This window comes from Magnolia sinica, chromosome 1 (assembly GCF_029962835.1).
Source record: "Magnolia sinica isolate HGM2019 chromosome 1, MsV1, whole genome shotgun sequence".
NCBI classification, from domain to species: domain Eukaryota; kingdom Viridiplantae; phylum Streptophyta; class Magnoliopsida; order Magnoliales; family Magnoliaceae; genus Magnolia; species Magnolia sinica.
Genome location: NC_080573.1, coordinates 132,670,682 through 132,814,860, shown reverse-complemented (window position 1 = coordinate 132,814,860; position 144,179 = coordinate 132,670,682). Strand labels below are relative to the sequence as shown.

The window sequence follows — 144,179 nt, the reverse complement described above, 5'->3', positions numbered from 1 at the left end:
GCCTACTGTGATGATTACACGTAATCCACTCCAAACATTAGATATCTCACCAAAATTTACTCAAATTTTGGAGTCATCCATGGTTCAAGTGGGTCAGTCCAAGGGAAACAATTTGGAGGGTAAGTGTTGCCTTGTACACTATTTCTAATTATGTGGTCCACTTGAATCATGGATGGTAATATTTTTTTGTCCTAAGCCTAACATGAGGTGATGCACCTAATGGATGGGGGTGGATTTAATATAAACATTATGGTGGGGCCTAACCAAGCTACTAAACTGCGTGCTCACACAGAGCCACGGTTAAAAAAACCTAATGGGAATGATAATTATTTAAATTAATGTACAAATTGAAAGCTCTTGTGAAAAAGGTATTGGAATGCAAATTATATAATAAGCAGGTAGTTTTTATTATTATATAAAATTCATATTTATAAACTTGTAATTTGCGACACCAGCTTTCCTTATTATAGAGTGATATCTTTACAATTATTTATTTATTTATTTTACAAGTAATACTTATAATATATTTGTCAAACCATGTTATGAGGACTTTGACCCACTCATGTTTCTATGTGTATATTGCATGGACAGGACCTATCATGTACCACCATTATGATTAATTACTAAAAATAAATCTAAACTACTAATTTTATAAAATAACACATATAATTATTTCAAAATTAATTGTTTAAAAATTTTATTTTAAAATAAATATACCTAACCACGTTGATTAATCATTCCATTTTTTATATAAGGCAAAACCCGTAAGAGTCGTAGATCATTTGTCAAGAATTCTACTCCTTGTAGGAATGAAATCAATCACCTAACTCATCGTGTGTAAGAATACATGTTCGTAAATCAAAGTAATTAGTTAAAATCTCTACGGGACCCCTGATGGGGATTTTCTCCTCATTGCTGGGTTCGATGAAATCGAACTAGTTTTGATATCATCAATAATTGTTAGATTTTTCACCGCTGGTCGCTAGATAGTTTTTTGGTCTTGTCGATATCATCGATGGACTTTAGATGATATCGAAGGCTGTCATCGAGAGACCTTCGATGATATCGATAATTGTCGGAAATTTCACCCCTGATCGCTGGACAATTTTGGTCCTATTTCGATATCATCGAAAGACCATCGATGATATCGAAGGCTGTCATCGAGAGACCGTCAATATTATCGAAGAGTTCCGTAGATGCGATTGCCGAAACGTAAATTTTACAGATTTTGTGTCCTATTTGGATTCTACCTCTTTTTATTCTTATATAAAGGGGTGTATGCGGGATTGGGGTGTATTCCAGAGTATTCTAAGGTTTCCTAAAGGTACTCTAAGAAGGCTTAGGGCTGTCAAAGGAGAGAGAGAGAGAGAGAGAGAGAGAGAGAGAGAGAGAGAGAGAGAGGAAGTTTGTGGAAGGGAAGCTATGCTCGTAGAAGTGATCTACCATATCTCAGCGCTTCCACGTCCTTATAATCAGTAAGATCTCTCCGTTTTCTTTGTTTCTCTTATTGTTTATCTACTCCTGCGTGAGTGAAGAAGGTTTGATCCAAGCGGTGTATGCTTGTGATCGGTTGTAACGTTCTGCTTTATAGTGGATTGTTGATCTGGACGAGGTCCCGTGGTTTTTAACTCTTTGAGGGTTTTCCACGTAAAATCCCTGATGTGGTGTGGTTTATGCTTTGATTTAGTTCATTACATTATTATTCCATAATTCTGGTTTGTTTCGGAAGGCTAGATCCTAAGGTTTTGTGCAAGGCCCCCAATAACCCTAAGTCCTCTTAAGTTTAAGGATAAGTGTATCAAGCATAGAAATTATAATTAAGTTAATAGCAAATAATAAAATCCTACTTCACTTCTTAAATTCAATTAAATGCATATACATGCGCGCACTTACATATATGTCGGGACAATGTCCCATGGTAGAGACTCACAAAATGCACTACAGTAACGCCATGTATAATTGTTTATGGAATAAACTATTTCAATTTTATCACTAATGTTGTGCGGATGCTTTGGATTCTGCATGTTTTGGAATTCAAACGGGACATTGTCGATCTGATCGACAATCTAGTGAGGGTTTTCAGATGGAGCAGAACAGAATAGTGTCAATCTGATTGATATGGACTCACTTTGACTAAAACATGTACTGTCTGTCCAACCGACAACGTTCACAAATTAGCATAGGTCGAGATATTTAAGTCTGATTGTGATTAGAGCTTAATCAATTATGAGTGTTTTATCTCTAATGAGGTAAGGGTGTTGCACAGTGAGAGGGTTCTCTACACTTGTAAACATTTTGGAAAAAATTTTCTAGGGGGTTAAAATTTTTCCTAGGTGTGCATCACAAGGGGCGATCAGGTGATTCTGTAATCGGAAAACGTTAGTAATGTAAACTCTAAAGCTCTTGATTATAGTGGAGATCTCTGTTGCTTTGTGCGGTGATTTTTTTCCACAAGGGTTTTTCATGTAAAATAAGTGTATTCTGTATTTGTTTGCTTGATAGTTTTGTTATCTATTTGATTGTTCTATTTTCGTTAAACATGTTTCCGCAAAGCACGCGGATTAACGATTGTGTTAGATATGAATTTCTAATACCTAAAGTTGATCTGAATTTATTGTGTGCTTGGAATTACATCAAAGTGGTATAAAAGACAAGCCAATTACTCCAACAACTAACCATTACATTATTTTATGAATTTCAAATTGAACTTATCGTAATCCATTGCCAAATAATAAGGGCCAATTTGGAAAGTGGGATTAGGTGGGATGAAATTGCATTTGATCCCGTATGAATTCCATCCTTGGCTAGAAGGATTAGATTAATCCAAGTATCATATTATCCAGTCTCAATAATAAATATTGCAATCCACTACATATTTGTGGCTATGTTAATGTATGATTTTATCCACGCAATCCATCTATATACACATTTTTATATGTTACATTTGAGTTGCATATGCGCACCAAATCTGACATGATACAATGGTATTTCCAAAAATGCAATTATTGTGCAATAACAACTTCAATTTCACCTAATACAATTTCATGCTTAATTAATAATAAACATCAAACAAAGTATTATTTTAAAATAAAATATATATATATATATATAAAAAAAAAAAAAACATTACGCTGAGAGGACATACGTTCTAACATTTAATGAGTCAGAGGACCAAATAATCTCAACCATTTTTTTAATTAAATTATTTATATACTTCACGTGTAATATTCACCCCACACTCGCAGAAGTTTCAAAGTTTTTTACTTGGTAAGCTATGCATTAAGGTGGACGTAATAATGAAATTTGATTGGCTTGGAGCACGTGCTTGGGCTGGACCCATCTCTGATAGAAGCCCGTGAGCCAACCGAATTCTGCCACGTCAGTTCGTCTCCTGCCGAGTCTTGATCCGCGTGGCGTGGGAAAGGGTGTAGAAATGCCGTACATCACGTCAGTTATTTCTACTCGGGTTGACGTCTTCGATGATCCGTCAAAGCACGTGTGGCAACATTTTCTCAAAGTCCCATGTGCAGTAGCATGGGCCCACACCCATGTCAATACACACACTCCATGTTGGCCACCCCCACTAGGGATCGATGCCAAGACCTTACCTGTTGAAACGAGGTATCTCCTCTTAGTCTACCAGTTGAGCTATGGATCCGGGTGTGCCTCGTTACATTAGTTGCATTGCCTATAATAATGGTATCAAGTAAAATTTTAAAGGACAAATTTATAATTTAAAATTATAATAATTAATTTTTATTATTATATTTGTATATGGCCTCCAAATTATGTGTCATGATATTTGTTTAAATAAATATTATAAAATATAAATAAAGCAAAAGAAGTGAAAATAAACAAGCCCTCAATTAATTATCTTATGTGACGTGGGGTCGTACAAGCAATGGGGTTGCAGCTCAGCATGCCCACCCTTCTGTTTATATGAAATCCACCTTGACCAACATTTGAGTCACCCATGTTAAGCCCAAGGTAAAAATAAAAATAAAAATCAACCCCATCAATATTTTGGGTGGACCACATGATTGAAAATAATGTACATGACAATTCTTACCCTCTAAACCATGGCATTCCTAAATCAAGAATAGGTATGATTTTTGTACCCAAGAACTAAGTTGTGTTATAATATCTAATGGTTGGAGTGAATTTTATATAATTATCATGGTGAGCCCTATAAAAATCAAGGGTGGATATCTCTCCTAACTATATCATTTTTTGTGGCCCACTTAAATAATACTGTAGTTTAATTTTTTTTAACCCCGATCTTAGTGTAGGATTACAAATATAATGATTAGAGTGGATCTCACATACACATCATGATGAGCCTCATAAAAAAATAATAATAATAATAATAAATCAAGAGTGATCCTCCCATAAAATTCCTTTATTTTTTACCGAACCTATTAAATGAATGTGAAATCCAGCCTTTCTAATTGATACAGCTCACCTGACAATCGCCTAGTGAAAAAGTTAGCCCTACCTACTTATCAAATGAGCTTCAACACAAAATAATGTTGAGACATTGATACATGGAAATGGCAAAACTTAATTGTGGTACACTCAATGAGTGGTGTTGTTGAATTTTTCAAAAGGCAATGCTTGTAATGGGTCCAACTTATTAGACGGGGTAGATGTCGTGCACACATGAAGGGCTGAAAGTTATCAACTATCCAACAGGTTGGACTTGACACCTCTTTTCTAATATATGAATGGAGATCTCTTTCTTGCAGCAGTTGGTAGAGGAACAACTGCCCTTGATTTTTAACAGGCCCACCTGTGATTTAGAGGGCCACACCGAAGAATACACCTGGGAGAAAGATGTTCACACTTGATCTTACCATGCCTACTGTGATGATTACAAGCAATCCACTCCAAACATTAGATATCTCACCAAAATTTAGGCTTGGGACTCAAATTTTGGAGTCATCCATGGTTCAAGTGGGTCAGTCCAAGGGAAATAATTTGGAGGGTAAGTGTTGCCTTGTACACTATTTCTAATTATGTGGTCCACTTGAATCATGGATGGTAATATTTTTTTGTCCTAAGCCTAACTGAGGTGATGCACCTAATGGATGGGGGTGGATTTAATATGAACATTATGGTGGGGCCTAACCAAGCTACTAAACTACGTGCTCACACAGAGTCGCGGTTAAAAAACCTAATGGGAATGATTATTATTTAAATTAATGTACAAATTGAAAGCTCTTGTGAAAAAGGTATTAGAATGCAAATTATATAATAAGTAGGTAGTTTTTTTTATTATTTAAAATTCATATTTATAAACTTGTAATTTGCAACGCCAGCTTTCCTTATTATAGGGTGATATCTTTACAATTATTTATTTATTTATTTATTTTACAAGTAATACTTATAATATATTTGTCAAACCATGTTACGAGGACTTTGACCCACTCATGTTTCTATGTGTATGTCCCATGGACGGGACGTATCATGTACCACCATTATGATTAATTACTAAAAATAAATCTAAACTACTAATTTTATAAAATAATACATATAATTATTTCAAAATTAATTGTTTAAAAATTTTATTTTAAAATAAATATACCCAACCACGTTGATTAATCATTCCATTTTTTATATAAGGCAAAACCCGTAAGTGCCGTAGATCATTTGTCAAGAATTCTACTCCTTGTAGGAATGAAATCAATCACCTAACTTATCATGATCATGTAAGAATACATGTTCGTAAATCAAAGTAACTAGTTAAAATCTCTACGGGACCCCAAGTCCTCTTAAGTTTAAGGATAAGTGCATCAAGCATAGAAATTATAATTAAGTTAATAGCAAATAATAAAATCCAACTTCACTTCTTAAATTCAGTTAAATGCGTATACATGCGCGCACTTACATATATTTTGGGACAATGTCCCATGGTAGAGACTCACAAAATGCACCACAGTAATGCCACGTATAGTTGTTTATGGAATGAACTAATTCAATTTTATCACTAAAGTTGTGTGGATGCTTTGGATTCTGCAAGTTTTGGAAGTCGAAACGAGACATTGTTGGTCCAATTGACAATCTAGTGAGGGTTTTCAGATGGAGCAGAACAGGATAGTGTCAATTTGATTGATATGGACTCACTTTGACTAAAACATGTACTGTCTGTCCAACCGACAAGGTACAAAAATTAGCATAAGTCAAGATATTTAAATCTGATTGTAATTAGAGCTTAATCAATTATGAGTGTTTTATCTCTAATGAGGCAAGGGTATTGCACAGTGAGAGGGTTTTCTACACTTGTAAACACATGGGAAGAAATTTTCTAAGGGGCTAAGATTTTTCCTAGGTGCGCATCGCAAGGGGAGATCAGGTGATTCTGTAATCGGAGAACGTTAATGATGTAAACTCTAAAGCTCTTGATTATAGGGGAGATCTCTGTTACTTTGTGCGGTGATTTTTTTTCCACAAGGGTTTTTTATGTAAAATTAGTGTGTTCTGTATTTGTTTACTTGATAGTTCCGTTATCTATTTAATTGTTCTATTTTCGTTAAACATGTTTCTGCAAAGCACGCGGATTAACTATTGTGTTAGATATGAATTTATAATACCTAGAGTTGATTTGAGTTTATTGTGTGCTTGGAATTACATCAAAATGGTATAAAAGACAAGCCAACTACAACAACTAACCATTACATTATTTTATGAATTTCAAATTGAACTTATCATAATCCATTGCCAAATAATAAGGGCCAATTTGGAAAGTGGGATTAGGTGGGGTGAAATTGCATTTGATCCCGTATGAATTCCATCCTTGGTTAGAAGGAGTAGATTAATCCAAGTATCATATTATCCAGTCCCAATAATAAATATTACAATCCACTACATATTTGTAGCTATGTTAATGCATGATTTTATCCACGCAATCCATCTCTATGCGCATTTTATATGTTACATTTGAGTTGCATATGCGCACCAAATCTGATACGATACAATGGTATTTCCAAAAATGCAATTATTGTGCAATAACAACTTCAATTTCATCTAATACAATTTCATGCTTAATTAATAATAAACATCAAACAAAGTATTATTTAAAAATAAAAATAAAACATTACACTGAGAGGACTTACGTTCTAACATTTAATGAGACAGAGGACCAAATAATCTCAACCATTTTTTTAATTAAATTATTTATATACTTCACGTGCAATTTTCACCCATCACACCAAGAAGTTTCAAAGTCTTCTTACCAAGTAAGGTATGCATTAAGGTGGACGTAATAATGAAATTTGATTGGCCGGGAGCACGTGCTTGGCCTGGACCCATCTCTGATAGAAGCCCGTGAGCCAACCAAATTCTGCCACGTCAGTTCGTCTCCTGCCGAGTCTTGATCCGCGTGCCGTGGGAAAGAGGGTAGAAATGCCGTACATCAGGTCAGCTATTTCTACTCGGGTTGACGTCTTCGATGATCCGTCAAAGCACGTGTGGCAACATTTTCTCAAAGTCCCGTGTGCAGTAGCATGGCCCCACACGCCTAACCGTACTGTTAAGAACGTGTCAACCATGCAAGCGTTGTGGAAAGTCCATCACGTGACAGGACTTCCATGCAGCGACCCGCATAAGTTTCAAGTGTGGGGTGCCTTTCTCCGAAAGCGCGTCCTGTGCATATGCAGGCTCGTCGCCGACATGGTCCCGTGTTGCTTACTGAGTAAATTCAGTAGGGCCCACCGTGATTTATAGATTTTATCCACTCCGTCTATTCATTTTAAAATATAATTTTAATAGTAGATCCGAAAAATTAAGCATATTCAAAGATCAAGGACTACAATACAGGAAACTGTCCGAATTGAACTTCAACGTTGGAAATTTATTGGAAGTCTTTGATCAAGCTGATATTTGTTTCTTCCCTTCATCTATGTATTTTTGATCTTATGAACGGGTTAGATTACAAATAAACATCACTGTGGGTCCTAGGACGGTGGAAATCAATATTCCCACCATTTCCTGTGTTAGTCCACTCGAGCTTTGAATATGCTTTATTTTTTTTTGGCTCAACCCCTAAAATGAGCTGGAAAAACGGATGGATGGCGTGGATAAAACATATAAATTCACAGTGGGCCCAACAGAGTTTACTAAGTAGCAGTACGATTTCCACCAACATTTCCATTTGCAGACAACCCGTGCAATCAGAGCAGTTGGTGTAGTGGGTCATCACATGAACAGTCTGTATCCCGAAAATGACAGTGAACTAAAGAGTCCTAGCCATTCAAGCAGTGAAGGTGGCCCGTTTTAAACATCAAACAGACGATCCGATCATCAGTCGGAATTTTTTATTTAAAGCCGCTAGCATACCTGGCGCACCGAGAGCCACATGTGTGGGATTTTCAGGAGATCCACCCCGTGCGTAAGGCATGTTACCTCGTTTTCACCATTGGAATCCAAAAATTGTGACCATTCAGAGCTCAGGTGGCCCACTTCATAGCAAAAAGTTAGGATGGGATGCCACCATTAATTTTGTAAAGGGCACACCTGGATGTTTACATGCCCATCCGATCCATTAATCTGATTAGCGTCATCAGGATTAATGAATTACACAAAAATCGCAGTATTCAAAAACCCAACTGAGGCATACAATGTGAATTTAGTGGTTTTTAGGGGTGGCCCACCTTAGCATTGAATGAGCCTTGTTGATGACAAAATCTGGACCACCCTCCACTCCGCACGGCGTAACTCCGAGGAACCTTGGTCCTGCATAATGAGTTAGCAAAGGAGACCCTGGCTAAGCCGGGGGACCCTCCGATGCTTAAGTCAGGTCAAGGGAATCTGAGTCTAAGTTGAAGAGTAGAGGGAGAGTGCAAGATGTTGCGTACCTGTAGCGATGGGGTCTCCCTTGTATTTATAACTGACCATTGGACAGACTAGGTCCGTCAATCTCGGCACGAATCGCTCAATCAATGGGATTTTTGGATCGTAGGGATGTTGTACCCAATCCAAGGATCGTGTAGCGTATCTCACGTATTTGCAAGCGAGGTAGTCGGTCATGTCATCTTATGATAGTTTTCCATTTTGGCACATAAGATATCCACGTTCCATCTCTGCCTCAGCTCGGGCTCGGCTCGAAACTTCTGTCGGAAGAGATCCTGACTGGCGTGCACACAGGCCTTTACTGCTAATATGTTAAATGCTGATGGTGTTACGAGTCCGAGCCGAGCTTCAATGTGGACGGAATGTGACTTGACTTTTTTTGTTGAGTGCCCTGCAGGTCGCTTCTTCGAACTCCGAAACGGACGACGGACCTACCCTGTTGAGTTGAGTTTTCCTATAACTCGGAGTAGGAGTGTAGCTGTGACTTAATAGATAACCCTTCCATTGTACATCACGTCGGATGGTCATGTGCCCGATCGGATTAATATGATGTTGGCCCTCAGAATTATAAGAGGCTCGGATCTTTCCATAACAGAAGTCCCCTACTCTTCGAGGTCGAATGTAGACTCGGATAGTAGTGATATTTGGAAGATCAAACGAAATCAATCACCTTCTGTTCTGTAATTTTTGCAGCGAGCTCGACCTCGGCCCATTTGGTGAAGTAGTCAACTGCGATGATGGCGAACTTGACTTGCCCCTTTCCTATGGGCAGGGGGCCGATAATATCAATCCTCCACTGAGCGAACGGCTATGGACCGCTCATGGGAGTCATTTCTTCTGCAGGTTGCCTCGACACAGCCGCATAGTGCTTGCATTTATCGCACCTTTGAACATAGTTTTTTGAGTTTTCTCTGAGGGTTGGCCAAAAATACCCTTGTCGGAGTATCTTCAGGGCCAGGGCTCGACTGCCAAAGTGGTTTCCACAGATTCCTTCGTGAATCTCCCGAATCACATAATCTGCCTCGTCGAGCCGGAGGCACCTGAGGTAGGGTTGAGAATGTCCTTTCTTATATAGGATACCGTTCAGGATGACGTACTGCGCCGCTCTGACCCTCAGGTGCATGGCTTCTAGCCTATCAAAGGGGACCTCGCCAGAAGTGAGGTATCCGTAGATTGGATCCATCTAGCTCGGAGTGTCATCCACTCGGTTGACCGTTCTCTTCTCCGTCTGGTCAATGCTTGGATGCTCTATGAACTCCACAGGGATGATTCGCGGAATCTTCCCTTCCTTGGCCGAGGCTATCTTTGCTAGGGTATTGGCCCACGAATTTTCTGATCTGGGGATCTGGTGGATGGTGCAGCTCCAGAACCTTTCCATTAACTTCCTTACTTCGTCTAGATAAGCGATCATCCTTATCTCCTTGGCTTCGTACTCGGTGGAGATATGGTTCACTACCAGCTGAGAATCACATCGGACCTGGAGGGACTGGACTCCCAGACTTGCCGCCAATCTAAGTCCTGCAAGCAGGGCCTCCTACTCTACTTCATTGTTCGAGGCTTTGAAACCGAGCCTAATTGCATATTGGATGGGTGTAGAATCAGGTGCGATCAGGACAATCCCTGCTCCGGCATGCTTGGCATTAGATGACCCGTCTACATAAAGAATCCATCCTAGCTCTGATAATGCCTTTTGATTACTTGGGGGATCAGTCGGAGTTGCCTCGACTTCGGTACTGACCTCGCACCCACTCGGAGTAGTGAATTCCCCAATGAAGTTAGCCATGGCCTGACCCTTAATGGTCGTCCTTGGACGGAACTAGATGTCAAATTCACCAAGCTCGATGGCTCATTTGGTTAACCAACCCGAAACTTCAGGCCTCTGGAGAACTTGTTTGAGAGGGGAATTCGTCAACACGACGACGGAATGAGCTTGAAAGTACGAACGTAATCTCCGAGCCGAGATGGCGAGGCTGAGTGCTAGCTTCTCCAGAGGCGGGTATCTCGTCTCTGCGGGCACCATGACCTTACTTACATAGTATACGAGATGTTGCTTACCCCCTACTTCTCTTATCAAGGCTAATCTAACAGCTAAGACCGAGACCGCGAGGTACAAGAACAGAGGTTCACCTTCTTCAGGCTTGGACAGCAGGGGTGATGAGCCTAAATATTGTTTCAATTGTTGGAAGGCCTGCTCATATTCTGGCGTCCATTCTGCCTTCTTGTGTCCCTTCAGCTGCTGGAAGAAGGGAAGGCATTTGTCCGTAGCTTTGGATATAAATCGCCCGAGCGCCGCCACTCGTCCTGTAAGCACTGTATTTCTTTGACAATCCGAGGCGAACTCATGCCGAGGAGTGCTTTGATCTTATCAGGATTTGCTTCAACACCCCTCTGACTAGGAATCCGAGGAATTTACCGAAGCCAACTCCGAAGACACACTTCGTAGGATTCAGTTTCATCTAGTATTCTTAGAGGATGGCAAAAGTTTCTCCGAGGTCTGTCAGGTGATTAGACGCCCTGACACTCTTTACCAGCATGTCGTCGACGTACACTTCCATTGTATGTCCGATCTGCTTGGCGAACATCTGATTATCTAACCTTTGATACATGGCCCCAGCATTTTTCAGGCCAAATGGCATGACCCGATAACAGTAGAGCCCCTTGTTCGTGATAAAGGTACTCTTCTACCTATTCGGGGAATGCATTACGATCTGATTGTACCCGGAGTAAGCATCCAGGAAAGAAAGTAATTCATGTCCCGCTGTGTTGTCCACCAGTTGATCATTCCGAGGTAACAAGAAGCTATCTTTCGGAATGCCTTATTTAGATCCGAGTAGTATATGCAGACCCGCCATTTTCCGTTAGCCTTCTTGACGAGGACCATATTAGCAATCCAATCGGGATAATGTACAACGTCCGACCTGGGGTAGTGAATCGGGTGGGGACCCGAGTCGTCAAGCTTCCGAGCTCCGTTGCCGGTGCCTCCCATTCGCCTGAAGCCCAAAGCCATTTATTTTTCTAATCCTTATTAGAGGACAAGAAATTCATAACTAGTCCTGACCCTTTGCTGCCTTGGGTCGCGAAGTAGTACCATGGCTCGTAACTATCATGCTTGACCAGATACAGGCTCACTAACTCCTCTGGTGTCAACTCAGGGTTACCAACTTGATGCCAGATGACAAAGGAAGAGATTAGGACCCGCCATGCATTGGGGGTAAATTGATCAGGAGCTAGTCCCAGGTAAGCAGTCAGGGCGCGGACGAAAGGGTGCATGGGGAGTCGAAGCCCACATTGCAGCGCACAGAGAAAAACGGTGACTTCCCCTTCGGCAGGCGCGCCAGCAGTATCCAGGGGCTCGAGTGCCCTTATCTGCACGGAGTTCAGGATATCGAACTCCGAACGGATCCACCCCATCTGAGACTCCGTGAGCATGGAGCCTCCCGGGACAGCCTCCGAGGCCCGCCCACTCGCGGGCATCTCGACCACCTCTATCGCTGGAGCTCGGGGGGCTTGAGCAGCCTTCTTCCTGCCGGCTCGGTTAGTCCAAGCCCTTGCCTCCTTCTGTCTACGGGGTGGAGGGTACAAAGGTATAGCTTCAAAGGGGCCCTTAGATGCCCCTCTTCTATCGTCGGAGCTCCCGGGTTCAGAGTCGTCATAAAAATTCCGGACTGTCTCCAGATCAGACAACATCTTGTGAGGGAGGAGTATAGAAATGCACAAGAAAGAAGACTCACTGGACGATCACCGAAAATCTCCTCTACCGTAAATGAGTGGTCGGTCGGAATCGCCTTCACCGAAAATCGCTTCCTCCGACACACTTAAATACATAATGCAAAAGTGAGGAGAGCATTCCCGGAGGGACTTTAAATAGGTTATACAGAACCTTTACATTAATGGTGAGGAATAATGGCCACAGCTGAATCATCGTAAGCCGACTTCAAAGCACACATGGCCATACGCTACTGGTTCAGGCTCTGCCATGCGGTACGCTTCTGACATCGGCTACGTGCTTCGGATAAACGAAACGACACCCAAGTAGGGGAAGCGCCGCTTGAACGCCTCACAAAGCATATGTGGTAGTCAGCCATTGGTGAACGACGATTCAAAATCTTAACCGCCGCCACGCGTCCACAAAGGACTGGCTGAGGATGGAAAATCCTGAGGATGTAACGCTTCGAACATAGAGGTCTTGATGACAATGATGCACACGGGAGCTTGGCAGAGGAAAGTCTGATCTTCCAAATATCATTATTGTTCGAGTCTGCATTCGACCTCGAAGAGTAGGGGGCTTCTGTTATGGGAATATCCGAGCCTCTTATAATTCCGAGGGCCAACATCATACTAATCCGATCGGGCACACGAACATCCGACGTGATGTACAACAAAAGGGTTATCTGTTAAGTCACAGCTACACTCCTACTCCAAGTTGCAGGAAAACTCAACTCAACAGGGTAGGTCCATCATCCGTCTCGGAGTTCGAAGAAGAGACCTGCAGGGTGCTCAACAAAAAAAGTCAAGTCACATTCCGTCCATATCGAAGCTCGGCTCGGACTCATAACACCATCAGCATTCAATTAGCAGTAAAGGCCCGTGTGCACGCCAGTCAGGACCTCTTCCGACAGAAGTTCTGAGCCGAGCCCGAGCTGAGGCAAAGATGGAACGTGGATATCTCATGTGCTAAAATGGGAAACTACTATAAGATGACATGACCGACTACCTCGCCTGTAGATACGCGAGATACGCTACACGATCCTTGGATTGCGTACAACATCCCCACGATCCGAAAATTCCATTGACTAAGTGATTCGTGTCGAGATTGACGGACCTAGTCCGTCCAATGGTCAATTATAAATAGAAGGGAGACCACATCGCTATAGGTACGCAATATCTTGCACTCTTCCTCTACTCTTCAACTTAGACTCAGATTTCATTGACCTGACTTAAGCATCGGAGGGTCTTTCGGCTTAGCCAAGGTCTCCTTTGCTAACTCTTTGTGCATGAATAGGGTTCCTCGGAGTTACACCGTGCGGAGTAGAGAGTGGTCCAGATTTTGTCATCAACAAGCCTGATTTTGAGTATCACCGTTAAAAAAGATGTGATGCACGTGATGAACGGGGTGGATTTAATGCACATTAAGTCGCCTCCCCCACGTTAGAGAAAGTTACCACTGTAGATACGTACTCGTGTGCAAGAGTTTTTTTTTTTTTTAAATAAAAAAATTGCATTTCTTTTTCATGCCAGCAATCGGATGGTTGGAATTACGTGATGAAAGTGATGCTTAATGCTTTAAAACCATTAAAGGGTAACATTACATGATGGGCCCGAAGCATAGATGAATCAATTTGTTGGTTGACCTATTCCTATTCAATAGAGACGATCCAGACATTCCATTTTCGAGGCGATTGATGGGGTGGTTGGAATCTTGTAACTGTTGCTTCCGTGCTACGGTGAGTTTTGTACACGGCTAGTTGGATCATGCACGCAAGGAACGGAAAGGCTTGCCTGACTTGCTTAGTCATACGGAAGCATGACTTTCGCTGACGTGGATGGAAGGAATTCATGCAGATGAGATCCACCCCGTTCATCCAATATTGTGCCACCATGTGTTTGGAAGTGGGCCAGAAATAAGAATTCCATTGTATTACACCGTGGGGGACAATTAAGATGTGGATGCCCACCATGGAAATGGTTCAAATTGTGCATTGGGCCCACCGTGGTGTATATATGTCATCCAATCCATTCATCTGACGCACCCCTCCAAGATGAAGACGCTTGCTAAAATCAGGACATTCTAACTTCTCAGGTGGGCCACACCACCTGATTTTAAAGTTTGAGTGATGATTAGTTTTACCCCGTTCCTTGTGGTGTGACCCACCCAAGTCTCGGGTTAAACTTATTTTTATGAGCATGGTGAAAATGTGATGGGGCGCCTGATGGACGGGATGGATCTAATGCATTCTTGTTGGCCGTATGAAATGAACAAAATGAGACCCACACAAATTCCGAAAGGTTTTTAATAGTGGGGTCTACATCCCAATGGTTTTTAATAGTGTTGATCACCTGGTCATCGGCAGCATGTGACCGTTTGGGCAATTATATGTTATCTACCTTGGACTATGACTTTTAAGATGATGGGCCGGGAGACGGGGGAGAAGATAAGACAAATGTGCTGGTAACCAGGAAAGTTTAGATAGAATATGACTTGAGATTAGACAGTAATGTAGATATGCATTCTTAGCATAGCCAGATCAAAAGAAAACTAAATGAAATTGATCTAGTATTACTCAGGAAATGACATAATTAGGTTAGACATATCTAGCTTTAAGAGATTCATTCAAAATATGAAAAAATTATCATTCTAAATTTTGACAATAAAATAATTATAACTTTTGATTTAGGCATTATCATAAACTATAGGATCTATTAATCTTTGTTTAATGATGCATTTGAGGACAACCAACCTGCTTTGCAGGTTGAAGACGGCCATTTCACGAGAAAATACACATCTTCAATGTTAAAATCAAGATTTCATTGACAAAATTAACCTTTAGGAGATACTTTGCTATGTTAGATAATTTTTATTTGAATTAGGTTTTGGGTGAGCTATCTAAGTGATATATAAATAATGTAATCAAGCAAACTTAGATTATTATTAAATAAAAATACCTTAATTTTCTGTCTTATTTCTTGGGATGGAGGAACTTGCCTTTAGATTGAAATTCTTGATTACTTATGGAAGACGGTAATTTTCTTCTTATTGTTTCACACACTTCTGTATCACAAATACAATAATGTTCTCTGAACTTAAAAGAAAAGAATGCATTATACAAATATAAGGTATAATGTATTCAAATTATATGATAATTAGTGTTCCAAACACTGTTTCTTAGCCTAATGTTTTGTGTCATAACGGATAGTTTTATAATTTATTATGAATTTCATAATGAGACATCCAAACGGGGCCTCAACATGAGGCCAGTATGATGGACCTCTCAGATCTTGGTAATCAATCACATGAGTAGTAGTTCCACAACTCATTGCATTTGTATGTGCACTGCACATGTAGCCGCACTCATGTGTCCAACAAGTGTGGTCTACTCATCAAGTGGGCCACACTATCCCCCAAAGAATGAATTATTGAAATGTATCATAGAAATATTCCTTGTTTTAAGTGGCCCAGCAGTAGCATGAATCTAGATCTGAAGTTTGGGCTTTCTGATTCTCTGGGCCAATTTTCCAAGGCTGCGAAACCGGAAGGTCAGCAGAAGTACTTGGTTGAAACGTTTTTCGGCTGAAGCCATTCTCTTGGGCCACGTGCTGATGTCGCCACGTGCTGATGTCACAAGCGTGTAGGTGATTGAGGGTCAGCCAACCCAGATCATTGAGGGCCGTTTCTTGATCTGAAGTAGACAAGGTATGGCCCATGTCTCTAATACGCATACCAAGCTGCCCTGATAATAAATAGGCCGGGGTCCAAGTCCAAAAGTCAGACCCGAGGACAAAGCAGGTCGAGTTACACACTCAAAGCAGACCTGATACGAACCGGACCCAATTTTAAATTGGTCCGATCCACACCATCCTAAAATGGATTTGACTCAGACCCGATGCAGGCTCAGGCTCGACCTAGACCTGTATTAGTGGTTAATGCGAGTAAACCGCTCTCATTGTCTCCTGCGCTTATATGTGCAGCCTCTCCCACTCACCTATAGTGGCTTAATTGGGTTGTTAATGGTCTGGTCTGAGCTGGGCTGGCCTGTAGGGTTTTTGGGCTGGAGTGTTAGGCCCACTGACTGGGCTTGAGCTTAAAATCCGACCCGTTTCTCAATCCGCCCAGGCTACAACTTACATGTGCAAAAGCCCGCAGCCCGGCCCAGCCCGCCCGACCCAGCCTATTCACCATTTTATAATTAAAATTTAAAATAATTTTTTGACTCTCTCTTCAAAAATTTGAAAATTCAGAAACCAACCATCCCTTCTCTCCCTTTTCAGACAATTGAAATTTCAAAAGCACACTTCCTCTAAAAAAAATTGCTTATAAAACACACTTCCTCTATAAAAAAAAATCCTTATTCACAAGATTGAGATTTCAAAAACCCACCTCTCTCTCTCTCTCTCTCTCTCTCTCTCTCTCTCTCTCTCAAACTCCTCCCATGCTTTAAAATCTCAAATGACTCGGTTCAATCCTAACGATCAATCCTCTCTCTTTGCTTTCATTCCATTCTGACACAGGGATGAATGTGATAAGGATAACTACTCTGAATCCACGGAGCTCGCTAGACTCCTCACAGAGACTTCTCGAATCCATGAGGGAAGAAAGTAGAAAATAGAAATAAATTCTAATAAATTCGAAATTGATTAAATTGATCAATAAAAACGAGTTCACAACCCTTTAAATAGGGGTACCAAGCAATGGGAAAGAAATCAGAATCAAACTACAACTCAAACTCCTAGAATCCGCGACTTACTATAAATAGTAAACTTACTATTTATAGACGGTCGTGATGTCTACTAGTGCGCAAGGTTTTTGGCCAAAAATAGTAAGTGTCCTATTTAGCTTCACCAAACCGTTCTCCTAATTATTCTAAGCTCTTTTCACGTTGGGTGCAACTCCTAAAGCCCGACGGATGAAGAGTTATAATCAAACTAAAACTTACTATTTATAGTAAAAACGAAATTAAAACGGGGAAACGACCGTCGATCCAGGGGTTTTTCTCAATTCCGGGCTACGCAACCCGGCATAGCAGGGTTGGTTGGCTAAAGTAGCTCGTTCTACCCCAAAATCATATATTTTATGTCAGGTAACTTATTCCGAATTGCGAGATACGCCCGATCTAAGGTCCGACGGTCCGGATCACTTCTGTCGTCGAGCGGGCCTTTTCTGATCCATCTTGGCCATGAAACTGTCCGCGACCCGCTCTACATCACATTCTCCTACAAAACCATCCAAACGCTTTCATCTCAAATCCCCATCTCCAAACCCTACCACTCGCCCAATACTGCCAAGGAAAATTCCACAACTTCCTTTAATACGCCATTTCCTATTCCTCATTCCTTTCTGTTACTGTACGAAACCTCACCCCAAACCCGGATTTCGACGCACCCACCTCTGATCTCAGTTCAAATTGCTTCCCAATCGAAGCCCTTTTCTCAAGCTCCACATCAACAAATTCGGCGTGGGATCATGTTATGTTTGGTTGATCTTTAATTGAATGAAAGAAGAGCCGCTAATTCTTCCTAACAAAAAATCCAAGGTGTAATCTCCCTCTCTCTTACTGAGAATGGGTCTAAAAAAAAATTAAATAAAATAAATAAAAAACAAAGTACAAGAAAATCATGCGTATATGAAACTATTACAAATCATAATAATACTTTACATTGACAACTCACACCTACAAGACGCTCAAATGAAGCTCACGACTAGAGCACTACACCAATAATACATGTAATAAACCATTTTTTAATTCAACGGTGGAGACCACTCCCTACTGTTTCCTATAGTGTAGTTCACTTAAACTTCATACTAGCCTCATTTTTGGGTCCATGCCCTAACATGGGCGGGCATAACTGATGGACGGAGTGGATTTGTCACATTATCTCTGTGGGGCCTGAGTTGCGGTGCTGCATAAGTTCATCTGGCGGCACCGGCTTGGGTAGGGTTAGGGTTCGGGTAGAAGAAAGGTAAATATTTTTTTTAAAAAGTAAAATCTGACTTTATACTACCCGATTCCGATTCGAATTGGATCGGATCAGATCGGATCAAGTTGCTACATGACCCGAACTCGACTTGGTTTGGCGTCAAATCTGAGTGTGTCTACTCGATCCGGCTCAACCCAACCCTGGCTTTCGATTCAGGTCGGATCGGATTCAACCGGTTCGATTGAGTTGGATCCGACACCTCTAGCCAGTGGTTGTTACACCATCAAATCTCAATGTTAGAACTCTTTCATCTCATTTGGCAAGCCTCCAAACCCTCTGCAACAATTGTTTTTCCATTTTAAATCAGATCAGTGGTTGTTGTTATCACTCAAATCTGGTAGAGCCCGCGACTCCACCTGTAGGCTCCCGTGCACCTACACCAAGAAAGAACAATCGACAATGGGGCTACCGATTGTGGCGGGGGACCCTTTGATGGCTAAGTAGGTACCTACAGTGGATGTGGTTAGTGCTAGAATTTTTGTGCATACCTTTTACCCAAGATAGAGAGTATATTTATAGGTTCTCTAGGTATTCTGTATATCGTACTGGATCTATCAGATATGTTGAAGGGCCCATATTTGGGGCATGAATTTTCTTTCGAAAATATCTTCCGATTTTTCCTTGATTATCGTGATTTTCGGCTAAGATCCATCTGGACATTTCTGTCTTGGTATGACACGAGATTTCCTCTAGACATTTCTGTCCTAAGGTCGAGGTCGTTAATCGAGGTCAAGATCGATGACTGAGGTCGAAGTTTGTAAGACTACTTTGTCGAGATGATCAGGTCGACTAATGAACTTTATTACCGAGCTCCGAGCTTGACTAGTTTTTTGCTCGACAGGCTCGACAAGTAAATTGTAACACCCTGGAAATTTGGGGTCATGTATACACTCGACTCCCAAGTTCTCGGGTATCACTTATAATTGATTTTTATTATTTTACGTTCAATCAGGTTCAAATGCATAGCGTGAAATTACTTGGAACATGAAACACAATCACATCTAGTCTACTGAATGACAAAGATCAAATATATACAAGTCCAAAAGAATATATAATGAGTCACACAAGGCATTGCCCAATAAAATCACAAAAAAAATGTCGTGTCCAAAAGAATAGGGCTGAGTCCACTATGCAGCGATCCAAAATCCCGCCTACTAAGCTAAGGGAGAACCACCCATCAACTAGAAGTAGGACAGCTCGTCCTCCTCATCGAGACTCGCACCGCCGGGCTCCTCATACTCTCCATCACCTGCATCTATAGGAGAATCTGGTTGGTATTTAAAACATCATCCCAAAGTGGGAATGAGTGATCAACTCAGTGGGTGCTATTAGTCTTAAGTGTAACAAACATCAATTATATTATAAACTTAATGAAAGATAATCATTCATAAACACCTGACTAATCTTATTAATGCATATGTATGATGGATGATATGACATATACCCTCACCACAACACTCCCTCAAGCGACTCCATCTAACGATCGCGTATGAATAGCACTCCCTCATTACGACCTCGACTGCGGAGTCGCCAACCTAGCTAGTGCGATGCGATGATAATGTTAACCGAGTTCTTAGTTAATTTCATTCATCCAGCAAGTTGGGGAAACTGATACACCCTACGTATCAATGCCCTGAACTGGTTGCGAGGCCAAGGCCCTCCAATGTGTGAAGCCAAGACCCCGCAATCCTTAATCCCATAAGGTTCTCCATCCATGACTTCAAGCACATGGGGAGTGCTGAGGAAAGGGATCGCTCGCGGTCACTATGGGGAGGCTCGTCACCCCAACGTAAGCCAACAGCTCGGACATAGTATCTCATTCCACCATGCCCGGTTCACGAGACGATGAATCGGTTTTAATTTGGTTATCAATGGGCTACAACAGTTGAAGGGTGTCTCAGGTTTCATACAAGTGTGAGCAAACATGGTTAACAAACATGAATGGTCAGTACGTGAACTAGACCTTGCGAGTCCAGGCATGTACAAGACAGACGACATCGGGTACATACGACCCATGTAGTCCAACTACTGTCGCCTATCCGTACTCACCCAAATTCGCTGGCCTAGCCTCAAGGCAATCCAACCAATGGGCCACCTTCTCTCACCTCAATTTCCTGACCATCCTAGGAATTTGAGGGTAATCCATAACATGCTAACAATCAGGGTTAACATCTATCATAAGCATTATCATGCATCCATACGTCCTAACATAAAAATCAGATTTTACAACAACAAAGCTAACAGTGTTGTGAAGTAAAAGTACATGTGTTTTGTGTGGTTTAGAGAAAGAGCTAAGCATTTCATACACCTCATAGGACCCAAATGCACAAGGATTAATGAATCATGCATGTTATAAGGTAACATCATACAAGCATCAAACAAGACATGAACACGTAATCATCAAATTTATACTAATCATGTGAGGGACAACAAACATTCATAACTATTCCATGTTGATTGAAAATGCTCAAAAGTAAGGTTCTTCCTAAGATTATTCTAGGTTCTCCAAATACATCATCCAAGCAATAAAAATGATTAGCCTCATACTAAAATTGGTGCTAGGCCACCTAAGGATAATAGTCCGCACTTATGGACCGTTGAAGACTTGGAAAATAACCTAGGAGCGAGGATTTTGGGGTCGATCGGCCGGAGTCCCTAAAGCAAGCACTTGTATGTTAGAACTTCAAGCCAATCCCTTCTCAACACAAGGGTTTCAAGAAAGGGATGAGCGATTTACCTATACGATCAACGAAAGTAATTCTTGCGGTTGTGGTGGGGGGTTTCCTTGGAGAAAAGGTAGGAAGTTGCAAGATTTGGGTTTTCTTGGGCCCCACCTCGATCTAAGGTCCACCCACCTTCTTCTTTACTCTCTCTTTCTCTCCTTGCTCTTTCTTTACTCCCTTGGTGGTGGTAGTAATGGTGGGAGTTATGAGATAAGGAGCTAGGGTTTTATTTCCTAGACTTGGGCCTTTTAGCCTTAAGTTTTCATAAATTTTCACAATAGCCCTCTTGGACTCCCTATTGGCTTTGGGGCGGCCCTATCACCCCATTGGCCACCAAATTTGGTGAGTAAGTGTCTCATGGCTCGATGAGGGGCTATCCAAAATTTAAAGGCAATCGGATACGGAGTTTTATCACATGACTCTGATCTTTAAATGGCCCAACGAGGTCCATTCTGGTTGTTGGGGTGGTTCTGGTAGCCCTCTAGCCATGAAACTTATAGGATAGGTGCTCCATGGCCCGATGAAGGGCCATGCAAAGTTTGGAAACGATCGGATGTGGGGTTTGATCGTACGGGTTCGATTTACAATCAACGATCACCGTTCCACGATTGGGTCCTAGGTTCTAGAGACGGGCGTAGAAAAATACGATAAACCTTCACCATAAATGTAAAAGAGATCCGACGGTTGGAAAGCCTAGTATCTCAGTTTTATTTACAAGTGTCAGATTCAATTCTGGCCTGAGGTGAGTTACGTTTGGCAAGTGTCGCTAGGACGGCATGGATAATTAATTTCTGGGCATCTACTGAGCCCGTGGTCCGCGATGGACCACAAGCCCAGTGAGATCTGTGGTTTCCTAAATTTTTAAATTTTTCTGACTTTCCTTGGTCGCTGCATGGCCCGCACGGGCTGTTGTTAATTGTAAACGGGCTATTTGGCTTGATGGCCCGCACTTGGTCTGATCATAACTAGACTGGTCCACCCCAATGGGCTAACCTATGTTAATTAATTTGGTGGTACCCCACCCAAGTGAGGTTTAAGTGAACGGTCCTGCGGCAGATCCTATGTGGACACTCCAGGACATTGTTCTGGTTGGACAGGACGTTATACAGATCCTTTATCGAAGCCTAGCTCAACCTCTCTACTGGTAGATAGGTCGGTGGCTCGGGGAGGTTGTTCTGCTCGTTCTTTGCCACGTCTCATATGGTTGGTCGGTTCAGTTTTCCCCATAATAGTTGTAAAACGTTTCATCAATGCAGAACATTTCATTCAGTGAGTCGTAGTTAAGTGCCTTGCAACTAGCCGAGTCAACCAGTTAAGCAAAAATCTCAATGTCTGATTCATCTTAAGCCTCGATCCATAATACCCTAAGGATAGTAATTGCTCTCATAATCAGATCAAACTCTCAACTGTTTCATAATTTTATTAACGCATGACTCACTGAGTTGATCTAGTGAGTCAATTATTGACTCTTATTTTCTCTCAATGTCTAATATGGCTAGCACGTGAATTCTAACCCAATTAACCATGTTGAATCCCAGTGATCTCAAACTAAACCTAGGCAGTGACTTGTTCGAATCATCACAAGACTATAATAGAGATTTTCAACTCGTCAACAGTTAATGAAAATCCCTCAAGTAGGTGATCATCCTTGTTTGAGATTTTTACAAAATTCATCATATGCAAGTCTAGACGCAGGAATATTCTTAGCTAAATTCAAAACGGTAATTTGCAAAAAGGGATTATTCTTTCATGGTATGTGATGAACTTTATAGTCTTGAATTTAGATGATATTACTATAAGTGTAAATGTTGGATCTATTATTTCATTGGCTATCATACTTGTGTAAATGTTAATCCTAAATTTTAATTGCATTACCAAATCTTAATTCAAATAGCTGCTATGTGTGTTTAGAGAATCATGAATATATATTTCTAGAATAACCAGTGATGTTATTGGGACTTTTATGTTATGGATGTATATATTTTATACCTTGAATATATAGATCGAACCCCGTGAACACTCGAATGGTATGCTTTTGAATTTTGTGTGAATCTCATTATTACATGCTAGGTGTAATTATAGATTTTGTTGTTAATCTTCCAAGTGTAATAGTGTAAATTTATTTGGTTAAATTGCTAAGTCAAAGATTATACTATTCATGCAGATATCTTTCATTATCTATTAATATGTTATTATGAATATTGAGGAAATGAAAAATGATTTAGTATATTGTTATGGGTGCTCTTCCCATGGTCATTCCTGAAAAGATCGGCACGAGGTGCTTTGCCCTCGGTGATTCCCTAAAAGATATGCACACACGGGTACTTTGTCTCATGCCTTTGTCCCTAAAAGTTTTACATTGGTGCTCTATTGAGGGTTATATCTTGAAAGGATGAACACCGATGTTCTGTTGTGGATCATACCTTAAGGGCCCGTTTGGCCACCTGCATTAGTTGGGATTAACCTGGATGGAATTGAAAAAGTAGCATTAAATGCATGTGTAAGGTATTGTCTCTGGATTGAGTCTATCCCATGCTTTTTAATGGCATGTTTGGAAGATACGGGAGTAACTTTCATCCCGCGGGATTGAAGCAAAATCATGTTTGGGAAAGATAGGATTGCAAAAAATTCCATTGTTTTCTAATGTGTGGCAAAAATCAAGCCGGTCAATTTGAGAAACAAGCCACACTACCATGTTGAATCACCCTGTCAACAGGGTTGACTTAAAAATTCCATTGTTTTCTAATGTGTGGCCTACCTGAGAGGTCGTTCATAAGGGTGGGGCCTACATTTTGCATGGCCCCCGGTGTCTCACATGCATGACATATTGGCATGTTGGACAGATGGACTGGTAAACCAACTAGTTATTTGCAATCAGTAGTGGATTTTGTGAAAACATACATTATCAGACGTCAACCATACATTACATGATACAACATGATGGCCCCCACAGAAGTTTTACAACTTTATCAGATGTCAACCATACATTACATGGTGGGAATCGGTACAGATGGAGTATTACAAAACATATACAGTGGATTTTGTTCATCCATACCATCCATTTGTTGAATAATCAAATGGATGGTTGGCCACCATGGAATACATCTGACCCTGCATGCTTGTAAAAATTTTCACAACAATCAACTGGCTGGAAACATCTGTTAAAGGAACTATCTTTTACAAAGAATCATGACCATCTACTTTCATATGCCACGGAATTTATAGTTTAGATTATACAATTAATCTGATTTTGTCCAAGCAACTTATGAATAGCGACACAAATATCTAATGGACGGTCCAGATGGGTGATGTGGACGCTAATGAGTCTAAAATGCAACTAGGTATATGGAAGTATTTCCATGTGCTGCCGATGACTGGTCATATAGAGGCAACAAGTTACAGATATGGTATACCAGTACCACCACCTGCAGCACCGTATCATCCTTTTCCGGCTACATGCCACTTGTGTAAGGCAACAGAACCATGGAAACAGTAGGCCTGCCACTTATGGTTTACACTCTGCATGCATGCAGTTACAATCATTGGCAAGACATTGAAAATGGAACTTGGAATACATATGACCCTGCCCACTGTGGGTTACTGGTAAACCATCTTGCCATTACCGTATGGTGGGAGAGATACTGTGGCGAGAGGAAGGAAAGAGAGAGTCTTGTAGATGACATACAACACATACCTTATCACGTAGTGGGCCCAAAATGCACGTTTCTCTCCCTGCCCAAGTCCCCTTTATATACTTCTACCTCCTTCCTTACTTGACTACAATGGAAGAAGCGAGCTGTATCGTCAGACTTAACTCCCATCGACGGTATGGTTGTACATCGTCTGGAGTCGTGCGTCTTATAGGTCGTCTGGAACCCGAAGGTGGACCTGCTCCTCTCTGACCGCAAGAAGGAAAAACACTTCGTTCCATATTCAGCCATCAAACAGAATCGTTCTGAATCTCCTTCGGATATGGATGCGGATTTCTTGCGAACCTCTTTCGCAGGAACTTCATGGACGTGAAGCTAAGTGGGACCCACCGTGATGAATAAGGGAAATCCACCACGCCCAATATAATTAAAATATCTTTTTAGGTGATGGGCCTGAAAATGATCTAAATCCAACACTCATGTGCCCCATGCATTATATAAACGTTTGTAGGTAAATTCCGACCGTTGAATCCTTCCTGGCTCCACCGTGTTTTTTTTTATAACATCTATACCATTCACAAAGTATATTGTATACACATATTGGTACAGTGTTAAGTTTTCATGTTTTAAATCTTATGTGGCCCCACGTATGTTTGAATGGTGGACATTCAATCATCAGTAGTGTGGCCCATATGACAATGGGATGATTGTAATTTCCGGTTCAATGTCATTACATATTATTCTAAAACTGATGAACGTGGTGGATTTCCCATACACATCACTATGGGCCCCAACTACCTATCCTTCGCACGTAGATTCTGCGAAAGGCGTTCACAGGAACTGCAATTGAATTCAGATTGCTATCTGCATTATCCACATGACTTACTTAGTAAAAACTTATCGTACTAATTACACTCACTTGGGCCCACTGTGAGAGTATTGTCTTATCCAATCTGTCCATCTTTTTTTTTTTAGATCCTTTTAGTGGTTGAGACAAAAAAATTGAGGTATATATAAATCTCAAGTGGACCATACCATCGGGAATAATGATTTCCACCATTGAAACCTTTCTATCACTTAGCGTTATGTTTTATTTTCATCAAACCTGTTGATAATATCACAAAGACATTGATTAAGTGAAAACACAAGTATCAAATTGATACGAAACTTCTGTGGTCCCCAGGAAGCAAAATCCAAAGATGAACCATTCACATTGTTTCAAATGGTGTGGTCGATTTGAGCATTGCAAAATTTTCAGTTTTAGTGTAACAATCTAAACTTAACCTCAAAAAATGTCCTGACGGAGTAGATGCAATCACATATAGCAGAAGGGGCCTCCGGTCCGGCATCATACCCAAATGGCTTCATTCATGTGGATGTCACCAACATATATAGAAGGGAAGCGGTTTATTACCCAGTGGTGAAGTAGAAGCGGGTTACGACATACAGTAGATGGGATTGCCAAATCCATCTTTTTGACAGACGGTATTGGCGGGAGACCCGATGCTCATTATCCCGGGTTGAAAAAGCCTCTCCAAACATGGTTGTACGGTGGATATCGCAGGCAGACGAATGCAATCCCAGCTATTCCTACTTAATACAGGTAGCCAAACGGGCCCTAAAAGGATTAGTACACATTTATGTTTCGCTCGGATTTATTCTTAATATGTTGAGGAAGATCTGTTTTAAAACAAATTGTTCATTTATATTCATGAACGATGAATAGTTAAGTGTGTGTTAAATCCAATACTTACCTTATTTTAATTAATGTGTTGGGCTTGGATTTGCCAAGATTTATGAAGCTTTCAACTCAGGATTGATGTGATCTTATTGAGTTGTCAACTCACAATGTTTTGAACCCTTTCGGGATATGAATATTTTAAAGATGTAGAATGCTACATTTGTATTTGGAGCATTAGATACAATTGGTAGCACATTGCTTAGTATTCATTTGAATTTCTTTTTAGAGTGATTGATGTTATAAAGTTTTAGATTTGATTTATAGTTCCCTTACTTTGAGTTAAATTTAATAATTGTGGCCTAATGTAGTAGCATACTATGAAATTATTTATCATAGTATGTGGTTTAGATTTTAAATTTTGTGAAATGTCGTGTGAGTAAATGAAATGAATGTTTCTTAGAGATACCTTATCGTTTTCATAGATCACAGGTCTGAAATTTAGGTCATGAATATCCTATTCAGGTACCCGAATTTTGGAGCATGACAATACACCACACAACTACAACTACTCACACCTCACACCTCAAGGCTACTCACATCTCACACTACTTACGTCTCCTCACCATTGAAGATGCTCTTATTTATAGTTGAAAGGTGCGGCGACGTTGATGGTAATATCCCTATTTAGTAGGTGCATATTGTAGAGGGAATTCTATCCCGAGCATGTCACGGTTATCTTTTGAAATATTTGATAAATATATCGGAAATATATATTTGATAAGGTCTGAGTAGTCAGAATTAAAAGAAACATGTAGTAAGAAGCCTAGGCGAAGCATCTTAGGTGGCCTACATAACCATCCTTATGAGTAGTTTACCGACCTGGATACTCTAGTGAGTCGTGGCCAAGTTTTCTCTTAACATTGAGCAGATCACTGACCTACCGACTTGCCTTGGACGTCGTATCCGAGCATTGAGACCGAGCTCCCTTCCTTAATAGAATATACATGAAATCGGGGATGATCATTCTTTTCATCTTATCGTACGGTGCAGAGGCTGTGGAGGAGCTTGGTCTCGAGCTCGACATCGTAAAATAAAGTACATAATATCATTTATGGTCATTAAGAAGCTCCTTGGTTATGACTGGCATTGGCTGACCACGTGACGTGCACAGAAGTCCGAGCCGACCTTTTACTTTTGACCAGCTCATTTTTACCCATAACATAACATGTTGCAATGCCTCATATTAGGAAATTAGTATAAAAATAATGTGGATATAAAACATAAGTGGACTATGACATTGAAAAAAAAGTGTATATGAATAATTTATTGTTGAAGCTATTTTGGCATTTAGCTGCATTTTCCTCACTCTCCTTTTTTTTTTTTTTTTCCTTCTGTTAGCTTGTTAGTATACCTACTGTCAGATCACACTTCACTGTTAGCCACCCCCACTAGGGAATCGATGCCCCCCTCTCCTCTTTGATCTCTCGATTTGTCCGCAACCCCATAGTACTATTATTTATTATTATTATTATTATTTTAATATTTGATACGAACTTAATTAAAACCCAACCAAAGAAATAAATTGCAAATTCTGATTATTCTTCTAATCAACCCAATCTGTCAAATAGATCAGTTGGATGACCCAACGTATTTTTGGCTTAGATTTAATGGGTAAGGTTTGAGGCAACTATGGAAAATCTAAGAGGAGGCAGGTGAAATAGGCAAAATGCTTTTAAAATATTAATGGGAAGAAAAATTTGAAAAGTAATTCAGATTCGGCTTAACCTTCCCTAATTGGAAATTAGATTGCCTACCAGGTAACCAAGTCCGCTTTAATGTAGGGTCCAACCATAAATGTATGTGGCTTATACATGCCGTCCATCTATTTTTCAACTCATTTTAATGGCTTAGATCAAAATTGAAGCATTTTCAAAGCTCAAGTTAACCCCACCACAGGAAAAGTGAAGACAATGATGTGGGCGACTGAAACCTCCCTGGGCCTCCAGTAATATTTATTTGTCATATCTAAATCATTCATCAGGTCAGGTCACACAGATATGAATAAAGGAAAACCACAAATATCAATTTGATCCAAAACCGTTGCAGCTCTGTTAAGATTTCAATGGTAGGTGTTGTCCAATTCACGCAGTGGTTCATTTGAGCTTTAAATATGCTTTTCTTTGGCTCGTACCCAAAGATAAGCTTTGGGAGGAAGTTTCTGTGCTGGGATGCTACATGGGGCCCATTATGATGTTTCTTAAAAATCCAACCCGCCCATCCATTTTTTCAGACAATTTTAGGACATTAGATGAAAAATCAGGTGGATCCAGAACTCAAGTGGGCTCCACGAGAGGAAACACTGGATATTTAGTGACCACCATTTAAACATTTGTGTGGCCACAAAAGTTTAGTTTAAAACTAATAGTTTTGTGTTTTCGCTTCATCCCTGTGGAAATAAACTTACAAACAGTTTGGATGACATATCAACATCACTATGTAGCCAGGAAAGTTTTAACGGTGAAAAAATCTTTTTTCAGTTTTTCTTCTCGCATGGCCAACTTAGTTTTAGTTCCATCTGATTTTTAGTCTCATCTTTTAAGATAACCTTCAAATAAATAAATAAATAAATAAAAATGAATGAGTTGAATTTTTCACAAACACCGTCGTAGGCCTGACGTGGCATGTGCAGGAACTTACTGCAGAAGGCTTTAACAGGAAATCCGCGTTCAGTCAACTGTATGTCTTCTGCAAAATCAAATTTAAGTGTTAAAGACGTGACAGTCACGTGGTGTCCACGTCAATGTGCACATCCACCTAGCCGTTGGTGTTTTCCCCTCATGTGCACAGTAAAAACCAAAAATCTGGGTTGATCTAAACTTCGGTGATCCACAGTACACAAAACAATGTGCACACGGAGTAACTAGATCAAACTCCGCAAGACCCACGTGATATATGTATCTTATACATGCTGTCCGTTCGTTTTACCCGCTCCTTTTAGTGCATGAGCTCAAAATTGAAGTATATCCAAATCTTAAGTGGACCACACTAGGAATAATGAAATCCACGGTTGAAACCTTTCTAGGCCCATAGTAATGTTAATCTGTCATCCAAACTGATGTAAGGTCACACAGACATGGATGAAGGGAAAACATAAGAAATTTTTAACATCAGGAGTTCAATTCACACTTTTTCCTATTGTGTGGTCTACTTGAGCTTTTGATGTGCTTTTATTTTTGGATCAGATGAACGGCGTGGATAAGACACATGCATCAAGGTGGGGCCCACCCATCCTGTAAAATCACGCATTGAGGCGCGGCCTACTTGGGTTTTGGAGTAACATGATTTTCGGGGAACGGATTGGCTACTCCCCCTGACACCAGCCCTGGGGCTAGTGGTGGATTTGCTGTGGACCCCACTATGATGTTTGTGTTTCATCATTCTGTTAATTCATTTTTAAAGATGATTTTAGGGCTTCATCCCAAAAATGAGAGGTATATACATCTCAGGTGGACCACACCACATAAAAACAATAGAGATTGGATATCCACCATTAAAATCCTCCTAAGGCCTACTGTACTGTTTATTTGACATCCAATCTGTTGATTAGGTTATACAGGCCCAGATTAAGGGAAAAAACAAAAATCAACTTGATCCAAAACTTTTATGGCCCCCAAAATGTTTTTAATGGTCAGCACTCATTCAACACTGTTTCCTGTCATGTGGTCCAATTGAGATTGGGATATACCTCATTTTTGGTCTCATACCGTAAAATTATCTGTAAAAATATATGGACGGAATGGATGAAGCACATACTTCATGGAGGGCCCCAAAGAGCACCGACCATCAGCCATTGGCTGGTGTCAGGGGGAGTAGCCAATCCGTTTCCGATTTTCGACACCCCTTCGTCTCAGTGGGCGGACGTGGTGCGGCGCACTTGGGTTTTGGCCGCGCGGATTAGGTACTACCCACACCTGTTCGGAGCTCGGGACAGGCGGATAGTCTCCGAGGGCTACTGAGTTGCCACTGTGATATATGAATTTTATCCGCACCATCCATACATTCTTTCATATCATTTTATATTATCCTCCAAAAAAATAAATAAGACCAACGCTCAAATTGACCACACGGTGGGGATTAAATTCTTACCGTTAAAAATTTCTTAGGGACTAAAGAAGTTTTGGATCAAGACGATATTTGTTTTCAATTCATTTAGGTTTACGTGACCATATCAACAGGTTGGAAGGATAATAATCGGCACGGTGGACCCTAAGAAGGTATCAATGGTAGGCATGCTTATCACCGCTGCTTCTTGTGGTGTTGTACACTTGAGCCTTGGATATATATTATTTTTGGTCCAGTACTCTAAAATGATATGCAAAAGTGGATGGACGGCGTGGATAAAAGTCATACATCACGGTTGCCCCTCAGTGGCCTAGGAGCCTCCGCCTGTCCCGAGCTCTGAACAGGCGGGGGCAGTACCTAATCCGCATTTGAGTTTTGGAGTAGCCTGATTTTTAGTTCGCCCCTTCGTACCAGTGGGCGCGCGATTGATGAAGTGATTATACAGCACATACACAACAAGGTGAGCCCCACAAACCAGGTTTGTCGGGAGTTCCTTGTGGTGTGGTCCACTGAGTTTCCGTACGAGCTGAATATTGGATAATGGCCAAAAATCGAAGGACACAATCTATTAGAACGAGTGGATCAGATGCAAAGTCGACGTAGCCGCACATCAACCCAATAACACCACAAGCTGTGGTGGTACCGGTGCCATACGAGCGTCCTCATTGTTAAATAAGATCTATTCCCAATCCTACTTTAGACACGCGTTGGACCTCCAAACGCAAACGCTACTTACTTACGTGGGTGGATCAAGGACGTTCATCAATGATCCCATGCATGCGTCCCACGAAAGTTTCAGGTTGGCCGACTAATCAGGTGAGAAACACGTGCATGCTGGATGTAGACGGTTTATTTTAATAACGGTCCATTTACTCGTACATGTGTGGCCCACCTTCTTAATGGAGCTAGAAGAGTTTTAGATCAGATAACATGAACTATGAGAACCATATGCGAACGTTCTGGATCCTGTACCGTACGTCACCGGCACTTGTAGTGAGTTCTTGCGTTTGAGACGGTAGAACCGAATCGGCCACGTGATGTCCGTGAGAGCGCGAGACCGAAACGCTCTCCAGCACCCGTCTTACGCGGACGCGGATGGCGTCGTACCCCCGCCCGTCTCTAGCCACGAACGGGCGGTTCTGTGGGCCGGCCCACTGTGATGTATCGGTTTATCCACGCCGTCCATCTCTCCTCTCAGATCATTTTAAGGTTTGTGAAAAATAATGAGACAGATCCAACGCTCAATTGGACCACACCAAATAATAAGCTTGGTTGTATTAAATGCTCAAAGTATTAAATGCAACGGTCATCCATGGTGTGGTCCACTTGAGCGTTGGATCTACCTCATTTTTGTTATTATATCTTAAAATGATCCGAGAATAGGGATGGACGGCGTGGATAAACCGATACATTACAGTGGGCCTGCCCACAGAACTGCCCGTTCGTGGCTAGAGACGGGCCGGGGCAGGACGCAGTCCGCTTCCGTGTTACGCAGCGGGAAAATCATTCAAGCTCTTTGGGGCCACCATGTTGTATATGTGAAATCCATTCCGTCCATCAGCTACTAACCGTAATTTTTACCAGACTTACAAAAGATCAGCTGGATGAAATTATCATATCAGCCACGCCAATGAGAGAAACGTAAATTTGTGCCCAATACCTCTACGTTCACATGTTGTGGCCCACCTGAATTTTTATCAAAGGTTTTTTAATTATATTTTTCTCATCCCGATGATTCACACGTAATGTACCGGTTTGATGAAAGATACACACGATGGTGTCCCCACACGCAATCATATCTATGGTTGACGTCCCATCCCCATTATTCTCTGTGGTGTGGCCCACCTGGGTTGGGGATCCGAAAGATTTTTAAATTCAAAGCTACCGTAAAGAAGCACTCTGATGGACGGAGTGGATTCACACATACAACACGGTCGTGTCAAAGAGGTCGGGTGTTTTACGCGCTGCGTAAAACAGGGGTTGCAGATGATTTCGGTCACGGGTGGGGCCCACCATGATCATGCGCTGGCCCGAAAATCAGGCTGTTCCGCTCATCAGTGGTCACATGCGTACTTGCAGATCGTTGCTCGTAATATATCCAACCATGCAAATATGGCCCCACCTTACGAGGGAAAAGGCCTGATCTTCGGGCCAACGCATTCTGTGATGGGCTCCATCTGATGAACGAGATCTCGCACATGTGTACTCGTGCGGATCACCTCGGCATTTGGCCACTTAGGGCTAGAACTGAACTCTGTTAGTCATAAGTCATAACGTGTCCAAGATGCTTTAATAGTCGTGACATCCTGTGCTCAATAAGAAAATCAGGAAAATCACATGACTGATTGCTTCCTATCCTACCATGTCCACTTCATCAACACCGATATTTGACAAATGTGACAATCTGAACCGTTCGATAGGCAAGAGAGAAATCATGACCACTCGATCTGTTGGTGGAATCTCCATCGTCGTTATTAATTATTATGTACGTCATCCTAGATTGTTCTACCGAAAGTCAAGCATCGGTTGGAAAATATAACGTGACCCATCAACGTTTATCACCCGGCACGTACGACGTGGGAGGGAGTCACTGTGGGGCCTACCATAGTGTCCGTGTGATATCCACTCCGTTCATCAGTTTGGCTAACTCATCTTAATAAATGGGCCTCTAAAAAAAAATCAGATCCAAATCTCAAGTGATCTACCACACAGGATTGAACGCCCACCATGGAAACCTTCACAGGTCCCGAAAGTTTTGTATCCAGCTGATACGTGTGTTTCCGTTCATCCACCTTCAGGAAGGTTTCAACGGTTAGCATTTTCACCCCAGTGTTTTACGTGGCGTGGTCAAATTAAGTTTTGGATCTTCTTCATTTTTGGGCTCTGGTTTTATCATGGAATGACCAAACGGATGGATGGAGTGGATGTCACGGGACGTGGTGGTAGGTCCCAAATAGCTTCCACCTTTACAGTAAAGTCCCGTCCAATTTAAACCATGCCGCCTTTCGAGGGTGCCAGGTCACGTTTACAACTGCCTCATTTAAAACTTACGCGGCTCTTGAGAAGGTTTCAATGTTCGCCGTTCAATCCCCACCGTTTCCTACGATGTGTCCCACTTGAGTTTTTATCTGCCATTTTTAAGTTCATCTTAACAAAGCTGATGGACGGATTGAATGTCACACGGATATTCCAGTAGCCCCACAAAGCTTATGGTTACGGGAAGTGCGTGAAACCCAGTTCGCGTACATCCGAGTATTCCGCAAGTCACGCGCTGAAGTCGGGGAAGTTAGGGCGGCCCTGTACTGCACTGCTTTTGGTGTAACATGGACCGTCCATATCTTTTGGACTGACGTGGCTCAGTCAAAGATAAGAATAACATTATACTTTAGAAAATGTATCCACATGGCGGTGATTTACAATATCCTATATTCCATATTGATAATTTGATCATCCAAACGATGGAATGGATGATCCAACTATTTTTTAATCCAAATGATTCATCCTGTGGGCCCCAGCATGGGGTTGAGGCATGCCCAGCTCCACTATCAGATGATCCCAGCCATCTAGTGTTGCCTTGCAAGTTGAAAATTACACGCGATGGTCCAAAATTAAGGTTGGTACAATCGGATGGTTAGATCTTCGGACTGAAATCGTCTACAGCACTTGTTTTTAATTATATATGTAAATCCACTCCGTCCATAAGGTGAAAATACTTATTTTAACCGTAAATATAAAATATTATACCAATATAAAGCTCTTATGGAACACACTAATGAGATAAATGTAAAATTGCTCATAAAATCTCCAAATTCAAGAGGTGTGGCCTGACTGAGTTTTGGATCAGGATAATATTGTATCTGAATTTCGTCCTGGTGAATTACACCAGATTAACAGGTTTGATGAAAGATGCACAAAATTGTGGCGCCACACGTAAACCTACGGTTGGCATTTCATCCCATTGTTTCCAGTGGTGTGGCCCACCTGAGTCCTGGATCTTGGTTAGTATTTTCCCCATGGCCGAGAATCTAGCATAGAGCCCGATAGCCGGAGTGTATATTACATTTACCATGTAGTGGGCCCAACATAGCTGCGGTGTTTTACGCGCTACTAAAACAGGATGCGGATTGCGTATGAGTTACTCAGTAGGATAAGCGTACTGTGTAAACTCTGTGGGCCCTACTGGCATTCATGCATTGTATCCACTCCATTCATCTATTTTGCCACATAATTTTAGGCCTTTTTCACAAAAAATGGAGAAAATGAAAGCCTTAAGTGGACCACACCACCAGAAATAGTGTGAATTGAACATCTACTGTTGAAAAATTCTTAGGGCCAACCGAAGTTTTAGATCAAGCTAATATGTGTGTTTTCCTTTCATCCATATCTTTCTGATCTTATGAACAGGTTGGATGACAAATAAACATCACTAGGGGCCTTAGAAAGTTTTCAACGGTGGAAATCAATATTTCCACTTTTTCCTGTGTGGTATGGTCCATTTGAGCTTTGTACATGCATCAATTTTGGGTTGAACCCCTAAAATTATCTGGAAAAATGAATGGACGGCGTGGATAAACCACATGCATTCACGGTGGGCCCAACAGAGTTTACTCAGTATGATAAGAGCGTACTGAGTAAGTCAGTACGCAATCCGATTTCACTAAAACAGGGCGGCGGAAGATACCGGTCAGATATTTTCGGAATATCTGCTGCGTTGTACCAATCATCGCTGGCCATGACGGATTGCATCCAGAAGACGTAGCCATCGATCGGCGCTCTGTGGGGCCACCATGATGTGTGTGTTTTATCCTATACCGTTCATCCAGCCCAAAAATAAGGCAGATGCAAATATTAGGTGAAAACAACGGTGATTATTTGCTCGCTGTGAAAAACTTCCTGGGGCCCACTGTAATGGGTCATCCAAATACCTGATCCCTCACTTTCTCTTTTCCTTTCTAACCGTCCGTTAACTATCAGAAACGTATGATCGTCCAATAAATGATATCCTGGACGGTGATCCACACATGGCCACGTGAAACGGGAGATAGTTTGGACGACTTTTTTCATCCATACTCGTTGGATAGAAAAGGACCGCACCTTCGAAATCTCCCCGAAGCCCGGGCGTTTCTCTATATATTTCATTTTATTAAAATTTCTTTTGCAAGCCTCGGCAAACAACAAAGACTTCCGAGGAGCCAAACGGGGGAAGCAGAGGAGGAAAAAAAGAAGAAGGAAATAAAAGAAAGAAGAGCCTCCTTCTCCTCTCTGCAAAACAATACCGTGCGCATCCCTCCTTATCTTACGCACCCCTGGTTGGCTTTTCCCTCCATCTCATCCACATCTTCATCAGATACTTTGATTCCTTGATTTTCTCGCTTGTGATTTCAAATGGGCATTGGTGAAATCTATCTAGATCCATGGGAACGATCTCTCTCTTGAGGGGTTTTTGATCTGTTGGTCGGATTTCATCCTTCTTTCTCGTCTGTTGATGTATCTTATCATCTTCACGATAGATCGAAATGCGAAGAAACTATACCGGTTTCTAAGCATTCTCAAGCTCTTGTATCTGCCCTTTCAGCAGAAAGGCTTCTCCTTTTGTCTCCCGAGAGATCGATGGGATAAGGAGTTTGCCATGTTGCAGGCGGGGTAATTTGGTAATCGGGTCTTTCTCTGGTACTTTCGGGGTTTTTTTTTTTTCCTTTTTATTTTGGGGTGAGAGGGGATCGAGATGGGCTCCTCGCAAGGATCGACGCTGACGACGAACGTGGCGGAATTCGTTGACGGGTCGTCGGCTCGTGGGGAGGTTTGCTTCGTTGATTGCTTGCCGGTTTATGTTAAGGAGCTGATTGCTGGAGGGACGGCAGGGGCGTTTGCAAAGACGGTGGTTGCCCCGTTGGAGCGGATCAAGATTCTTTTGCAGGTCAGCCCAATTTTGTTTTTTTATTTTTTCTTGATTTTTGTGGTGTTTGTTATTGATTGGAGTCTGCCTAGCTGTTTTATTTTTGGCTATTTCTGTTGAATGGAGAATTTTTTTGAATGTTTCAGAAATATTTTGTTTGATTATTTATATATATGGATAAAGAAATGACGGCTCCATATGCTCCTTACTCCAGGGGCAGGGACGATACTGAATTAATCTTTCAAAAAAAATAAAAAATTCTGTACTTTTTTATTTGATTACAACTATGTATATAAGAAAAACCATGGACCTATCCAAGATTTGGATATCCCAAAAAAAGCAATACATACAAAATATTACCCAATCAAATCTAATCCCTATCCCACTGATCCCTATCAAGCTGGGATTTTGATGCAATCGCTCGACATCCCATACGTCCATGCTCCACACGTGTGTACAAGAAAAGGACCATCTTCCCTTTTTAGCCCATCTCTATTTTCCTTTTCTTTCAAATATCTAGATTAGGAAATTTCCTCTTTTAGGGAATAATTTTAGATTTTTCTTATCTTTTTATTCAGGCACTTTCTTAATTACAATGCTTTGTTATTTTTAGGTGTTTTCTGATTTCCTCATATTTTTAGATTCCATAGCCTTTATTACAGATTGTAAGGTTTGATTATAAATGGGGCCATATGGCATATAGAATAAGACAAGTTGATTGATACTCTCTTATTTTCTCTATGGCATATAGAATAAGACAAGTCGATTGATATTCTCTTATTTTCTCTATGGTAGCTATTGAAGGGGGGAAAAGTGATCTTTAGTTCAAGACTAGAAGACTATTGGGCTTGCTCATAGTCTTGCATTCGTGATCTCTAGCATTTGGCTAGATGATTGTTGGGTCTTTCCAGTAATCTCTTTGTTTTCTTATTAATCCATCTGCTTCTTCTTTTAGGATTTGCTTCCAATTGGTATCAGAGCAAGTTCTGCTCATGGGAAAACTAGAATAATGTAATTTTCTCATCCCAATCCAACCTTTCATCTTTCTCCTTCATCCATCCGTCATCTTCCATATTCTTTTCTTTCCTTTTCCTATCTCAAAATCACCAAACCTTAAACCATACTTGTAACAAAAAAAAAAAAACTCTTCCAACCCTACCACATTCTAATCCCGTTCCAACTCATCGATTCCTTGCCTTTTCTCTCTTTCCATACGAAAAAAAAAAAAAAAGAAGAAGAAGAAGAAAAGAGAAGAGAAGAAGAAGAAGAAGAAGAAGAAGAAGAAAACTTCTCGCATGCTTTGCGAAAGCCTATTGTCTTATGCGCCACACTAGAAGAGGGACAGTTTACAATCCTAAGATGGTGACACAACCTCAAGATGATACTGTCACAACCTTGCAACAAGTGGTCGATTTAATCACAAAACGGGTGGATGATTTAGAGGCTCGTTCCACAACTAGAGTGAATGCTTTGTATGGACATATTATTGTACTTGAAAACGCAAACAAGGGAATCAATCCAGACCGCCAAACTTCTATGGATGACCTTGATGGAGAATTGGAATTCGGAAATGTTAACTCAAGGCATCCTGTCTGGAATGGTAATTCCAAGAAGAAGAATATGAGCTTGGCTACGAGACCCAACAAAATCGTTATGTGCAACTGGGAGCCAGAGGGATGGACAACCTCTGACGGGACCATCCAATTTATCTTGAAGGAGGAATGAATATTCGCACTTTAGATCCCGCCAAGCATGTCCAGATTGATATTCCAAATTACGATGGTAATTTGGATCCCAAGGTGTTCAATGACTAGCTGAAGTCAATGAAGTGATATTTTTGTTGGTATGAAATGGAAGAAGTTGTTAAGTTACGTTTTATTGCCTTGAAACTTAAAGGCGTAGTTCAAGACTGGTGGTAAACCATCGAAGAAGATCTGCGACGGTGTGGCCTTCCTACTGTAAGCAATTGGGAGGAAATGAAGGCAAGATTGAAGTGAAGGTTTTTGCCACTGGATTATGAGACGACTTCTTTTCAAGAGTTTCTCATGCTTTTGCAGGAGAATCTGACCATGGAGGAGTACACATAGTGTTTTTATGACTTAGTCATTCAGTGTCACCTAACAAAAACTGGAAGACAAACAAGTGGCGCGTCATTGCAATGAGCTACGATTCGAGATTCAAAGAGAATTGGTAACTGTTTGGCTTAATAGCGTAGACGAGGCATATTAGATGGCCCGAAAAGTGCAGGTGGGTGAATGACACGTTTATGGTAGACAAGTTGAACTTAAAACCTTAAATGCATCCTAAGCCATATAAGTTTGCGTGGGTGAATGACACGTTCATCCCTATGACTAAGAGGTGCTTAGTAAACTTTTCTTTGGATCGTTATGAAAAATCGCTTTGGTGTGACATCATTCTAATGAAGGTCACACATATATTATTGGAGCGCCCATGGATATATGATAGGGATGTAACTCATAAGGGTCATAAGAACATGTACAACTTTATATATGAAGGAAAGCCCATTACTTTTAACCCTATGAAGGATGACAAATTTGAAGAGGCAAAGTTGGCTTCCACAGTGTTGAGTATGGCCTGATTTGTGGAGGAGAGTCATGAACGTGGAATCATGTATGCTCTGGTAGGATGCAAGACCAATCCAACTGGTAATGTTGCTGTTCAACCACCTGAGATTCCTGACATTCTTTCCCAATTTCAGGATTTGGTCTCTGTTGGATTACAAAGTGAGCTTTTACCCATGTGCGACATTTAGCACGCAATTTATTTGGTACCTAGAGCCCCATTACTAAATTTTCCAGTATATCGAATGAACTCGACAGAGCATGCAGAGCTTTGTCGACAGGTGGAAGCATTGTTTACAAAAGGCTTCGTTCGTGATAGTCTAAACCCATTTGCTGTGCCAGCATTGTTGACACCAAAGAAGGATGGCAACTAGCGAATGTGTGTTGACAGTCGCGCCATTAACAAGATAACAATAAAGTGTCGCTTTCCCATTCCGCGCCTAGATGACATGTTGGACATGTTGGCGAATGCTATGATCTTTTCCAAGATTGACTTGTGAAGCAGGTACCACTAGGTAAGAATTCATCCTGGAGATGAATGGAAAACTGCTTTCAAGACAAAAATTGGATTGTATGAATGGCTAGTTATGCCCTTTGTCTCGACGAACGCACCTAACATGTTCATGTGGGTGATGATGCAATTTCTACGGCCATTCATTGGCATGTTTGTCGTTGTGTACTTCGATGATATCCTTATCTATAGCCGTTCACGAGAAGATCATTTGGACCATCTTCTCCAAGTGACGAGAGTACTATGCCATGGGAAACTCTACATCAATTTGAAGAAACGTACTTTCATGAGTTCTAGCGTGGTTTTTCTGGGGTTCATCGTTTTAATAGAAGGCGCGAAGGCTAATTTAAAAAAGATAAGGGCCATTGTTGAATGGTCTACTCCCATAAACATTCATGAGGTTTGCAGTTTTCACCGGCTTGTGACGTTTTGTCGAAGGTTTATTAGGAACTTTAGTTCCATTATGACGCCAACTACTGAATGTATGAAGTCCAATCCATTTGAGTGGACTAAAGCAACAATAAAAGCATTTCAAGAAATCAAGCAAAAAATGACAGAAGCTCTAGTTCTTATACTTCTTGATTTCAAAAAGGTGTTCGAAGTTGCCTGTGATGCATCCCACATAGGCATAATAGGTGTCCTTAGCCAGAAGGTCATCTGGTGGCCTTTTTTAGTGAGAAACTCAATGGGGCGTAAAAGAATTATTATACATATGATGCAGAGTTTTATGCTATTGTACAAGCTCTGAAGCATTGGCTTCATTACCTAATTCATCGGAATTTTTTGTCTATTCTGATCACGAGGCAATACGTTACTTGAATTCTTAGAAGAAGTTGAGTGCTAGGCATGCTAAGTTTAGTGCTTATCTTTATGAGTTTATATTCAACCTAAAACATCACCTCGATATTGAAAATAAGGTAGCATATGCCCTCAACTGAAAATCACACCTATTATCTACCTTATTAGTTTCCGTTGTTTGGTTTGAAGAACTTAAACGGGACTATACCGCAGATGATGATTTTGGAAAGGTATTTTCAACACTAATTTCCGGTGCAGTCACTGAGTAACCAAGATGGGTACTTATTCGTTGATATGAGGTTGTGTCTTCCTAAGAGTTCCATGCAAGAGCTTGTTATATGAGAGCTTCATTCAGGTAGCTTGGGTGGTCACTTTGGTATCGATAAAACGACAACTCTGGTTGAGGACTGTTTCTACTGGCTAGGTTTGAAGAAAGATGTTGGGATCGTTGTTCGTCAATGTTGAGTGTGTCAACTGGGTAAAGGTAGCAAGCAGAATACTGGTATTTATACGCCGTTACCTGTGCCCATGGGAAGACATCAATATTGATTTCGTCTTGAGATTGCTTTAGACCAATGTTTGAAATATCGACATCGCGCAATTGTTTAAGATCATCGTCGTTGGCATCATTAAAACCTTTCCCAGCTATTTGGGTTTCTTTACTAATTCCACCAATCAATCCTATTTAAGGCATGCTCCTCAATATGTGAACAAGCCTTTAAATCCCTTCTCACCACCTCAATCTAAGTCCTTTTAGGTCTTCCTCTCATCATCTTTTCATACTCTATAACTCTAATCATCGTTCTCCTACTCACTAGAGCTGTCTCTAGCCTTTGTTGCGTGTCACGTAACTGAAAATTCACTTATGGTGTAATGAAATTAACACGGTTGTGCGTGCGAAAGCTCGACAGAACTAAGGAATGAAGGCTATGTTCTAGAGTGTATCGGATTTAACTATCGGAGGTTTTAAATCAAGTTAACCTCGAACTTTTACAATCCTACATAAGGGCTCCTGCAAGAGACTTTACGTGGTTTTCTATAGGCTCGCCACAAACCTCTATCCTACACAAGAACCTATTGACTTACACTCTCGTCGAAGGCTCTCGTAAGAGACTTTAGTTGGTTTTCTATATACTAACCAATAACCACGGTTTTAGTCTAAGGACCCACGTTTACTCCCATCGGAGGCTCCCACAGACACTAACACGAACGCACCCATGTTCGGTGGCCTACATAAGAACTTGATTTGGGCCCTACACAAGATTCAAGGTCCTACACAAGAACCTAAGTTTTAAGCCTTACATGAGAGCCAAGGTCCTACACAAGAGCCAATGTCTTACACAAGAATCTAGTAAAGTTTGGATCACAAACTCTTACCCTCAATCTTACACAAGGAAAGAGAGTATACAGACTCTTACACTTGACAACTTGTCGAATTGAGCTCCTTTTATAGCACTGTCTCGGGTTGCTTAATCGATTCTCTCCCATACTCAAATCAGTTCCCATTTGCTTCCCTGATCATTATGCCGATACTTTGCGAATGCTCCAGCTTTAAGATCAAACACCTTGCATGTAGTGCTCCTTTGAGGTGACCAAGGTGATAAGAGGTTGATTGAATCTCTTACAACTAATATGAAGTTGTATTTTTTAGGGAATTCACCTAGATGGGTCTTCTATAATATTTAGACAATGATATGCCTATAGAGGTTGAATATAATCTCTAGAAAAAGGAAGAGTTCAAGCATATCTTTAAGGTGGAGGTTAGAATCCTCATTAGAGTGTTAATCTCAAGGAATATGACTTAGAACTCATTGGTTTAGAGGCTTTAGGATGAGGGATATGATCATGGAATATCTTAAGCTTCTGTTGCACCAAAACCCCATCAAAATGCCTAAGAACCGAATGTCCTTTATAAGAAGTTTGAGTTCCAATGGTCAGAAAATGGGTAGATAACGGCTCTGTCGATGCCATCGAGAAAATCAAATAATATGATTAATTCTTGTTGGACATATATGAGTTACCTTTTGATGACATCGAGTGGTCTTCGATGCCATTGAAGGAGACCTCGATGTCATCGAGAAAATCGGATAGTATAATCATTTCTTGCTGGACATATTTGATTTCCTGTTTGATGCTATTGAAGGGATTTTCGATGCCATCGAAGACTCCTCGAGGTTTGCTCGATGGGATCGAGCACCACTCGAGAACTGTTGTTTTGAGTATATGTTTTCACAGCAGCTTCGCACCTCTTATAGCCTTACTTATCATGTTCTAATTAGGTTCCTAAGGCTAAGGGATGATCAACAGGGTTTACCTATTTAGCTAAGATCATCTAGAGGTTCAAGGGTTCTTTTGGGTTAAGGGTTAGGGTCACCAATGCACCTCATTTACATGTTCTTTACTTCTTGATGCTCGTCCTTTTGTACCTTCAATCTTTAGCTTCCAAAGGCTCAACTGATTACATGATACATGGACTTACGTGATTGACAAACAGGATGCACAAATTTGTTCACTAACAAGAACCATCTCAATCTGCTCTAATTATTTTATCTCCTATCAAAACTATTTTCAGACTCTTCAACCCTAATCATTGTTCTCTTCCTTGTTGGAGCTGTCTCTAGTCGTTGCACGCCACCTAACCATCTTGATCTGCTCTAATTATTTTATCTCCTTCCGAGACTATTCCTAGGTTGCTTTGGATGAGCCCATTATAAATCTGCTTTCCGTTTTTTAATTTCTCATCAAGACTACTCCTAGGCTGCTTCAAATGACCCCCTTCTTGATTCCATCTTTTCAAATTCCAAGCATCCATTTCAGCGTCCTCATCTCTGTAACACTCAATGTCCGGCCACACTTCTTTTTAACAGTCCAACACCCTGCTTTGTATAGCATGGTAGGTCTAATAGCTGTCTTATAAAAATCTCCCTTGAGTTTAATATGCATGCGATGATTACACAACACCATAGGCACATCTCCACCTTATCCACCAAGCTCTAATTCTATTGGAAACATCCTCATGTATTGCCCCATGCTTTGGAACAGAAGAACCGGGTTAATGGAATACATCCCTTTGAGGAATACCTTGATCAATTTTAACCAAATCCTTGCCTCCGCAACCCTTCTTAAGAAAGTGCAATCCAAGTACCCATTTGACTCTACTAATCTTTAAGACTTTAGACTACAAAACTTTCCTTCAAACCTCCAATTTAGCATCTCTTGTTTAAGATAGTTTCCTATTTTCTTATTGGTGATAGCTTTCCATGTCATAATGGGTTTCTTTTGAGTTATATTTGCTTTCCAATTTTATTGGAAGTTTGCTTTAGTTTTAGTGAATTTCTTAATTTGTTTTACTTCCAAAAAAATAAAAATAAATAATTATTTGTATAGGACTGACCGGTTGGCTTTCTTTCAAGAGTGGAGTTATGTGAGGCATCTTTTGATAATATTAATAATAAGTTTTTTTTTTTTGTTTTTTGTTTTTTGTTTTTTGTTTTTTTGTTTTTTGTTTTTTGTTTTGTTTTTATGTTTTTTATGTTTTTTGTTTTTTTAATGTTTCTATGTGCGATGCTTGTAATTGAGAAAAAGGTTAGCCAAGGTGGTTGGAAGTAGCTAGATCAACCAATTTGCATAATTGAAATTGGTGTTCTCTATGTTCATCTCTCTTTTGAGGTCCTTGAGGTTCAAGGTTTGGAAATAGTACATCTTTCTAAAAAAGAAAAAGAAAAAAAAGAGGGTTTGGAAATAGTAGAAGCTTATTTTTGTTGATCATTCAGTTTGTGAATGTAATTTTTGGCTATTTGTTTGAAAAGTGGTTTTTTTTTTTTTTTTAAATTTTATTTATTTATTTTTTTAAAATTTTTGGTGGCTATTTCAGATTTTTCCTATTGATTGAGCATCATGGGCTATGAGATGTTGGGAAGGTTTGTTTAGGAAATCTTTGAAGAGTTCATGGTTTTTCAACAAGAGGAGAGCAAGGTTATTTTCATTCCTGGCGATTGGGATAGGCATCATGAGATTTGGACTTTGGTTGCGCAAAAGTGTGAGCAACAATGTTGTCGAAATCGCGCGACTTGATTCATAACCGCCACACGATAATCGTAGGTTCAAATCGCATATCCCAAAAAAATCTAGCCAAAGTGTATGAATTGTATTGAATCGTATGCTTATCATATCAAATCATGCGAATCATAAGAAAAATGTGTATTGTGTAAAGGGGCCCCAGTTTTACATAAAAGAACCAAAATTTTCACTTTTTTTTTTTGGTGTAATTTTTCTTCATCTTCTCGTCTTTTACCCTTCTGCTTTTAAGACATGTAAAAGGTCCTCCACTATTAAAAATCCTCATTTTGTCTTTTAAGAGAGACAAGATTTGGAGATTTTGATATTCATAAAACCAAAACAAAGACATCATTTTATCTTTTTCTTTGATCAATAGAATCAAATGCCACTTTTTCCAATGTGATTGTACACCCAAACTGGTAAAATTATTAAAAGACTCTTGTACTTCAAAGTTCTTGAACACAAAATATAAAGGAAAGACAATAATCTATTAACATTATCACACAATGTATGCCTTATACAAATTTCAGTTGCCAAACATCATGACATGTATTTCTTGGTGCACATTGATGGGAAATAGATGATTGACAAGTTTTTAATTGTTTCTAATGTATTTATATATATATTTCGATACCTAAGAAAATCAGAAAAAAATCTTACGATTCACAACATGGTTTGTGTCTCCATACGATTCGAGCCATATTATGTTTGATAACGATTTCGAGAACATTGGTGAGCAAGAGCATATTTGCGTGTGGGAACAGAGGAGAACTTGTTTCAAATTACTAAAAAGTTGGAGCAGGAGCTTCCCCTTGGGCATATGGTTCCTGTAAGATTGTAAAAGATTTGGATCAAGGATTCTTGACTTCTTCATTATATTTTAGATTACCCGAGTATAGATATGTTGCATTGGAATACAATGTTTTCTGTATCAGTATCGATGCACGTATTGCACCCTTGGGATACGGAAACATACTGTGTATCACATGAGAAATATCTAATGTATTATTGTTTTTGGAAAACATTGGGAAATTGCTTGAATTTTTCAATGAAACTTCAGAGGATGTTAAAAAAGACATTAATACACACAACTTAAAAGATCATAAAAAACAAGTATACATGATAAGTTTCCTTTGGATAGGGTTCTAAACTATGCGCTGTTTAATAGAAGTGATACAACTATATTTATAATCAATCGATATAATTTCAATCATAGAAAATATGTATGAAAACCCAACCGATATATTCAAAAGCCAAATTTGTCCTACAATGTACAATGCATTTATTTTAAAAATATTATATTTAAAATTAAATTTATTTTTGAAAATAAATAAATGAGTGTGGCTTATGTTATAGTCAACATACACTCGTAAATAAATAAATATAAGGCATAAATAACATCTGGTCAATGTAATTTTTTTTTTAATTAATTTATTTAATTTTTTGATAGTTATAATAATAATAATAACTTTTTTTTTTCAAAATTCAAAAAAGCTATGTCAGTTTGTAGATTAGCCTTCAAGCATTCTCACATGATTTTTCTACACTATTTGTAAGTAAAATGGGTGAAATCAAGAAAATTGTGGATTTTCTCTAAATTTTTTTGTTTTCCCCAAATTCAAAAAATAAGGTAAAAATCCATGATTTAGCATGTGAAACGTGCAAAATCATGGATTACAAACTGCATTCCACAAATTCCAAGCAATTTAAATAAGAGAACAATTTATATTAGCAAAAACTCATCGATTGAGTTTTTGTTACCACTACCACTCACTCTCCAATTTCAATTTCTGCACCTAAATCTCATTTTCTTTCCAAACAAGTGAAAATGATTGGTCGAAATCTCTTTAACAACATAATTCATCCGAAAATTTTAAGGGAAAATTGTTTTTGTTTTTTGGTAGTTCTTTGTGATTTTTTTCGTAAGGGGACCGAAACAAGTGCATTAACGTCAATACGTGCGATATGTATCATTGATATCAGGGAACTTATAACAACAATATTTTTAGAATATTGTAATGTATCGCTATATTGTTGATACATTGCAATACATCATGATATATTGATTGATACCGGGAATTTTTCTAACTATAGCCCAATTTCGTATTAGCTTTGTGTGACATCAATTGTATCAGTTGAGACTCTTGATACTGCAATCACTCCTTCTATGGAGTTTAGTCACAACAAGCATGAGGCAAGCGTGCGATTGCAAAGTGGTGCTTGAGGCAGTCTAGTTAAAAGGTGTTAAAATCTTCCCTTGGAGTGTCCAAAATGCCTAGGTGTGCCTAGGCATGTGCTTTGCAGATTCTAGTCACATATATCGTTTATGTTCATATTTAATTACTTAGATACAAGTTGATATTTTTAATCAACAAAAGTCAATATCATTCAATAATGTAAAAAATATCTATCAATTTCTCTTAGCCCAAAAGCCTATATCTCCAATTTTCCTAATTCCCCCAATTATCAATGGTAATTTTCCAATTTTCCCAAATCATAAACCGAAATTTCCACTAATCTCAAATCACATTTTTTTTTTTTCAAAATCCCTAAAAATTTCAGACCCTCAAGTTCAATATTTCAAAATTCACTAATCCTCTAAACTAAAATTTCCAATTTACTCAAAATTCTCAGTTCATTTTACTGTCTTGTACGACACCAATGGAAGCTTAAACAATGATTGTAGTATCAATAATATCAGCTGATACTATCAATATCGCATAGTGCCAATACGAAACTGGGTTGTAGTTGGGAAACTTGCCAATATTGATCGATCTATGTTGATATATCGTAATGTATCGACGCTACATTGATACTAGAGGTGGGCATCGAGTCGAGTAAGATCGGATTGGGTCCAACTCTACTCGGTCTGAAACTTTTAATGCTCAAATCGAACTCGATCCGATCCGGGACCGAGTCCGAGTTCTCTGACTCGATTTGATCCGTCACACTGCTGGCCTGAACCGAACCGAGTCCGACTCAGTCAGGAAAACCGAGTTGGATCGAGTTGGGTATGGTTCGGATCGAATCCTCTATTTCACTGGTAGACGTTCAACCCCACTGCTTTTTTGCATTGTGGTCCACTTGATCTTTAGATTTGTCTTATTTTTCGACTCAAGCCTTAAGACTAGCCCGCCAAATGGATGGACGGTTTGGATATAACATATACCTCATGATGGGACCCACAAAATTTGTTGACATCATATCACCTGTGGTACGTTGGCACACGGTATACCTGCCAGCCACTGCTAAAGTGCCAATCCGGCAATCCGTGAATGCTTCACGTGTTACCCTCCCATTATAATATTCATAATCATTTTTTGGGCCCACTGAGTTGTGGTTCACAAATCCAGATCATTCATTATGTGTGTCCCACTTGGATGAGGGGTCAGACCAAGTTTCAGATGCATCCAAATTTTAGGTGGTGCCCACCAAGTGATTTTATATGTTTTAGGAATGTCTTCACATGATTTAGATGGTATGGCCCACCTGAGTTCCGTATACGGCTGATTTTTGGGATATCCCATAATTTAAAGGGGACCCATCAAATGCATGGTGTTGATGTTCGACACGCATCACGGTGGGGCCCACACAGTTCGACCTCATGGGAAGTTCCCATGAGCTTGACACATAGAACTATTTCCCTCTCTCTGTCAAGCTCGGTGCTCGATGTGTACCTCGAGCCATGAGCTAAGAGAGGGATGGGCTACTCCCCTGCCATAGGCCCATGGCTGATGGTTGGTGCTCAGTGGACCCACCATGATGTGTTTATTTCATCCATGCCGTCCATCTATTTTTCTAGATCATTTTATGGTATTAACAAAAAATGAGGTATATCCAGATCTCAAGTGGACAACATTACAGAAAATAGTGTTGAATGAACATTGTGCGGATTGGATCGGTCCGGATTAGCCACTAATCCGAACTCGATACGATGAACGATCGGATTTGATTGGCCCTACTTGATCCGCACCAATCCAGGCCGTCGGTTCGAATCAGGTCAGATTGGGTTGGATCCACCGGATTGGGTCAAACATGTCTAACTCTAATTGATACATTGTGATATTATGAAAATATCATGGTTATAAGTTCTCCAATATCATCGATAGGTGTCACATGTAACGGCAATATCACACTTGTGTTGGTTCCCTTTTGAAATTTTTTAGAAATTTGCTAAAAATCTACAAAAACTTGATTTTTTTTTTTTTTTTTGGTTTATTTATTTATTTATTTTTTGTTGAGATTACGTTGTTAAGGGGATTTTGACCCAATCCTTTTCATTCGTATGGAGAGAAAAGGGGACTTGGGTGCGGAAATCGAAATTGAAGAGCATGTGGAACTAGAAACCCAATTAGTGAGTTGTTGCTCTTTTTAGACTATTTATTCTTGTTTAAATTACTTGGAAGATGCGGAAGAAGTTAGTAATTTATGATTTTCCATGATCAATTATGGATTTTGATCCTCGATTTTTGAACCTGGGAAAATTGCGGAAAATCCATTTTTTCCAATTTCACCCATTTAACTTGCAATTGTAGTGTGGAAAAATCATGTGAGAGTGCTTGGAGATCGATCTACAAATTGACGAAGCTTTTTGGATTTTTTAATTAGAAATATCAAAAATAAATAAAAAATTTTGTTAAAAAAAAATTACATTGACCATATGTTATTTATGCTTTAGATTTATATGTTTATGAGTGTATGTTGATCTTAACAGTAGCCGCACTCATTTTATTTTTAAAAATAAATTTAATTTTATAAAAATAATTTTAAAACATATATTTTGGAATAAATGCATTGTACATTGTGGGCCAGATTTGGCTTTTGAAGGTTTAGAACCTACACAAAGGAAACTTATCATGTATACTTGTTTTTTTGTGATCTTTTGAGTTCTAAGTGTATATTAATGTCTTTCTAACATCCCATAACGTTTCACTGAAAAATTTGACCAATTTCCCATTGTTTCCTAAAAACAGCGATACATCACGCGATACATGCAATATTTTCCATGCGATACCCGATAAGTTTTCGTATCCCAAGGGTGCAATACATGTGTCAATATCGATATTGAAAACACTGAGCTGAAATTGCCTTGTAGGAAGTCTGATGGGACAACCTTAATACACCATTAGAAGAAGAAATTGAGAAGAAAAATACCTCACAATTTCACGGAATATGTAAAAATTTAGGGAGAAAAAAAATCTCGTTCGTTTTTATCTAAAAAGAATAAAATATTGTTGAAAGGGGGTTTAGAAGCCCTATTTATATGTGCGCATGGATGGATGGATCATGGATGTATGCATAGATGAATGGTTGGATGTGTGTATGCATAGACGAATGCTTGGATGTGTGTATGCATAGACGAATGCTTGGATGTGTGTATGCATGCATACATGGATGGATGGATCATGTATGTGTATATATATGTATATGTCATTGTATATACGCATGCATGGATGGATGGATCATGCATGTGTGTTTGTATATATGTACGTGCATGCATGGATGGATGGATCATGCATGCGTGTTTGTATATATGTACGTGCATGCATGGATGGATCCACCATTTCCCCCATGTTTTCCCAATGTTTCCTGAGTCAATGATACATACTTTTTGGCCCCCATTAAAGTGAAACTTATTACTTGATTTCTAAACATGCAAATATGCATCTTTTTTGCTATTATTTGATTCTTAAAAATGTAAATATGTGTATTTTAACATCACCTGAAGTATCATTGAAAAATTTCCACCATTTTCTCCATGTTTCCCTGAGTTGGTGTTACATGCTTTTAGGTTCCCATTCAAGGGAAACGTATTGTGTTTGCATCTATTTGTAATTATTTGTAATTATTTGATTTCTAATACATTTTAGCATCACTTTGAGTTTCATTGAGAAATTCCACTACTTTCCCCATATTTCCCCAATTTTTTCCTCAGTCAGCGATACATTTCCGTGTATCGGTGATAATATCAGCAATATCGATACATGTTTCTGTATCCCCTGCCAGCAATACACATGTAAAAATTCTGATACATTTTAGCATCACTTTGAGTTTCATTGAGAAATTCCACTACTTTCCACATGTTTCCCCAATTTTTTCCTCAGTAAGCGATACATTTTCGTGTATTGGTGATAATATCAGCAATATCGATGCATGTTTCTTTATCCCCAGCCAGCAATACACATGTAAAGATTCTGATACAACTAACTAACACTGGTTGCAACTAAGGTTCGGGTCAAGGAATCTAGGCTTCTCTGTTACATCTCGTATTACCCAGCCATACAGACAACTTTATATGCATTGGACTTCGTGTTGGTCTTTACACTGACCATAAATCTCAAGATGTAGAGACTGCTGATTTCCATCTTGAACTATTTAGTTCTTTCACAGTTTTTACCTTTAAGAAATTACTCATTTATATATAAAAAAAATGCTGAAAATGTTTTGTGCATTTTTATCGCCATAATTTCTTTGTATGATCAGCCTCATCGGTGATGAGGTAATTAATTTACTTCCAATTCACTGACCTTATGATTAGTTATATAGTCATATGTTCCTGACTTCGGTTTTCTTCATCGATTTTATTTGGTGCATCCTGTAATACTTGATCTTATCATTTGCAGACAAGAACTGAAGGGTATCATTCTCTGGGAGTGCTACAATCTTTAAAGAAGTTGATGAAGAATGAGGGTGTTCTAGGTTTCTACAAGTAAGTTTGAAACTAATAAAGTTGATTTACCTTTTGAGAAATGCTTTATCTTACATTAAAAAATACTTGGGTGTCCTTTTTATTTTTTATTTTGTTTTTCAGAGGAAATGGTGCTAGTGTTCTTCGGATTGTTCCATATGCAGCATTACACTTCATGACATATGAGCAATATCGATGTTGGATTCTGAGCAACTATTCTGCCTTGGGAACAGGACCTTTTATAGATCTTTTAGCTGGTTCAGCGGCTGGAGGAACAGCAGTTTTATGTACTTATCCCTTAGATTTGGCTCGAACCAAACTTGCTTATCAGGTACTTTGCATGATAGTTTGCAAGATCATCTTGAGAGCTTTTTTAATTAGGTAATGTAGTATGTGTAAAAGTTGAAGGGGAAGTGAAAACCACATCCTTTGTGTATGAGTACACAATCTCATTGCGCTTCGTATGGACTATGAAAAAGAATCTTGCGGGAAGCACCAAGATTGTGAACCTTTTGAAAAACCTAAAGTCTCCACCAATTAAGATAAAAAGGAAAACACATGGACACGCACACACAGACACACTAATCTCCATGGTATTAGGTCAGTATGGCTGGTTTATTTAATACCATTCCCTTTTGACAGCCCAAGGATGGGGGAACTGATCAACAAAGATGCAAAGGACTTCTATAATGCCTGTGCCTCTTCCTAGTCCATTGGGTTTCGTGAATAGTTGAACACAAATGAAAAGTTAACTTATTTATTTTCTTTAAAGCATTATACTGAAGAAAATGTTTTTTTTTTTAATTTTTTTATAATAATTATTATTATAAATTAGTTGGGATAAGGCTTTCGATGATGATGATGCTGATGATGACAACAATGATGACCTTTCCAATGGTTTTTTAAATGCTACTAAATAAAATGCTATTTTCAGAAATCCAACTGTTGAAACCCGTACTCTTCCATCCTTTATCAATTATCAGAATGGAGAAAAAAAGATTGAATGGCCAAAGATTGAAATAAAAGTTAATAGTTCTGTTATTTATGTTGCCTTTGCGGTGACCAAATTGGTTATCTCACTTTTTATGTTCTATACCATTTAAAGCCACACCATGGTATTAGACACATGCCATTGGGTCTTTTTTCTTGTTCTCATTCATCTTTGTTGTTTTATCCACTACTGTTCTCACTCGAAAGCAATTTTCAAAGCTAATGAATGCTTTGGGAATTTGCTTTTTGATTTTTTGGATTTAACTCATATTGGTCAATGGTACACCCTCTCATTATATGAGAACTTGGTCAATTTGATCATCGACTCTGCCATTTGACAAATCGCAGTCTGGACTTTGTACTTGAAATTGGTATTGATTCAACTCTACCGAGTTTTGATTTAATTAACAAGTGTCTGAACATTGCTTTGACGTGCTCTCTCTCTCTCTCTCTCTCTCTCTCTCTCTCTCTATATATATATATATATATATATATATATATATATATATCCTATCATTACCTGCATTAAAGGATTGCATCGACTGGTCCTGCATGAATGTTGATTGTGCTTTTATTTTCTTTAAGAATCTACTCAAACCTCGGCACACTTTTATGCAATGGTTGTTATTTGTGCTTCTTGCTCTATTTGGTTGATTGATAAGGAAGTTGTGTTGTTGGTTTTTGTAGGTGAGAGGCCCAAGTGGAAGTTTTGGACATGGTATGAATAGTTTTCAAATCCAGCCAGCTTACCATGGGATAAAAGATGTGTTTAAGAGTGTTTATATGGAAGGTGGAGTACGTGGTCTGTATCGAGGTGTGGGTATGTGCTGGTTTTCATGCCCTACCCTTTTTTTTTAAAAGACACATGCACCCCTCCCCCCACACATTCATGCAATCACACCCCACACACTCGTGCACTCGCACTACAAGGGGTGCTCGAACCCGTGGCCTGTTTTCATGCCCTACCTAATGATACCTTAGATTCTGTATCTTTCTTCTGCCATGGTTTACAATGTTCTTGACTACTTGCCCTCTATGATCAGGTCCAACACTCATTGGGATACTCCCATATGCTGGTCTGAAGTTCTACATATATGAGGAGCTCAAGACCCATGTCCCTGAAGAACACCAAAAGTCTGTAGCAATGCGTCTTTCTTGTGGAGCTTTAGCTGGTCTGTTTGGACAGACGTTCACATACCCATTAGATGTGGTTAGGCGGCAGATGCAGGTGTTACAGAGTGAACTTCTAAACATGAGGCTGAAAGCTTGGCATTATCAGTTATCATTGATTGAGTTGTTCGAATTTTATTTCAGGTTCAGAGTATGCAGTCATCAATTCAACAAGGTGATCCCGAATTCAGAAGCACAATGCAAGGGCTCACCACCATTGTCCATAGGCAAGGATGGAGACAGTTGTTTGCTGGTCTGAGCATCAACTATGTGAAGGTAACTAAAGAAAATTATCCTTTAACCACAGCTTTGTTTTCCTGATAGTTCTCACCCTAAAAAGATGCGACCATGTTTTCGGAATGATAATTGAATTTCCGCCTTTACATTGATTTCCTGGAAATTTTGGTTGGGGAGGCAATGGGTGTTGTTTCCTGCTGAATCAGGGTCATCCCCAGCCTGGTCAGTTTATTTGTGGGGCCTCAACTGGTCAGTTTATCTTGACTATGTAATGAGCCAAGGAGAAATCAAATGCTTGTTTTCGGTCTGATGGCTGCGTATGCAGCCAACACTGCAATTTTCTGCGAGGCAAATTTTCACTGTCCTGTTAGAAGTGTCTGATTATTTATTATTATTATTTTTTATTCCTTGTAGATTGTCCCTTCAGTGGCCATTGGTTTCACTGCCTACGACATGATGAAGTCTTGGCTACGGGTGCCTCCTCGAGAGAAAGCTCGTGTGTCGGTATCTGCATGAGGCGAGGATTAATGGTCAATGTGATAGGTGGGGTTGTGGACAACCCAACTGACCGTCGGGTTGAGTTGCCAATGCTTGAGTATGTGAAGCTGGCTTGACAGCAGGTCACATTATTTGGATGCAGTGCAGTAAATGTGATAGTTGGGGTTGTGAAGCTGGATTGACAGCTATTGGCATTGTTTAGGTGCAGTACAGTAAAAGTGCGGAGCATGTTATCCCCCCTAAGCTGTGTTTGGCACAAGAAATATAAGAAAACTTACATACTGGCTTCAAAATGCACTGTTTATTTGTGTGGATGAATTGAATGGTTTGGCACTAAAATAGCATCTGCAACTTATATGTGCATTTTATATTGGAGTTGGTAGCATATAAAGCCTAAAAAAGGATGGGTCTTGAAAGCTTCCTCCTCATAGCTCAATTACAATGCCCTTTGTTAAGAGGCCCAGTCTTGTGACCCACAGACTGCAATCAAATGCTAGTTGGTTTATATGTATGGATGATCAAAACTGTAAAAGAGGAAGGTCCCACCATGAATGATGCCATGGGTAAAGTATGAGTTTCCACTGATGATCCTATCCATCCATGGGCAGGTGGGGGAAGAAAACCACAATCATGTGTGCCCTATTGGCCTATCCATGGTTGGCCTTACGTCCTAAATGTGTCTTGCACTGGTCACACGGCGCTGGTGGTGGACTACAATCTGACTTCAGTAATCCGGGGGCAGACGCAGATTTCCTGTGAAAGCGTTTCATTCCATCCATTTTGGGAGATCATTTTAGGACATGCAACCAACGATGCAGCCACACGTGAGAGGGAAAACTACTGGGGAAAGAGTTTCCCACCGTTGAAACCTTCCTGGGATCTACCTTGATGTTTGTATGCCATCAAAACCATCAAAACCATTTATAAGGTCATTCCCACTGGGATGAAGTGAAAACACCAAAAATGAAACTTTGTTTTCAAACCGTGGTCACTGAATCCCCACCGTTTCCTCTCCTGTGGTTGCCTTGAGTTTTGAATCCACCTCATTATTAGTCGTGTGTCCTAATATGATCTCTTGGATCCACCTCATTCTTGGCGGCATATCCTAAAATTATCTCTCAAAACATGATGGTGTGGATTTCTCACAAACATTATGGTGGCCCCCACCTAGCATACCAGTGTAGGAACTAGCAATTATGATCCCTAACAAATAGTTAGAGATTTAAAAAAGCTGCGACGGAACAGGCCCTAATATAGTATTGTAACTAAAACCATTGCATCATTCGCACTGTTTATGTTTGCACTCCTATTTTGTACTAATGGTAATTGATTACTATTTTTGGCACTATTCTGATACCAAAAAAAAAAGTAGAAAAAAAGGGCGCATGCATAAGAAAGGCAGGGACTAAACGTTGTTTCCCATAATCATGTCTACTTTCATGTATAGCTACACCATCCATGAGAGATTACACCCATCTGTTAGAAAAAAATGTCCCCATCACCATGCTTGATAAAAAGAGAGGATAGACCTGTTACACTTGGATCGAGAATTTGCTTTTTGTTACTACTGGTGAAAGGAGGATTCCCTTGTCAGTGTGGATGTTGACTCTATTTTTAAAGTTGATGGCTCTGGTAATTGATTTTGGACACAAGCAATGTGTAGAATAAAAGAAATCAGAAAGAGGGATGGTTTAAAACGAAGAACGGAATTCAACCCACAAAATTCCATTAACTTGTCTATATTTGACAATGAATATGGGTTTTGTATAGTAGAGATGTCATGTTTCCATAGGAAAATGGGAAGGGGAGAAAAAAAGAAAAGAAAAGAAAAGAAAGAAAGATAGGAAGCAGCTCTCTGTTATCTATGGGTTGTAGAAAGAAGGACCACACTTGCATTTCCAGCCTTCAGGCTCGTAGTTTGAATATTGAATGCCCAAATGGTCAGTGGTGGTGGGCACTTGTGTGGCCTCACATGGGCTGCATCCCCCACACTTGTTATCACAGCTAGGTGGTTTTGACCCAAGTGTCCCTAACGCTTCAAATGCCTCTTCATGCAATCCTCCTTCCATTTCCTTGCTCTTGAAACCCTTGTAAAAAGGAAAAAAAAAAGTCAAACAAAAACATATAGATGTATATAAAGAGAGCATATTAACAAGTTGAGGCAATGAAGATCACCAAATGTAGAGAGAGAGAGAGAGAGAGAGAGAGAGAACCTGTTTTGATTCCCAACCAGATTGCATGGAGCTTGGAGCTTGGACTGCGTTAAGATCAAAAGCACATGGAAAGTCAGCATAGCTCTACTAAATTCTTTTTTTTTTTTTTTTCCTTTTCTTTTCATTAAAACAGAGGAGAGCAGGCAGAGTAAAAGGTGGCATGTGTTGTTGCAGAAAGCGAGATAAGTGAAGAAAAATCTGGTAAAAGAAAATGGGGTTCAAGTAAAAGTCAGAAGAAACCTCATTTTCTCACTTTCCATGAAAAAGGAAATTGGTAGTTTTGTAATTTGGAATGAGGACTCACCTTCAACTTCACGTGGAAAAAGCCTGCTTGCTGCTGACACCCAACTCATGATTTGAAGAATGGTGATGAGAAGAGGCCAGAACACACTCTTCTTTTGCTCAGCCCACATTCTCATGATGAAGGTGATGATGGATGATGAGAGAGAGAGATGTGAGGCTTTTGAATCACTTCAAGAGCATATGATTGCCTGGATATATAGCACAACGAAGTCCAAGCAAGGCTTCTTTATTTATTTATTTTTCTTTCTTGGGTTTATCTGCAATAGATCTTGCTTTCCATACAAGCGATTCTTCTGTTATTTCAAGACTTCAATCCTCCCAAAATCACCTATCGCTCACTTTGACAACTCACTTGAAAACCATACAATCAATCCGTTCTCTGTGTCCCTTCTCCTCTATCTCTGCTTTAACCACAAGGCACCCTCTGAGAGAGAGAGAGAGAGAGAGAGAGAGAGAGAGAGAGAGAGATTTTCAGCAGTCCACGTACGACTAGTAACAGAGATAGTATGAGGAAGTAACGTGCTTTTGGGTACTACAAAACGTACAGTGGCTACGGTGAGTGAGGATTTAAGAAAAATCTTACACACCCAATCACTTAGACTGCAGAGCCCCTATTTCTTCCAGCAATCTTAGACTGCAGAGCCCCTGATTCTTCCAGTAACGGAAAGGACCCCACATCCCCCTTCTCTCTCTCTCTCTCTCTCTCTCTCTCTCTCTCTCTCTCTCCTTCCCTCGGATTACGTACATGTTTTTTTTTTTTTTTTTTTCGTGTTTGTCCCTTGCTAATAAACTTTTATATAACCATTCTGATAGGAGAATAAATGTAGTTGTAGAAAGGTCATTAGGCTGTCCTTTTTCTTTCAAGCAAAGGAAGTGTCTAATGCAAGCGTTAGAACTGTGAGAACATTTTACTTCTGCAGTCCCATCCGAGCCATCCAAACGCTGGGCCCCATCGCGAAGATGAACTGGTCCAAAAATTAGGTCCCCCAGCTATTCATCAGATAGGCTACACTGTCAAGATCAATGGACTGCGAACATGATGTAAGTTTATCATTTCCCTACCATTATCAAATTGTTAGAGATCTAGGGTTTATATGATGACCAGATGGTAATTGCACTTGCCCCAAGCATGTGCGAGATCACAGCCGCTCGTCAAGCAATTCCAACAATTCGAATTCCATATCTAAAACACCCATGCCTCTCCAATCGTCTGGTGGGCCTCAGCTGTGATCGAAAAAGGTGAAACAAGTTTATCCGGCGGTTCAAATTCTGCGATCATGCGTGCCCCATATAATGATCAAACTTTCCTGATTTTATATACATGAATCTACACTGTGAGGGATTTCCAACGAACGGGTCCGATCTTACACACTTGTGAGTTGTCTTCACATGGGACGCGAGTCAACTTCAAAGTGCAGTCGACAGAGTGCAATTAGAACTTATACGTGGCTTGGGCCGGAAACGGATTGGCTGATGTACCACACATAGGACACAGCAGATCAGGCTAGTACGTTGACGTCACTAAGTTCTGTGGTTCCCATCATGAATGTACATGTTATATTAAAACCATCCGTTCATTTGGCTAGCTCGTCGTAAGGCTTGACACGAAAAATAAGATAATACGAAGATTAAGTAGACTAAGCTGCAAAAAGCAGCGAAAGTTTAACGTCTACCGTTGAAACCCTCTTGAGGGTCATAGAAATTTTGAATCAATATGATATTTGTTTTTCCTCTCCATCTTTTTAACCTTATTAACATATTTAGATAGAAAATAAACTTTATGGCGAGCCCTATTAATGTTTTAATGGTAAGAGTTATTGTCCCATTGCTATTTGTGGGGTGGTCCACTTGAGATTTTTATACGATTCATTTTTGGAATAATATTTTAAAATGATCTCTCGGAATGCATGCAGTGTGGATATAATAAATAAATCATTGTGGGGCCATAAAAACTTGATCTCCTTTGAACCGTTCATACTCGAAGACCGTCAGCGCTCGTCTTCACGGACGCGGGTTGCGTCCTACCCCGCCCGTCTCTAGACGAACAGGTAGTTCTGTGAGCGGGCCGATTATGATGTATCGGTTTATCCACGCCATCCATTCTTACTCTCGGATCATTTTAAGATATAAGATAAAAAATGAGACAGATCCAACGATCAAGTGAACCACACCATAGATGACTCTTGCATTTAATGTAACTGACATTTACCGCTGTGTCATTTCATGCAACCCAAGCTTATTTTTTGGTGTGGTCTACTTGAGCGTTGAATCTGGCTCATTTTTGTGCACCCATCTTATAATAATCAGAGTGGAGGGATGGACGGCGTGGATAAACCGATACATCACATTTGGCCCGCCCACAGAACTTCTCGCTCGGGGATAGAGACGGGCGGGGAGGACGCAATCCGCGTCCCGTCTTCTCACGACACGTACTCACACCATCCAGGTCGGTGGTGTGTAGAACACCAGCCAATTCGCTTCCCGTTGGGACCGGACGCGGATTAGCTACTGACAGGCTGAGTAGCGAAATTTGCTACTGAAGTGACGTCATCAAGTTATGTGGACCCTACCATTATGTATGTTTGGTATCCACACCGTCCATACATTTTGAGATATTAATTGCGGGCATTATACAAAGAATGAGACAGATCCAAGGCTAGGGTGGACCCCACCACAGAAAACAGTGGAGAGAGTAATGCCCACTATTAGTAAGGTCCACTTTGATGTTTTTTTGAGATCCAAACTGTTCGTGTGTTAACAATGACACGAAAGAAGGGAAAACATAAATATAAGCTTCATCGAAAACTATTGTGGCCCTTTGAACTTTTTAATGGTGGGCGTTACTCTCCCCACTGTTTTTTGTGGTGGGGCCCACTCAAGCTTTGCATCTGACTCAGTCTATATATGATGCTCTAATATGATCTCTCCAAATGAATGAACGGTGTGATACAAAACATACATCATGGTTGCCCACAAAAGTTGGTGACGTCACTTCAGTAGCGAATCTCGCCACTTAACCTGTCGGTATCTAATCCGCGTCGGTTTGGGCCACCATCCATTTGTACGGACGAGCTGATGTCAGCACGTGGCCACCCAAGAAGAATCTCTTCGGATTCTGCAAAACTGCACAAAACATATACTGAAACCTATATAGGCTGTATGCTATATAGATTTTAGAGCGGGTACACTCAACAGAAAAAGGATGGAGTTGTATGGCTCATGACCCGAGTATACGCACGTAGTGCTCGGGTTTTAAATTTGTCCAAGTCGGCACTATGGTTCCGTGATCTGCACCGTTGGTCTGCTAGGACCCACGTCAATTGGACATATCCTAAAACTATCCTATTTACACATCTATTGTTTCAACTTGTAGCGGTTCACATTTACCTAAAAATTATTTAAGATCAGTAGATCTGATGGTACAGTGTCGGAGACTTTTATTTTATCAATATCCAGATGAGTCGCATCAGACCAACGGTCTGGATCACGGAAACATGTGCCCCACTCGTACAGATAGAATGCTAGAGTATAGTGTACGGATCCTCGGATCGAGGATCGTACAATTGATCATCGTGAAAGCGAAGCGAAGGTGGTGATCGAAACTTATATTTTGGTGGGCCATCGATTTGATAGGCCATATTCCAAAATCAAGTGGAATGAACCTATTTTTCTGTCCAATTAGTTTCCAGGAAAAAAAAAAATGTTGAATAAATGATCTACATTGAACCATTTAAAATCATAAACATCCATGGTAGTAGACTTTCAATCTCCATGGTGCGCGATCTATACCAGATCGATAGTGCACACATGTGTCGAAGTGGCACATGTGTGTATAATTTAATCCATCCAATCATATGAGCCTCACTATGTAAATGCTTTTCTTTGATCCAAACTCAACTCAAAACCTAAACCCAAATACCCAATGAGTCGTGGATCTGACTGAATTGTGGCTTCCTGGCCTATTTTTGAGAGGGCCACCTAATGGACCGAGGGGATGTTATTCACACAACGTGGGGCCCACAGTGCTTGGGTATTATAGTTAAGAATAGGTATTGCTGATTATTTTTGACTCCTTACTCATGCATTGGCAGGCCAACAAGAGTTTCAACGGGAGGTCATATATTCGAGTACCCCGGGTGACGAAAACTAAAAAAAAAAGCTACAGGGGAGTGGAATTGCATTTTGTCTTGTGCAAATTTTATTTAGCATTTGGATAAGATTGGAAGGGTTGAAATTAGATGAGATAGAATTGCAATATGAGTTTTCGGTACACATGTGGGCCCTCATATTGAAGCATGTGTTTTATCCATGCCATTGTGAATTTGGTTCATTGATTATATTAATTCATGGGGTTTTGCTTAATCCAATGCTTTCCTGCAGTAAAATTTTTATTCCAAACATGATTATCCCAAACATAAAAATTGAAGGGCCAAAATACCATGATATTTCCATACGTGCAATCATTGTGCATTAATCGTGTTAATCCCACCTAATGCAATTCTATGGAGACAGATTAGCTACTCCCCCTGCCATTAGCCCGATGGTTGGTGGTGGGGTCTCTATGGGCCACTATGATATATGTGTTTCATCCATTTTAAAAGATTATTTTAGGACTTGTACTCAAAAATGAGATGGATATAAATCTCAAGTGGACCAAACCACAAGAAAACAATAGTGATTAGATATCCACCATTAAAATCCTCCTAAGACCCATTATATTGTTTATTTGACATCCAATCTGTTGATTAATTATGTCATACAAATCTAGATGAAGGGAAAAAAAAAACAAAGATCAACTTGATCCAAAACTTTTATGGCCCCCAAATCAATGGTCGAAGTTTAATCAACACTGTTTCCTGTAATGTGGTCCACTTGAAATTGGGATATGCCTCATTTTTGGTCTCACACGATAAAATGATCTAGAAAAATAGATGGATGGCATGGATGAAACACATACATCATGGTGGGGCCCACAAAGCACCGACCACCAGCCATTGGCTGGTGGCAGGGGAGTAGCCAATCCGTTTCCCAATCCTATACCATTCAATCCCGGAGACCGTGGTGCTTTCCATTTTAAAAACATTCTTGAGTACTCTTAAACCGTACACAAGTAAAAATGACAGAGTTGTACGGAGAAACATCACCCTCTACCAAAGCATAAATTCTCGTTTGCATTTTAGCTGTTTATTTGAATGTGATTGATTGATTGATCGTCCAACCTGTGAAAAATTTCGGCCTCCAAAACAGTGGTCAAGAACTTGAATGGTTTGGATTGACGTCCATCAATGACAAGCATAGGATGGATGACTTGCACCAGAGCCATTCCTGGCATTGTAGAAGCTTGGTAGCATGTAGGTAACTAGAGTCATGGTTCAGACTTTTAAATTCGTTGTGCACCAATCTAAAAATGGTAGCATGTACCATGTCTCATCTCCTCACATGTCAGCACTGATTACGGCTATCTATACCATCCAAATTGTGGGTCCCATTGTGGATGGAGAATGTATCTAAAATTACATTGATCAAGCAATCCTAACCACCAAATGGGTTCTTTACCAGATGATCGGCTTCTTTTTCTGTTTGCGTATTGTTCACCATTGATGCTGCCCTGTATCATCTCTGTCACCCATGTATCAGGCTTCGTAGCGTTCATGGACAATGCCAGTATGAATGGCCTTAAGGGAGCTTCACATGAGGTCGAGCTCTGTGGGCCCCACCGTGATCTGTGTTGAACATCTACACCATCATTCAGATGCACCGTTACATGGTAGGCCGCACTTGTATAAGTTATGCCAATCCATACATTAGATGGGCCACACCACAGACACTAATTGAGACTAGATACCCACCCATTGAAACCTTCATGATCGTTTATAAGACTCACTGAGATGTGGTTAAAAAATCCAGCCCATCGATTGTGTGTGTCCCACTTGGATGAGGGGGTCACACTAAGCCAAAATTCAGGTGGGCTAACAGTAAAAGAGACTAAGAGCAGCTGGAGGGTCGTTGCTAGAGGTTGGCTAAAAGTTACAAGCTGGAATTCATGTTCAGACAGACGACAGTGTGTGGTGCTTTTGTAAGACTTTGGTTTTGTGGAGTGTTAGTCTCAGCATTTTATGCTGTTTGATCTGTTTGCAATGGATTTCTAACACTTTTTCTTTTTCGGATATCTCTCAAGTTAACATGTTCTCTGGCTAGCAAATCTTGGCTAATTTATATAATTGAAATGAAGAGATTTAACAAACTATTTATCTGGCTTCTTGGGTTATTGATTATCTAAGAATTTGCTTTTCTTTGTTTCTTTATCTTTTTCTTTTTTGTTTTTGTTTTTGTTTTTCAAATGAGAACTGTTGTCCACTTTGGTACACCCGGTTTTCAGCAAAACAGCATGCTTTTATGTTGGATCACTATTACTGGGGTTTAAAACATGTTTAAGAACCCAAAAACTTGACTTGATGATCATTCTAGCAGGGTCAAGGCCATATGATCATTCTCAAGGTTTGAATTTCATAGCGAAGCCCAAAGTTTGTAGGGAAGCATGTCTGGTTGGACCCTGCTCTTCTGGCCTTGGCATGTCTACGAGTAGAAATGGACCCGGCGGCCCAGCCCTGTAGGAAAGGGTTGGGACCGTAAACTTGGCTCAAGAGCTAGATTCGGGCACTTGAAATGTAAGGCTGGTGTCTGGGCTGAGCTTGGCCAGAGCCAATAATGAATGGACCCTGGTCCAGCCTGTTGGTCTAGTGAAATTATAAAGTGGGCCACAGTTTTACAAAAAAGCAACATATGTTTAGCTTTAAATAGACTTGTTAGCAGTTTCCATTCAAATTATATGTGTAGTTTAATAGAACTCTTGGATATAGAGTCATATTTTAATGATCAAAATGATTTATAAATGGGACCTGTGGTCGATGGAGGGTGTACCCCTAAAAAATTATTAAATTGTGCTATTATTTCAAACCATTGGTCATTTAATTCTTTCCTTACAGGACCAGCCACCAAAGCCTTTCTAGCCTGATTAGAGCCAATACCAAGGCTTATGGAACAAGGGCTGGGCTAGGACCAACCCTAGCTCATTGCCATCCCTTATTATGCCCTTAAAAAGCTCAGCCATTGATCAACACACCGCGTCACATGCAATAGCCAAATGGGACTAATTAGGTTTAATGGGAATTGTAAAAGAGGTCCAATGTTTTGCCGTGAGCCCTTATGTTTATGAGGGAAGGCCTAGAAAGGCCTGGCTCGAGGTGGTGAGAAAGGATATGAAGGCTCATGGGCTAAACTAAATAATAATAATAAATTAATATAAGACAACGACAAAAAAGATGATGACGACTTAAAATGATGTGAATGAGATCTTCCAACTAATCATTTATCATCATTAATCCCTCTTATTGGTAGATTTCTCGGTAGCCTGAGCAATCATTCAAGCCCTCGTCGGCCGCTGCATGCCATGTGTCCTACCTTTGGCCACACATAATAACAATGCGGATGGTGGCCCGTGACAGATAGTTTCATTAAAAGTATAATTTTCCCAATGTTTTTTATTCACCAGGTGGGGCATAAAGCCAATATATTAGAGGAGCTTTATTTCCACCTCCATTAGAAAATATATAAACGATCACTCACATGGATAGGTCTTTATGTTAGTTTATGCATGTCTCATAAAGAGGAGACATTTCATTCATCTACTGATCTCTCCTTAATACTCGCACATGCAATGCATGCACCTCCTACGAGAAATGTTCACATACAATGCTGCATGTTAACTTTAATATACAACCTTCCTTTATGTTCTGCTGATGTGTTACTTTGGTGGAATATCCGGACTGTCGAAATGGACTGTACTATGAAGATCACCTGATGAAGAAATTTGATCAATCCACTCATCAAGTGAGCTACACAATACATTGAGTCAGATAACGGGCTGAGCATTTATTTCAACGTCTAGCCTGCCTGATGAATGGACCATTATGTTTTTTGGGTCCAGATGATCTTTATGGGGTGGCCCACATTCTCCCAGCTTGGATGTTATAAGCAAGTGAGTTATATGTTAATATAGTAAAATATACAAAGAATGGGACAGTTGATATTCACCCAAGTAAAGAGGAGAATGTGGTGAGATTGGTTAATCACAGTGGGGGATTGCTCTGTAGGTGATTTTCTGTGTTCCCTTGTAATTTTGGCAGATTCTCTGTTATTTTTTTGTTGTATTTGTAATGGGATATCTTTATCACTATCCTAATTGCCAGATCATCAACTCCTAAGATGAAATGACTCTCTTATTTGGAAATGTTAATCCCCTTAATTTGCTTTTCAATGATTTAAAAACTGTTTTAAGAATAAACAACAATAATATTAAGAATATTTTGGAAAAATTCTTCATAAATTTTAAATTTACCAACCAATCCTATCAGGGATTAAAATGGCTGGCTAGAGCTTTCGGAGAAGGGAGGTTACCAAGTTACCCCATGTATTGTTTTACTTTGAAAAGAAATAAAGTCAGAAAATTTCCAAGCCCGCATGATGTGTATATGACATTGGACCTGTTAAATATACTTATCTAATTACAATAATCACATTAACCAATAATCTTAAAGATTAAGTCAATAATGGGCTGCAGATGCATTTTAATGTATTTGAGTGGTATGTGGTATTGCTTATGGTGTGGCTCACCTTATATTTAAGTCAACCAAAATTTTTGTCCTTCTTAATATCATGGTGGATTATGTCTATTAGATGGGTTGGATATTATAAAAACATCATGTGAGCCCCACAATTCTCTACTTCACTACTTTCTAAAGGGAAAATGTATGGTAGGCATCATGGTAATTTCACCATTCAAAAAGCACTTCTTGGCAAAATCTTGATTTCTAAGGAATTTTGCAGTAAAAATAATAGACAATGACAAATGATTAGAAGCTTGGTCAATGAGCAGATGTGGGATGATCCAGAATCACCATCCTAAATAGCTAGGATCAAGAGGGCCTCATGGCCATTAATCCAACGCATGCAGCATGCAATGTGGACACTCTCTTAAGAGTACCACATAACATCAAACTGATATTTGTGCTTTTCCTTCATCCATCAGGTCTGTGTAACCTTATGAACAGGTTGGATGACAAATAACCATCACAGTCAGCGCTAGTAGTGTTTGAACAGTGGACATCATTATTCCCATTGTTTCATGTGAAGCAATCCATTGAGCTTTGGATATGCTTCAATTTTGGGCTAATGCCCTAAAAAGACTAGGTGAAATAGATGAATGGTGTGGATAAAACACATTGGGCTCCAAAATTCTGACACCTTTAGCTACGTGGTCTCAGGATTACCATGCAAGTTTGCACATAAAAGACTTGAAAAGTTAGTGACATTTTGATTTTTAATAGGATTGGAATAATAATAATAATAAGTCTCCTTTATTATTATATTTTGCATAAGAGTTCAGCAAGATGACCTCCTCTCTTAATATAATATTTACATGTAACACAGATGATGCCACATATCTATATTTTTATGGTGCATGGCTTAAGTTAGTGTTGGCATATAAGATGATGTCACATGTAAACAAATGAAGGACGTGAGCTAGAAACCAAGCAGTGGATATTAATGATGAATGGGTGGAAGTTTGGGTCCCTAATGTACTAAGAATTGATGATTGATGACAACTATGAAAGAATTTTCATGAGTCTTTCATATCCAAACAACTTTTTATTAGTGGGTATGTTAAAAATTATGCTTCATAGAAATAAAATGATCTCGAATGTGTAATCACAATTATTTTTATAGCTACGTGGAAACACATGCAGAGACAATCAAAATCCCACTGGAAATGTAGATTCTCAACCATAAAGAAAGAGAACATTATATACGTTATGAGAGCTTTAAATTTGATACACTTTGGTTTATGAGGGAAGACATTTATATGAGATTAAGGTTAGAGGAAAAAGAGAGAAGTGCCTTAAACTAAATTCCTATACTTGTACCTTTAAACTTCCATCCATTCCAATATTTCTTATGTTACGTATAATACGAAGGTATACTAATTAAATTATCAGTCTCTCTTAATAAGAAGATTCAATCTATATACCCTCCAATCAGATAAATCTAATAGGAGAGCTATGTAAGTATTATCCTCTTAATAGAGAAATCTCTCTTAATTTTAGAACAAACATTTTGTATCATATAGATGGCAGAATAATTAATAAACTGGGGCTGTCCATTTAGTGGTCCTATCATGGACGTGTAATAGACATTTTCATCCATCATCTTTCTTCACTTGCACGTTGTGAATGTTTGTACTTTCTGTTTACTACTTAGAATGCCACATTGATTAAATGAATAGGAACGTCCATTAATTCTGTCTGTATTTTTTAACCAGTAACCGTTCATAGCTGTGCCATAAAAGATGGATGGTGCAAATTGATAAGTCACCCTCCATGTGTATACTCAGTTCTGCCGGGTCGACCTTAGAACATTAGCAGACCGGTTCCTCTCCAGTTGTTTTCTAGATGAAAATCTACTGCTAGTTTGCACGGGTGGCCCACCGTGGTTGTGTAGCATCCAATCCATCCAACAGGTCGATGCCATGAAAATGGGATGTAGCAAAAATTAGGCCGGTGATCAAATAATCACATGAACGACCACATGATTTTGGAAGTTTTTGGGTGGTTGTCCATTGTTTTTTATGATGTGGCCCACATGCTAATTGCATCAGCCTAATTATTTGGTACATCCCGTTTTCAATGCGGAGCAACCCTTTTGGACGGGTTGGATGCCATACATACACCACGGTGGGCCCCACATGACACCGGTTGATGATTCTAATCTACAAACAATAGCTGCGGGCCCAATGCAATGATAAACTAAGTACATCATTCTCTACCATACTACAGCACACATTCATCTCACGTGGTACGCATTTGCCTTAATCCAGACCATGTAAGTCATGGGCCCACTATGGATATCATGTAATCCGGACAAACTGCCTGATTTAGAGGATTTGCTATGGCAGATTGTCATGGGATACATTCGGGCTACAGCCATTAGATCTGGAACCATGCTCGATTATCCGGACCCGATGAGATACACCGTACACGGTGGCTGGCTTGAAAACCTTGAAGATAGGAAGCATTCGATCAATGGCCCACCAAAGAGTAATTAAGGAGACAATCCATGTCAGAAGAAAAAAAGAGAGTCAAATTATCAATAGTTATCAGCCATTATTTATTTATTTATTATCTATCCTCCATCCACGGAGAGGCCGATGATATCAACGGTTTGGATAGTTGAAAAATTAGGGCCGTTAATGCGTACCTAAGATCCGTGGGTACCCAATGGACCCGACCAGATTTTAACGGTTCTGATTTAACTTTTTGGCTTGTTCGGGTCTCGCCTTTTTTAACCAGGTTAAAATTCATGTCTAGCTGGGATCCGGTAACGTCCATCAACGTTCATCGGTTAAAATCGGAGCTGATCAGGTCAAATCGAGTTGGGTTCGGGTCCACTCAGTTTTAATTCTAATTTTTTGTATATTCAATATATAATTTTTTTATTTTTTAAAAAAGGACTGATGTTTCTCAAACCACATTCATGTAAGAGAGCCCGTTCATTCGCCAACGCATGTGTTCAAGTGGCAAATGTGTGTGGAATCTTATCCAGTCATTAAGATCCGAGACCTAAACCCGAAAGCCCGACCCCGATTAGCTCGTGTAGGGTGAAAAATGAAAAAGAATATTATCCGAACCCGAACCGTCGGCAGCCCTTTAGTATGAAACACGAACCCGTATCCAACGGCTGCATGAGTAGGCACGTATCGTCGAGAACCTGACATGAGTAGGCACGCATCGACGAAACCTCTCTCATTTATGGATAGTGGAGTTTCATGGTACTCAGGGACTGTACGGTGCTTGATACACAGGCACTCATAAAACATACACGTGGCATATATAAACTCAAATTAAACCGGTTAAATTTTAAAAAATCACCGTCTCTCGATCATAGTCTTAAAATTAGATTATTGAAGTATAATAACCCCTGATTGGACAAGGTTTACTGGTTGAAATAGGACCGTTGGATAACTTTCAGTTTAACCGTTAAATGAATATCTCACGATCCCAGATTCAGATGATCAAATAAGCTTGAAGTTCGGTTCATGATACATCTAAGATGGGACCCATAATTTGGACAGTATATTTTGACTTTAACATAGTATTCCAAGTATGCAAATTCTATTTAAGTTCTAATTGCCTGCGTATCATCCATCACACACTGCCATGGTATAAAAGTTTTTCTCCATTTGAAAAGAAATCGGATTACGTACTGAGTTACTCAGGACGCTCTTATCGTACTGAGTAAACTCAGTTGGACCCACCGTGAATGTATTTGTCTTATCCACTCCGTCCATACGTTTTTTCAGACAATTTTAGTGGTTGAGCCCGAAATTGAGGTATATCTAAAGATCAAGTGGACCATACCACAGGAAACCGTGGGAATAATGATTTCTACTATTGAAACCTTTCTATGGCCCACAGTGATGTTTATTTGTCATCCAACCTATTCATAATATTACAAATACATGGATGAAGTGAACAAACAAATATCAGATTGATCTAAAACTTCTGTGGTCCCCATGAAAATTTCAATGGTAGATGTTTAATTCACACTGTTTCCATTGGTGTGGTCCATTTGAGCTTTGATATGCTTCAATTTTTTGGATAAATATCTGAACTTATCTGCTAAAGTGTATGGACGGGGTGGATAAAATGCATGAATTCTTGCGGGACACACAGAGTTTACTCAGTACGCTAAGCCTACTGAGTTACTCAGTACGCAATCCGCCTCCATTTTAAATGGTTCATTTTCTTCATGAGATTTTTTATTACTGTACTCCTCACTTTTAAGCCACTTATCTCATTAAGCAATCCAAACTTACTTTCCAAGATTAGTCCCCTGCTATACAGATACACATTTATTGGACCAACATGCCCTTGTTGCTTTATCAAAAATGTTATTTATGAAAGTTAGGGTTCCCTATGGCTACGGATTATAACCACAGCCATTGAAATTAATCGCGAAGTGAATTAAACTCATCGTGAAGTGAACGAAGTGAATGGAATTGGCTGCGAAGTGAAAAAAATTGACCGCGAAGCGAATGAAATTAACCACGAAGTGAATGGAATTAACCGCGAAGTGAATGAAATTGATTGCGAAGTCGATAAATTGAATGAAATTCACCGCGAAGTGAAGGAAATTTACTGCAAAATGAAGGGAATTGACTGCAAAGTGAAGTAAATTCAGTGCAAAGTGAATGAAGTGAATAGAATTGACCGCGAAGTGAATGAAATTGATCGAAAAATGAAGGAAATTCATCACGAAGTAGATGAATTGAATAGAATTCATCGCTAAATGAGTGAAATTCACTGCGAAGTGGAGAAAATTCACCACGAAGTAAATGTAATTGACCATGAAGTGAAGAAAATTGACCACGAAGTGAAAGAAATTGATCGCGAAGTGAGTGGAATTGACCGCGAAGTGAATGAAATTCACCACAAAGTAGACGAATTAAATGGAATTCACCGTGAAGTGAAAGAAATTCATTGCGAATTGAAGGGAATTGACCGCGAAGTGAAGGAAATTCACTACGAAGTGAAGGAAATTCACCGCGAAGTGAATGAAGTGAATGTAATTGATCACGAAGTGAACGGAATTCACCGTGAAGTGAATGAAATTGACCGCGAAGTTTATTAGCCATCCAACATGTTGATAAGGTCACACAGACATGGATGAAGGCAAAGCACAATTATCAACTTGACCCAACACTTTTGTGGCCTATAAAATTTTTTTAATACCCATTGATCATTGTTTCTTGTGGTGTGGTCCACCTAGAATTTCATTCACTTCGCAATGAAGTTCACTCACTTAGTGGTGAATTTCATTCACTTCGTGATGAAATTCACGCACTTCATGGTGAATTTCATTCACTTCGTAGGAATGTTGACAGAACTTGATGAATTACATGATTAACTAGGAGGAACATTAATATTTCGTAGCCAAAATCATTCCCCTTACCTTTATGTAATCTATCTCACCCTAATAAGGCTGATGAAGGCCAATGATAGAAAGCATCACCCTGTAGCAAAACTCATCACCAATTTTGACTCCGGGCACGCTTCCAAAGATTGGCTTGTCAATATTTATACACTTGTTCGCATCCTTGAGAAGCTTACTTGTAGCTAGGTCGATTCGTTTAATGGCCTTCTCTTGTCCATTCTTTGCTCCCCTTGTCACCGCAAATAGAATGAAACTCACCCCGAAGTAAGTGAAATTCACTGTAAAGTGAATGAAGTGAACGGAATTGACCACCAAGTGAACGGAATTCACCACCAAGTGAACGGAATTCACCGCGAAATGAACGAAATTGACCGCGAAGTGAGTAAAATTGACCGTGAAGTGAATGAAATTGACCGTGAACTAATTGAAATTGACGGCAAAGTGAATGAAATTGACCGCGAATTAATGAAATTCACCGCGAACTGATTGAAATTGACCACGAATTAATGAAATTCACCGCGAAATGATTCAAATTGACTGCGAACTAATTGAAATTGACTGCGAAGTGAATGAAATGGATTTTCGACCATCGACTTGATGGAATCTTGAAAAATAACTAGGTTGGTTGGCTAAAGTAGCTTCTCCTACCCCAAGATCATATATGGTACATTAAGTAACTCATTCTAATTTAGGAGATATGCTTGTTAAATGAATAAAAAGAAAGAAAGATATTTTTATATGCTTATATATACATATTTACATAAATATGTTTTAGAGAAAAATGTAAGGGGGAAAAAATTCTCTTTGAAAAAATAAAAATTAAAAAAATTTACTGCACATACTACCGCCAGTACGGCAGTAGTGCTGCGGCATTTCGTACAGTATTTTTTTTTTGCTAGTGCAATCCCCCACTGCTTTTGTGGGTCCCATCATGAGGTATGTGCTCTATCCAAACCCTTCATTTATTTTGGCGAGCCCGTATTAAGGCTTGAAACGAAAAATAAGACAGATCTAACTATCAAGTGGACCACACTATAAGGGCGTGTTTGATTTTTGTGTATAACGAAAATACCTTTGAAAAAGGTTATTATTACCTTTTCACCGTGTTTGAAATTTCAAATGCATTTTCGTCTTGAAAATTAGTCCAAAAAATCTTACTTACGTTTATGGACCACAATGTAATGTGCATGACATATCCACACCGTCCATCTGTTTTATTAGAAAATTTTAGGGCCTAAGTCCAAAATTGAGACAAATGCAATGCTCAAGTGACCCATACCACAAGAAATAATGGCCTTAAACGTCCGCCATTGAAAATTATTTTGCTTATTGGGCCTACACTAATATTTATTTGTCATCTAATCTATTCATGAAGTTATAAAAACATTGATAAGGGGTAAACACAAATATCAGCTTCAGCCAAAACATCTAGGGGCCACATAAATTTTTATACGACTAGCATCCAATTTCCACTGTTTCCTGTAGTGTGGTCCACTGGAGCTCTGGATCTGCCTCATTTTTGGGTTCATGGCCTAAATAAGGCTGACATATAGGATGAACAGTGTTGATACATCATGTACATCACAGTGGGCCCTACATTCATTTGGCAGCCATCCTCGATTTTAATGTCGAAAAGTTAAGCCGTCAACATCGGTACAAGAAATAATGCGGTAATTACCTCATAAGTAATTATTACTTATTTATCAAGTAATTACCTCTTCTCTCATAAATCAAACATGCCCTAAAAGCCAGTGGGGGATTGAACGTCTACCATTGAAACCCTTCTATGGTCAGAGAAGTTTTGGATAAATATGAAATTTGTTTTTTCTGTTCATTCAGGTCTTTGTGACCTTATGAATAGATTAGACGGAAAATAAATGTTACGGTGGGCCGTATGAAATTTTTAATGGTGAAAATCAATTTCCCCCATTGCTATTTGTGGTGCGGTGCAGTTGATCTTTGGATATGATTCTTATAAATATATATCTCTGAAATGATCTCCGAGTATGGATGAACGCTGTAGATATAATAAATACATTACTGTAGGGCCACGTAACTTTGATCTCATTTGAACCGTTCGAGGAGCGGCAGCGCTTGTCTTCGCACACCAGTAATCCGCTTCCGGAAGAATAGTGGGGAATTTTGGTCCGGTGAAAAGTCGCTGCACAACTGGGGCGTAGTTTGGTATAGTATGTTTGGACGGGCGTGCTGAAGTTGTTGGCTTAAATGTGAAGCGTATAGTAGGAAAAAGCTCTTTTCTTTATTTTCGTTCTTGATGCCCACCGAAATATATAAAATACATACAGTTGAGGAAGTATTAGTCAAACATGTACTAAATCCAACTGTCCAGATCATTGGAAATATTTTAGATGATATATGGTAGGAAAATTAAATAAAATGTATGGATATAATATCTGATTGGAGGCCCTTACCTGGACGGATAAAGTCAACGGTTGAAATTCAATAATATATTATCATAAATCGGAAGTTAATACTGTCCAACAAAAGTAATTTTATGCTCCATCCAAAATATTTCCCATAATTTGGACGGTTCTGATCGATATAAATTTATGCCACGTGGGCGGTGTCTGTATGCATGAGTATCTAACTAAGGACCTCAAGAAGTTTCTAGAACCTTTGGGAAAGCCGGGACAGCAAATCCCATCCTCTGCCAGATGGCTGTAAATGCCAGAAATATCCAAAAAACTCACCCTTCGTCCAGAACTTTCGATTGTTAGCCACTCCTATACTAGTTCACCATCATTTTGCTGAACGGTGATGAGACCTCAACCGTGGGGATATCATAGTTGTACGGAAATCCGGAACGTTCAAATTGCTGATCCAATAGTTTATGTTGAATATCACAAAATTTAAACTAAAAGGATGGTAATGATCATCTAATTTTGAATCTTCGAATTTGGACCTTTCACTGCTTTTACTTATAACCATCCATTTGGAAGCCATGAATTGGATATACGGATTGCTTGATCAGTACGATTTGGAAACATAATCTACATCGACAGTGTACCCCACAATTTGAATGGTCTGGATAGCCATACATGAGTTATACAGGTGAGGAGACTGAGTCACCACCATTTTTAAACGGTGGGAAACTCTCATAGGGTTCTACTTTATCCTTCCTTAGAAATATGCTCCCTTTGATATATGCTCTCTTCCAACTGCCATTTTCAAACGCCTTCTACAGCACCACCAACCAGTCCCAACGCTTAAACAGTCCCACTCAACAAAATCAACCATTCCAAATGAAATCCAGCTCCAAAAACAGAACTCTGGGAGCCATTTTGCCAAAAACAGAAACCCAAAAAGCTAATTTTGAAAATCTCACATGAAATTCATCTGCATACATCAGAATCTGCAAACCCATTTCACAAAACCCAAAACCCATTTGAATAAATCTCTTCTTCTCACATACCCAGTTCAAAAAATCCAAATTTTCAGAAGATTTCCACCTTAAAAATCCAAAATCCTGCAAACCCATTTCACCGGGCCAGTAACCCAATACAAAAGTCCACATTTTGGTGTGGAATTCACCTTCACAGAGCCTAGAAACGCCTGAATCAGAACACTTGTGCTACTAAAGAAGGGGACTGTTGTTTTTTACGGTAAAACGATAATTGAAGATCTCAGCTTCTGCATTTGATTCATGATTTTCAATCTGTTCTGTTTTCTGAGTATTCCTGATTCTTGCAGGACAAAGCCATGGAAGATATCACAGTGAAGTTAGAGGAACCGGGTGGTGCCACGCCATCGATCTCATCTCCACAGCCGATGGAGGGATTGCATGACGCAGGACCGCCACCATTCTTGACAAAGACATTTGAAATGGTTGAGAATCCAGCCACGGATGCGGTAGTCTCATGGAGCCGAGCTCGCAACAGTTTCATTGTATGGGATTCACACAAATTTGCTACTGATCTCCTCCCAAAGTACTTCAAGCACAGCAATTTCTCGAGCTTCATACGCCAGCTTAACACATATGTAAGTACTGAAGCTCTTTAAGTTACATAATGTTTTAGCCAGCCAGCATAATGTTGTTATATCATCGTTGGCCTTTTGGTTTGTTAATATTTGTGTGTTTTTCATTTTTGTTGTGGACATAAAGATTGGCTGCAGAAATTCTCTCTTCTTCAAGGAATTTCGGTTTGTCTAGAAGTTATTATAGTTTACTCTTGAAAATCTTTTGCAGAAATGCTAATTTCAAGTAATTCACAGTTCTTGAGGTATTATGTGTTTCACAGAAGTCTGTGCTAGTTATGAAAATTTCACAGTTCTTTGGGAGTTGTTTGGCTCCCCGGAGTCTTAAAAGGGTGGAGAGAAGGTTTTCTCCCCCGAATCTTAATGGGTGCTGAAGTTTCCATCAAGCAGATTCTCTTAGAAAGATATTTTGTTGATCGTGTTTGAGTACTGACAAACTATTCTGAGGAATTCTGAAATTATGTATGGGTGTGAAAGGGAGACAGGTGATGACTTGGGGTAGGGCCTGGGGAATGAATTCCTCAGGAATTTGCTCCCCAGCTTTTGGGAAAGAATCACAAAATGTCTCTATGTGAAATGAATTCAAGTGGAAATCTATTGCAGACCATTTACAAGCATGACAAGCCTCCGTAATGGATTCAGATTGATCCTGCTTTCTAGGTAGCCAAACGACCCTTAATGGATTCCAGAAATCTCCTCTGCTTTTTGAAGTTATTTATTATTTATTATTTTTTGGTGAAATTCTCTGCATCTTCATCAGTTTAAGATCAATTCCGGGGATGCCAGCCTCCATGTGGAACTACTAGCTTCCTTATCCATGAATTGTGAAAAATCTAAAAATCTTTCACCACGGATTGGAAATTCATTATTGGGTTTGAATCCTTGTGTTGGGTGGAGAAACATTTGCTGCATTTGGATGCCAAACTGAATCACAAAGGGCCAGTTTGAGTGCCATTGAAAGTGAGTTCCTATCATTTTAGTTAATCATAATTTTCTATTAGAGATCATGATTGTTGATTATCAAGATTATTTTCAATCATTTCCATAAAGAAATATGATCTCCAATACATAATTACGATTAACTAAGATGAGTTGTACTCATAAAAGTGGCACCCAAACAGGCCCCAAGGAAATTACAATCTCTACCGTAATGGACTAACAATTGCAATTTAATTTGATTGTGCATCTAAATGCACTTTTTATGTTTTGATACAACTAGAATCATATAGATTGCCCATTTATACAATGTATTTCAACCATAGTATGGAAATGATGGTGACAGGGTTTCAGAAAGGTTGATCCAGATCGATGGGAGTTTGCAAATGAAGGGTTTTTGGGTGGGCAGAAGCATTTACTGAAGAACATCAAGAGAAGAAGGCATGCCTCTCAGCACATGCAGCAACAAGCAATGGGAGCTTGTGTTGAATTGGGACAATTTGGGCTGGATGGTGAAATCGACAGGCTGAAAAGAGACCGGAACCTGTTGATGGTTGAAATTGTGAAGCTCAGACAACAACAGCAAAACTCCCGGGCCCAACTTCTTGCCATGGAAGAACAGTTGCAAGGGACGGAAAGAAAGCAGCGGCAGATGATGGAATTCCTTGCCCGGGCACTCAAGAATCCTACTTTTGTCCAACAACTGATTCAACGCCACAAGCAGAGGAAGGAATTGGGTGGCGTCGGGAAGAAACGGAGATTGCCCTCCACTGTTAGTTCAAAAAACTTGCAAGACTTGCAAGGCGAGGTGGTGTCGGCAATGGGTAGGCAGGTTGCCGGTTACACCCATCAGGCTGAGCAGGAAGAAGTGGCTATTGAAACTGAGATTGAGACATTATTTTCTAGTATGGACAATGAATCAAGCGCTTCTAATAGAAATCAGAATGCGGATGTGGGCCCCAGCCCTAGCGACCCGGATTTCGGTTCTGCAAATGATATAGCATGGGAAGAATTGCTGAATGAGGATTTGATAGGACGAAATGGAGAAGAAGAAGAGATGGGCAATGGAGATCTGACAGAAATTGATGTGGAAGTGGAGGATTTGGCTGCAAAACCATCAGATTGGGGTGATGATGTACAGGACTTGGTGGAGCAAATGGGATTTCTGGGGTCGAAGCATTCATGTAATCTGAATCGTACTTGAAGACTACAATTTTCCGGGTTGGCCTCTGCAACTTCATCCATGTTTTCACAATTGGAATGGTTTTCACTGAACCCAGTGACTGAAGTAGGATTAGTTACGATTGGGTGGATGGAAGATGTAGATGAGGATGTTCTTTTATCCAAGATACGTCTGTTTGTGAACATTAACTGTTTTTTGTTTTTCTTATGCCCTCCTCTTCAATCAGTTGGTTTGGTATATAGTTTTTCCGTTGGTGTCACTAACATTTTACTACGTCCCTCTTTAAATGTATTTGATATATGCATTTGCAGGTCTGACAAAGCCCCCACAATGTATGTATCACGTAGTCTATCAATCCAAGGCTTAGTAACTGGGAGTTCTTTTGACAACCATCCCAGGTAGGGCCCATCAGATTGATGGTCCACCTCGCCAAACTATGTGCTCCATAGACACAACGAAATTGGGAGCCTTGGTAGAGTGGCAAGCTGTACATTTTACTGCAATACTGACTTTTACAATTTCTCTAGAAAGAGAAAAAAAAAAAAAATTTAAAAATAATCAGAGAGCTGGTAACAGGGGAGAAGAAGAGACTACCATCGCAAACATGGTAAAAAGACTGGGCTACTCAAACCGACTTGTTCAATCCTAAGTTTGAGTAGGGTGACTCAGTCATTTCACTTGTGGTATTGAACACGAGTTAGTAGGTCGATCAACTGAGGTAAGTCACATCAGACTCGATGAAGTCTTTTAAGACCATGATTGCAAGTAGCAAGCACAAGCCCTGGGCCATTTACATATACACTGAGAATATTTTGAACGCTGGATGTTTTCTGATCTCAGTCATAACATTCATTGACATGACTATGCTTATTATCAGATCTTAATCATAACGTTCCTATGGAGATGAGAAGCGTTTGTTACCAGTGGAGATTGGGGTGTGGGGCAAATGCAATTGCTTATTAAGCACTGAAACTTCCCTAAATTGACAGAGTTACTCCCCTTATTTTATCTGCCCATGGAAAGCTAAGATATCAGCTTATGTTGCTCGTTTGCATTTCCTTCGTGTAACAAAACTTTGAGATCTGAGATAAACAAGCCAGTCTCTAATTATGAGATAACAAACTATATTACAGACCAAACTCGAACGAAAAATATGGTTACAACATACAAGCCTCTGATACTATATCACTTCCTAGAAAGCCTGGATCGAGCCCCTTCAATTGTTGTGGATGAAGATGATGATGAAATGGTAGATCTATCAAATTCTACCTTGTCCTGGTTAAATGCTTGCATCATAGTACTTTGGATTTCATTGAATCTTCGTTTTTTCAACTCTCGTTCCTCTGAGGTACCATGCTCGAGGTTAGCAAGCTCTGTTAAGTCATCATCGTCAACGATCTTGTTGAGTACTGCTGAGCAGCGGGGGAAAAATTGCTTCCCAAGCTCCACTGCAATGTAAGATTGGTCGGAAATTACAATTGAGTAGCAAGGCAAGGTCTTGAACAGTCACTCTGCTGAAATACTAAATATTCATACAAGCAGCAAATATCATATACTGCATGCTGGCTCATTTATGTCCTTCTTGCAAGATGATAGAGAAACAGAAAGCAGCTCCAATTGTGGATGGAGTAGGGACATTCTGGTATAAGCAAAACCGTTCTCATATGGAGGCATTATAGATACTTGTTTGAAAGAAACATCGACATTGGTTGGGTACAGCCCAGCAAAGGCACAAGCAGGGACCACCATTCAGCAATATAAACCACTCATCCACATGAGATGATCCATAGTCCATAGATGAATATATGCCCCATTGGTTGATCCAAACAATCCCATGAACATAGAGAATTACAACCAGAGCCCCACATTTAACAGGATTCAATCAGACGAGAGCATCCAATGGGGGAGATTTTTTGGGTTATCTCCCATCCACCACGGGTCCCAAAAATAGTAACATTTGGATCACCAGACGATGGGCCTACAAGTAGAGTTTTTTGGGCTGTATAAATGCAGGATTGAACAGTGTATATTTCCTATATAACGTCCATTACTGAAGAAAATATGACTATTTCAGCAGAATTAAAAAACTGTGTTTTTGGAAACTGCAAAGAAAACACGGGTAAAAGCAATGCGAATAAATACCGGTCTTGGAGAGTGCCCTCAGCCTAGCCAGATGCTCCTCCTTGATCTTAAAAGGCACGTCATTTAAGTCCATTGCCATATCCTGGTTTCCATGCGTAAGCTTGGAATTGGGAGCTAATGTTAATGGCAAAGTGGCATCCACTTGTGCTAGCTCCGTGGCAACTTTTGCTTCTGTGGGGAACAAAATCTTCGCCAGACCAACTGCAGAGAAAATAATCAACACAAACAAGTGGAGATTAGTTGCGGAAGAGTCTCAATGCAGAAATAGAGGGGTTTTTATTTATTTTTATTTTTTTTCCTTTTGTGTGTGTGAAGGACATGGTATAGAGTACTTCTGGATGGATTTCCTTGCGGAAATGGGTAATTAAATGTGCTGTTATATTGTATCTGCTCAGGGATCCAAAGTGTGATTATGATCTATCCTTAGAACAGGGAACGGCTTTATTCACTTCTGGTATTTATCAGAGTGATAAAACTACAAAAGTATGTTGTGAACTTAAAATGGCAGTGAGTCTGGTGACTCATCCACCATAAGACACACATGCACGGATCCAAACTTTCAAATATCTGAGGCCTGTTTTCGATGAAGCATAGACCCGAAATGGTGGATCTTAATTATCTCAATTCTCTCGTTGAATCTGGATCACTGGTTATTTTGATAGCCACCAATTGGAAGCTCAGGATTGTTTGATCAATTTGACTTTCAGGGCTATGCTACATCCACAATGATCCATCCCATGATTTGGATGATCTGTATTGACCAACATATATGCCATGTATGTAATGGATGACTGACCACCATTAAGGTGGTGGTGAACAATCGCCATGCTCCTTGTCACTTTCCTCAATGTAACACTGCAATCCAAAGAGCTAGGCTACCAAATCTCCAACTGCTAAGTCAAAGAACTACTAAAGATATAGAATGAAGACAATATTCAAGACTGCAAACAGAGGACGCCTGGGAAGAAAACATGTGAGAAGCAAATGCGAATCATCCATCAACAATCAAACAAGGTTATACCAGGGGAAAAAGGGGAGAAATAAAGAGAACAGACCATTCACAAATGGAGTTGGTTAACAAATTCAAAGCCAGAACCAACTTGAAAGCCCACAAGAGAGTGATCTAACAAACTCAAAGATAGTGGAATTGAGAGGAATAAGGCAGCAACTGAATGGATGAAAACAACCCCGTGAAAATATTGGAGTCCAAAAGGAAAATATGACTAGAAGATTCACATTTAGACAAATATGGATGACCAAATGGACTCATAAATGAAATTAAAACAGAATATGCCAGATTTTTTAATGCACAACTTGTGACAACGTTTGTGAAACGTTGATAACAGTTGGATAACAATGCATGGAGTAAAGAGATCTTTGCTAACTGGAAATGAAATTTAATCCTTAAAAGAAAAATGTAGCAGTTTTTGGCCAGAAGTGCACATGAATTATGTTGATCGAGATATCAGTAAAATAAGGTCATAGAATCTGGTAACTCAGAATCTGGTAACTCATCAGCTGGAAACCTCTTCAAAGAAAGAGATTTTTTTTTTTTTTTTCTTTAAAAAAAAATAATAATAATAAATAAAATAAAATAAAATAAAATAATCAAATTTGATTCAAAAGAACTCTTGAACAAGTTCTTAACAGCACAAGTGAAGCGAAAGCATGTTTGGGGAAAAACGATTCTCAGAAGAATTCAGGAAGCAAGAGTGCCTAGAAACTGCCTAGAAACATGCTCAATAATGTGAAATAAATTAAATAATGTACTTTTTGTTCAATAAAATTTAGCTTACTTCTCAGTGCGTCAAATATCCACTTTGCATGTCATGTCAGCGCCTTGGGCAGTCATCATTACCAACCATCATCCTCTTAGCTCTCCCAGCAACTTGGGGTTGGCTTTTGAATGTAGATTGGCAAGAGTTTTATGATTGACTGCCTGTTAGATATCAATCTTCCTCTTTTATATGGTCTGTTGGAACAGGCCATGGTAGAGGCTCACATTGACACCACTCATGTGCCAACACCGTCCCATGTGGTATTGACCCTCAGCCCAACCATTAAATGCAGATCCCAAAGGGCAAGTAAAGTGGGGTCATGGAGGGGCAGTTGCTAGGAAACCACAGTGCGAGACACCTGCACACATGAAGGGCCATGCTCAAATAGTTGGCTGCACAAAATGGTGGGGAGCCCATTGATGCTTGATTACCAACACCAGTCACATGGTTATTTCAGTTACATGATCGGATTCCCTTGTCAGCATAGTTACTGAATACTGTTCAAGACCCAGGTAAGGACCCAAAGAGGGCACTACCTAGTCCATCCCTCAGCTGACACCCAACTGTCACCACAGGAGCGGTCCACAGAAAGCCGATAGGTTCTGGACTATTTCAATTGACTGGTTACTAATCCATACAATGCATTTCAACCTTTTGTTTGTACTAGCACAAATCAGCGAAAATCAGGAAAAGAACTATTTCTTGCTCAATTTTTTGGGGATTTTCTTTGTACTTGTGTTTTAATAACTCCACTTGCGTTATTTGCATCATAACACGAATTGGTGGATGAAATAGCGATCTAAGAGGGATTTGGGGCATAGTTTTGTCGGACAGTGCATCGTTCTCTCCTAAACAATGGAAAACTATTATGAATAGTTTTTCTTCTAATGTTTTAACTTCTAAGTGTGAACATATAAATGTTCTTTTTATAAATTATGCAAATGAATTCTTTTTATAAATTATGCAAATGATTTTGTTTTTTTGTTTTGCTTTTTTTTTTTTTTTTTGAACTATTTTTGGCCTATTTTTAAAAATTAGGAAAAATTTAAAAAAAAAAAAATCAATCTTTTTCTGTTTTAATAGTTAAATATGATGTGTTAATGATAGTAGAACATATAAATGTTCTTTTTACAGATTATGCAATTGATTTGGCTTCTTTTTTTTTAATTATATATTTTTTAGTATTTTCGGGCTATTTTTAAAAATTAGGAAAAAAAATCATTTTTTTTAATGGTTGAATATGATGTGTTAATGATAGTAGAACATATAAATGTTCTTTTTACATATTATGCAATTAATTTGGTTTTTTTTTTTTTTTTGTTGTATTTACGGACTATTTTTAAAAATTAAGAAATTTTTTTTTTTTTTTTCTTGTTTGATGATTGAATAAGAATGTGGTATTGATAGAAGATGACATGGTGTGCTTGAATGTCATATTGTCATTATTGATTCAATCTTTTATTTATTTTTTAATTTTCAAACTAGTGACTTTTGTATTTTCAAATTAGTGACTGCATGTTTATATTTTCTTATTTTGGGCAGGTTTTGTAGGGTTTAGTACTTAATTTTGTTATTATTGATTATTTAGAAGAAGTTAGAACATTATTTCATTAATCTATTTACAAGTTTCGAGATTTAATTAATTCATTCTCTTATAAAAACTGTATTTACATGGAGAATTGAGTAAACTCTCACATAGGCCATATTTAGCTAAGAAAATGTTTGGCCAACAAGGAAGTGAGGATATTAGATGACAACATTATCAGAGAGTAGGTGGTGATAGGCACCAAATGAAGCGCAACTATTGTGATAGACCAATAACTAGTGGAATTATACAACTCGAACAACATTTTGCATATTGAAATGGTCAAGTTGTGAGATGTACTAGGGTGCCAAAAGAGATAATGTTTTTGATGTAAAACAGTTTGGATAAGTCGAACGGGAAACGAGATGTTGTGCAAAAGAAAGATGTGATTTTGGAAGCGGCGCACCAAGAGGTATTTGGTCCTAAATATATAAGCATTCATGATGAAGAGATCATCGATTCTAGCGAAGATTCAGATCGAGAAATAACTATAGCTAGAATAGAGAGTGTGCGCCTTGCTCGTGAAGAAGAAGAACATCGATGCATGTTTGGCGGGGGATCTATACGTAATATAGGAGGGGCAATGAGAGTGGGAGTAGGAGTGGCAGTACAATTGGCAGTGCGACTGCATCTGCAAGTGGAGGTAGGTTAGGTGGATTATGACTTATGTTTCGACAGTAGGCATCTTCACGTAATGCCCATGTGGATGTGGATGTAGAAGAAGATGAGCCAAGGAAGCCCTCTATTGATCCGATTCTATTTAGGAAAAAATCAACTAAAAAAAATAAGATAAAACAAATGTGGAGTAAAACTTCCATTGAGAAGCTGGGTAGGGCAGTAGCAAAGTTGTTTATACATGCCAACATATCCTCTAATGTGGCCAATTCTCCATATTTGCAGGTGGCAATTGATATAGCAGTAGAAGTAGGTAAATGAATTAAAGCTCCCACGGCTAGGGAGATTAGGGGAAATGGACAAATGCAGAGTATGTGGATATGAAAGCATACGTGGCTACCTTTAAACCCATGTGGCAGGCTAGAGGATGCACGAGCATGTGCGATGGTTGGACTGGCCCAACCAAACACAACATGATAAACTTTATGGTGTATTACCACTTGGGAACAGTGCTTCATAAGTCAATTGATGCATCAGATGAAAGAAAAAATGCTACTTATATTTTTCCCCTAATTAATAAAATGGTGGATGAGATTGGAGAGGAGAATGTGGTGCAGATTGTTACAGATAACGAAGCAACATATAAGACCGCAGGACAAAAGTTGATGATAAAGGGATCACATATATTTTGGTCACCATGTGATGTTCACTGTATTGATCTTATATTGGAAGATATTGAGAAGAAGATAAGTGTTAAGGAAATGGTCGAAAGGGCAAGAGAAGTATGATATTTATTTACAATCACAATTAAGTAGTTGCAATAATTAGGAGGTTTACGAAGGGAAGAAAGTTTCTTAGGCCTGCGGCGACTAGATTTGCAACTAACTTTATAGCAAATGCAGGACATGAAAATTAAATATGATATGCGAGATTTCAGGCTTAAGATCACGCTAGTTCAGAAACAATTACACAAATTCCATATTCCACATGAAAGTCCAAACATTCAATTAAGGGGAATCTATGCGGGTTCAGGCCGACACAAGCTAGGACTGGACTAATAAAAATTATAAACCAAACGATGTCAAAGGGAAATAGAAATCAACCACACATGCATAAAAATCAGTCCCTAATCCAAGGAATTTCCCGATTTCAATTCAAGGAACCCTAGGGTTAAAAAAATGGGCAAATAAATTAGGGCTAATGCAAACTAAGGCTAGGTTTTAGGAAATAAGGATGAAAAGAGAAAAACCTGACCCGGAGAAAGCTCCTGCGTGCAAATGGTGGCCCGAGGCTAACGCACATGCACGGGCGGGCTGACTGCACGTGTGATGGAAGCCCGCCTCCGCAAAGTGACACCTAGGCCTTGGTCGGCCAGGGGAGACCTCCAATCTCTTCAAGTTTGACGACGATCTGACGTAAGGTCGAGGCATATTGCTCCACCAAAGTTTCAGCCCTCCTATAGGTCCAAATTTTGGAAACTGGCTGTAGGGGGATGAATAGCTGCAAAAGCTAAGAAATTCAAAGCAATAATGATGATAGAAGATGAGAGATATGGATGAAAGAGGGTAGGGGCGGATGAGGATAGATGTGGCTTCGCACCACAGTAGTTAGCCCTTCGAAGAATGGAGGGCTTCGCACCCACTTTTGAATTCTTTCACAACTCACGAAGATAGCAGAAAAATAAAGCAAGATTTTTTATTAAACTTGAATCCCCCAAAAGAACTACAAGGGTTGCCTATTTATAGGGACAACCCTATACCCCAAAAACTCGCACCATGTGCGCAACCTATTACTTGGCGATGAAGTAAACTAAAATAAAAATCAAACAAAGAAATCTAAAGCGTTCACGATGTTCTAAATAATAATAATAAGCAAAACCTATAATATGAAATCAATCCGACGAGTGGCTCACGATCATGAGATCTTATGATAGGCTTTTCTTGACTATCGGGGCCACCCTTTTGAATCAAAACTTCGTCGTCTAGCTAGGAGACCTTCCCTGGACGTCGTCATGGAGCCAGATCGATGGTGGGGCCCTCCTACGTACGTACGTGCGTAGGGGGGGTGGTGTGCGTGCACGTGTGCGCATGATGTCCCCATCAATAACTCTTGAGAGTTTGTACCAGTAAAGGGGAGAGTTGAGTGACATGTTCGCTTCCCGAAATTGGCTCACTACAAAATATGGGAAGAAGACATCAAGGACAATGGTTGAGGTTGTGAAGACCATAAGGGACAACAAATATTGGAAGAAGGTCTAAAAGATCCTAAAAGTGATGGAGCCACTAATGAGGGTACTCCATCTTGTTGAAACCAATGAAGCACCTACCATGGGCTTCCTCTATGATGCCACGAATAAGGCAAAGCTGAAAATTCAACATGATTGTTCAAACTGGGAGGTCTATTGGAAGATGATCGACAAGAGATGGAGAAGACGGCTCCATCATGAACTTCATGCAACAGGTTACTATCTAAACCCTAGATACAGATATGCTCAATCATTTGTTGCAGATGATGGGGTTCGTGTCGAGCTAAAGAATGTAATAAAGAGATTAGATCCTTGCTTAGATATGCAAATAAAAGTGTTGAATGAATTAGATACATATAGAAATCGCCAGGGTAGCTTTGGGGATACTCTTGCATAACATACAGTATTTATGTTGTCACTTGTTGAATGTTGGATGAATTTCGGAGAGAGTGCGAAGGCTCTCCAAAAAATTGCAGTAAGAGTTTTGAGCCTTTTCCTAGTTATGAAAGGAACTAGAGTTGTTTTGCACTTATTCATTCAAAGAATATGAATGGATTGCAAACTAGGACGTTGGATAGACTTGTCTTCATGCACTACAACATGAGGCTAAGAATACGGCGACATCATAGGAGTATTACTCAGTAGCTGTCGGTGACACAAACTATTATCTAATAAACTTAGACAATATTTATGAGGAGGACGACCCGCTTCTACCTTAGTTGGAAGCAAGAGAAACAAATAGAAGAGGATAGTGAAGAATTGGAAGTGAATGACCCAATAATACGCATGACGCAGCAAGAGAATCGTGCAGCTGTGTTGGACCAGAAAGAGGGGCATATTTCATGCAAAGTCTAACTCAGCGGAAGAGTACGGGCAGTGGTAGCCACGAGACCGAGACGGATGATCATGGTAGTGATGATGATGATGCACCTGATGTTGGTCCCACTTCTGGTGTTGCTCAGCACACTGGCATACAACTGTCTACAAATCACAAGGTCGATGAGCATCGACAAGGTACGCGAGGCCGGACTTATGAATCTACTGAGTCACGGTACAGACCGCGGAAGGAAGCTAGCTCCAGTGGTGCTAGCTCCAATGGTGCACCACCAGGAGGTCCAGGACATTAGCAACATGCTTATGGTCCCAAGCATTATAGATATTTTTGCGGCCAATGGGATTATACGAAGCCTATTCCATCACATTTATATTGGAGTGGTCTTTCTGATCCACATGTTCCATATGATTACAGATATTCAGATCCATATCCAAATCCAAGTTACTCATAACAACCCAAGTACGGGCACCAATATGACTATTTGACAGCCACTGGCAGATATCCTTACTCGGGGTCGGAGTTGTTGCCTAATCAGGATCAGTTGTCCTCTGGTTTTGTTGACCTGATCTTTTCTTCTGACACGGGATATTATAAATATGCAACACCAACTCCACAACTGCAGCTTGATGATGACAAGGACGTGGAGGTCAAGCAATCACAACAAAGCAAATTTTCATTTTGATGGTGACTCGAGAGTTTTGTTAAGGTAAGTATATTTTTTTAAACATTATTTACATTTAAGTTAAGTATTTCTATACCCATTACCCACACATTCATTGACACTGCCAAACATGTGCTTAAAATAATTCCCCTGACAACCAATTAAGTAATCCTTAATCAAGTTGCAAGGGATTAAATCAAACACTACTATTTTTATTTTTATTTTTCTCTTTTTATATCTTGAAGATGACGGGACAGGAATTACAAGAGAGGAGAAATCTCTAGCATGTTCAAGACTTTAAATAGAATAAAGTAAACATTGTAATTTATGTAAGTCCTCACCTCATACTCCTTAAGGACAGGTATATAATGTAGACTTGTAGAGTAAATTATGGAAAATAATTGCAAATACCTACACATGTGAGATATTTTGTTATTAAATTCATTCTAATATATCTATCCTTAGTATTAGATAGTTAGAAAATTACATCTATGAGTTTTGCAGTCAATTCCAAGCTGTCAGGTTCATGAATTTATCAAACTAGAATTTTCTGGATATAATAAATTCTTCTTCTTCTTCTTCTTCTTCCTCTTCCTCTTCTTCGTCCTCTTCCTCCTCCTCTTCCTCCTCCTGCTCTTCCTCTTCTTCTTCTTCTTCTTCTTTTTTGCCGCATGTTTGAAGGCAGAAACATTGAGCCTTGCCCTGCCCTTGCTGTAAATATTTATGATCTCTCCTCGAAGACTATTTCATTTGCTCGCATATTTTTAGTTTATAAATACACACATAAAATTAGAAAGCATCTCAAGAAGGGCACAACTTATGTGCAGAAAGCATGCATCGAGAGTCCATGGGCGCTAGGTGAAAATACCTCATTTCAACCTAAGGTCTTGGTATCGATTCCCTAGTGGGGGTGGCTAACAGTGAAGTGTGAACTGACAGTGGGTGTGTACTAACAAGCTAACCCACAAAAAGTGTCCATGGGCGCATATCTCCCGCCATTTAAAGATAGTGGGAATCTAGCAAGCATTTCAAAATGTGAATTCTTAAAGTTGCATTTGAAATGATTTAATATTTCCACCCTCACCATTATGGATGGTGGGAAATATGTGTACACTAACAAAGAATGCTTAAATTAAAAAATAAAAAAATCCCAATTTTGCGTCGCAGAATGCTTTCTGCTGTGAATGACACAATGACACGCAAATAAGCCTACACACTGTGCTATCGATCAGTTCTTCTTTTTTCTTCTTTTCTTTTTTTTTTTTTTACACACGCACACACACCCCACACACTCACGCTAGTGGAATTTCACCACCTATGGGTACTCGAACCCTTGACCGGGTGTTGAAACTCATAAGAGTCTCCACCCGAGCAAGAGTAAGGACCCGTGCCATCAAATCAGTTGAAATAAAAATGATAGTGTATATTTTGCATTGGATATTTATGATGAACCCACTTCAGCAACAGTAAATTTTGGAGAGAAGCATATCCTAAACAATATCTGTCAATTACCAAGCAACTGAGGTGAATTGGAGGGGAATGTTAGAACAAGAAGATTATTACCCTTAAAGATTAAAAAAAGGAACACAACTAGAAGAAAATACAAAATTAAAACCAAGCATGACCTGACAAATGAAATTATAAGTACTGAATTGGTCAAGCTCAGATCTTGAAGTATGAATAACATATCAACAGGGCTTCATGATTTTTATATCCAAAACAAGGAAGAAACAGAAGGGTAACTCACCTCTACTTTCAAGGTATAACAATTTTGAGCGCAAGTCATCGCCTTCCAATGCAAGAGTGGCAGAAGCTTCTCCTATTAGAGGATCTCTCCTCTCTGCTTGCTCCAATACCTCTATGCATAGCCGATCCTTGGGAGTAGCCATTCCTTCTTGGGTGGGCCGATGGTAATCCACATACTTGGTGAGCCTCTTGCAGATCCGTAGTGCATTCCTTCCATCTGATGTAAGATCAGATGGCTGGGCCCCTTTCGTTAGAAGAGACACGATTATCTTAGGTTCTCTCCGCATTGCAGCGACATGAAGTATTGTGTATCCCCTTGGATTCTTATGATTAACATCAGCAAGTCCGAGATCCAGAAGCTCTGTTGTAATTTTTGAGTCACAATATGCCACTGCATAGTGTAGTGCATATGCATCATCTAGGGTAGTGTGCCCTTCTTTCAGCAACATCCTCACTAATTCAACATCATCGGACTCAAGTGCCCTGTGTATTCTCTTCACATGTTTATCCGGGAAACCAATGCCTTCCAGTCCAATTATGCCAAGACTTTTACGTTCATCCGTGATTTTCTTGACAACATCATGGGGCAATGCCTTCTCAAGAGTTACAATATCAATATCAGACTTGATGACAATCTCGGTGCATTTGGTTAACAACCTCTCACAAGCTTTATCACTCATATTTGCAACAGATAAGATAACCAAAACGTCATCTACTGCCACCTTGGCAAGAATATCAAGGAGGTGCCGCTGCAATAACAAATGGCAACCATTATAATCCCTCGAGTAGGCTGGCAACATCCAAAGATTAACTCAAACTAATGTGGATACGTTATAGATAGGTACTTGACATCAGAATAACACTATAGTGGAATAAATTATAGGGTAATGATGCATCAGGAGGTGTGCAGTGTCTGATGCACTTAATCTGTAAAAGATGGACCAGGTTGTTCAGTGATCCAGACCTTTTATCTGATGTGTCCCACTGAGGATAGGGGATGTGCCAAATCACCCGATTGGAAGATCATAGCTGACCAATGTTAGGCTCTTTTCTTTTCTTTTTCCAAAATCTACTCTCCTTTTTTCTTAACCATCTATTTGTACTGATCAATAGGGTTAGGGGATCCCAATCTACGAAATTTTGTAGGACCCCTAGGAGACTATCCACCAGCACTCCCATCAGATCAATGATCTGGAATCAGCTCAACAGTCTGGCAAGGTGTTTCGTATCCATCACGATATGGCCATAAAGGCCGATGCGTATAGGTAACGGTCGTGGCCATTACACGATATGAGGGTGAAACAGGGCAATTGGTTTTTTGAGACCGTATTGGCCGTTACGGGGGCATAAAGGCCATTACTCCTGTAACGGTCAAAAAGTGGTCACTTTTTTTTTTCTATTTAAATAAAAAATTCTCCCCATTTTTCCATTTTTCACATTCAAAAAACTAACTTAGATCATTCCATAGCAGATTTCAACCTCTCTTACTATGGTTTTCAGGATTAAAACCGCGGATTGAAGCGATTGAAGTGAACAGAAGCATCGAGGGCCATTTTTTCAAAAAAAATTGAAAAAAGTAGTATTTATGCCTTTTTTCCGATTTCCAATTCTAATGCTTGATTGTGATGTGTAAACATTAGAAACATATAACCATGTTCGTAAATTTACTAGACAACCTAATACAACATTCTCAACAAAGAGTGGACTGTTATGCTACCATAAACATGTTCAAAACAAAACAAAAAAATGAACACATATTTGAAATATTTACATTATTCTGGATTTTTTATATATTTTTTCAGAATTTTTGGGGCAAATTTTTTTCCAACCATTACAAGGGTCGTAATGGTGGTTTTGCCCCTGTATAGGCCGTTATGGCCGATACCCGTATCAGTAATGGTGGTAACCGTTACAACCACCGTTACCAATACAGAATACCTTGCGGTCTGATCTACCAAACTATGGGTCCAATTGTATGGGCTGACTACATCAGGACACTATAAACATCTTCATGCATCAGGAACCATTAATTCATCCACATTAAAGAGCTTCGAAACCTCCACTACCATGCATTAGATTGTCCCAAACATGTATTTCAAAATCCAGTTTCCTCAGCATAAATTCAAATCGGCTTAAAGTTATAGGCTTGTGGAATTGAAATCGATATAACTATGTATTAGAAATATGTCAATTTGCCACATGAATGGCAAGCTTAACAACATTTGTATTTCAGGATACTTCCTAATGGACACATGGGCTAGAGTCAGATTTGTACTGCCACTTTGTAAATGCTACCAATTGGTAAATGGTGAGTCATACTCTGTATTAAGACAGTCTAATCGTGGATTCACATGGATGGAACATAAACTGAAAACCATGTTGCTTGGACAAGCTTAACTATCTGATGTGGGCCATGAATGGATCCCACTGGGCTTCTCTTTTTACCTTCCATTTGATGCCCACTGATTGGCAGATTAGGATCATCCCATCAGTGAGATTTTCAAGATGCGCTCCATCCCAAATGGGCCCCTGATTTGGATGGTTGGGATCGATATAAATCAATGCTACGTATACAGTGGATAAGTCACCATCTTTAAAGAAATAATGGCAAATGCAAATGCTAGTCTAGCTTGTAATTAACAGTTAACAGCAAACCAATCCAAGCCATCATCTTCCTATGTGATAATTCGAATACAATCAATCACAGCCATCAAAAAAATTTCCAATTTCAGCAACCAACTACTTCTAACCACCCTGAAAAGAGAAAAGATAAGAGATGGATATTTACCTGATAAAGGGTTACCAGCTCAGCAATCTGAAATGTAAAAGCAGCATAGAGCACCTCCACCATAAAATCCACAGCGGGCCGGCACGCCAAATGCGAGCACTCATCATCCGCACAAATGCAGACCTCATCCGGCAGAGGCCTCACCTTCCCACTATACAAATACCCAAGCACGGCGACCAGCGCATTGTGCCCCACATGGACATCCCTGACCAGTTCCTTCAATTCAATCTTCCCCCCTCTTTCCTTGATCGAATTCGATCCGCCCACAAAGATGTTTCGAAAGAAGGGGCTTCTGGCGGAAAGGATACATCGGTGGACGGGGACTTCCTGGGACGGCCCACCCGAGGGGCCGGGCACAATGATCCGAGCATCGCTGAAGGGATCAGGGTTAGGGAATTGGAAGAGGGAGTCGAGGTTTTGAGAGAGGCGTCGGAGAGCGGCGATGTCGGGAGTTGAGGAGGGATGGTCGGGGGATAGAGCGGTCTCGACGGTGGAGATGTAGTTGGTGGTGGTGATGCTGCTGCTGGCGTTATCGTTGGAATCGGAGAAGGCGGTGTGAGGGGCCATGAAAGGAGGATAGAGAGAGAGAGTGATTTGCAACAGAAAACCTAGGAGAGAGAAAATGCCATGGGAGATTCGTCGGAGGAGGTGAAAGAAAGTCAATGAGAGAGAGAGAGAGAGACCGTATTATACCCGTGGGTGGTGACGATGGTGAGTAATAAAATTGGGGGAAAAGGACGGTGTAACTAATCCTGTGACGGGGAGTATGCGTATCAGGGCCGTTAAAACGGTCGGGCCCAGTTTGGGATCGGCCATAGGGAAATCTACCTTTCTATAAATCACTCCATCCGTTGAAATTTAAGAGTTTTGTGTCAGTGTCTGTTTGATTGAATGATTGAGGAGACATGATCCAATACTATTACACCACTGTAAGCTACTGTACTTACAGCCGCATCTGACCACTCAAACACTCAATTGATCAATCTGGTCCGTCCCTTGGGTCCTTCCAACATTTCATAGCGTACCTTGTAGAAATCATACCAATCAACGGATTCTAACCATTCAGTCAATTCACCTATAAAAATAAACGGATAAGATCATTTATGGAATATTAGACCTGACCAACAATTTGAGCCGTCTATTTGTTCAGACCCGTCATTGATTGCTTATGATTCTGAAGAGTCAAGTTTGTGAGAAAATCTTAGCCATCCCAGCCATCGCTTTAAAAATGGATGCTTATAAAATATAAGGCCAACATATGGACAGAATATCATCGTCCAGCGTCATTTCCACATTGTAGCCCATGAAAGGTACGCTGAGCCTAATGGATGGTCTGGATTGTTGGAATGGGTGCCAAGGTATTTCCCCACGACTACGAGCACCATGACTTACCATGCTATCATACCACCGGATCATTTCTTATGATTGAGAGATCAATGGTAATTTGCAACTGGAGTGCACGCTTAAGATTGACAAGGTCCAGCCTATCAGACAAGCACCACAGTCCTAACCAAGCCCAACCTGAATTGGACCCGGCCAAACCAAAGGCTCAAAGACTCATGGGCATCTCATGGGCCTCAAGGCTCATGTAAACCAAGCCTAAAATTTATTGTACTTGGACCCAGCCAAGCCTAACCCAACCCAAATTTTGTTGTACTTGAGCTCAACTTGGCTCAATTAGTTGTAGTTCGGGTTCGCTTGTAGGGGTGTACGTGAACCGAGTTAACTCGGTTAGCTCGCTCAACTCAACTTGAAAAAGCTTGATTTGATTTGGTTCGAAGTTAAGTTCGAGACGAGCCAAATTGATTTTTTTAAGCTTGAAAAAATTTCGAACTGAGTTCGAGTTTGCCCGAGCTCGACTTGACTCGAATCAAACCCAAACTCGACTCAAACTCAAATCAAACTAGTACGATGACTCAATTACTTTGATATTAATGTTGTTCACCAAGTGTTTGATGAAATGACTCAACAAAGTGTCGAATAATGGTAAGAAAGGTATGTATATGAAACAAATATTATTTTTCCTTGATTTCAATGTTTCCTAAAAGGTGTTTAATGAAATACTTGTAAACAAGTGCTGCTATTTTACATATAGTGAGATATTAAAAATGCATTGCATGTGTTTGTGAAAATGTTGTAGAGGCTTGATTTTGGCCTAAATTTGGCTCGAATTAGCCCGAGGTGTGACCGAACCGACTTGAACTGGCCAATCAGGCTTGAGGACAAGTCGAGCTAAGGCCAGCTCGACTCGGTTCGACCTGATGTACACCCCTATACCCCTGAGCCAAGCCAGCCCATATTTAGTTATACTTGGGCTCGCAAAGCCTAGCCCATCCCAGTTACCCCTTTTGTAAGGTCGTCCATGGTAGCAATAACTGGTGTGGGATTCTCTAACCCCACATGGGGAGCTCTGCCGACCTACACGCAACTACACATGCTGCATGTGTGGGAAACGGTATGATTGTTAGGCAAGAAGATCTCAACATTGCGGTCCACCTAATGGAATATCGGATCACAAACACGTGTGGCATATTTTCATGTGTGCTTGCTATGGGTGGACAGGGCTCCACACGCCTGGAGCACACTGCAGTCGATAATCCCGCGTTGTAGGAACCAGTTCTCTACTCGCGCTGGTGCGACCGAAATCCTACTCGCGCAAACAAGTGCCGGACCGAGTACGAGATCCGGAGTCTTCCGCACCGCGTACAGCTCAGCAAAGCGGCAGGGTCACTTGACTCTTGACTTTAAGGCGTGTTTGGGCGGTGGGATTAGAAGGGATTCGGTAGGATGGGATTAAAAAATATAATTATTACCTGTAGCAGGATTGTCCCTTACTCCCCCGTTGGGATCATGCTTTATTGGTAATACGGTGGTATATTGAATAGATATACCCACCATCATTTGAAATTACTAAGAATAACACACATGTTTTATATCTAAACCGTTCATTTGTTTTGTAACCTCATTTTATGGAATGGGCCTAAAAATGAGGTAGATCCAAAACTTAAGTGGCCCCAAAGAAGTTTTCAACGGTAAGTATTCAATCCTCATTGCTTTCTATGGTAGGGTCCACTTGAGCTTTAGATTTACCCGATTTTTAGGCTCATGCTCTAAAATAATCTCCAAAAATGGATGGATAGTGTGGATATAGCCCACACATCATGATGGGATCTACACAACTTACTAACATTGAGTGAAATAGGCACGGACCAATGCAATTCCATCTAATCTAATTCCAAGCATTTCCATTCTTCCCCAAACACGGTCTTCCCCAAACACGGAGTGGAATTGGCGACCAGATGAGTCCCATCCCACTTAATCCCTTCTAATCCCACTGCCCAAACACGCCCTGAAAATTTAATTAATGTATGCGAGAATATGATGATCCATACGTGTTCACGCGTGCGCTTCTGCATAGGAACCCTACTTTGATCTGAACGGTCCAAATAATAGAATCAATTGTACACCATAATGAACGGATAATATTAATTGTCCAGTTCGTGTCCGTCAGATTGATACTCAAAATGGAAAAAAAGAAAGGTCCTATATTGGATAAACAAATATTCAGTGATGGGGGTTATTATCTTCTTATGAATCTGATCTGTGGCTGGTCAACTACAGTGAAGCCCACCACTCGGACTGTTTGGATTGAGGTGCTTGCATGTCATATCATGTGCGAGCGTATCACAGTGATGCACTGCCGGAGTATGGAGTAAAATACTCCTCGCATCTCTTTCGTGACGTGTTCCGCTGAGCTGCGGACGTGGGTGTTGTCAGGCACCGAAACTATTTGAAGACATGGTACACGAAGCACGATTTGAAAGGGTGCTCCCAGAACCGGATAACACTTAATGTGATCAGAACCGTTCAAGAGGTAAGCCCAATCATGAATACTCTGTGGGGAAATTATCAACCCTAAAAATGATCAAACCATCCACTGGATGGACTCGAACGTAAATTGGCCATTTTTTAACCGTCTATTTCTCAAATCGTTAGGATAATTGTAGGGTGGCTTATTCATTGTGAGGCCTACTTTTGAACGGTTTCGATCACCGTTACATGGGTCCAATTTCCAGATTTACACAAAGGAAAAAAGCGACGGAGGAATGGGGTATCCACTTCGTTCGCATTGGGAGTGATTGTTCGTTTGCGGAAGGGGCAGACCGGGAAATCTCACGTTTATCCCTATCTGGGCACACAGACGTTTCGACAGGTTCTGAGTTAGTTTTGCCTTACATATGCCTCCTTTTTTTGGAAGCGGATTTCGTACTGAGTAAGTAAATTCTGTGGGGCTGACCTTGGATGTAAGTGTCTTATCCACACCGTCCATCCATTTTTTCAGATCATTTAAATTCATGGTCTCAAAATAGAAGCTTATTCAAATCTCAAGTGGACCACACCATATGAAATAATGAGGATAGTGACGTCCACAGTTGAAACCTACCTAGGCCCACAGTTATGTTTATTTGTCATTCATCTTGTTCATAAGGTCACACAGATATAGATGAAAGAAAAAAAACAAAAACAAATATCAGCTTGATATAAAACTTATGCAACCCTCGAGAAGTTTTCAACGGTAGACACTCAATTACCACTGTTTCCTGTGGTGTGGTCCACTTGAGAATTTTACATAGTTCAATTCTTGGATATTGAATTAAAAGTATCTGTTAAAACGAATGGACGGAGTGGATAAGACAAATACATTAAGGTTTTCCCCCACATAGTTTACTCAGTAGTACGCAATCAGCTGCCCCCTTCTTTGCCCGGTACGGTGGACTATTACAGTGCAGCACCGCGTTTAACCCATCGCGTAAAACACCAAGTTCCGTGGCCCACTTGCATACGTAAAATCCATTCCGTCCATCAGGTCCTATTCTCTATATAGAAAAAATAAAATCAACCAAGATCTATAACTCATGTAGGACATACCTCGGGAAGCAGTGAGGATGGGATGCTAACCATAGGTCTGTGTGGGGACTCCCATGGTGCATCTTTCATCTAGTCCATTAATCAGGTGTAAGTCATCAGGAAGAAATGAAAATACGAAGAGTAACCTAATCCAAAACTTAGGCGGGCCACACAACATGCACCAAGTAGCAAATTTACATATTCCAGTTGTTGAGCAAATACGTTCATTTCCAGAAGAGGCCTCCAACTTTCCAACTGAGGAATAACTGCTGGACCCTAGTGCAGTTCGGAATCACTACTAGTGCGGTTCGGATTCTTGCACCACTCACCCCGTATCCCACGCTGCTAAGGATTCTCAGTGACGGCGCACGTGTCAGAGTCCTGGGCCGTCCATGTATGCTGTAAAAATGCTTTGAACCAAAAATAATGGTATCATGCAGGTAAGAAAATGAGAAGTACGGAAGAAGTCCAAATGAACGTACATGTGTGGTCCACTTACAAATGGGATGCCCTGCTTTTGGTACATGGCATGTTCACAGTGCGCACAACCTAATGAATGGGCAGGATCTCCAATACGTGTGCCATCTGATGTGGGAACGAGTCTCCCGTTTTAAGTGGTCATGGGTCAGCTTCTTTACATGAATTGGTGCGATCGAATGAATGGGAGTAGTTGAAATTCAACAGACAAAATCAGATGGTTCCCGCCATCATGCTTCATCTGCAGCTGTATCAGCATTTGGACAGTTAGGATTGCCGGACAAGCATGACTTAGGTACGGTGGATGAGTCACGCTATTTTCTAAATGGTGGTAAACCATCACATCAATAAAGTTTCAACTCTTGTTAAAGGACACGGATCGCCTGCATATGCCAAGCACTAGAGTCCAAAGATAAGCCCCATGCTCCTCATCAGGTTGGGCTCGGATTAGGTACTACCTCAGGTATGAAATAACCATAGCTGACTCACGAGATGAACACCGAGTAGTTGATATTATACCCGAACGTGGTGGTTAAACTCTACCGTAGTCTATCCATTTTTACGTATTTTAAGCCACAGTGGGTATTAAATTCCTAATTTTAAAAGCTCTCTAAGGACCACAAAAGTTCTAGACGAAGATGATATTTGCTTTTTCAGATCATCCAAGTGTATATGACCTTATCTATAGATTGGATGGAAAATAAATGACAAGTGGACCCTTAGAAGGTTTCAGTGATGTGTGTCCTTAGCACAGTTGCTTCCTATGATGTAGTCCACTTAAGCTTTGTATATGCCTTATATTTTTTGCCTAGTAATCTAAAATGATATGAAAAATAATAATAATAAAATGGATGGATGATATGGATAAAATTCAAACTTTATGGTGGCCTCTCAGTGGTTCTCGGAGCCTCTACCTAGCCTCGAGTTCCGAACAAGCATGGGCAGTACTTAATCTAAGCCCCATCAAGTTGGGCCACAAGAGCATGTTGGTCAAATCTCTCTAGCAATTCACCTTATTAGCACACTTATATCACATATCATCATCATAATAGCCTATTTTTATGGCAATTTCACATATACGTGTTGTACTTTATTTTCGGTCATTCTGAAAAAACTAATAGAAAAACAATATGTGGCATTATATGAGAAATATAAAATGAATGCAAAGATATTCAAGATATTCGAGTGTTATTTTTGGAATAATAATTTGTGTAAGTTCAAATTTACACGTCAATGATGGTCGACTTACTCAAAAGTCTAATGAGCAAAGATAAACAGGGTCAAACAGTTCAAGGTAAAAAGGGCGATCGAGATGAACAAATCTCGGACAATAAAAGAGCAACAATTGCAAAATATAAATGTAACAAAAAAAAGATCTAGAGATATTTTTTACTTTCATAACATTGCAACAATAAAAGAAAGATCTAGAAGAACAAGTTGCAATAGAACTCTATAAATAGCAAAGTGATATCTCAAATAAGCAATCCAATACAATCTCAACAATAAAAAATAAATGAATTAAGTCTATCAATTTACTTTTATTTCAACTTATCTTAAGAGTAGCGATAATCAAATAGCATGAATTCTTGGCTATAGTTTTTAGTGGTAATCTAAATCTATGCTCATATGATATATTTGTTTTACTTTCATAACATTACAACAATAAAAGAAGGATTTTGAAGAACAAGTTGCAATAGAACTCTATAAATAACAAAGTGATATCTCAAATAAACAATCCAATACAATTTTAATAATAAAAAATAAATGAATCAAGTTTATCAATTTACTTTTATTTTAACGTATCTTAAGAGTAGTGATAATAAAATAGCTTGAATTCTTAGATATAGTTTTTAGTGGTAATCTAAATCTATACTCATATGGTGTATTTGTTTTCTATCTAAAATCACACAATTTTTTCAAAAAATACATTTTTAAAGTCGCTTCTTGGTATCTGATTATGAGTTTTACTTTTTGTTTGATTGCATTGGTAGTAAAAGGTATAAAGTAATTCATCTTCGGAGGAAGAATTACATTCCTACGATTATCACCTAATTAATAAAATTCTGTAAGTGGTTAAGTAAGTAATTGATCTTCTTAAAATTTGGTCACATACATTCATAAATGTATCTCTTTATTTTAATATTTGAGGTTAGATCAAGATAGTTTATCAATTTCCGACATGCCTGTGCACACGACAGGTAATAGAAAACAAACTAAAGTATCAATAAGTGATATGCACCCCTTGAGCACATGGGAATTGCCATTGAATTTTATCTTAGTAACAGCCACATAAGCTTGCTTGATGATCCACCAGATGATTTGTCCAGTGGGCCCTAGTGGAATACAAAAATCACTGCAATATTACTGGCTATAATATACCGATTTGGGAAATCTTTTGAGAATGGTTCATCCACGGCCGAGCACAACAGACTAATGGTCTCCATCACCGAAAGATGGCCCCACTTATGCCCAACAAAAAACGCAAGTATGGTGAACATGTGCTGAGGACATTTGGCCCAAGTGGGGGAGAAAATGAAGCCTCTCCTCGTCCGACGTGGTTTAGATAAGGAAAGAACGTTGATACTCCGTAAGAGTGTGATGGATGATACACAGGCACTTAGAAATTGCATAGCTGGTGCACAAGTAATTTAATTTAAACCATCCAAATTATGGTTTCCAATTACGTGTATCATGAACCCAAAAAAAAAAAACTTATTTGAATATCTGCTTATCAGTTTGCCGGGGGCATTTATTGGACGGTTAAAAATAAAATCTTACATCTAAAAAAAAATCAGAGGTTAGAATTGTTCTATGAATTTGATATTGGGACTTTGGTGACATTGGATTCCACAATTTTGTGGGTCCAATTTGAGTTAATATATGCCACTTGTACATTTTCTAAGTTCGTGCATAAAGAGCATCGTACGCTACCAGAGTATCATATAACTCTCATCTATATGGATTTTAATCATTTCTTGTTGCTTATGTACAATCCAAAGTCAACGTCCGAAAATATAGGGGACGTGAAATGAACAGTGTGGAAGCGGATTGCGTCCCGTCTCCGCCAAGACGATGATCCTTCCAGACAGGGGTATATGGGACCCACCGTGATCTATGAGTTCTATCTATGCCGTCCATCCATTTTTTTCCAGATTAATTTAAGATATGAGCATAAAAATGAGGCAGGTCCAGAGATCAAGTGGACCACACAATATGAATCAGTGGTGAGAATGGAACCACCGTTGAAACTTTTCTAGGGGCCACCATAATGTTTATTTGACATCCAACCTGTTCATAAGGTCATATAGACCTTGATTAAAGGAAAACACACACATCAGCTTGATTTAAAACTCCTGCAGCTCCCAGGAAGTTTTTAACGGTGGTAGTTCAATCTCAACTGAGTGCCCCACTTGAGCTTTCGATCTGCCTCATTTTTGGGTTCATATACGAAAATGATCTGAAAAGATGGATGGATGGAAAGGATAAAACCCATAAATTACGGTGGGCCCCACAGAGCCCTGCATGGACGGATTATAGTCAGCCACAGGACGGAATCGGCTTCCGATCTGAGTGATCCCCCATGAAGACTTTGTGGGGGAGAAAATCTGGGCGGTGCATTCGCCGGGCGTGATACGCCGTAGAATTCAATGAACAGCCGATAATCTGAGTTCCATGTAGAGGCGTGGCCCACCCAATAAACGCAGGGGCCTGATTCCCACAGTAGATAATCTTCCTGGTGGGACCCATCTCTTGTATGCCTCAGATGTCCTGCGCATGTCACACGATAGTGGGAAAGTTGGAACTGGAAGTTCAGAGATTTGGGATAGATGAGTGGCTCTTAACCGAACGCTCGAGTATCAAGCGATAAATGGTGTATATCTGTTAGATTGGTATGCCGAAGGCTGTCAATAGGCCGGGCTGCTGCGGGCTTCTGTGGCTGGCCCACCTTGGGCAGGACATGGGCCTAAAATTCAAGCCCGTTTAATGACAGGACTACACAGGGGCTCTGTTTAAGAGTCCGTGCACCTGGCTATTAAAGATTTTCGAGGGTATTTGTGTGAAATACCATGCACAATGGGGCTCCTCAATGAACGGCTAAGATATTGCACAAAAGTGGGTGGCTGGGCTCGTGTCCGGTTTGGGCCCATCATGGTTATATGTAATGGTAGCAATTACATGGTTTTACAGCGGTCATGTAATTAAATCGAATGGAGCAGCAGAGATAAGCTTGATCCACCTGATTTTTGAGAAGGGGTATTTGATACTCTTACAGAGTGTGATGGTTGATACGCAGGTACTAAAGACATTTGTAAGCGTCCCATACATAAACTAAAACCGTCCAAAATGTGGACCTGTAGACACGCCATCAACCCAAAATCAGATTGACTAAGCAATATTGCTAATTAAACTCTGACTAATGTGAATTTGTTTGTAGAGTTTGACCATGGACTATTTTTCATTTCAAATGTCCAATAAATTTCTGCCAATGGACCATTTAGCACCTAATTATCAAGCATCATACTTTGGTAGGACAATTGAGGGTTAGGATCTTAATGCTGGTTAGAAATCTCCCTTCCACAGTCCGGCTAATGGATCGACGGTTCAGATCACACATATGGAATCTTGGGCCCAAGGAATTACAAGATTGCCACGCTGGATAGGAACATGCTCAAATCTCTCTATGGGACCATCCAAGCCTTTTGAAGTGTGGCCTAGGAATAGATGGTTAAAAAGACAGATACAATGGCAATCCTCAATTTGCTAAAGAAATTCCTATGATTAATGGCTGGGATCTCTCTCAATCTGGGATGTTTTCAGCCCAAGGTCCATCAGTGGTCAAAAGCCAACAAACCAATGGTCCGGAGAAGCTGGTAAGAACTGAAAACCCGATTACAGTACATCAAAACCTCAGGTCGAGGATATCACTTGATACATGGATTGTAACATACGCAGCTCGGGCTAGGGTGGCAAACTGGCAATGGGGCAAGTGGCCCATGGACCGGGCCCAAGTAGTCTGAAATCTAGACATCGTGTCCAGGCCATGTTGGGCCTAGGCCATTGATGAATGGCCTGGCCGGCCTGTTGCATTGTTCTAATCATCAAGTGGGCCACCATTATATAAAAATAAAAGACTGAGCTGTTTTTTGCGAGCAATTGGTGCAGAGTGAAGCAGCTTTTGGATATTAAGTTACTTTATACAAGCCACTCATGCCATAAGTACCTTATCTTAGTTTCTAATATATTTGGTAAACACTAATTAAGTAGGGAAATGGTAGTATAATGTCGACCACACCATGATCTGTGTCGAACATCAACACCGTGCATTTGATGGTTCCCTTTAGGTCATGGGATATTCCAAAAATCAGCCGTACACGGAACTCACTTAGGCCATTTCATCTAAAAACAAGTGAAGACGTACCTAAAAAATATAAAAGTACTTGGTGAGGCCCACTTGAAATTTGAATGTGCCTGAAACATTGTCTGACACCTCATCCAAGTGGGACACATACAATGGATGGGCTGGATTTGTGAACCACATCTCGATGGGCCCAACAAATGATTATGGATGTTTTAATGGGAGGGTAATCCCTCTCATCTGTTGTAAGTGGTGTGGCCCACCTAAGTCATGGATTGACTTGATTTTTAAGCCTGTGGCCCACTGTAGAATGGTGCATTTGATTCAGGGGGTAGATGTTCGATACACATCATGGTGGGGCCCACACAGCTCGACCTCATGGAAAGTTCCCATGAGGTAATACCATTTCCCAATTAAGTACGTTTGGTAAACACTAATTAAGTATGATTATACTGATCCCCCTCACATCCAACATCCATCATGTGGGGCCAACCTTTGATGTGGATCATTCATTGTGTGGGCTCCACCTTTGATGTGAGTTATCCATCATGCAGGGCTTACCTTGGTCGTGGGCCATTCATCATTAGAGGCCGACCTTTAATGTGCACAATTCATCGAGTAGGGCTCAACTCTGATGTTAGAAATCCATCACGTGGGGCCCATCTTCAATGTTCACTGCACATCATGTGGAGCCCACCTTTGATGGGGACCGTCTATCATGTGGGCCCACATCTGATGTGGGTTGTCTATCATGTAGGACCCGCCTTGGATATCAGCCACTCATCATTAGGCCGACCTTTGATGTGGATCGTCCATCATATGGGCCCACTATGATGTGGATCATCCATCATATGGGCCCACCATTATTAATTGCTCATGCCTACCTTTGGCATGGGTTGCCCAATATGTGGGTCCCACCTTCAATGTGGGTTACCCATCATGTGGGGCTCACCTTAGATGTGGGTCATTCATCATTAGGGGTGGACCTTTGACGTGGATTGTCTTTCATGTGAGACCACTTCAATATAGGCTATCATCATGTGGGGCTTACTAGATCATCTACCAATTCATGGGATGATTTTCTAATCTCAGGAATTTAGAATGGGTTCATGGCCATAAAGAGCATATTCCCTAAATAATTTATTAACTTGTTATGTCACGGATAAAAATGAAGGAAATAAGTTATTTTTGAAAGTTGAAAAGCAGTAAAAAATAAATTTATAAGTTATTTTTTCTAAAAACTACTTATTTAAGTTTAATAATCAAACTAACTTATTTAAGAAAAATAACTTATTAACATACATAAGTTAAAACAAGTTACTTATTTGGTAGTATCCAAACGGACCCTTATTGGACATGGGCTTTGTTTCAAAGATCCAAATGGTTCATGTGATAGGACTTGTAAGCAGAAGAAGGATGCTCCAAAGCAATATTCTTAGATTAAGCCATTGTAAACCTTTCATCATTCAATTATTTTCCTCAAAAAGCAGCACCTGCCAGCTCTAGTTGTGCTCGGCATTACATTCTGATGACAAATAGTGGGATTCTTCCCTAGTTTAGACTTTTGCTGTGTTGCATCCCATGGATGGACCCTGCACAAATTTCTTTTCGAAATCACAATCATAACCATTCATTTAAACTGTGACGGGTCCACATTCAACTGAAATAAGTTAGAAAATTTTCTTTTTTTAACACACCCTAGCTCACACACACACACACACACCACATGGGTACTCAAACCTATGACAACAGTGTTGAAACCCTTAAGGTCTACCACTGGGCCATGACTAGGACCCAAATAGGCTAAAGAATTTTCAACAGAGAAATTTTCAACATTGGGAGCTTTTTGAGACAAGGTCCATACCCGTGGAATGAAATAAGACAATGATTTAAATAATCAAAGCATGGAGCGGCTTTCCTCCTCTTAGGGGTGTCAATGGGCCATGCCAGGCTGCATACATGGGTAACCATATTACCCATAGCGTGTACTTTATTCATGCCCATACTCATACTTATGTTGAACTAAAGGGACACTCGTACTTATATTCATTAGGGTGATGGTGTACCCATCAGGGTGTTGGATATAGATATATAGTTATAAAAAAAAACTACTTTGTCTAAAAGCTTGAGCCATTACGATTTCCGGTAGAAGAATATATCATGGAAACATATTTGCTGTTCTTGGTATTCGAATACAAGACTTTCCGTTCTGATACCACGTATATGGCATATCAATGCATATTGAGGGACTTTAACACTTCCTAAGGGTTAAGTGACACTCACAACATAAACTGCCCCCTGGGGAAAATCTATTAAGAAGGCATATTTGTTACTCTGGGTATTAAAACATAAGACTTTCTATTATGATACAATGTCAAATAACTACTTTCTCTAAAATCTTTAGCCATTAGAAGATAGAATATCAATGTATATCAAAGAACTTTAATATATACATATCCACATGGTAAACAACTCAAATGTATAATATATATGTAATCAAATTAATGTGTCAAAATATTATAAATCTACACCTCATACTATAATCTGAATACATACTTCCATTAGTGTCGAACACATACACCTATTAATGTGACTCTAGAAATATACTCCATCCATAATGCACCCGACACGGCATGCATGCATGAGAACATTTTCTTCTTTTTTAAAATGAGACCTGACCAACATACGTCGCCGGTCTGCTAATAATCATAATGAAATTCTTGGTGAATACACGTAATTGCATAATCTAGATAACAAGCACGAATCGTAATACACTATTAAATGAGTTTGGGTGGGGTTATGAATAGGCGAGAATATTCACACCTGACTCAATTATTAACTGGGCTTGAAAAATATCAAAGCCCAATACCCTCACCTGTTTAGCTACACCCACACACGGCTCAATGTTATTCAAGTTCGGGTACCCATTGGGCTTAACCGACCCATTGACACTCCTACTACCGATTTGGCATCTTATAACTACTGAATGGATAGAGGAATTGGAACATGCGCAGCCCCTCATGGTACAAGTGGAAAATAAGACCACTGATCCGGACTGTTGTTCTGGTAGGCCACCACCAGGATAAGCCACTTAAAGAACAAGCGAACGAAATGCTCAGAAGGCTTGAGCCCAAGGCAGAAACTTCTGGTTGGGCCTGAGCCTCGACTGACTGACCTGACCCGCTGGCCTGAAAATTAATAAAATCCTTATTTACCCTTGAATTTTCCTAATCTATCTGTTTATCAAGTGGGCCATACATGCATGAAAAAATAGCAATTGCAGAGGAGTGAAACCAACCGTCTATATTCAAGATAGATAGTATATTTGTGGAATATAACACTGCTCACGTATAAAGTTAGATTGGGCTTGTGTCCAGGCCTGGTGAGATTAAAATAAAACGACCTAGCCCATTTTCCATCTGAAAATTGTTGGAGCCATGCATGTGAAGCCACACGGCCAAGCTAGTAGGTCCAACCCCGGCCCAGAACTAGGTTGGGCTTGCCCTGTTGAGCGGGCTACCTGGCCCATTGCTACCTACAGCGGCCAGTTATAGTGGCCGCTGTAGGTAGCAATGATCCTGACCTTTGATTTTTAGAGTTGAATGCATGCCATTGAAAATTTTCTTCTCATTTGTTTTAAATTCAGTTACAGATAATGGTCACAATCATCAGCAGACTTATTTTCTTATAGTGGGCCGTACCGATAGAGTCCACAACATGGACGGTTACAATCACTGGACCACTAGGCGCAGCTACACAATCAAGACTCCAGATCGCGACAGAGACAAGACCATCTCTGCACAACTACGTAGTATTATAAGATCTTCAATGAGAGACTTTCCACAGCGTACTCGGTCTTTTAGTTCCTGATAAATGGGAACCATGGTTCAGTGATCCAGACCATTGATCAGCTGAGCCCTGGTGATATAGACCATGGTTTTAATATCTGACGGATACGAAAATCATGACCTTTAGATTTGTTTGGACTAGAAATATAAGGTTGAAAGAAAAATACACAACAGTGAACGCCCAAATGACAGAGGCCTAAAATTAGTGGCCAGGATCATTCAATTTAGAAGAGATCTAAAGCATGGTCAATCCATGGTAGGGCACAGCTGAGTGACGGTCTCGATTACTTAGTCATTGGCGACAATTCCTAGAGCTGAAAACCCGAGTATACTGTGCAAAGCCATGGGCGAGGATGCAATACGTCCTCTAGAAATACTCAACTTCACAGCTGGTTAACTTTCAGGGAGATTTTCAAATATTGAAGTTTTTCTTAAGATATTATCGGGAAAATCGCCCTTAAAAAATAATATATATATAATAATGCTCGCTTAGGCACCTTTGCACACGTGTCATGCCTGGTTACAGAATCTGAATGATCCATGCGATGTGCCACCTTGAAACTATATGAGCCCAATTTTCAACTTATCCAAAACATGTGTGTGTGTGTGTGTGTGTGTGTGTGTGAAACAAATTCCTAAATGGTTTTACTAATTTTCCGTGTTAATATCACCATAACTCCGCAATGAAAACACAATATTTTGTAGTCCGCTAAGATTTTGAAATCTCATGATGATTTTAAGATAATGTAATTTAGTATAATTTTCATGATATTTTCAAAATCTCGGCGATAATGAGAGAGAGAGAGAGCGAGAGAGAGAGAGAGAGAGAAGGGAATAACTGCTGGGTATACATTGCTTATAATCATGGCATGGAACGGCATGGAGTGACCATACAAGTTGCATCTTTAAGGAACTTCTATAACCACACAACTGATACAACCTTCACTTATGTTTTACAGAAGCTATACAAAGGTAGAATTTTAAGGAACTTCCAGATGACATACATGATGCTTCCACCTTTTAATGCACACCTCCTAATAAATGTCTCCTTCTTTTATGACTACATACATTTAAGATACATTTCCTACCGTAGTCCAGATCTAGGGAGCCCAGTTTGGAGGCAAGCTAGGGTTCATAGGAAAATACCCAAATGACAATGATGATGATGCCATCACAGCATCCATGTAATCCATAGTCACGTGAGGATCATATGGATAAGACCCAAACGGGAAACATGGAACCCTAGCACATGGCTCAACTTCATGTGTCATGGAAGAAGATGGCATGGCACATTCATCCCCCTCAACAATCTCGTAGAGTCTCGGCGTTGCCATCAACGGCGCCACCGCCAATGGATCTTGCGGCAAAATGAACTTTGCATCAAGGAATTTAGCTTGTGTATGATGTGGAGGAACTGTCTCATTGACATACATGCCTGGACATTGATAATCCACCTGAAGATGGTGTTGGTGTTGATCATTTTGATCATGGTGATGATGATCAAACGACCATGTAGGGTCATAGGCAGATGTTTCTAATGACTTTGGTTCAACAACCCAATCTACATTGTAATTGACCACATCCATTTTGAGATCTTCATGGCCCGAACCATGTACCATTGATGTTGCACTTGGAAGGAAAACATGATCTTGGGAAGGGACCCTTATAATAGGGTTTGCACTTAGTGATAGTAAATCCCCATTCGAAGCAATTTGAGTGGAGCTATCAGGAACAGCTAGGTCAACAGCACCGTGAGAGATTAGCTTCTTCTTTATGCTAGAGTTCCAAAAGTTCTTCACTTCATTGTCTGTTCTTCCAGGTAGATGCTTGGCTATCTGAGCCCATCTATCAGACAAATAACAAACCACAGATTTATTCTTTTTTATTTATGTATTACTTTTTCTTCTTCTTTTTTTTTTTTTATCTTTTTTTTTCCCCATCTCTTGGGCATGGAAATGGTAAAAATAAAAAAGATATATAAATATATCGGTGTGTGCATGCATATATGTATGATCTACTGAAAAAATGTATATATGTATGCATGCATGCATGTAAATTACCTGTTCCCTAGCACTCTATGAAGTTCAATGATGAGAGATTCTTCTTGGGGAGAGAAGCTTCCACGTTTTAAGTCCGGTCTGAGGTAGTTAATCCATCTTAGCCTGCAACTTTTGCCACATCTTTGCAGGCCTACATTATGGAAATTATAGGAATATTTATATATTTTTAAAATGGGTAAGAGAAAAGGCTAAAGAAGCAAAAGAAATGAAAGGAAAATATATGCAGCTGGTTGGTAAGAAACACAATGCATGATTGTCAATCAAAACCCTAGTTTGAAGAATAATACAAGAAAAAAATTAAAAAGAGTATTAGCATGGTCATCAACCAACTAACACCCTAATAAATGAACCCAAAAAGGAAATATGTATATTAAAAATACATTAAATTTAAGAAAAATGAACCAAAAAAGAAGAAGAAGAAATAGACAAATTGACCTACTTCTCGATTGAATGCACTATATTGTTATCAGTCAATCACCCTAAAGAAGAAAACATACATAATTTTTTTTTAAAAAAAAAAAAGAAAAGAAAAGAAAAGAAGCAGCGAAGATTAGCATGGTAATCGCCCATCAATCATCCAATAAAATAGAACGAATAATAAAATCAAAATGAAAGGAAGAAAAAGGAAAACATGGGTTTTCTTTAAGAATAAAAGTAGATTAAAATGCATCCATTGGTAACTAATTAAAAAAAAAAAGCCCAAGTAGAATATACAAAATTTTTTATTTTTATTTTTCAAAAGGAAGAAAGAAAGAAAGAACCAATGGTTGTGTTGCTGTTAGAAGTGCACCTGCAAGTCTTGGGACAGAACTCCAGCAACCATGGCCATAGGTGGAAATGTAGTTGACGAGTTTCTCATCCTCCTCAGGGGACCAAAGTCCTCTCCTGACCTTCTGTTTGTTGCAGCAAGAATGGTGTCCCATTTCTCTTTCAAAAAAAAAAAAACAAAAAAACAAAAAACAAAAGAAAAGAAAATTTTCTTCTCTTTGCCTCAATAATCTCTCACTTCTATCTATCAAAACCAATGCAATAGTCAGTTAATGATAAAGCTGAAAGAAAATAAGGAATACCTAACCCTAGCCAATGGGAAAAAAGAATATCAAAGCTCTGAAGAAATGCATGGTGGGCTCTCAAGTAGGTACCGGCTATGAATTTAATGAGGGGTGATGTACTGTAGGACCTGATATGGACCTGTGGGGAAAAAGTTGCATGCCTTTGAAAGAGAATGACCTTTTTAGGACGGCCTACGCTTACAAAATCCTTTAATTTCTCGCCAATTTCTCGTCCAACCAATTTCTCTCAATGAATTTTAATTTTAATTTTTTCTGGTAAATGGGATATTTTTACCTTAGCTCACAAACTGTAAAAAAAAAATTAAAAAAAAAATAAAATAAAAAACTTAGAAAACTTGTGCTAGTTTCTGATAAATATGCTATTATCTGATAATGACACTTCAATGATAATCTTAACCTTTGATTTTTAGAGTTGAACGTGAGTCGTTGAAAATTTTCTTTTTATTGTTCAAATTAATCTACAGACATTGACGGCCACAATCATCTACTCAGTAGAAGTTTCCATGGGTACGGTGGCCCACATGCGATACTCCACAACATGGACGGTTCTGATTGTTGGAACACTCAAAACGTGGGCTCCAGTGGGTGTCGCCAGCCAAAGTGGATGAGGACGTGTACTAGCCAGACCGTGGGTGGCATTGAGATCACCAACCCCATGACCTAAACGCTCCGGTGGTGTGGCCCATCGAGGGTCATTTTCAGGTTAAAAGCTTGGACCATTAAGATGGTCAGATCGTAAGGTCTTGGATGGCGCATGAATGGCATGGCCCACCAGAATATCAGACCGTTGCACCTGTGTTCGATTTTAGTGGGAGCACACACTAAGCAATACGCCAGAGGTGCACAGGTTAGATGTCCACAGGTTTAAAATAAAAATACGTTACACATGAGGGTTGTAAAATGGCAAAATCACTTGAGAAGTTGAATTATCACGAGAAATAGAGAAGGGTATGGAAATAGGTAAGTGATGATGGCATCTTTTTCCTTTCATTCATTCGATGAAAGTGTGCATGCATGGAAGGATGGCGTGGCCTACTGATGAATGGTCAGAAATGGAGGAAAGGTAGAAGTACAAGAGTCGGATGTTGCAGATGAGTCGTAGGTTTTAAGGGTATGTACGTTTTCAGATCTTAATTACTGGGGCCCCCCCTCCTTTCCTTTGAGAAGCAACCCCATTTTTGTTCGTTAGAAGCTGATGTGAAACTTCAACAGCCCCGTTCATATCAACGAATTCTTTTTGCCTCTGTCGCGACTCAGTTTCCACTGTGCATCGCCACCTGCTGGGCTCTACATGTTAGATTGTCAGATGATCGTAACTATCCATGTTGTGGGATGTGTTCTACACAGGACACCATATGAAACTTACGCTGAACGGGTGATTTTGACCTTCACTGTCTGTGGATGAACTTAGAACAATGAAAAAAAAAAATTCGACTTTAAAATCTATGGTCAGGATCATCAATGAATCGTAATTATGTAGATATATTTTATTTATGGTAGTAACGATTGTATGGACGGTTAAAATCATCGGCCCATCTCAGCTTTTGGCCTAGTGGGTGGTATGGTTTCTTTTTTCTTTTTTTCTCAATGCACATCTACTTTGTGAAACATCAAGCTGTTCAAAGTGTGGGCCCCACTATTATGATGATCAAACATCAGATTGGCTTACACATTTACGTTGAGCCAGACTTTCAGTTGTCCAATGTTATAGTACGGTGGGGCCCGCATGGCGTGTGGACCGTCTTGATTTCTACAGAGGGGTCTCTTCATGATGGGGCCCCCCTTTTGGACTGCTTGGGTGTAATACACACGTGACACGTTAGCTTGTTCGTGCATGGTGAAAGATTCCTTTCCGTCCACTGAGGTGCATGTGGACATTTACTCTTTTCCCCGTACAGCCAACAGAACTGGATTTTGGTAGAGATCCCTATCATCCGTACAGACGGCAGGGGTGTGTATGAAGCACACTGGGAAGCGGATTGGGTGGTGACCTCAACATCGTCCAGCTTGGTGGTCTTGGAGGCTACGGGGCCCATCTATTCTACATGTTTTATATCCAGTCCGTCAATCTGTTTTGCCAGCTCATTCTAGGGCATTAGCCGAAAAATGGAGTAGATCCAAAGCTCAATTAGACCACACCAAAGGAAACAGTGGGATAATGACACTCACCGTTGAAATCTTCCAAGGGCCCGCTGTAATGTTTATTTGCTGTTGATAAAGTCACACAGGGAAAACACAAATATCAGCTTGATCCAAAACTCTCAATCATCACCTTGTAGTGTGGTCAGCACCTAATCCGCTTCCAACGCACTGGACCCATTGCGGGCCCTACCAAAGGGTGGGCCATGGCAGCCCATGACCGATCAGATAATCCTTAGTATCACTTTTCTAGACTCTCCCTATTCAATGTCAATCATTTACCAAACATGGTTCATCCACGGTGGGGTCCACTAGATGGACAGTCCTGATTCGGACGAACCCACGTCACATGCGTTATGAACAGTGTCTCTACCGACATCTCACACGAACCCAGTTCTACTATATCAGCTCAAGCGCTCAATCTCCACAGACATCTCACACGTGCATGCTATTTGACCGTTCATCGAAGTGGGGCACCAGACGTGCACCAGGGTTTAACATATGAATAATCCAGATCTCATACATGTGTGACACGTGTGTGAAGATTCCTTAAAATGGAGTAATTTTCTTCGAGGGGCCGCATGTGAAAATTGTTCTCACGATTAAACACTTTTTGAAAAAAGTGGCTTTTTTTTTTCCTCTCAAAAAGCTAATTTGACATGAACATCTGCATTGTCCATAATCAATGGAACTGACCAATCAAAGGTGGTCCACCTGCACAGTTGATCTATAGACAAGAGCCATCAGACGAATAAGGTCAACCTCCAGGCCCACCTTATTCTATTATATTATTGGATTTGGAAGGTTGAAAATTCCACCGACATATTATTGTAAGCCGTCAGATGAGAAGGCCCATCATGTGAGATGATCGTACTGTTGGATTGCATAAATGGTAATTCCAAGTGACTTGAGGACCTTATTAGGACACGGAAATAATTTTTTGCATGCCCAAAAGGTTAGACTGAAGCATGCGGGACAGATTGTGTCTGGTGGTCGAATTTGTTGAAAATTGGAAGATATTTTCCTCATCTGCATTCATTGATTAATGTGTTTTTACTGTGTTCCGTTTGAACAGACAGACTTATGGACAACCCTTTGATGATTTTCCGTTCTTTTTAATTAAGAGTTATTTCTTAGTGTTAATTTAGTTGTTTGGATATCTTTTCTCATCTTTCCTTAGGATTAAAAAATAACTTTGATTGGTAGAGGTGAAGAGATTACGTAGGAAAAGAACTCTGATAATTGTTAATGTAAAGGCTCCCATGTATATAAAAAAATTGAGTAAAATTTTTGATATTTCCTATTCTGAATTCATGTGTAAGTGTGGGAGGGGTAAAGCCCTTGGTCCTTCATGTTAGTACTTCCATTTAGGCCACTTGGGCAATTTCAACCAACTTTTAAAAATTTCATCCCGTATAATCAAATCTTATTTGGATCCCTAATATAATAATGTTAAATTTTCATAAAAGATTTAGAGAGAGAGAGAGAGAGAGAGAGAGAGAGAGAGAGAGAATTGTTTAGATTTTACATCTTCACAATTAATCGTGTAGACGAATTCCTCTATGCAAATTAATTTACCGATGCTAATCTTCTAACTGGAGAAGTCTCTCATAAATCTATCACAATACCTGAGATATTACAAAGCCAACATCAACCTCTGATAGGTGCCAAAGATGACATTCAAACCATCCACTAAAGTAGACTAACACGTGTGATGGAAGAGGAAGAGAAGAAGATGGAGGAGTTCTCTCTCTCTCTCTCTCTCTCTCTAATGTCTAAGGGGTAAGGTCCAGGGCTTTCTTAGGCTCCTCTCCTCTAGGATAGTATCTAATTATAAAGGAGTTATGGTTTAAGGGGTGCATCCAGTATGGTACTCTACTACACACTTCTTTGTAACCTACCATGAGGGAAGTCTGTCGATCCACCTCATCCATATATATATTCATGATCCAAACCCTCCATTGTTATGGTCATCCACTAAAGAACAAGATCTCATACCTGATCTAATACAAGTCCACGTAAAGTTTAACAATTAAAATAAAACTTCAATGATTGAAAACCTTCAAAAACTCATTTAAAATATTTCAAATGTTAGGCTCAGTGGTAAAATCACTTAGTGAGTCCTTAGTTTATGCATATATTAAAGTAATAAACATGTTTCTAAGCAAACTAGCAAATCCTTTATTGGCTCATGCAATAATCAACGGTTTTAGACGAAAAGACCTAGCCACATCCACTTTTAGTGGCTTGCATGAACCTTTTAGGAAGAGCCAAGGTAGACTAATTAAGATCATAACCCTTACATGTCTTCGGGTATGAGGATTAAACCATTTTTTATGTATCGGCAAATTCTGATCATCTCGATCATAATTTAGACTAAGGGCTCCTACACTATTGACTTTATCTCAATCTAACAATGTGAGTGATCAAAGGTCCCAATATGGATCATTTGTCCATGACTCACTTACACTCTTATGTAGGATAAGGGTTAGGCATAATTTAGCACTAAGTTAGCTTTTGATGGTGAAGATTATTTGTTCTTACTCAAATCAGTCCCCTCACATAAGATGATTACACATCTAATGACACAATGTCCACAGGTGAGTCTCAAGCACCTATAAGGTCCTGGTATACATGGTACTGGGATCCAAGGACCATGACTCTCCCTAGTCAATGACTATCATGTCCAATCTTAAGTTCTCAAGGACTATCAAATGATTCACTCATCAACAAACTCCTCATATAAATTCAAGGTAGCACTACACACCAAGGCTTACCAAGTTGTTCACCAAGGACGCATGGTCATCATAATCTACAGTTTACATCTACATGGCTAGAGATTAAGGCTTACATTAGTTTTTTAGGACATCAACTCCAACACCATCTCCAATCCCCACAAGGCGTCTCCATGGTTCCCTTTGATAGTCATTGTTCTATGTTGCATGTGTTTTGGATTCCTTCTAATTGGGTTGACATCAATTGGTATTAAAGCACTTGATTTTTGGGTAATTCTCTCTCCATCCTCATTCTATTTTACTTTATTCAACATGACTACCAAAGCCACCAGGTGTAGAGGGAGAAGAGACAATGGCCCTATAAATGAAGATCCAATTATTAAATCAAAGGATAAAATAATTACTGAATAGGCTAAGCTGATTGTAAAATCCAAAAACAGGTGGAAGAATTGATCATGTCGATATGCAATCTCCAAATTCTTCACATAATGATGTGGGTCATAAATATGAGAAAGAAAAGATTCCTTCAATGTATGATTCTATTAGTCTTTCATGGCCGCACTCCACATTAAAAGATATAGACTAAGGCTTTTCCACCAACTTGTTACCTAAATTAACATATGAATTATGCATTAAGATAGAATTTTCAAATTCTACGACGAACTAAGTATAAAAGAGTTTTTTAATTAGCTTAAGAGCGTTGAGCGTGTTGGATCCTTTTATCTATAAACATAATGAAAACTCATTATTTTTAAGGAGCAAATCCCTGAGACCACTCCATATGTAATAAAATCATATTTTAAACATAAGATCAAACTCATTGATGATTTAGATCATATTTGAGCGTGATTCCAATCGTGGGATGCATTCTTCGCAATGAAGATTTCGATGGCAATCCTTTAAACCAAGAGGTCTCTTCCTGATTTATTGTAGGTTGTAAACATCCCACTTAGGCTAGCAACTTGATAAAGCATGAATGAACTTTACGAACTAAGCTTAAACCGCACACCTTACCTAAAACCTCAATCATTTCCAAGCATAAGTCAAACCCTAGCTAAACCCAAGCCATTATCTAAGTCGAGCTAGACCCAAGCTGCTACCTAAGTTGAGCCATACTTAAGTCGTTTCCAAGCCAAATTCTCAAACCCAAGCCTTTAGCCACTCTCCAGGCACAGACGAGCCAACTGGCTAAATCACGAAAGTAAATAGTAAGTGGTAGTAATTCGATTACCACCTCCTCTTGAAATATGTGCCCCGAGTTACAATTGTTGATCCCTTGAAAGTCAACTTTGCTAGGACCTACTGTAGCCCAAAAAAGTGTGAGAGTAGGCTAAAGCCCTTGATCTCCTTGTCGGTCCCTCTGTTTAGGCCATCTTCAAGCCCATGAGGCGTCTCTGAGGCATCTCCACTTGGTCCCCTTTACTAATTAATGTTCTTTGCTAAGTATGTTGCCGCTTCCTACCAATCAGGTAAGTAACATAATTCATGATGTATTTCCACAATAATATAAGATATATTTTACTATTAATCATTGACCTTCTAACATTTTCAAGAAAATTAGGTTATGAAACAAACAAACAAACACACACACACACACACACACACACACACACACACACACACACACACAGAGGGGCACACTCATATGCGCGCCTTCTTACGTAATTTTATGACGGTGACTCACGTGGGTTCCATAATTTAGCCCCGTCCAGTTTGAGTTTTATATGCCATGTATGCCATTTCATAAGTAAACAAAGTATTAAATAACTCCTAACTTTCTTATATAAATCAGCCATGAAGTTAACACCATGTGATTACATTATATTAAACCATGGTTTTTTCACTCAATGTACTTAGATCGGGTCACCCTCTATTCTTAATAGTCACTCATTGTGCCAAACTGGATCATGCTTAACTAAGTCCGAGTCTACTCGGATAAATCACATTTGATTAGGACAAGTCTATCAATCCATGAATTCAAGAGTATACTATGATGTCAGTGTAGAGGAATAAAATCTTTTCCAATTATGTGTAAATAAATGAGATTAACAATACGAAAAGATTTAATGAAAAAATGACTAATTCCAACATAAGCAAGCATATCAACAAACATATACAATGTGATAGAAATATCAAAAATTTTAAGATGAAAAAACCTCCAATGTGAAGGAAAAAACTGCAAGACTTAATCTATAAATAAATTCATTATGACGATAATGAAAGTATAATCATTAAGAGAATATCTCTTGTATATCAAAATACATCACACAACAACTTTCAAAAAAACCACCTCTTTTGAATAACCGAATAAAATGTCATATAGGTGAATTACAAGAATTAAAGAAGAAAGAGATTTCTTATCAAAGAGATTGTTAAAAAAAATAAAATAAAATAAAATAAATTACAAACAAACCCTTAGAGAAAACAACTAACAAAACTAGAGTTGTGGATGAAACCCTCACTATCCCAGATATAAATAATAATAATAATAATAACAACTCTTGAAATTTATATATATATATATATATATATATATATATATATATATAGAGAGAGAGAGAGAGAGAGAGAGAGAGAGAGAGAGAGAGAGAGTCATGCTCCCCTGCGCACCTACGCATGTGCGCACCTTTACACACGTGTCATGGGTGTCTAATCTGAACGGTCCATGTGATGCGGAATCCCATGAAACCCTATGTGACAAATTTTCACCCTAATCTAAAATTCTGGTGGGCCATAACAAAGATAAATGCAAATCAAGGGAGGAAACTGTTTTCATTTTTCATGGCCCATCAAAGTTTTAGATCAAAGTAAAACTTAGTCCCAAGGGGTTTCACGAGATTCTACTTCACATGAACAGTTCAGATTTTGGATCCACATCACATATGATGGGTTCTCAAAAAAGTTCGTATGTAGTACATACGAACTGGTTCGCAGGTGAGCGTTTTCGTGTGTGTGTGTGTGTATAAACTAGAACCTAAACTTTGTAGAGAGCACTTTTTTCTTCTTCCTAACAAACTCTCATTTCTCCAAGAGAGAAATTAAAAAAAAAAAAAAAATCAAAAAAATCAAAAGATTGCTAAAGTTGTTGTACGTTTTTTACCCTTTTATATCTAAAAATTCCTTCTTTTTTCTTTTTAAATTACCAAAATACTCCTCACCTAGGCCTTACAGGTGCAGGGCACCTTTTAGGTCCACACGTGGGTCTCACATCCACAAGGGGATGAGGAATTCCCAACAGCGATCACAATAGAAAGTTTGGTGCGGCCATTGCAGTACCACTCGATGAAGATCAAGTGATGATTCCAAGCAGGGCCCACCCCACGGCCCCATCATCTGACACTAACATGATATTATTGGTGTACATATGGACCCATGCAATAGCATTCGGATCTGGATTAGACAGTACTGCAAAGGACCTGGCACCAAAGATCCAGGAATCCAATGTGGCATTGGATGATAGCCTTTAATTAAGCAGTACTTAATTTTTTATTTTTTATTTTAAAAGCTCTAGGATAACCTTTTAACCGTCCACAGCCACTAATGAGTGGATGATAATAGCAAAGATAGGAACAATCTTATTTATTCTTATTAAAAGCTAGTACATTCGCCGTTCACGGACGTTCCATTGTGGTCAGACCATGGTCATGTTGAATCTGACCCATAAATTTCTCTAGGTTGGATGGGACCAATATCCAAGATGTGGGTCCCACTTGTCACTTCCACTCAATTCATCATATTCCACATACAATAATGGTGATTTCATGACAATGACAACCATAACAACAAATAAATAATCATTTCCAGCTTTCCCTTCAATAAAACCAAAAATAATGCAACTGGGCACTGTTTTTAGAAGTTCCCATTTTTGTTAAGTGATTAAAATCAGAACTTAGGTAGCTTTTACAGCTTTCACATAAATTCTCTGTGCCGTTATCTTTGAAAAAAAAGGTTTTATGCACTTTCTCTTCATTGAATTTTCAAACCCTTTTGTGAAATTCCTCTCAAATGAATGATAGTGATATGGATTTTAGTTTTCCCATTTCCTTTAGAATCCAGCAATTTCTATAATCAGAAGAATATTACATAAAGGTAGTTTCATTTTGGCCTTTCCACAAATAAATTAGTTAGTTGGGTCCATCTCCATTAGTGATCTTGAATCACATTATCCCTCCTGTGACGATCAAAGCCGTTCATTTGGTGGGTAACAATGTGTAATGTTGTGGCCCATCTGATTACTGGAATGGGCTTGTTTTCAGGCCGTAATGGATGCTATGTGGGACCAATCGGATGAACGTCCCAGATCTCCTGCACCACCATGCCACATTGGCATGTGTGGGGTGAGTGGCCCGTCCAGTGACATTGGTAGATTGTGGTCCCTTATTACAAATCAAGATGGCTTTCTTGGACCTCCCTGAAAATGGAAACTACTATACAGCTAACGCAAGTTTCTTTAGGTAATACTAGCTTATGAACATGACACTTAAACTATAATGACATTATTAGAAGGGTTGTTAGGCTTTCAAGCCAAGTAATAGAGAATAACTACATGGGTGACATTAGATTAGCTTTTTTATTTTATTTTATTTTATTTATTTATTATTATTGTTGTTGTTTTTAAATTTAATAAATAAATAAATTAAATAATAAAATAAAAATGGAGAGCTAATTTGCATGTTTAAGGTTATAAGCCAAGTAAAAATGAGACAAATATATAAGACTACAGCGTTAGTTCAACACCATTTCATTCACCAATAGACAATCTGAACGGTCCAAACCATGGACTCCATTGTGGATGAGCATAGCCAGAAAATCAGACTGATCAGATTATCTTAATAATCTAAATTCACTGATTGAATGTACCTTACGCTGTTTTATTTTAACCATCCATCTGATATCCACAAATTGGATGGTTAGGATTGTTTGATCATTGTGATTATCAGGCTATGCTCCATCGGTAGCGGGTCCTGCGACTTGTATGGTCTGGATTGGAGTACATTTACTGCACATGAATGGTGGTAAATTGTCCCGGTAATATTATCCAAAATGAAATGGATTAGGGTTTGCTATGCACGGTCCAAGAGAAGGAAATGGTATAGGGAATACTATCATAGGAATGTCTGAAATAAGCTAAGCATCTTTTGCATGGGACCAAGGTGTTGCCTTTCATGGGGCACAAGATGAAAGGAATGATGTTGATGGTTGGATAGAAAGTAGGTTTCCATTTAGGTAAACTCGTGGCTGCCTTACGAGAAAAGTCATTTGGAGCACATGATTTGGACGGTCTAGATCTACCGAAATGTATGGTTAGAAGTACCACTGTTTAAGGCATATCATAATCTACCTATATAAAAATGATCCCCATCCGCCACTGGTCCATAGTTTAAAAACACTAAATCTCAACTCGACACAAAAACTTGGGTGAATTTCTTGAGTTTATTTGTACAAGTTTTTCTGACTTTTTCAGTATTATTAAATATTTATAAGCGTAGATAATTATATAAAGGGAAATGGTACTATGAGGTTGACCTCGTGGGAAGTTTCCATGAGGTCGAGCTGTGTGGGCCCACCGTGATGTGCGTCAAACATCTACCCCATCAGTCAGATGCAGCATTCCATGGTGGGCTACGAGCTTAAAAATCAAGTTAATCCATGACTTGAGTGGGCCACACCACATACAACAGTTGAAAAGAGTTACCCTCCCATTAGAACATTCATAATCGTTTATTAGGCCCACCGAGATGTATTTCACAAATCCAGCCCACACAAAATCCAGCCCATCCATTGTGTGTCTCCCATCGGATGAGGGGTTGGACCAAGTTTCAGATGCATACAAAACTCAGTTGCGCCCACCAAGTGCTTTTATATGTTTTAGGCATGTTTTCATATGGTTTTAGATGGTATGGCCCACCTAAGTTCCATATACAGCTGATTGTTGGCATATACTATAACCTAAGGGGGACCATCAAATGCACGGTGTTGATGTTCGATACACATCACGGTGGGGACACACAGCTCGACCTCATGTGAAGTTCCCATGAGGTCGACCTTATAGTACCATTTCCCGAGTTTTATCAAATTTCGAGTGTGTGTCATGACCGGATTAAGTTTTTTCACCGAGTCTGAGTGAAATCCAGTTGAGTTGACTCAAGCGAATCAAGTGGAGTTTTTTGGAGTTCTTAAACTATGATCGGTACCATAAAAATGGTAGGCCCCACCACCAAGATAACCCTTCTCGAAAATCAGGCTGATCCAATCACTACACGTGATACACCTGTATGTTGAGTCAGACCATCAGTCATCCATTGATTCAAACAGTGAGGCCCATCTGATGATGATCAGACCAGCCTGATTTTTGTACAGGTGTCCTACAAAAATTGCTTGTTTGCAGGAAAGTTAGCAGAGGACGACGAGTAATGCCGATGATGCCGGTGGATGGTCCGCTCCCATTTGGAAATAAGTGGTACAGACACGTCTGTTTCATAAATGGATTTATATACATTTTAAAAGATAAAATGACATTCTTGATGAAATACAAGTAGCAAAGATGCTGTTTTCTTGAGTGTTAGACTCCCTACCATATCTAGTTAGCAAACAATGCACAATCACTTGAGATGGATTGTTTCCTTTGAAATGTGAGAGTCATGGAAAATACGTAAGATGGCTTCGTCTCTGTCATTTTCACACAATTAAAGTGTATACTCAAGTCTTTTTCTCATGTATTCTCTATCCCATCCCCTAACATACTAGTGTAACCAAGGTTTTAAGTATTGTTAAAAATCAGCACATATTAGTATTATCCATGAACCATAGGCTATAATGGCCCAAAATAGACGAAACAAGGACAACACATTACACTTAAAAGAGGCAAAAAAAACACACACCTTAAGATAGGTTTGCGGCACATTACAATGCCGTTGTCTCTAAGATGACATGTGCATGTATTGAGGATCTTTATACACACACCCCACACACTCCGAGTATCCATAGGTGGTGAAATCCCACTACGGCGTGAGTGTGTGGGGTGTGTGCGCATGGGTATATAAAAATAAAATAAAATGTGCATGTATTGATGATTTGACCAATTTACAAGAAGGTTGTCACAAATCCACCTCTACAATACAATAAATCTATCGTCCAAGGAACTTGAACTTCGGCTTGCAACACCAATGACTTAAGGGGTCGTTTGGCACCTTGGATTGGAGGGAATTGGAGGGGGTTTCAAATCCCCTTGGTTGTTTGGCAGTGTAAAGTAACTGAAGGTTTCAAATCCAGGGAGTTTCTAATCCCCTCTTTGAGGGGTTTGCAATCCACGGTGCGAGCTTGGATTGCACCTAAAATCATTTCAATAGTTGCAGGTGTAACATGTGTGTCACTGTACACTATCATCCTATTAGGCACATGGCCCATTAATGATGATCAGCATTGTCCAAACATTGTCCATGTAAATTAGCACCGTCCAAACATTGTCCATATTAATCAATGATTAAAAATCGTTTGTTAGTCACTTAGATATAATCTTGTGCTTACGGTCCATCCGAGACTTGAAATTTCATCATTTTTAGGCAAATCATATATTTCAGCAGGCTTATCACAACCATAGTGTCAAAAATTATATATCTCACTAATTAGGGATATTAAAGTTGATTTAGTAATTAAATTCAAACCCCTGTAAATGTACCATACACAGGTATTTTTTAATTAAAGTTGATTCACACTCCAGGGTGCCAAACGCACGGGAGGATTGCCAATCCAAGGGGTTTACAATCCAGGGGGTTCCAAATCCACGCTCCCAAACAGGCCCCAATTCTAAATACACTTTTTGCATCGTGTATTCAAGGCTTTTATATTGTCTACAAGTTTTGCAAATTTTTTTTAAAAACATATATTTTATCAGTTCAAAATAGAGAATTTTAGGGGAGATTTAAAGAAGAAAAGAAAAGTTAGAGAGAAAATTGTGGTAGCTTTGTAATGATGCAATATTAGATTTATATAGATATGGAAGATGCATTTTGAGTTTCATGAATAGTTAGCATCTTTTAATTTTAATTTTTATTTTTAAGAGTAGGGACCACTCCACCTGACTTTGATTAATAAAGCAAAATGTACAGCCATTGGGGTGGCCCCATAAAAAATTTCGGTTGCAGCCTATCATATAAGTTTAACCACCGAAAAAACCAAAACCAGGGCTCTATATACTTATGGTATGATCTATACCCAAATGGTATTTTTTTTTTCTTTTTAAAATTTAATTGCAACTTTTCACTACCACTTGTATTTAAAATATTACTCACCAAAAAAAATGCATAAGCTATCACTAAGGTCCTAATTAGATACCACAAAATAAGTTACTTCTTAACTTATGTTAAGTAATTAAGTTATTTTTTTTCACTAAAGTTAGTTTAGTAAGTATTAATGTAAAAGTAATTTAGGTGCCAAAAGTTACTTAGGTCCTGTTTGGGAGCATGGATTCGGAACCCCCAGGATTTGAAACCCCCTGGATTTGAAATCCTCTTGTTGTATTTGGCAGTACTCTAGATTGAGAATCAACTTCAATCCAAAAGTAGCTCCTCATGGTATATTTGCAGGAGTTTGAATTTAATTACTAAATCAACTTTAATATCTCTAATTAATGAACTTATGTAATTTTTGACACAATGGTCGTAATAAGCCCGCTGAAATATATACTTTGCCAAAAAATGATGAAATTTCAACTCTCGGATGGGCCACAAGCACAAGATCACCCCCGATTGACTAACCAACGATTTTTAACCATTGATTTACGTGGACAATGTTTGGACGGTGTTGATCATCATGTTAAAGTAATTATAGTGATGCAATTGATAATCTAATTATTTTAGGATATCATTAGTAGGCCATGTGTCCAATAGATTAATAGTCTAGTGATACACATGTTACACATGCAACTATGAGAATGATTTTAGATGTAATCCAAGGTTGAAACCCCCTGGATTTCAAACCACGGTTACTTTATGGTGCCAAACAATCCAAGCGATTTGAAATCCCTACAAATCCATGGTGCGACTCCTTATCTTAATAAGTAATTATTTATAAATTTTGAACTTATCACTTTTCTACTTCTCTTTTAGGGATTATGTTAAAAGGAGATTCTCTCTCACTATCCATATTAAAGGAGGCCCCACATGATGGAATGTGGACTTGAAATTAGAGCTCACACGGTGGACAGTTCACATAAAAGGTAGGCCCCACATGATTGATGACCCCATATCAACGTGGACTCTATGTGGATGGTCCGAATCGATAATGATTAAAAAAAACACACATCCAAAGCAAGCTGGTACGAAGGACGACCGATTACAAAGGTTGACGCTATATGATGGATGATACACATCAAAGGTGGGCTCCACATGATGGGTAGTGGACATTGAAGTTAGTCCCACATGATGGATGACCAATATTGAAGTGTCCTCACATGATGGACGGACCACATCAAAGGTCGGCCCCTAATGATGAATCACTCACGTCCATTCAAGCCCTGCATGATGGGCAACCCACATTGAAGGTGGGGCCCACATGATGGACAGTCCACCTCAAAAGTGGGCTCCACATGATGGGTAATTAATAATGGTGGGCTGCACATGATGGATGATCCACATCAAGGTAGGCCCCACATGATTGGTGGTCTACATTAGAGGTTAGCCCTAATGATGAGTGGCCCACATCCAAGTCTAGCCCTGCATGATGGACGACCAACATCAAAGGTGGGGTCCACATGATGAATGGTCTACATTAAAGGTGGGCTCCATATGATAGACAGTGGATAGTGAAGGTGGGCCTCACATGATGGACAATAACATTGATGGTGGACCCCACTTGATGGATGGCCAACATCAAAGGTGGGCCCAACATAACGAATGATGCACATTAAAGGTCAGGCTATAATGATGAATGGCTCACATCCAATGTGGACCCCGTATGATGGACAACCCATATCAAAAGTGGGGCCCACACAATGAATAGTCCATATCAAAGGTTGGCCCCACATGATGAGTGGTGAATGTGAGGGAACCAAACAAACTTGAGTGATAATAACTTATGACATGGGAAACAAAACATGCTTTTCTATTTTTTGATTGATAAATATGTTGTTATTACTGAACATACTTATTGGTTGGATAAGCAGAAACCCAGATAAGCTACCTATGACATAAGTAGCTTATCTAAAGTAATAAACTTACTATGAAACATGAATTAGATCGGAGAGTTACCAGACACGTAACCAAGAACACAACCAAGACACAACCTAAAGTCTTTATTTTGATAAAACACATCACACGGGCCACGTTGGTGGCGAATGATACATTACATTACCGTATGCAACCAAAATAAATAAATCCAAACGGTTCAATACTCTTATATCTGCAAGCAAAACAAATCCCTCAACCCCTCAGCCCTAATTTATGTGGTACATGAACCGCTCATTAGGTGGACATGCACGCGGCTGGGAAAAGTGTGAAATCATATCATGTTTTGGGGCTTACTTGAGTTATGAAATGGGTTGATTTCTTTTCAGTCCCTTCATCCAAGTAGGTCTCATTTTAATGATTGATTTGGGTAACAACTAAAATCATTGAGGGCCCCACAGAGGAACCAACAGTGGTCATTTAGCTCTAGGGAAGACAACTGACGGATAGGTTGGAAGTACGCAACACGTTAGTGTGGGCCCCACAGTCCTTGACCTTCCATGTCATGTAAATATTTCACACATCCATCCATACATACAAGAAGGAAAATGATCAGAGTGTCAAGCTAGCGTAACATAAGATACGGTTGAGATGACCTCTCTGGGTTCCACCCCATCCAAGAGGTGTATTCCAAAATCAACCCAGTATGAAACTTAGGTGAGCCCCACCACAAGGAACGCCTAACTAATAAAAATTTTCAAATGTGAAAAAATCAGGCCATTCCAAAACACAAGCGGCCTACACAAGTGCATATCAGCTCGATGTAATGAATGGTTAGAGACGTCCGTAGATTTTTTTGGAACGGTCCATCAATGATGGGAAGCAAGAGCTCAATCATATGGATATCTCAAACATAGACCCCACGTGCACAAACTTCGTGCGAAATAAGAAATTAGAATTTCCTTTCACTCACAATTACTCACAAACAGAGAACTGAACCTCATACACGTGCACCCACGTGTGAAGTAAAAGGGTGCTCCGTTTCTTTCATGAATGAAAGGTGAAATGACTTTGGAATCTTGAAATCATTCTCTAAACTATTATTACAAGCAAAGTTGTAGTCCACCCTCTTAAATGGGTCAATATCCATGTACATCGAATGTGGACCACTAGTTAATATTGTTTCACGGTCCTTTTTTTTTTTTTTTTCACATAAACAAAAGGCCCACCAGATGAACTGCTCAATCTTTCCCACGTGCGCCATGTCGGCCCGTGTGTGTGAGTAAGATTTCCCAATCTCCTCCCTAAGCTAAAAAGCCATTATGGCATTTGTCCGGGGGAAAATGACAAAGTACATGCCCCACAAAAGGTGGGACGTTAAGGACATAGCATTTTCAAGTGGGCCCCACCTCATTTCTTGTCTACATGGCAATGATCCATGAGAGAAAATCCCCTCCTCATACTCAACAAGAAGCCTACCTTCCCATTTTCCATGTCATCATCTCCTTCTAAATAAATAAAAATAAAAATCCCATGTAGTGATGATCAGAGAGTATTTTATAGCTTTCGGTAGCTATATGATATCATTGCCATTTGCTTCAAAAAGGCACGTGTATCTCTCCATTCTCCGTAGGTTGCCATGCACTGAAGTCAAAAAGTAACGAACTCATCGTATCTCTTCTCCAATCTCTTTGGGCCCCACCTCTGGATTGATTAGGTGAGTACCCATGAGAACGCAACCGCACCTACTGATATGACACGTGTGAGTGATATCCGAGCCTTCCATCAGCTGGGCTACACTGGTTATGTCTTTTTTCCCTAAAAATAAGGCTCTTTCACTCGTGTGGGAGTGATGAAATGAATGAATGGCTATGAAAAAAATGTTTTAACCGGCTATTTGTCTGTATATTGTGCACTAGCTGAGGAGTTGGCTGGCTGGGTTTTGTTGAGTTAACTCAACTCAGCATGACTTGAACCGAGTTACTCACTTTGAATCAAGAGCCTTTTATGTAAGAAGCATTATTTGAACTCACAACCCCAAAAGCAATAGCATTTATGGCTGACTATGCCCTGGTATTATGTTTTAAACGGCATATTTTCATATTCCAAGTATTTTAAGGGGATGTTTGGATACCAAATAAGTTAGTTTTTCTACTTACAGCAAAAGATGAGTAACTTATTCAAGATAAGCATATTTAGTTTATGATCAATTATAAGTGACTTTTTTTTACTTAAAGTTACTTAATTACTTCAATTTAATAAGTAAAAACTAAGATAAGCTACTTGAAGCATAAGTAGCCTATCTTAAGTAAGTTATTATCCAAGTGTCTAGTATTAGCATAATTAAATTCCTAGTCAAGTTAATCAAATCTTCGAACAATTCGGCTTGATAACAATTAGAACGGAGTTTTCAAAATTTTAAACCATGCGTGGAGCCTAAAAGTTTTGTGGGCCCATTATTATGTCTATGCCACTTTCAATCTGCCCATCAATTTCATCATCTCATGTTAAGAAATTGAGCCCACCAACCTAAGCATATCTAAAACTCGAGTGGACCATGCCATCATAAACAATAGAGATTGAACGACCATAGAAATTGTGAATTGGGCTAGTATTTACTTTCTTTTTTCTTTTTTCTTGCAGTTCTGCCGGGATTAACCTTATGAACGGTTTGGATGGCAGATAAACGGAAGGGGATTGCTTGGTGTGCCACACACCACCGACCTCAATGATGTGTTGATGTCACTATATATATATATATATATATATATATAGTGGGCATAAGAGATGAAACAGTGGGGAAAGGAATGCCTACCGTTGAAGCATTTCTAGGCTCCACCTTGATGTTTATATTCCATCCAAACCGTTTATAAGGTCATTTTCACTGAGAGTAAATACAAATACTAAGAACTTAAATCAATACAAAACTTTTGTGGCCATATAAATGTTTCAATGGTGATCACTAAATCCCCGTTGTTTCCTCTTGTGTGGCTCATTTAAGTTTTAGATACACACCTTATTTTTATTCGCATGTACTAAAATAAGCTCAAAAAATGGATGGACGGAGTGGATTTCTCACAAACATCACAGCAAGCTTCACCCAGAATCCTTACCCATGAACTTCATGGAAAGGCTTCGGCAAGAAATCCACGTCCTCATTTTGCCATATGGCCAAAGTGGATAACAGCACAGAAAGCAAGGGAACTGTTGAAACCATCCTTGGGCTTCTTCTTCTTTTTTTTCCTGTTAGCTTGTTAGTACACTCCACTATCAGTTCACACTTTACTGTTACCCACCCCCTCTAGGGATCGATGCCAAGACCTCAGTGTTGAAACGAGTTATCTTTCACTCAATCTACCACTTGAGCTATGGATCAGGGTGTACCATCCCAGGGCTTACTTTGAAGTTTATATGATATCCAACCTGTTAATAAGGTCACACAAATACGGACAAAGGTAAAACACAAATATCAGCTTGATCCAAAACTTCCAGTCCCAAGAAGTTTTCGATGGTAGGCATTCAATCCCCACTACTTTATGTGGCATGGTCCACTCGAGCTTTGTATCTCCTCATTTTTTGGGACCACGCCCTAAAATGATCTCACAAAATGGATTGACAGTGCAAATATAATACATACATCATGGTGGGCCCCAAAGAACTTGGTGACATAAACACACGCTTACAGACAAAGCACCGTGGTGGCAGGGGTTACAGGAAAGTCCCGTCCGATGTTGGTGGGCCTGCCCAAAATTAAGTAACACCGAACGTCCACTTGAGTTGCCGCAGACTTTTAGCGATCAGAACCGTTCATCAGTGAGGCTTGTGTTGGATGGGTCACAGGCATATTTACGGTGTCAAAATACATTCGGTTTATTCATTCCGATTCAAACCTGTTTTGGTCAAAACCGAAACAGGATCCGAACGGACCCAGTCGGAACTAGTCAGGACAAGTCATACCGGTTCCGGTCTTCAGGTGAGTCGGCAACCCAAAACCGCTATTTACATTCCAACCCTTAAGGTACACCAGCTCATCCAACTTGTTGGTTGGTGCATACCAGCCATTCACTCCTAATCACCAACACAGCAAATGTCACCAACCGTAAAAATCCTTGGTGGACACTAACAGCAACGGATCCTAACCATTCAATAAGTAGGCCAGCATTTGGATTAGCCATAGCCCAAGAGCTTGCTTATTTGAAGTTGATAACAATCTAATAAAATCCAAACCGTCCAAAACATAAGCTGAGGGATGGACAATAATGTCAAGGATCGGATGGGAATATTATTGTACCATCATCATTGCAGAGGAAACCGTGTCTAACTTGCTAATAATGATTACCAATAACCCATTGCATATCATTTCACATGCGATGGAGTGGACATCTAAACGTCCGTAATGTGGGCCCTACCTTGAAGGTTGCCTATATATATAGTTTTCGTACAGTAAGGCCCACTTGATGAGCCGTGCATCTTGATGGTGGGGCCCAACTCATGCGTGGCACGAATGTCAATGTTGTCCAGATGACACGCAAGCTGGATTTGCATGTGAACTTTGCATGCAATGGGTTGTAGATGATGAGAATGTTGAGGTCATAGATTCCATCTCATGTTAAAAGGCCCACAAGAAATAACAACCCTTTTCTTGGCCTACCTGTCTTGATTTCCAAATCCACAAAAGCGGAAGAATCCTTGGATGATATACACTACTTTGCCCCCATGCAGCAAATGCACACTGAAACTGAAGCTGAAGAGCTATGCTTAGGGCCTGTTTGGATGTAACCCAAAGTGAGAGCTCAGCTGAGGGCTTGTTTGGATGTGTCCCTGACTGAAAGGAACGAGTCTCATGTTCAAGCCTGTGTTTGGTTGCAACAAATTTCATGATAAACGCATCCGAAAGAATAGTAATAAATTTAAAAAAGAAAAAGAAAAAGAAAAAACTCATAAAGCATAGACAGATTTAAAGAATACATCCAATCAACACCAACAAAAACAGCTAGATGCAATACAACAAAAGAACTACAGTCTATCCTCTTCAAAGTGGAGCCGAGGAGGTACGGGATATTCCTATGAACATGTAAAATAAGGTTATATCATGACAGCCATGATTTTGATTGATGACATGTAAATGCATGAATATGACAGCCACTCCCATGCCTCAGTAACAGAAGGTTGATGTGGGCAGCAGCAGCTGGTCCTCCAACTTACACCGTACATTCATTAAAATTTCCATTTGTACTACTACAATTGGTGAAATAGGATGCTAAAAGCCGACCCAAATAACTCAGATGAGGCTATGATGATAACGATGGTAGTAAGATAAGAGACATTGAAATCCAAGATCACTCCTAGTAAGCACTGTAGAATCTTTCCATTGAAGAGATTGAAATCCAAGACAGTTCCTTGTCTCTAAGGGGGCGTTTGGATTGTAAGTTACCTAAGATAAGCCACTTATGCCTTGAATAGCTTATCTTCATTTCTACTTATTAAACTGAAATTATTAAGGGTCTTTTTGCATACCACCAAATAAGTTACTTTTCCTACTTACAGAAGTAGATAAGTGACTTATTTCAGATAAGTTTGGTTTACAATTAGTTATAAGTAACTTTTTTACTTAAAAGTACATAATCACTTCAATTAATTATTTTAGCCCTTCTACTTTTCATAAGTTGCTGAAAAGAGGCATCAAGAGATACATAAGAGGAGAAGCCGATAAGTATGTTGTTTACCAAACATACTTATCCTCTTAATAAGTAGAAGCTAAGATAAGCTATTTGTGGAATAAGTAGCTTATCTTAAGCAATTTATGATCCAAACGCCCCCTAAGTAACTTTTTAATAAAAAAGCTACTTATAATTGATCATAAACCACACTTACTTATCTCAAATAAGTTACTTATCTACCACTGTAAGTAGAAAAAGTAACTTATTTGGTGGTATCCAAACAGACCCTAAGTTAAACAGGAAACTATGTTGTTAGTACAGCGTTTTCCTAATAAACCAATAGTCTGTGCTAGAAACATTCTTCTACATACATGACACTACGGGCTTCTATGGAAAGGACATAAATCTTGCCTTTTAATGGACTTTGTAACCAAAAGGATTTGAGACTGTGAAGATTAGGATGTTGGTTTATCCAAAATGCCATGGGCAGAAGCGGAAACACATTAAAGGTGCCCTTCTCCGGTTGGTGTTCTCTATCGTCTCCAACTCCCACTCTGAATAAACTGGATACCGCTATCCTAATCTGATTTTATTGGCAGGCCCTAAAGTTCATGTGTAGTACACGCATGTAAGTGGATGAACACATGAAATAACAGTTTGATTGTAACAGCTCAAATTGAATGTAATGAAACTAATACCCCAGATCATTTGAGAAAGAATGGACCCAAATTCAATTCATCCAAGTACCTCTTGTTGTCCAAATCAAACAAGGGATTGAAGCAAAAAATACACAACCAACATTTGGTTGACTGTGGCTGGCCTTTTAGCTGAGGAACTACTACATCTATGTGGTTCGGTAACCTAGACTGTTGGTATGTTGCTAGGGCTGTCAATGGGTATCTCAACCCATGGGTATCCGATGAACCCAACCTGATTTTAATGCGTCTGGGTCAGAACCGGGTCGATGTCGGGTCTCACCTTTTGGACCCAGTTAAAAATCAGATCTTGTCAGGATCAGGCTGGATCCATGTGATGGAGCCAGTTAAAGTCGGGTCAGGTCCAGATCAAGTCCAGGTAGTTTTAATAGAAAAGTTATATATATTTAATATGCATTGGTTATTTTCATAAAAGAAATGAGGTTTCCTGAGCCAGACACATTAAGAGAGCCCATTTACACACCATGCGTGTGCCAAAGTCACACATGAATGCACGATCTAATCCATCCATCAGGTAGGCCCAACCATCTAAATGCTCTTAATTGTCCCGAACCCAACACAAAACCTGGATCCAAAGACCCGATGGGCACCCAAACCTGATCGGATCTTCAAGATCTAGACCTGAACCCAAAAGGACTCAAACCTGGCAAGATCCAAACCCAGTTAGCCCAGGTAGAGGTTCTATAGGACCTGACCCAACCTACTACTACAACAGTCATGAAGAGAAACAGACAGTTGTGAAGAGAAATACAACAACAGTCCACATTGAACTGAAAAGAGTCCCAAGATTGGTGGCTACTATCCTCCAATTTGGGAGATCTTTGGGGCATGATCCATTCATGGTGGTACACAACAGACCAACAGTTTGAACTACCAACCATATGCCCAATTGTCAGAACTGAAAACGCTAGTATGCTATGCAAAGACCTAGGGTCAAGGATCCTATAATTCCTTTAAAGAGCATTGAAATGTTAAAAGACATGAATAGTTGAATCTCGAGATGCTTTAGAAAAACAATATAAAATTCGAGTACAACATACAGCTAAGGTGCTTTGCATACTGGTGTTATAATGGTGCTGATTCAAAAACATTGCCACTTCAGTAACAAGGAAAGAACACCTAATATTTACATGACAATCTCTGGGACTTGTGAGCACAGAAAGCTTACTCAGAATCCCTCTCTATCAAAACCATACATCATACATGAAAGAATGAAAAGATACGTTACCCATTAGTTAATACTACTACCTTCAATTCCCATCATTATCACCCATCTTCGCCGTCATCGTCGTCGTCATATTCTTCTTCTTCTTCTTCATCAATGTCATCATCATGTTCTTCTTCTTCTTCCAAGTCATCATCATCGACTATGAAGCCACCTAAGTTGTCATCATCTGCATCTTTATCAGCACCGTTAGTTTTTTGGGGCATTGATGTCTTCCCGCCTAGAGTATCTTTACAGGGTTTCTGCTCATCTTTTGATCTCGTTATGGAGAATTTGGGTCTCTTGGCACTTTTCAATTTTGAGATTAACACCTTCTCATCTTCACTCTCACCCATCCAATCCTCATCGTTGTTGCCTTCACCTTTCTTCTTTCTCCTCCCCACTTTCCTCCCCTTTGGTATTTCTTCATCAATGATCTCACCATCCTCACTATTTTCACTTGGTTCTTCAAGGAACCAATCCCAATCCTTAATATCACGGATCTTTTGCCCTGGATAGCGGTTGAATTCTTGGCCAACTAGCAAAAATCCAAACTCTGCATTCCGAGAGTTCCAAATCATTATTATTAAAACAAAGAGGATTTGACCTACCCAAATGAAAATTACAGTAAAAAGAAGCATGCATATGCATACATCAAACATATATATGGGGAATGATCTGGTCTGAAACACCCGAATGAGACGTTTCTCTATGAATGAAAAGTATGACCCTCTAATCAAGATCGGACGACCAACAGACTCATCCTGACCAAAACTCACTACTAAAAAAGTCAAATTGAAGGCTGAGTTCCAATTGCCATCAGATTAACATCAGTTTGTTATATTATACAAGTATTTCATGGGGGGGGGGGGGGGGGGGGGGGAAGAAAAGAAAAATAAAATACATTATTTCAAGCAACAAACCGTCAGGGCATCCTGGTAATCTCATGGGTCAATCAGGAGATCCTCATCAGCATCTTTCTTGCCTGTGCTACCCACTGTATCTGAAGAATATGAACATTTCTTTACAAATGAAATTCCAAACAAGTTTTCATGAATATGACTATTGATTAAAACTTCTGCAACTTCATTCAAAGCCAATTCATCTCAACCAAATACAAGCCCATTAGCATACCACGTCAATGTTACAAAAACCATGTGTTCGCCTGTGTGGTGTCTACATATATATGCATGACAATAGAACGCATCAAAAATGCAATATAGCACCCATGTATTGGAAACATGGACAATTAGGTCTTGATCTAGACTGTCCACCTGGTGATCCCCTTCATGGATTGCCTATCAACCAAAAATCACTCTGGCCAGTCAATCCCAACCATCCAATTAACAGCATTTTGGCAGTTGAATTGGCATGGCTGCTTGTATTCAATTTTTACACTCATTTGCCGGACAGTCCGGATCAAGAAATTAGGATTGTCACTTCATTGCAATTTTCAGGCTCTGGTGTACACGGCGTGGGGGTCGCCTGGTGCATAATGGAGGACAAACCCACACCATGTGTGTGATAGGATTGCTGTCGCATCATATTATGGTGCATAGGAGCTCTGTTGGATAATTCCTCTGCATGTATACTCGTACATGTACGACAGCATTCAAACACAAATCATGGAGGCGAAACTAATCTAACAATCCATAGGGAGTGAATATCACCTAAAGATACTGACGGTGTAACATTCCCCTGAGCCTATCTTTTTAAGTTGTTCATCATTTCCATCTCATGCTTCTAACATCCATGCATGATATCTTGATGTCCATATCTATGCATATTGTAGGAGAAAAAGAGAGGTCCATACAATGAAGATGTTAGAGTGTAGGGAGAAGAAAGATTGGGAAAGAGGGAGAAGATGAAGAAGAAAGAAAGAGGAAGAAGATGATGGAAAAACAAGGGTTTTGAAAACCGTAGCTCTGATACCATGCCCTAAGGAAAAATGTGATTAGAGAACATCAGTTCTCTAACCATATATTTATTAATAAAAAGGATCGTATTTAGGTAAGTAGGCATTTATTTATAAATGTGAAATTTTATTATTTGTTAGTTAATACTTTTATTTTATTAAATATATCGATCATCTGTAAATAATTAATATTATTTAGATCTAATAAATTCCTCTAATTTTATGTGTAAAAGAGGAAATAATTTTTAAAAAGGGGTTAATTACTTTAATGTCGTTTATTCTCTTTCTTTTCTTTTCTTTTTTTTTTTATCTCTGAGGTATGGGGATTTTTTTTTTTTTTTTAACAAGTGAATAATATTAGATTATTCGTAAAAGGCCATCGGATTAAGATACTAACAATATGATAGAGAGATTAATAAAAGACAACCCTAATGATTGGTATGATATATATATATATATATATATATATATATATATAATAATTGGAGATTTGATAAAGCCTAAAATCTATGACATGCCATAGAAAGATTTGAGATAAAAAGAAAGAAAAGGGGATTGGAGAAGAATGAGGCAATGGCCGTCGGCAGCCTAGTGTTCACCACCGCTGTGGCTGAGGCTCAAACCATGGTCACCACCCAATGTGACAGTGGCAGCGGCAGCCTTGCAACCATGCCCCTACTCTCTCTCTCTTTCAATCTATCTCTCTCCCCATTGGCGGCCGAGGCAAGGACCGCCATTGATAGCAACGACAGCCCTGGACGGCACTGCGGCAATTACCGGCAGCAGCCATGGCCTCCACCAAATGCGGCCGCGGGAGCACCCGATGGATTCGCCCCCCTACTCTATCTTTTCTCGGATTCTCTCTCTCCTCCCTCTTTGATTCTCTCCTTTCTTTGCAAGCCACCGCCACCAAACATGACAGCGGCAGCGATAACCATGGCCGCCACCACCTCCAAGGCAGCCGCAACAGCAATACAGGGGCCGCAATGGCTGTTACTCTCCCGTATCGGCTGTTACATTGTTACACTGCATCGGTAACAGTTGATACCGTTACACCCACTGTTACGCCCCACCATTACCGCAACGGGACACCTTGGTCCTTATTGCACATGGCCAAACCATCTAAGTATTTTCCCTCATCTTTTTACCTACTGGTGCTACTCCTAAGTTCCCTCGAATGCATTCATTTCAAATTCTATCCTTTCTCATCTAGCTACTTATCCATCTCAAAATACTCATTCCAACTACACACATCTTGCAAGCATGCACTTCCTTAACTTGCCCTACATTCTATCCCATAAAGCATGGCTGGTCTTATAGCCATCCTACAAAATTTCCCCTCCAATTTGATTGGTATGCAGTGATCACATTAAACTCAAAAGGCCAAGGTGTTCAATAACGGTGGCCATAGTAATTACCATTAGAATTCAGGTAACAACAACCATTACGACCAATTTTATAAATTTTTTTTTTTTTAAATGTATCTGCCCCGTATTGTGTAACAGCTCCCACCGTTACCATTATGAAACCGTTTTTTAATACCTTGCCAAAGGCACATCTCCACTTCTTTCACCCAGCTTGAATGCTATGAGTAACATCCTTCTCAATCTCCTGCTCTCATGAATTATTGAACCAAGATATCAAAATGGTCATTTTGGGGGACTTCTTCGGCTATATTACCTAATTCCTCGTTTCCACTCCGATTGTTACAAAAATTGCATTCCATATACTTTGTTTTAGTCCAACTAATTTTAAAACATTTAGATTCTAACGCATCACTCCATAGTTTTAACTTTTTGTTCAGCTGTTACACCGTCTCATCAATCAAAATTATGCCATTCGTTAAACAACACACAACACATATATGAAAGATACAAGTAAAGCCAATGTTATATTAGAAATCAAGATACATATAAGCCCTTACACAATCTCATTATTTAAAGGGGAAAAAAAAAACATCAAAGAAGTTTAATCACAATGATCATAGACCCATCCTAATTCAATTTGGTCCAAGTATTAGATTAGTAAAGAATATTGCTAGATGTAAAGCATAATTGGAATATACTAGAGTTACAGAGAATTCAATGCATGCAATGAATTACACTGTACTTGATATGGCATTCACAATAGGAATGCTAAGCAAATGTACCCATAATCTAGGACAAGAACACTAGAATGCAATTTCAACAGTTCTAAGGTACCTAAAAGGAACTATGGACTATATTACAAATCATCTCTCATTCTACTTGAAGGATACAACAATGCTAGCTAGAATGCAAATGACATTGAATCAAAATCTACAAGTGGTTGGATATTCACTTTTAGTGAATGAGCAACATTCTGGAGAACCAAGAAACAAATGTACATATCCTGTTTCGGATATCGCTGAAGATCTCTTTGTTCCAGATTCTAAGAGCCTGCTTCAACAACTTTAGCTTCTTGGAAATACTGAACAGGGGGGTACCATCGGACTCTAGTTTGGAAAGTAAGTTTGTAATCACTGCTTGTAAGGAAGGGGAATGGCTTAAATAACTACAAGTCGTTGGATATTCACTCTTAGTGAATGAGCAATATTCTGGAGAACCAAGAAATAAATGTACATATCTCACTCTAGTTTGGAAAGTAAGTTTGTAACCGTTGCTTGTAAGAAAGGGGAATGGCTTAAATAAGTACTAGTGGAACTGACATACTAACCAAGACCTACTCTAGTTGTATCCGTCTTTTGTAATGACCAACCTACTCTTTGTCATGCCATAAGTAAAACTTACAATGGTAAGTCTAGCAATGTAAGTCTACGACAACTTTTTTAAGAAATTAACTTAAGCATTGAGTAATCTTTGTGGAGTGTGTTAAGTCCATCCTCAACTTAGTGGATTGCCAGATCCCTTAACAAAAGGATTGACAAGAGGTCAAACAAGGAAAACCACCAAAGACCTAGGACTAAGATCTAAAAACATGACTTTTACTCTCAATGGATACCCTACATAGGTTTGGGAATACAAGATAGGTTCAAAGAGACACAAGTCGAGTGAGTAACTAAAGCATACACTAGAATAATTGAGTCTCATTCCAAAGAATCTAGTGTTTGATTTCTGCATTTTGGGAGGGCTATGAACCAACTCTTAATCGATCTATAATCAGCCTTTGTTAGGACGGAGCAAAATCATCCAGGATAGATCTACCTATATGAGTAAAGAATTGGCTACTTCTGCAGCAATTGTAATCCTCTACAGAATACTCATGAAACCAAAATAGCACAAGGCCATGAATGTGTAAACTTTAAATCTTCAAGTTATATGTGTGTCTGTCCAATTAGTTCAAGACAAAGGGATCACTACATACCTCACAAATCTTTGATACATGTGCACTAAATGCTTGAATCTAAATAATACCTTTAGTTACGCATCTGTTTACCAAGGTGTGTCGTAACGGTCATTACGTAAAGGTAATGGTGGCAACCGTTACACGTTACGGGGTCGTAAAAGCCTTAACAGCCGTTACACGGGGGGGGGGGGGGGGGAACTGTAGCAGTCATTACAGCTCTCGTAGCGGCCCGTTACGCCCGTAACGACCCCATAACAGTCCATTACGAGGCCGATACAAGTTTTTTGAGTTTTTTATCAATAAAAGTAAAAGAGACCGTTATGGCCGTTATGAGGGTCATAACGGCCATTACAGCCCGTATCGTAAAGGTAACGGTAGTGGTCGTTACGGCCACTATTACTGTTACGGAATACCTTGCCGATCATTTTTTCATTAGTTTTATTTTTAAAATTGTGGGGTGAGTGTTGTAATTTTCGTATAAAGAGCAGTAAATTCAAAAATAAAATATCTTATTTTGGAAAGTGAATATATTATATATGGAAACTTTTTAGTAGTACTTAGTTTGCATGTAACGCAGGAAGCCTAAAGAGCTTTATAGTTTTGGCAATTAGTTTAGAACCATCAAGCCCTGATGCAACCAAGGAGTGAACTATAGTCCAGCTGGGGGTTCGACCTACTTGTGTGTAATGGTGCAACTATAATGTCGGTTGGGCTCCTAACACAGCATGCATGTAGCATCGCTTGTGCTGACTGCGATCAGGTGGCAATTATGTGTTTTCTCATATCACAGCAATTTTTACTATTGAATTACTACCTATCCAAAAGAAATATTGAGATGATTGTCCTACAAAAAGGCATGTACGGTGGCATGGCACATTGATTGTGTAGATAGATATATGTGAATGAGGTTGAGATGTCTTAAACATCTCACATGAATTTAATGTCCTAAACAGGCACATGAATGTCTTTCCAAGAAAGACAGTGTTCCCATATTATTCAATTATATACATCTTTTCCCCCTTTTATGTCCACATTTAGAGTTTTTTTTCTGGCGTGGTGTGCCGTAACAGCGGTTATAGGGCTGTAAAGGCCGTTACATAAAGGTAATGGTGGCAACCGTTACACATCATAGGGTCATAACAGCCGTTACGGAAAAAATGACCCATAATGGCCATTACAACCCCATAACGGCCCGTTACGCTGATACAAGTTTTTTTCCAATAAAAATAAATAAATAAAGAGATCATAATGGCCATTACAGCCCATATCATAAAGGTAATGGTGTAGCCGTTATGGCCACTGTTTCCATTACGGAATACCTTGATTAGAGGTGCAAACTTCTATGTTGAAATCTGTACTAGTTAGTTTATTGTATCCTAAAGACAATTTGTTATTTTCCTTCTCTTGCACTTACTAGAATATCTAGAAATGAGCAGCAAATCTGTCTTGAGTTATTAATTACCTAAGTCAAGGTTGGAATCCACAAATCTGCATCATTTCATATAATTTCCTTGTTTCCTCCATTGTGTACATTTCTTCTCTTTCTCCTACGCATATACATATGAATGTATACTTGTAAAGTCTCATACATACATATATAAATAGTGAAAATCAGAAATTCTATATATCAGAACATTTAAAATACTATACCAAAAAAATTTAAAAACCCACAAAAATAGAGAGAGAAAACACAGACATCTTACCTTTAACAGGATCGACCTGCGAAATATTCAATAACCCAATTTCCAAATCTCCAACCCCATCCTCTCCATCGCCATTGGTACCATGAAAACCCTCCTCTTTTAAAGAAACCCTCTTCTCTTCTTCCTCTTTCCTCTCCAAAGTCCTTTTCTTCCTCCTCTCCACCGCCTTCAAAATCCTCTCCTCCTCTTCGTCTTCTTCTACTTCAGAACCCCTTTTCTTCAAAGTAAAGAAAACCGGTTTTCTCAGTGAAATCGAGAGCCGATCGCCGACTTTCATCTCCCCTTTTTCCGAATTCCTGAAAACCCTGTTCGCCGCTCCGCTGCTGCTGAAAACACAGATGGGATTCTTTCCTATGACTTCAAAAAAGACCATATTTTCTCCATCTGGGTCGCTTTCTTTTGGGGCAGCGGCGTGGAGTTGCAATGAGACGTGTCGACGGGAGACGGTTCGGTCGTCGGTAGGAAAGCCGATTCCTCTTCCAAGCTCGATTTTGGAGTCCTTTCTTATGGTTATGGGAATTTTCCATCCGTCTTCAGATTCCAGCTCCATGGATTGGACGATTTCTGAGAAAGATTTCGGTGTGTTTCCGTGGAGCAATTGCAATTTACAGGGAGAAATGGAGCGCGACAGAAAGCGGCGACTGCATTTTTGAAATGGATTTCTGCTGTTTGAGATGACGAAATTACCCTCGTCTTGGTTACGATGGCTAGGATGGCGATGGGCCGGGCCGTCCTGACTTAAGGTCCAAAACCGAACCCGACCGGATACCCGAAATTTTTTTTTGAGCCCCAATTCCACTCGGCCCTGCATCGGTTGAAAATAACGCCCCTATTTCTCACTTGTATCTTCCTAATATATCCTCATCAAGTGGGCTGCAGAAAGTGAGAAATCTCGTTCTTGGCATTTCTTGATCAAAAAATTTCCTGAGAGATTTTTCAATTTTAGGTTTTTCTCATAATATAATAAATAAAATATCTCAATAATATAGTTAAAATTATTTATTGTAAATTAATAAATAAATTTAAATTTTAAATGCATATTTATATGACAAGCTCATTAGCTTTTTACTATTTTCTAATAATATTGTGAGATTATTGCAATAAAAATGTGATATTTTCAAATGTTCCAATGTTTTTAAAGATATCTTCATAATTGCGTTATTTAGTACATTATTCCTGGTAATATTGTGAGATTTTTGGAATCTTAATAATATTTGTGACGTTGGGACACATGTATAAAGAAATAGACACTTAAAGCCTATTTGTTGTAATGTAGATACTCTATGATAAAAGCATATTAATCACACCAGTTTTCTGCTTGAAGAGAGTGCCTTTTTTAGTTATTGAAATTATATGGGGCCCACGATGATGTATGGGTTATATTCATGTTGTCTATTCATCTTTTTCCTATCATTTTAGTAGACGAGCCTAAAAAGAGAGCATATCCAAAGCTCAAGTGGACCACATACAAATAACCTGAATTCAATGGTGATGTCATTATTCCCACTACTTCCTCTGATGTGGTCCACTCCAGCTAGGATCTATCTCCATTTTTAGGCTCATGCCTTAAAATAATTGATTTTTTTTAAAAAATAAAATTAAAAAATTGAATGGACTACGCATACATAATAGTGGGACCATAGAGTTTATATCCTTTTCTTAGTAAATGCCTACCAAAAACAGTAGATGTCACCATCGTGCATTAATAGCTGTTGACATTTATTATTATAGGTAATAAATGCTTAATTCAATAAAAATATAAATAAATACAGCTGTTCGAACAGACCATTTGGAAAATAAAATATGTGGTTCAAGATGGATGGATCAGCTAATCAAAAGGATTGGACACTTGTAGGAGGTACACGTCTACTTCTGAAGTTGTCGGGCTAAAATGACCCGAGCCCAACCCGAGATGAAAATAGATAAGTGTGGCCTATGGGCTAAGCTAATAGATCCAAGTCCAGTCTGAAATCAGGCCTGGGTTGGCCACTCTTGCTGCTTGCTGACCATTAATTTCATGCCCTGGAACATACTGTCAACTGTTAATCCAGGCCTTTCATCTAGTGCCCCTATTATATAACCACTTATGAATGCTACATAAGTCACTGGTCCCACATGATGGATACGCACCCTTCTAATGGAGTGGGTGGTTGACTGTCCACATTGAAGAGGAGTGAAGAGTCATATCTAGATGAAACAGCATGCACAGCCCAACCCATAACACTTGTAGACATTGTTGTTTTGGGAAGGAACCAAGACAGGTTCATGTCCAGAAAAGAAAGAGCTCCCGCCTGTATGGTTGTAACTAGAGTTAGGTATCTAGTCCAATTAGACCAAGTTAAGGCTGATGTGACTCAATCTGATTTGGAAATAGACCTGATTGAACTTGACCCAACTTAGTGCCAAGTCCTGCATGGCTGACCTGATCTGAGTTTAGGTTTGGCATGGACTAATCCGAACGGAGGAGTCTGACTTGGTCACAAGTGCCGAGTCAGGTCAAGTACAATAGGTATCTAAGCTGAAATTACAACTCATAACCTACGTGCACTCGCAAGAATTGCATAATTGCATCCTCTCCATCAGCCACACGGCATCTCATATCTAAAACGTCTCTGTCAGCCATACTGCATCTTGGATATGAAAATGAGTGTTTTATATATATATATATATATATATATATGGGAAATGGTTCTATGCCGTCGAGCTCATGGTACTTCCCATGAGGTCGAGCTGTGTGGGCCCCACCGAAATGTGTGCCAAACATCAATACTTTGTATTTGATGGGTCCCCTTTATATTATGGGATATCCCAAAAGTCATTGGTATAAGGAACTTAGGTGGGCCATACCATCTAAAATCATGTAAAGACATGCCTAAAACAAATAAAAGCACTTGGTGGGGCCCACCTGAAATTTGGATGCATCTTAAACTTGGTCTAACCCCTCATCCAAGTGGGATACACATAATGGATGGGCTGAATTTGTGAACCACATCTCTTTGAGCCCAACAAATGATTATGAATGTTTTAATGGGAGGATAACCCCTCTCAATTTTTGTATGTGGTGTGGCCCACACAAGTCATAAATTGACTTGATTTTTAAGCTCGAGGCCCACCATGGAATGGTGCATTTGACTGATGGGGTAGATGTTCGACATGCATCATGGTGGGGGCCCACACAGCTCGACCTCATGGGAAGTTCCCATGAGGTCGAGCTGTGTGGTACCGTGATGCTTATCGAACATCAACACCGTGCATTTGAAGGGTCCCCTTTAAATTATGGGATATCCCAAAAATCAGCTGTATACGGAACTCAGGTGGGCCATACCATCTAAAATCATGTGAAGGTATGTCTAAAACATATAAAAGAACTTGGTGGGGCCCACCTGAAATTTAGATGCGTTGGAAGCTTGGTTTAACCCTTCATCCAAGTGGGACACACATAATGGATGGGCTGGATTTTTGAAACACATCTCGAGGGCCCAACAAATTATTATGAATGTTTTAATGGAGGGTAACCCCTCTCAACTTTTGTATGTGGTGTGGCCCAAACAAGTCAAGAATTGACTTGATTTTTAAGCCTTAGGCCCACCATGGAATGGTGCATCTGACTGATGGGGTAGATGTTTGGATACGACGTATTAGGCCTGCGTATTGTACCATCGTCATACAACATACAATAGCTTCTTTACGGAATGATTTTTTTAAAATTCCACATCCATTTCATAAGAGCTGGTGCCCACCATCAGTTGATATCATTAATCATAGCCGTCCAACATGTTCGATATTGAGTAATCCTATCCAACCATCCATAGGGTTCACATTAGTGAGGCCCACCTGCCAATATTGAGTGTGACAAAATCAAGCAACCAATGAAGGGCTCTGATCTACGAAGTAACATGATAGTAAGGCCCACCTGGATTACCAGCGCAGGAACATCTTGCGAGAAACCTCGGTCTGAAAAATAGGGGGCCAGTTGTAGGCCCCACAATGAGGTCAGCGCTCATCCACACCATCCATTGGTTTTTTAGGAGCTAACGGACCCTGATCTAGGCCACCTTTGTGCCATACATTAAGGAAAAAAATTGAAGGATAATTTTAAAATAAAAATCAGAGCAAAATATGCAATGAAAATAAATAAAACGTACATCACACATCTGACCAAAATTTTCATACCCAAATGAAAGTCATTAGAAAAATCGTACATATAGTATGTTCCGAAAAAATACTATATATATATATATATATATATATATATATAATTGAAATCGGCTTCTCTGGACAGTCACTTAAACAATGACAAAATAAACTCCCTACCAGCCACAAAAAATATGAATAGAGTAAGCAGCAAACCAACAAGCGGATGATTGATGACTGCTTCGTTTTGTCACGCTCCAAACTCGAAAACCATGCTCACAAAATTCTCAATTGCCGAATTCGGCGCCGACAGCCTCCATAGTACCCCATTCTCGGTTCCTGACACCCATACACCAAGTTTCGATCTTGGGATCGTACAAGGAGGATTTTCAACATGAATTTAATTCACAGTAAGCATAGCCACAAGCATAACCCATAACAACAACCAATAACATCATCACAAATCCACTATGATAAAAAAAACTTTGAGTATATTGCGCATAAAGGAAAATACAATAACAAAATCAGAAACTCTAAAAGTCTGCTGCACGCCCCAATCTCAATGCTGATGTGGTGTCCTAGCGTTACCTACACGCATCAATCGTGCATAAGCTTATAGAAAGCTTAGAGGGCGGTGTAAGTGTGCGCGCAATATCAGCGTGCTCAGAATGCAATGTCAGAGTAACATGGAATCATGCTGATGAGTACATGAATGCAATCAGCCGTACCAAGGCTATGCAGTGCAAGACATGAATGTTATCGGCCATATCAAGACCATGTGATACAAGATGGAACTCAAGCATGCCAATCCTCATATAAATCCACATATCAATGCAGTTCATTACTAGAGCATCAAATATTAGTACAGTTCTCACTCTAGATAATCACTGTGGTTTAGTACACTCCAAATGACACTGCCCCTTTCTCAAGTGCACAGTCCAAGTGAGCGTAAGAAACCTCACTATCCGTCTTGCCAATAGTCTGTCAATATCTATCCAGCACATCGATATCGGACCCATTCACAAGCTGGTCATACTTAGCCTAACAATACCCCCTACCCTCGGGCGGGTAAGGCCACGCCCCTTTCCAACCAATCATGACACAGTGGGAGACACGGCCTCCTGGTATTCGGCTCTCATGCGCTCATGTATCCACTCAGTCTCGACGTTGGAGTCATCCTCTGGTACCATCGGGTTCAGGGATTTTCACCCAGGGACATCTATGGTGCCCCGATGCTAGTAATAGTATTTTTGGTGTCCGATCCGGCCATACACGATGTGTCTGTGGAGGCCATAGCCTTGATGTCGCTAGGGAGTAAAGTAATCATGTCATACAAATGCGAAGTACATGAATCACACTATTAGTCATGCAGCAATCCTGTGCGTACCGTGCGCTCATGTGAGGCAACTCCGCTTATCAGAGAGCCCACAAACAATTTGCCCGAAGGCATATGCTATGATCAGTCACTCCTTATATCAAGCATACATATAATGCGTATGAGCATGAGTCATGGAGCTATACTAAACATGTTATATGGGAATGGA

General features: G+C 39.6%; 6 protein-coding genes across 6 annotated transcripts; 2 read left to right on the top strand and 4 right to left on the bottom strand.

Moving 5' to 3' along the window:
• Positions 1-35,870: 35,870 nt before the first annotated feature.
• Positions 35,871-54,442, top strand: LOC131218237 (mitochondrial carrier protein CoAc1). Its single transcript, XM_058212920.1, has 7 exons — positions 35,871-36,633; positions 51,186-51,271; positions 51,374-51,581; positions 52,928-53,060; positions 53,284-53,468; positions 53,555-53,686; positions 54,062-54,442. The coding sequence occupies exons 1-7, from the start codon at positions 36,442-36,444 to the stop codon at positions 54,161-54,163; spliced, it is 1,038 nt and encodes a 345-aa protein (XP_058068903.1). The 5' UTR covers positions 35,871-36,441; the 3' UTR covers positions 54,164-54,442.
• A 1,409-nt stretch (positions 54,443-55,851) lies between these two features.
• Positions 55,852-56,967, bottom strand: LOC131218248 (EPIDERMAL PATTERNING FACTOR-like protein 6). Its single transcript, XM_058212929.1, has 3 exons — positions 56,663-56,967; positions 56,359-56,402; positions 55,852-56,232 (listed from the first exon to the last, which is right to left on the bottom strand). Exons 1-3 carry the CDS (start codon positions 56,775-56,777, stop codon positions 56,008-56,010), a joined length of 384 nt encoding a protein of 127 aa, XP_058068912.1. The 5' UTR covers positions 56,778-56,967; the 3' UTR covers positions 55,852-56,007.
• A 16,912-nt stretch (positions 56,968-73,879) lies between these two features.
• On the top strand, positions 73,880-77,084 carry LOC131218226 (heat shock factor protein HSF30-like). The gene is made up of 3 exons (XM_058212909.1): positions 73,880-74,333; positions 74,422-74,709; positions 75,989-77,084. Exons 2-3 carry the CDS (start codon positions 74,431-74,433, stop codon positions 76,844-76,846), a joined length of 1,137 nt encoding a protein of 378 aa, XP_058068892.1. The 5' UTR covers positions 73,880-74,333; positions 74,422-74,430; the 3' UTR covers positions 76,847-77,084.
• Positions 77,085-77,798: 714 nt separating this feature from the next.
• LOC131218221 (BTB/POZ domain and ankyrin repeat-containing protein NPR1-like) lies at positions 77,799-91,907 on the bottom strand. The gene is made up of 4 exons (XM_058212902.1): positions 91,221-91,907; positions 88,434-89,181; positions 78,968-79,168; positions 77,799-78,273 (listed from the first exon to the last, which is right to left on the bottom strand). The coding sequence occupies exons 1-4, from the start codon at positions 91,785-91,787 to the stop codon at positions 78,011-78,013; spliced, it is 1,779 nt and encodes a 592-aa protein (XP_058068885.1). The 5' UTR covers positions 91,788-91,907; the 3' UTR covers positions 77,799-78,010.
• Positions 91,908-106,656: 14,749 nt separating this feature from the next.
• Positions 106,657-109,344, bottom strand: LOC131220000 (transcription factor MYB26-like). Its single transcript, XM_058215004.1, has 3 exons — positions 108,660-109,344; positions 107,870-107,999; positions 106,657-107,654 (listed from the first exon to the last, which is right to left on the bottom strand). The coding sequence occupies exons 1-3, from the start codon at positions 108,790-108,792 to the stop codon at positions 106,910-106,912; spliced, it is 1,008 nt and encodes a 335-aa protein (XP_058070987.1). The 5' UTR covers positions 108,793-109,344; the 3' UTR covers positions 106,657-106,909.
• A 21,996-nt stretch (positions 109,345-131,340) lies between these two features.
• Positions 131,341-139,286, bottom strand: LOC131218210 (uncharacterized). Its single transcript, XM_058212894.1, has 2 exons — positions 138,502-139,286; positions 131,341-132,115 (listed from the first exon to the last, which is right to left on the bottom strand). Exons 1-2 carry the CDS (start codon positions 139,049-139,051, stop codon positions 131,622-131,624), a joined length of 1,044 nt encoding a protein of 347 aa, XP_058068877.1. The 5' UTR covers positions 139,052-139,286; the 3' UTR covers positions 131,341-131,621.
• Positions 139,287-144,179: the final 4,893 nt, after the last annotated feature.

Bases quoted from the DNA above. Each gene is read 5' to 3' on its own strand.
- LOC131218237 (XM_058212920.1), top strand. From the start codon at position 36,442: ATGGGCTCCTCGCAAGGATCGACGCTGACGACGAACGTGGCGGAATTC. The intron at 51,582-52,927 runs GTACTTTGCATG...TGGTTTTTGTAG, and splicing joins GAACCAAACTTGCTTATCAG to GTGAGAGGCCCAAGTGGAAG. The intron at 53,469-53,554 runs GTGTTACAGAGT...ATTTTATTTCAG, and splicing joins TGGTTAGGCGGCAGATGCAG to GTTCAGAGTATGCAGTCATC.
- LOC131218248 (XM_058212929.1), bottom strand. From the start codon at position 56,777: ATGAGAATGTGGGCTGAGCAAAAGAAGAGTGTGTTCTGGCCTCTTCTC. The intron at 56,403-56,662 runs GTGAGTCCTCAT...ATCTTAACGCAG, and splicing joins TTTTCCACGTGAAGTTGAAG to TCCAAGCTCCAAGCTCCATG. The intron at 56,233-56,358 runs GTTCTCTCTCTC...CCTTTTTACAAG, and splicing joins CTGGTTGGGAATCAAAACAG to GGTTTCAAGAGCAAGGAAAT.
- LOC131218226 (XM_058212909.1), top strand. From the start codon at position 74,431: ATGGAAGATATCACAGTGAAGTTAGAGGAACCGGGTGGTGCCACGCCA. The intron at 74,710-75,988 runs GTAAGTACTGAA...TGATGGTGACAG, and splicing joins TACGCCAGCTTAACACATAT to GGTTTCAGAAAGGTTGATCC.
- LOC131218221 (XM_058212902.1), bottom strand. From the start codon at position 91,787: ATGGCCCCTCACACCGCCTTCTCCGATTCCAACGATAACGCCAGCAGC. The intron at 89,182-91,220 runs GTAAATATCCAT...TTGTTATTGCAG, and splicing joins AGCTGGTAACCCTTTATCAG to CGGCACCTCCTTGATATTCT. The intron at 79,169-88,433 runs GTGAGTTACCCT...TTTTCTCTGCAG, and splicing joins GTTATACCTTGAAAGTAGAG to TTGGTCTGGCGAAGATTTTG.
- LOC131220000 (XM_058215004.1), bottom strand. From the start codon at position 108,792: ATGGGACACCATTCTTGCTGCAACAAACAGAAGGTCAGGAGAGGACTT. The intron at 108,000-108,659 runs GTGCACTTCTAA...TCCATAATGTAG, and splicing joins TTCTGTCCCAAGACTTGCAG to GCCTGCAAAGATGTGGCAAA. The intron at 107,655-107,869 runs GTAATTTACATG...TTTGTCTGATAG, and splicing joins CATAGAGTGCTAGGGAACAG to ATGGGCTCAGATAGCCAAGC.
- LOC131218210 (XM_058212894.1), bottom strand. From the start codon at position 139,051: ATGGAGCTGGAATCTGAAGACGGATGGAAAATTCCCATAACCATAAGA. The intron at 132,116-138,501 runs GTAAGATGTCTG...CTCGGAATGCAG, and splicing joins GCAGGTCGATCCTGTTAAAG to AGTTTGGATTTTTGCTAGTT.